Genomic DNA, 144,179 nt, shown 5'->3' with positions numbered 1-144,179 from the left:
ACTTCCTGTTCTTCTGTCTGTAACTCCACACAGTAATGCAAGGCTTTCTCCCTGGTGTGGAGTGTCGTGCTCGCCCCCCCTCCCTTGGACTACAGGAGAGTCAGGACGCCCACTAATACACAGCTCCTTTCTCTATCTGCAACGTAGAGAGCGTCCTGACTCTCCTGTAGTCCAAGGGAGGGGGCGAGCACGACACTCCACACCAGGGAGAAAGCCTTGCATTACTGTGTGGAGTTACAGACAGAAGAACAGGAAGTGAGGATTTCTCAGAAGAAATAAGGACATTTAAAAGCAAAATGGAAGGATGAGGTAAGTGAAGGAGGACTGCACTAAGGTAAAGGAAGATATTTAGGGAAAAAAAAAAATTGTACCTTTACAACCCCTTTTAAGAAGCAGCTCCAGCCTAAATTTCTCTGCCAGACCACACCCCCCTGACAGGTTTTGCCCTGCCCACTAGGAGGATGAAACGCATTGGTTGTGGTCTTGTGGTGAAATGTAAGACTGAGGCTGCTTCTTCTACCTTGCACGGGGCTGGTTGGGAGAGCGGCGTCCTTTTCTATTCATGGGGTTGGTTAACTAAAGGCAAATAGACTGTGCACTTTGCAAAGTGCAGCTGCTCCAGAGTTTAGTAAATGAGCAGAAGCTCTGCTGACTTTTATCATCCAATCGTGTGCAAGCAAAAACATTTTTTTCCATTTTCCTTGCATGTGATTGGGTTCTATTTGCAAAGTGAAGCTTCACCTCATTTTCTAAGCTCTGGAGCGGCGGCGCTTGCAGAGTGCACCGTTTATTTGCCCTTGGTAAATCAACCCCCATCGTCACCTGGCCCAGGCCGGGGGCAAGGTAATCGTATCTCTGCAAAGATAAATGGAAAGGACACCGCTCTCTCAACCTGGCATGGCTAAGAAGTGACCTCGGCCTACATTTCTCTGCCAGACCACACCCCCTGACACATTTTGCTCTGCCCACTGGAGGACAAAACATGTCGGGAGTGTCAAATGTAGGCTGAGGCCGCTTCTTACTTTGCACGGGGTTGGTTGGGAGAGTAGCGTCCTTTCTATTTAAGGGTGATTTACTAAAGGCAAATAGACTGTGCAGCTCCGCCACAGCTTAGTAAATGAGCGCAAGCTCTGCTGACTTCTATCATCTAATCATGTACAAGCAAAGATGCTGTTTTTTTTTTTTGTTCTTATTTTTTTTTTTATTTTTTTTTTTTTTTTTTTTTTTTTTTTTTTTTTTTTTTTTTGCCACTTCAGACTTCACCACAGCGAGAGACTTGCTCATGATTTTATTCATAATTCCGTCTCTACATCTGGTTTAGCATCATTTGTGGTGCATTTCTTATGCCAATTTTTATACTTGTTAATTTTATTTTATTTATTTGTTTGTTTTTGTATTATCATCTTTTTTTTTTTTTTTTTTTTTTTTTTTTTTTTTTTTTTTTTTTTTTTTTTCACCGTTTAAGACTCACTCTTTTATAGTAAGTACGGAATTTTTAAAAAGTTTTATCTGCGTGACAAAGAAATACCCAGCACCCCATCTCCCCCCTACCCACCCCCTCCCTTGACCATCCCACGACTCCACTATAAGAACTCCTTCCCTTAATTGAAAAATGCGTTTCTATTCCTCTCTCAGGTTTTCTGCGAACCTCCAGGACTTTTTAAATTCCAACCAGGGTACCCATATATCCTTTTCCCCTTCCTTGTATTTATAGCTCCCGTATTTTAATTTCTCTCTCCTATAAGTGTCCTCTACGGAGTCGATCCACTCCCACATTTGCGGACTTTTCGCGTCTCTCCATTTAATGGGGATCAATCGTTTCGCTGCGTTCAATAAATGAGGGGTCAGTGAACCCTTGTACTCCTTCTCTGGGATCTCCCCCCCATGAAAGAGAACTACCCATGGGTTATCTTCCACTTCTTTTTTTGTTATTATCTTTATCAGGGCCAAGATTTTTTTCCAATAAGCTTTAATTTTCAGGCAGTCCCACCATAGGTGTGCCATTGTTCCTCTTGACTCACATCCTCTCCAACATTTCTCTGACTCTCCCCCTCTGTATTTTGCCATTTTATCTGGGGTGGCGTACCACCTCGTCAAACATTTGAAGTTCATCTCGGCAGTTCTTACATCTACTGCCGAGGTGTGAGTCATTTTCAGGATTCTTCCTATGGTCGTTTTCCCCCTTGGGACCCCTAAGTCCGTTTCCCAATTTTGGATGTATTTTAGCGTGTCCAACTCTTCCGTTTTCTGCAAATAATTATAGATTTTAGATATATTTCCCTTTGAGCTTTCAATACTACACAATTGTTCCAATAAGGTGTAATCCTCTTGTGACCTCAAAGGGTGTGGTAGGCGCTTGACGAATGACACTAACTGCAAATATCTCCACTCGTCGAGCGCCCTTATTCCAATCCTATATTTAATATCGTGAAGTGTCCTAATTTTACCATCTAGTGTTATATCTTTTAACTGTGTTCTATTTGTGATCCAATTTCCCCCTACTTCTTTTGTCCCTGGAATAAAGTATTCGTTTTCTTTTAAATCAATAAAGGGTGAGTTGAATTCTGTTTTTGATTGTTTGTGAAGTCTATCCCAGATCCTCCATGCATTATGAGTTATTGTGTGTGTTGAGGTGTGTAAGGATCTGTGTTGTGGTGGATTCCAAATTAATCTCCCTAACTGTGCCCTCGCTAATGTGCATTCGATATTTATCCATCTTTTGTCCTGGGATTCTTTAGCCCATTCTATAACCCTTGAGAGAACCGAAGCATTATAATACAATCTGATGTCGGGTACAGCTAAGCCTCCCTTTTTCTTGGCCCGTTTTAGAATTTGAGCAGACACCCTGTGTTTTTTATTATTCCAGATATAGTTCATTATGAGGGAGTTAATTATTTTAATAAATGACGGTGGAAGGTATATTGGGACCATTTGGAACTTGTATAGGATTTTTGGGATGAGAACCATTTTCACTACATTTATCCTCCCGAACCACGAAATAGGTCTATTGAATATGTTTTTAATTTCCCTTTTTATTTCGTTAAGCAGGGGGATAAAATTTATTCTATATATTTTCTTGATGGTATTTGCCAGTTTTATTCCCAAGTATTTTATTTCTTTTTGCCATTTAAAATTATATTTCTTCCGCAGATATTGTTCTTCTTCTTGAAGAATATTGATATTTAAGATCTCCGTCTTTTCTGTATTCATTTTGAAGTTTGACACCTCACCATATTGTTTTAAAGTAGCTATTAACTTCGGGAGAGTAACTCTTGGGCTACTTATATAAAACAAAATGTCGTCTGCGAAGGCAGATAATTTGTGCTCATCTTCTCCAACCTCTATTCCATATATTTCTGGATTTTGTCGGACCATTGCCAGCAGGGGTTCCAATGATAAGACAAAAAGAAGAGGGGACAGGGGACAGCCCTGCCTGGTTCCATTTCTCATCTCGAAGGGTGCGGATAAAGATCCATTGATCTTGATCCTAGCGCATGGGTGGAAATAGAGCGTTTTAATCCATTTGATCATCCTTGGACCAATTCCTATACATTCTAGTGTTTGTATCAGGAACCCCCAGTCTACCCTGTCAAACGCTTTTTCAGCGTCTACTGACAGGAATAGACCAGGGGCTCCTCTTTCTTTGATCTGCTCCATGAGAAGAAGTGCCCTGACCCCATTGTCCTTTCCCTCCCTCCCAGGTATGAAACCAACCTGGTCTGGGTGGACAATGGCAGTCATCACCCCCTTCATTCGTTCGGCCAAAATTTTTGCATACAGTTTAGTATCTGAATTCAGGAGTGAGATAGGTCGGAACCCTGAACAGTTCGTATTGTCCTTTCCCTCTTTTTTAATGACAGTGATCGTAGCTGTTAATGCCTCTCTACTCATCTCATAGTCTCGCCCCAACCCATTGAAATATTGACATAGTCTAGGGACTAAGATAGTACTAAACCTTTGTATGTAGGCCGACGTGAAGCCATCTGGTCCCGGGCTTTTCCCATTGGGAGTATTTTTTAAGACCTCACTTATCTCCTGTTCAGAAATACGTTCCTCCATTCTTTCCATCTCAAATTCTTCTATCCTAGGTAGATTAGTTTGCCGTAGTACTTCCTTGATCTTGTCCTGTTTTTCGGCAGGGTCCCTGATCTTCTGTTGGACGTTGTATAATTTTTCGTAATAGCTTCTGAAGGATTCTGCTATTTTATTTGTCGCATATACTAAGTCCCCATCCCCATTCCTGATTTTTTCGATAAAATTCCTGGTTTTCTTTTTTCTTACCATTCTGGCCAAGTTTTTACTAGGTTTATTTCCCCAGACATATCTTTCACTCTCTATCCTGTCTATGAATTTCTTGGTTTCTTGCCCGGCCAGGGCTTTATATTCATCCCTTGTTAAAGTTAACTTGCGGAGAGTTTCCCTCTTTTGGCCCAGTAATTTATGTTCCTGTTCCAGCCTATATATCTCCTCTTTTAGTGTTTTTAATTTACTCCTTCTTATTTTATTTTTCTTTGCCCCTTCTGCAATAAATATCCCTCTTATATACGCTTTGTGGGCATCCCACAGAGTTGCTCCTGTGATTCCCTCCTTGTCATTCTCCCGAAAATACCACTCCAATTCTTTCTGTACTCTCTCGACCACAACCTCGTCTCTCAACAGACTTTCATCCAATCTCCATTCAGGTAGGATGCGTTTTTGTATGGATGTGCTTATTTTCATGGTTATAGGGGCGTGGTCTGATAGCGTTATGATTTCACAACTTGCTTCGACCACCCTCTCCAAAAGTCTATGATCTACGAGGACGTAGTCGATCCTCGAGTACGTCCCATGCACAGGGGAAAAAAACGTATAGTCTCGTGTCTTGGGGTTAAGGATTCGCCAGACATCCACCATTTGGTTTTGTATCATTAGTTTTTTCAGTAGCTTAAGGTGCTCACCGTTATTCCCCTGAGCATGGGACGTACTATCGAGGCTCGGGCACATACAGAAGTTAAAGTCCCCCATCAGCACCACATGTCCCTCTTCAAAATTTTTTAATTTTCTGAGGATTTTACTCATATATTTAGCCGAATTCACGTTGGGTGCATACACATTAGCCAGAGTGTAGTCCTCCTCTCCTAGTTTTATTTTCAAAAACAAGAATCTCCCCTCCGGATCTTTCAATCTATCCACCAGTGTGTATCTAACTCTTCTTGAAAATCCTATAGCAACCCCCCGAGATCTCGATGAGACTGTATCTCCATAATACCATACGGGATATTCAGATGAAAACAGCTTTATATTGGACTCTAAGGTAATGTGGGTCTCTTGTAAGTAGGCAATGTCAACTTTATACTGCGTAAGTTCGGCAAGAATTTTATGTCTCTTAATATGGGAGTTTAATCCTTTTACATTATATGATAAGAACTTAATATCTGTCATTTATCTCTCTTTTTTTTTTTTTTTTTCTTTGAGTTTGAAAAGAATTCTTGTGGAGTCGTTCAGATGGTCCCCCTCCCATTACCCTCCCTTCCCCCACCTCCCTTGTCCCCCCCTCCCAATTCCCCATCCCCCCCTCCCCTCCCTGGCCCACTATTGACCTGGGAGCCGCTGGTAGAAGACTCGTCATCTTCATCCTCGGCTCCTCTTTCGTGGTGGTGCTCAATGCACTCCATTGACTCCTCCTCCCTCTCCCTCCCCCCCCCGTTCAGCCCCCCGATATTCTAGGCTAACCCATGCCCCACTAGCCCACCCACTCCGGTAAATCTGGAACTATCAAGTCCATTTTTAAGCAGAAGTCTTTGAGTTCCTCCGGGAACCTAAGTCGTGCAGTTTTACCCCCCTTTATGCCTATAAGGCACGCCGGAAAGCCCCAATGATATTTTGTGTTTTGTGCCCGCATCAGCTCTACGAGGGGTTTCAGGTGTCTTCTCCTTTCTAGCGTTTCTTTCGACAAATCAGAAAATATCTGTAGTTCAGTCTCTCTATATTTCAGGGGGGGTTTCCCCCTAAGCCGTCCCCAAATTTCTGCTCTATCGATATAGTTCCTGAAACGTACTACTACATCCCTAGGACCAGATCTTTCTGTTTGTTGGGGGTTCCCGACTCTGTGAACTCTATCGATCTTGAGGGGCTTGGCTTCTACTGATCTCTCCAGCAGGGGATTAAAAATTGTGTTCATGATATCTCTGAGATCTTCATCCCTATCTTCTACCACCGATCTGATTCTGAGGTTCTGTCGCCTATTGCGATTCTCCTGGTCCTCGATCCTATATGCAGTCAATCGCTGATTTTCGGTCAGGGCCTTTACTTGCTTTTTCAGGGAGTTAATTTCCTGGTCCTGTTCTTCTATTCTCCTTTCCGTCTCGACCACTCTTTCGCGCAGTCCTCCGAGATCTATTCTTACCTTGTTAATTTCTGTCTTTATAATATTTTCCATGACGTTTTCCATCCTCTGCAACATTGCGCTCATCTCTGCCTTTGTAGGGGGATGTGTATCTTGGGCTAGCTCCTCTGCAATTGTTTGCTCTTGTTCGCTTTCTAGTGTCGTTTCACTTCTAGAGCTCTCCGCACTATCTACCCCTTTCTTTTTGTCGCTCTTCTTCTTTTCAGTCTTCTTTGCGAGTCCTGGACTTTTAAGGGTCCCTTCTTGAGTCATATATTGCTGAATGGAGCTATTCCCCGAATTATTCTTAGTTGTTTTTTTGTTCTTTGCATGTGATTGGGTACCATTTTTGAAGCTTCACCTCATTTAATGAGCTCTGGAGCAACTTGCAGTGTGCGCAGTCTATACGCCTTTAGCAAAGCAACCCCATTGTCACCTAGGCCCAGAGAGGGTAAGATAACCATATCTCTGCAAAGATGAATAGAAAGGACACCGCTATCCCAACCAGCCTGTGCAAGGTAGAGTAAAAAAGCGGCCTCGGCCTACATTTCTCTGCCAGACTCCACCCCCTGACCTATTTTGACCTGCCCACCAGAGGGACGAAACGCGTCAGATGTGGCCTGGCAAAAAAATGTAGGCTGAGGCCGCTTCTTACTTCTAGCTTGCCATGGGCTGGTTGGGAGAGGCGGCGTCCTTTCTATTCCTATGCATGTTACTTCCTGTCACTCCGCCACCCTTGTCTCTGTGGATCCAGGGAGGAGGCTCCTCTTTATCCTCCGAGGGGTACTCCAGGTTCATTTACCTATACCAGGGGTCTCCAAACTGTGGCCCGAGGATCAGATGTGGCCCTTTGCAAGCCTTTATGCGGCCCTTGGGGCACAATTCCTTCCACTGATATGAGGCACTATTTCTCCCACTGACGCCAACAATGGGGCCCTATAGGTAGATTCAGGTTCATTGGATTAAAGTTACGGCGGCGTAGCTTAGCGTGTTTAGGCTACGCCGCCGTAAATTAGCTAGGCTAGTAATGATTCTCAATATACTTGCCTGCTAATATACGGCGCAGTAAGCCTAAGCGGGCGGGCGTAAGGGCGCCGAATTCAAATGTCTTGGAGGGGGGCGTGTTGTATGGAAATGAGGCTTGACCTCACGTTTTTTAAGTTTCTTTTTAACTGCGCATGCGCCGGGCGCCTACATTTCCCAGTGTCCCGTGCGGCTACGTACGCCGCACGGGCCTATTGATTTCGACGTGGACGTAAACGACGTAAATCCCGATTCGCGGACGACTTAGGCAAACAACGTAAAAAATTCGAATCTCGCGGCGGGAAGGGCGGCCATACTTTAACATTGTTATTCCACCTAATAGGTGGAATAACTTTAGGCCTGCTAATGCCTTACGGAAACATTGTAAATCGACTGCGGCGGCCGGGCGTAGGTTCGTGAATCGGCGTATCTACTCATTTACATATTCTACGCCGACCGCAATGGAAGCGCCACCTAGCGGCCATCCAAAATATTGCAATCTAAGATAGGACGGCGCAAGCCGTCGTATCTTAGATATGTTTAAGCGTATCTCTGTTTGAGCATACGCTTGAACATAAGTCGGCGTAAATTCTGAGTTAGGTCGGCTTATCTACTGATAAGTCGGCCTAACTCTACCTGAATCTACCTATATATCTTTTACAGATACCAATGATGGAATACTACTCCTACTAATAGGGGGAATACTTTTCCTCCTATTGACCACCGACCCTGAGGCCATATTTGTTCTCACTGATGCTGGGCCCCCGTGACATGTTCTGCCCCTGCTGACCACAATCCGGCCCTCCTAAAGTCTAAAGGACAATAAAGTGGCCCTTTGTTTGAAATGTATGTGCACCCCCCTGACCTATACCATTATAAAGGCCGCCCTTCTCTTGTCATAGCTGGCAACACTACCTGAGGCTCCCAGATGTTGGTGAGCATAAGATCTGCTCCCTCTAGTGTTGGCCCAGTGGCAGGGGGCTTCCCTCTTACATTAATGCTGACTCGGTTGAATTCGGATGAAAAAGTATGTTTACCGGTCACAGACAATGTATATATTCTGGAAACAATTCTTTTATAAATGACGCGATTTAATTTCAATAAAGATCATATTTTTCGTTAGCATGTTGTGGTGTCCGTATTGGTGCAACTTACTCTCAGTGTTACTTCTGTACTGCTTTACACAACCCCTTCCCACCTAAGGGTGAAACAAATCCTAAATTGATTGTTGTAACCGTCACCACCGTTTACGATATCCCATTCCATCGCCCCACGACAGCTTATCCGACAATCCAGCCGACGGGACCCATTCCATTTCCCAGAATAACGAGACAACACAAGCTCTGTTACTGGTTCCAAAATGCATGAATACTTTTAATGGTAAAACTCAGTCTTTTTATACAGTTACAAGCATGTGACAGTTAATCACAGGGACAATGAAACTCTCCAATCCACATCCAGACAGACATCTTGGCTCCGCATTTAGAGGAGGTAATTACTACAGCTTGACAAGTCACATTCCACATCTTCTCATCAATAGACTTTTCACACAAAACAGTGTCATTAGCATCCACAATGAAAGGTCTTTTAGAAGCCAGACTCAATTAACACCTCCAAGTTAGACATCTGGGGCCGGATTCAGATACCTGAGCGTATCTTTCTTCCGGCGTAACGTTACGCCACTGTAACTTTGGGCGCAAGTTCTGTATTCAGAAAGAACTTGAGCCCTTATTTACGGCGGCGTAACGTATGTGTTGCGGCGTAAGGCCGCGTAATTCAAATTGGGATGTTGGGGGCGTGTTGTATTTAAATTTGACTTGACCCCGCGTTTTTTACGGGGTTTTTTTGAACGGCGCATGCGCTGTCCGTAAAATATTCCAGTGTGCATTGCGCTAAAGTACGCCGCAAGGACGTATTGGGATTGACGTGAACGTAAATGACGTCCAGCCCTATTCGCGAACGACTTACGCAAACGACGTAAAAACTTTCAAAAAATTTGAGGCAGGAACGACGGCCATACTTAACATAGGATACGCCGCACATACCCCTCATATAGCAGGGGTAACTTTACGCCGGAAAAAGCCTAACGCAAACGACATAAAAAAAAAAAAGCGCCGGGCGGTCGTTCGTTTCTGAATCGGCGTAAATACTAATTTGCATATTCCTCGCGTAAACGTACGGAAGCGCCACCTAGCGGCCAGACAGAAAATGCAGCCTAAGATACGACGGTTTAAGACACTTACACCTGTCGGATCTTAGGGATATCTATGCGGAACTGATTCTCTGAATCAGGCGCATAGATACGACCGAGCGCACTCAGAGATACGACGGCGTATCAGGAGATACGCCGTCGTATCTTGTCTCCGAATCTGGCCCCCTGACCTTTACAGACTTAATTGGTATAATAGACACAAAACAGTATTAGCATCACACAATGGGCAATGGAATATCTTAGGAGCCCGACTCAATTAACATCTCAACAGTCTATTGACCTGTTCATAAGGAACAACTTGTAATATTTCAAGATATCCTGGAATACATGAATTATCATTAATGTCCCATCTCATGTAAATCATGATATCATTCCTCAGTCATCCTATGCCCCTAGTGGACATAGGATGACCCTAGACCCAAGAGTCATTGCTGAAGCTGGCACAGGAGTACCCCACATCCTTCAAAAGTCTATGGCCATACCATTACAATTGTAAAGGCTCATATTTGTATGTTATACTTACCTTCTCTGTGCAAGGTTTGTGCACAGAGCATTCCCCCGATCCTCCATTTCTTGGGTCGCATGGCGGTGCTCCTGGCTCCTCCTCCTCCTCCTCATTGGGTGCCCCCCACAGAGAGCCGCTTTCCATGGGGGGCACTTCTACTATTGACACAGATAGCAGGACTTGAGGCCCTCCCCCCCCCCCCCCCGTCACTGGGTTTGATTGACGGCAGCAGGATTATGTGTAGGGTGTGGGGTGAACGTGGCATAGCAAATACTTCTACAGAGGTACCATCCCCTAAAAGTATATAACTGTGTGTCAAAAAAAATATAGGAACGGGGGTGGGGCTTTAACTACTTTAGACCCGGGCCCTAGTAAAAAGACTGCCTCCAGGTGGCTCTATAAATCCGGGAGGCCGTCTTTTTACGGCCTTGCGTCCTCCGGCCACTGGGGGGCGCGCATCCCCGAGATGCCGATGCGCGTGCCTGGCGGCCGCGATGTCCGCCAGGTGACCGCGATCGGCAATGACAGAGCCAGGGACGTGGAGCTCTGTGTGTAAACACAGAGCTTCACGTCCTGTCAGGTAGAGGAAACAGATGCTGTGTCCCTTGTACATAGGGACACAGCATCGGTCCCCTCCCCCCACAGTAAGAATCACTCCCAGGATACACATTTAACCCCTTCCTCGTCCCCTAGTGTTAACCCCTTCCCTGCCAGTCACATTTATACAGTAATCAATGCATTTTTATAGCACTGATCGCTGTATAAATGTGAATGGTCCCAAAAATGTGTCCGCCGCAATATCGCAGTCCTGACAAAATTCACAGATCGCCGTATTACTAGTAAAAAAAAAAAAGAATTCTATCCCCTATTTTGTAGCCACTATAACTTTTGCGCAAACCAATCACTATACGCTTATTGCGATTTTTTTTTTTATTTTTTTTGATTTTTTTACCAAAAATACGTATTCTACATATCTGCCTAAACTGAGAAAAAAATAGTTTTTTGTTTTATAGCGCAAAAAATTAAAACCGCAGAGGTGATCAAATACCGCCAAAAGAAAGCTCTATTTGTGGGGAAAAAAGGACGCCAATTTTGTTTGAGAGGCACGTCAGACGACCGCGCAATTTTAATTTAAAGCGACGCAGTGCTGAAAGCTGAAATTTCGCCTGGGCAGGAAGGGGGTATATGTGCCCAGTAAGCAAGTGGTTAATTGTGCCTCTGAGAAGTGTAGAAAATAGAATGCGAATGCATGAATTTATAGAAAAGTAAACAAGTTTTATTTTTCTGCCCTAAGGCAGTACAGTCTAGAAATAAAATCAATTGTAAATGAGTTACAGTTTTGGAATTGTTGATTTCGGGGGGGTGTGCGAATCCCCAGCAGTTGTGGTGAGTTGGCCTACGCGTTTCGCGGACAGATCCGCTTCGTCGGGGCCTTTAGCAATAGCACAGTGAAGTATCGCAAAGATTCTAAAAGTAAAATGTCCATGACTAGACTGACGTTTTAACATGGGAGTCTATGGAAGGGGTGCCCGGGTTTGAAAAATTATTGCTCCCCAGCCGTAGGTCCCCCAGACAACAAACTTTGCACACTTGTAGAGGAGAAATGGTGCTACGTGTGTGCCAAGTTTCGGGTCCAGAGAACCTACGACCGGCCAGTACCGAGTCCCCAAAATCACTGTTTAACATGGGAGTCTATAGAACGGGTGCCCGGATTTTGAAAAATCGGTGCTCCCCGGCCGTAGGTCCCACAGACAACAAACTCTGTACACTTAGGGCCAGATTCAGGTAGGGAGCGCGTAACTCTGTGCGGGCGTAGCGTATCCTATTTACGCTACGCCTCCGCAACTTTGACAGGCAAGTGCATTATTCACAAAGCACTTGCTCCGTAAGTTGCGGCGACGTGGCGTAAATTGGCCGGCGTAAGCCCGCCTAATTTAAATGTGTAAGATGTGGGCGTGTTTTATGTAAAATCATCGTGACCCCACGTAAATAACGCTTTTTTTACGAACGGCGCATGCGCCGTCCGTGAACGTATCCCAGTGCGCATGCTCCAAATTAACCCGCAAATAGTCAATTGCTTTCGACGTGAACGTAAATTACGCACAGCCCTATTCGCGAACGACTTACGCAAACGACGTAATCGACGGAAAATTCGACGCTGGCCCGACGTCTATACTTAACATTGGCTACGCCTCATATAGCAGGGGTAACTTTACGCCGGAAAAAGCCTTACGTAAATGGCGTATCTGTACTGCGACGGCCGGGCGTACGTTCGCGAATAGGCGTATCTAGCTGATTTACATATTCTAGGCGTAAATCAGCGTACACGCCCCTAGCGGCCAGCGTAAATATGCAGTTAAGATACGACGGCGTAGGAGACTTACGCCGGTCGTATCTTAGCAATATTTAAGCGTATCTCAGTTTGAGAATACGCTTAAATATACGACGGCGGGGATTTGGACTTACGACGGTGTATCTACTGACACGCCCGTCGTAAGTCTACCTGAATCTGGCTCTTATAGGATAAGAGAGGGGCTACATGTGCGCCAAGTTTGGGGTCCAGGGGACCTACGGCTGGCCAGTACCGGGTCCCCAAAATCTGGGAGATCAGGCGCAAAATGGTGACTTGAGTATAAGCCGTGGGGGAAATTTTCAGCACAAAAAAATGTGCTGAAAAACTCGGCTTATACTCGAGTATATACGGTAAATTAAAAAATCCCTATTGATGTACAGCCAATGGCTCCTGCTGCTATCAATCTATCCAATGAGGACAGAGACAGCGGCTTTGTGCGGGCGTAACGTATCTGATTTATGTTGCGCCTCCGCAACTTAGACGGGCAAGTGCTGTATTTTCAAAGCACTTGCTCCGTAAGTTGCGGTGGCATAGCGTAAATCGGCCGGCGTAAGCCCGCCTAATTCAAATTTGGATCAGGGGGGCGTGTTTTAATGTAAATCTTCTGTGACCCGACGTGATTGACGTTTTTCCAGAACGGCGAATGCGCCGTCCGTGGAATTTCCCAGTGTGCATTGCTCCAAAGTACGCCGCAAGGACGTCATTGGTTTCGACGTGAACGTAAATTGGTTTAGACGTGAACGTAAATGACGTCCAGCCCCATTCACGGACGACTTACGCAAACGACGTAACTTTTTCAAATTTCGACGCGGGAACGACGGCCATACTTAACATTGGTACGCCGCACTTATGCCACCATAAAGCAGGGGTAACTATACGCCGGGAAAAGCCTAACGTAAACGGCGTAACTTTACTGCGTCGTTCGGGAATTTGCGTATCTAGCTGATTTACATATTTCGATGCGTAAATCAGCTTACACGCCCCTAGTGGCCAGCGTAAAAATGCACTTAAGCTCCGACGGCGTAAGACACTTACGCCGGTCGGATAGAATAGAAATCTATGCGTAACTGATTCTAAGAATCAGGCGCATAGATACGACGGCTCGGATTAGGACTTATGACGGCGTACATGGCGCTACGCCGTCGTAAGTCCTCTGAGAATCCGGGCCTTAATATATATGGTAGTACGGAGGTGGGGCCTCTCCTGTGCTGCCACATGTATGGGACATCCAATCACAGCGTGATTGGGAAGCCCATGTAAAGCCTTTCTGCGTTCAGTTCCTTTAAAGGGCCAGCAACTGGCAGGGGGGGTGATTTTAATAACTGATACTGGAGGGGGATTTTAGTGAAGGGTGGGGGGGGGGGTGAAAAAAAATCCTGGCATTCAGCTTTTAACCTTTAAAAAAAAGTGACATCATTCACAGTCGGTTGCAAACGGTTCTACCGAATTTGGAACGGTTGTAAAAAATTAAAAAGATCGGTTTGGAAAGTCTCGGCTCTAGTTTACGGTTTCAGGTGGCAGATGGCGGCCGGCGTGTCAAAGTTTTTTTGGCGTGCATACATTGTCGCTGTCTTCCCAGCAGAATGTCACTCCAATCCTTCGCCTCCCACATCCACCGCTGATTAGACGCGATTCCTCCTGCCATTTTCGCAGAGCTCAAGTGTTTTTTTTTAATCACTACAGAAGCTCATTACGCTTTCCCGGTGACTCTTATGTCCTTCAGTTTTTTTTTTTTCTCCTGCAAGATTAGAATTCTATACTCCGATGAATATTGAATGATTTCATTACATACAAATGCAATCAACACTTTTTGCATAAATTTCCCCCTCTCTTTTCTTGAGTTCCAATTGACCTTAGCACCCATCCAGGCAATGGCACAATACAAATGCAAATGAGCCAACACAAGAACATATAGCGCCAGTCAAAGAATATATTATGAACAAGGAGAAGAAGGAGCGGAGCGCACTATTTTTTTTTTTTTTATTTCTTTTATTTTTGTATATTGCTATGTATTATCCTGGATAATTTCTTTAGAGAGAGGGCACTGTATTTTTGTTGTGCAAAACCCTAATCTACCTATATAATGTACGTCGCAGAGTACACCCGAGGCGGCAACGCGTAATTGCAGTGGATGGCGTCCTGCCGGTTCAGGCACGCTGCGTTGAACCCGCTGTGTTAATACAGCTCAGGGTTTGGAAAGTCGAGTTATAATATTCTGGTTAACAGGAAAACCAAAATAGCAAATGGGTTTCCATTTTTAACCTCTTGCCGACCGAGGACGTCTGAATGATGGCGCAACTACAGGCATCATTCAGATATCGCCGTCTTCAGCCACCGATTCTGTTCACGATAAGAACGATCATAGCGGCTATCCCGCCGCTTGATCGTTCTTATAGGCAGCGGGAGGGGACGTCCCCCCCCCCTCCCGCCGCCATCCGGTGCTTCTCCGGGCTCTCCCGTGCCATCGGGGGCCCGGAGAGCGAATTGGTCGGCGGTGCTGGAAAGCATAGAGATGACTGGTGACCAGATGGTCACCAGTCATCTCTATGACCGTCGGAGGCCCAGGCGCGTCGTTATGACGTCACGCCCGGTACCCGGAAGTAAACAAAGCCGCAATCGCGGCTGTCGGCATGTGATCGGTGATTTTTTTTTTTTCACCGATTTCATGCTTGTAAGCCTGGAGGAGAGATGTGGGGTCTTATTGACCATCTCTCCATAAAGAGGACCTGTCAGGCCCCGTACACACGACCGAGGAACTCGACGTGCCAAACGCATCGAGTTCCTCGTCGAGTTCAGTGTGGAAGCCGCCGAGGAGCTTGGCGGGCCGACTTTCCTCATTGAACAACGAGGAAATAGAGAACATGTTCTCTTTTCGGCCCGACGAGTTCCTCGCTGAAAAGTGTACACACGACTGAGTTTCTCGCCAGAATCCAGCTCCGACCGAGTTTCTGGCTGAATTCTGCCGAGAAACTCGGTCGTGTGTACGGGGCCTCACACTGATTCCTATTACAAGGGATGTTTACATTCCTTGTAATAGGAATAAAAGTGATAAAAAAAAAAATGTAAAAAAAAGTGTAAAAATAAAAAGAAATGAAGTAAAATAAAAATAAAATTAAACATTTTTAAGGTATCGTTGCGTGCGTTAGAGCGTGAGCAACAATTCTAGCACTAGACCTCCTCTGTAACTCGAAAATAGTAACCTGTAAAAAAATGTTAAAGCGTCACCTATGGAGATTTTTAAGTACCAAAGTTTGGCGCCATTCCACGAGTGTGCGCAATTTTAAAGCGTGACATGTTTGGTATCTATTTACTCGGCGTAACATCATCTTTCACATTATACAAAAAAATTGGGCTAACTGTTTACTGTTTTGTTATTTTTTAAGACATGAAACCGTTTTTTTCCCCCAAAAAAGGCGTTTGAAAAATTATTGCGCAAATACCGTGCGAGAAAAAAAGTTGCAATGACAGCCATTTTATTCCCTAGGTTGTCTGCTAAAAAATATATAAATAATGTTTGGGGGTTCTGATTAATTTTCTAGCAAAAAAATTGTGATTTTTACATGAAGGAGAGAAGTGCCAAAATTAGCCCGGTGGTAAAGTGGTTAATAAAAAATAAAAATAAATTGTAAATGGAGATAAAGTCAAAAAAAAATATAAAATAAAAACGTATATAAAATATTAGCTCTCTGCTAGTTAAACCTCCAGCCAACCAAATCTGAACCAATGTGAATCTTCATAAACCACTTCTGAGACTGTATGTATGAACTACTGTTCCCAGAGGTTCACAAACTATCACAATCAAGTAGATCTAATAAGTAGGGATGAGCCGAACTCCCCCCGTCCCCCCCGTTCGGTTCGCACCAGAACCTTCGAACGGACCGAGCAAACTTTAGAACCCCATTGAAGTCTATGGGACTCGAACGTTCGAAATCAAAAGTGCTAATTTTAAAGCCTAATATGCAAGTTATTGTCCTAAAACGTCTTTGAGAACCCGTGTCTTGCCCCAGGGAACATGTATCAATGGAAAAAAAAGTTTTAAAAACGGTCGTTTTTTCTGGAGCAGCGATTTTAATGATGCTTAAAGTGAAAAAAAAATTGAAAAATTCCTTTAAATTTCGTACCTGCTGGGTGTCTATAGTATGCCTGTGAAGTGGCACGTGTTTAGAACTGTCCCTGCACAAAATGAGATTACTATAATAAAAAAAGTCATTTAAAACTGCTTGCGGCTTTAATGTAATGTTTGGTCCCTGCAATATGGATGAAAATTATTGAGAAAAATAGCATGGGTTTCCCCGCCCCCCTCCCCCCAGGTCATTACAAGCCCCTTTGGCCCTATATACTTTGAACAGCAGTATACAGGCGGTGCAAACAAGACAGGGACTGTAGGTTTGTTGTTAAGTAGAATCTGTTTGTAATTTTTTAATTGGTATTTTTTTAAAGTGTAGCTCCAGCCAAAAAATCTATTTTTAAGCTTTTCTGAAAACATAGAGAAGGGTTATCACCCCTGTAAACATTTGTTTTGCTGTCTGTGTGCATCTGTTCATAAGATTGCAATTCACTTTTTGTCACAATGACAATTTTTTTTTTTAATTTTTTTTTTTCTTGTGAAACAAGGATTGGTGATAAAGCATCAGTGGACAGGAGACACCTCTTACAGGAGAGAATTTCCCTTCCTAGGGGTAGATTTCCTCTCACTTCCTGTTGTCTCCTTCCGTTTGCAAGTAGAAGTCGTTTGTAAGTTGGATGTTTGAAAGTGGGGGCCTGCCGTATATACTCTGCAGAAATTTGGGCCCTAGGTGTTGGTGTTGCCACAACACTGTAAGCCCTCACAGTTAGTCTTGGTGGGCACTGGAATGCCCGGATGTGAACTATTATATCAAGAATTGTAATTATATGCCATTGTTGAACAGGGGCAAAAGAATTGGCCCTTTGTTGGTGGTGGTGCTGGTGCCACAACACTGTAAGCCCTCACAGTTACTCTTGGTGGGCGCATGAATGGGCCCTGCTGTGAAATATTAGATCAAGAATTGTAATTACATGCCCCTGTTGAACAGGGGCAGAAAAATTGGGCCTTAGGCACTGGTTCCACAACACCGCCACCCCTTAGAGATACTCTAGTTGGAGAGCACTAATGAGCCCTGCTGCAAAGTATTGCATCAAAAATTGTAATTACACATCCCTGTTAAATAGGGGCAGAAAAATTGGGCCTTAGCCACTGGTGGCGATGCCCAGAACCATAAATGTTCTTACAAGCTATCAGCATGATCATTGAGGAGGAAAAGGATAGTCACTAAGCATGGCAGAATTTTTTTTGTGACTGTGACATTATGGCGGACACATCGGACAATTTTGACACATTTTTGGGACCATTGTCATTTACAAAAAAAGAAGAAAAAAATAAAAATATATATAAAAAAAGGGGGGTAGCCATCCGGGGCCTTGGGGACATCTGGGTCCTTTAATAAAAAGAAATATAATATATATAATTTTTTTTTTTTTTTTTTAAAGGGGGGTTGCCATCCGGGACCTCTAGGCCCTTTAATAAAAAATAAAAAAAATAAACCTCTGGGCCCTTTAATAAAAAATAAATAAAAATGGGGACCTCTGGGCCCTTTATATATTTATATATTTTTATATATATATATATATATATATATATATATATATATATATATATATATATATATATATATATATATATATATAAAAAGAAAAAGAAAATTATTTTTTATTTATTTTTTTAGAAAAAAAGGGGGGTTGTCATCCAAGACCCTGGGGATCTCCGGACCCCTAACAAAAAAAATTGCCCCTTTAATAAAAAATAAAATAAAAATATATTAATGTTTTATTTTATTTTTTTATAAAAAAATAAATAAAAAAAAGGGGGGTTGCCATCTGGGGCCCTGTGGGCCTCCAGGCCCCTGGGGACTTCTGGGCCCCTTACAGGTGTACTGCCTGTACCCCCCTCATGGCGGCCCTGGGAGAGGACGAAATGCTCCCCAATAGCCAAGGTCTTCCAAATTTGAGGCCTGACACAGATTTTGGGTGTCTCTCTTCGTGATCCCCATCGGGGGGGGGGGGGGGGGGGGTGACTATAAATAAGAGAAAATAATTTGTTGAAGTTAATGGCAGGTAATCCATGGATTCCTTACCCAAATAGAAGGCTAGTAAATCTGCTTTGCTCACATGCTGGCAATGTTCGTATTCTTAAATGTTTTTATTGTTTCATGGATCTTTTTTTTTTTTTAACTTGTAACTGTATGTCTTTATTACATTATTAAAATAAAATAAAACAGAAAGAGAACATACTTTGATGTAGTTAGTGACAGGCAACCATTAGAAGCCACACCCAAATAGAAGGTCAGAACTATCTCCACTCGTTACCAAAGGTGACAGTAGTGTATTTTGGTTAACCTGCTTCCCAACACTTTTTTTTTTTTTAACGTGAAACTGTATGTCTTTATTACATTATTAAACTGAATTATTTCATGAATATGAATACAGTACAACCTTGGTTTGAGAGTAACTTGTTTTGAGAGCGTTTTGCAAGACAAGCAACATTTTTTAATACATTTTGACTTGATATACAAGCGATGTCTTGAAAACCAAGTAGCGTCATGTCACAACTGAGTTTAAAAGAGAAGAGAGGCGTCTCTAATGCCGTGTACACACGATCGGACTTCAAACAAACTTTTCCATGGATTTTTGTTCAAAGGGCATTGGCCGTGAACTTGGTATGCATACACACGGCAGGACTTTTTCAGCCAACAAACACGAACGTAGTGACGTAATTGACATACTACGTGGTTTTTCTGCTCTTTAGTGCCACCCTTTGGGCAACTTCTGCTATTTCTGGTTGATCTTTTGCATTGGTTCTGAGCATGCGTGTTTGTACTTTGGACTTAAGTCCGATGGACTTCTGTACACGCAATCGGCTTTGCTCCATCGGACTTTTGTTGCCGGGAAATTTGTCTGTTTGCAGAGCGAACATTTGTCCGATGAAAACCGAAAAAATTTGTCTTATGGAGCGTATACACGGTCAGATATTCCTCGAAAAAAAAATAGTCATTTGGAAGTTTTTTGTCAAGAAGTCAGATCGTGTGTATGGGCCTTAAGCGTAGCATTATGGTTACATTTAACCACTTAAGCCCCGGACCTTTAGGCAGCTAAAGGACCCAGCCAGGTTTTGCGATTCGGCACTGCGTCGCTTTAACAGACAATTGCGCGGTCGTGCGACGTGGCTCCCAAACAAAATTGGCGTCCTTTTTTCCCCACAAATAGAGCTTTCTTTTGGTGGTATTTGATCACCTCTGCGTTTTTTTTTTTTTTGCGCTATAAACAAAAATAGAGCGACAATTTTGAAAAAAAAAATGCAATATTTTTTCCTTTTTTCTCTAATATCCCCGCAAAAATATATAAAAAAACTTTTTTTTCCCTCAGTTTAGGCCGATACGTATTCTTCTACATATTTTTGGTAAAAAAAAATTGCAATAAGCGTTTATCAGTTGGTTTGCGCAAAATTTATAGCGTTTACAAAATATGGGATAGTTTTATTGCATTTTTATGAATTTTTTTTTTTTTTACTACTAAAAAACGGCGATCAGCGATTTTTTTCGTGACTGCGACATTATGGCGGACACTTCGGACAATTTTGACACATTTTTGGGACCATTGTCATTTTCACAGCAAAAAATGCATTTAAATTGCATTGTTTATTGTGAAAATGACAATTGCAGTTTGGGAGTTAACCACAGGGGGCGCTGTAGGAGTTATGTTTCACCTAGTGTGTGTTTACAACTGTAGGGGGGTGTGGCTGTAGGAGTGACGTCATCGATTGTGTCTCCCTATAAAGGGGATGACACGATCGATGCAGCTGCCAATGTGAAGCACGGGGAAGCCGTGTTTACACGTGGCTCTCCCCGTTCTTCAGTTCCGGGGACCGATCGCGGCACCCCAGCGGCGATCGGGTCCGCGGGTCTCGCGGTCCCGGAGCTTCGGACCGGGGCGCGCGCCCGCAACCCACGGCTGGGTAGATGTAAACGACGTGCCGGTATGGCGATCTGCCCAGCCGTGCCATTCTGCCGACGTATATCGTCGTGCGGCGGTCGTTAAGTGGTTAATAGAGGCACAACATTTAGCAACATTTTGCTACACTTAAGCCTCATACACACGTTCGGACTTCCATCTGACTTTTCTGTGGATTTTGGTCCGAAGGGCGCTGTCCGCGAACTTGTTCTGCATACAAACGGCAGGATATTTTCAGCTAACTTTCACCAAATCACGTGTTTTTTCAGCTCTTTACCGCCACCCTGTGGGCAACTTCTGCTATTGTTGTCTGATCTTTAGCATTGGTTCTGAGCATCTATGTTTGTACTTTGGACTTTAGTCCGATGGACTTGTGTACACATGATCGGAAGCGAAAAAGTTTGTGAGATGGAGTGTGCACACCGTCGGATTGTTCCCGCTAAAACAGGTCCGTTGGACATTTGTTGTCGAAAAGTTTGATCGTGCGTTTGGGCCTTTATACTCCCCTTGTGGAGGCTTCCATTTGTGGGTGGACATGGTTTGTGGTTACGTAACCTGGTCACATTGCTATAATCTTTTTATATGGACTATAAACTGAAGGACCTGTGAATAAATGGTTGTGAAACAAATCATTTGAGTTTCCATCATGGGCGTGCGCTCCATAGGGCAAGGGGGGCAATTGACCCCCCCCTGGAAAAATCGAGAAGGGCCGAATCCCGAGCCGAATGTCACACAAGCACAGCGAGCAGAGTGAAGCCGCCTCCCCCACCTGGTGTGCATGTGCCGTGCTGATGGCTGATCTGAGGTACTGAATGAGATGGGGGAGGGGGGTCCGTCTGTGCTCAAGGGGGGGTTTGTGCTGAATGGGGGGTCCATCTGTGCTGAAGGCGCGGGGGGGTCTGTACTGAAGGGGGGTTCATCTGTGCTGAAGGGGGGGGGTCTGTGCTGAAGGGGGGTCTGTGCTGAAAGAGGGGTCTGTGCTGAAAAAGGGGTATGTGTGGAATGGGGGGGTCTGTGCTGAAGGAGGGGTCCATCTGTGCTGAATGAAGGGGTCTGTGCAGAATGGGAGGGTCTGTGCTGAAGGGGGGTCCATCTGTGCCGAATGGACAGGTCTGTGCTGAAGGGGGGGTCCATCTGTTCTGAAGGGGGGTCTGTACATTCTCTAGGCTATATTTATATGGGCATGGAGTGAAGCTGAATTATCTCAAGAGCTATTTCACACTGCCGCGTTATCTGTAAAGCGGCGCTAAAAAGCGTTGCTTTACCATAGTTTTAGCTACGCTATTTGGCCGCTAGCGGGCGTTTTTAAACCCCCACTAGCGTTTGAAGAAAGGGTTAAATGCGACTGTGTATCGCTGCTGCCGAATCACCCCCCCTGAAAAAATTTCAGCAGACGCCCATGGTTTCCATTATTTCTTATGGGGAAATTTGCTTTGATATACAAGTGCTTTGGATTACAAGCATATTTCTGGAACTAATTATCTTAGCAATCCAAGGTTTTACTGTATTGAAATCATTTACATAAAAAATTACAATAAAGAGGAGAAAATAATTTGTTGAAGTTGGAGGCAGGCAACCCACGGGTGCCATACCCAAATAGAAGGCCAGAAATATCTCCACCGATCGCCAAAGGTGGACAACACATGGAATCCAGTGGTATTTATAGCACCATATTGTTTGAAAGGATGACCTGCTCTCCAAACTTTTTTTAACTTGTAAATTTATGTCTTTATTACATTATTAAACTGAATTGATATCATTTACGAACAAAATTACAATAAAGAAAAGAAAATACTTATATAATAAGTATAAGACGACCCCCTATTTTTAATAAGACGGCCCCCTATTTATCCAGGAAAAATTTTGGTTTTGGGATATACTCGCCGTATAAGACTACCCCCTTCCCACTAGCATGCCCCACTGTGCCATTCCATTACATGCCCCACTGTGCCATTCCATTACATGCCCCACTGTGCCGTGCCATTACATGCCCCACTGTGCCGTGCCATTACATGCCCCACTGTGCCGTGCCATTACATGCCCCACTGTGCCGTGCCATTACATGCCCCACTGTGCCATGCCATTACATGCCCCACTGTGCCGTGCCATTCCATGCCTCCACTGTGCCATTACATGCCCCCACTATGCCATCACATGCCTCCACTGTGCCATTCCATGCCTCCACTGTGCCATTCCATGCCCCCACTATGCCATCACATGCCTCCACTGTGCCATTCCATGCCTCCACTGTGCCATTCCATGCCCCCACTATGCCATCACATGCCTCCACTGTGCCATTCCATGCCTCCACTGTCCATCACATGCCTCCACTGTCCATCACATGACTCCACTGTGCCGGCCAAGACGATCTCCCTACCTTATTTTTTTGCTGCGGACATCCATGTTTCAGGCTGCGGGCATCCATGATTCAAAAGCGGCGTCTCCTCCTCAGACTGTTCCGTGATAGGCGGAACACAAATTTTCCCAGCGGGGCCTCTGTTCAGTGTTCCGCCTATCACGGACGTCCTCTCGTCCGAGGATGAGAAGGCATCCGCGATAGGCGGAACACTGAACAGAGGCCCTGCTGGGAAAATGAGTGTTCCGCCTATCACGGAACAGTCTGAGGAGGAGGCGCGACTTTTAAATCATGGATGCCCGCAGCCTGACGGAGACACATCCGGCGTATAAGACGACCCTCGACTTTGGATGCATTTTTTTGCATCCAAAAGGTCATCTTATACGCCGGCAAATACGGTAGTTGAAGGCAATGGATGTAATACCCAAATGGAAGGCCAGACTACCATCTTGATCCTTAGTACTACACGCTTAATTGATGCTGCCTTATGGTAAGCGTATTCAATCTCCTCTCCTGGGTGGTGGATGCACATATCGTGGTGACTCCTCAAGTCAAAATACTTGGATTTCTTCTCACAAATTTTATGTGAAGGAATTAGTGTTTTGTATCACCAATTGGACTATACAGTTGATGTTGGTCAGGTCACTCAGTGAGTGAGTGAATAACTTGTATAGCGCTACAAATGCGAACTGAATCGCCTCAAGGCGCTTGGTATCCATTTTCTTCTATTTCGCCTTCAGAAAAGATGGGTCTTGAGTTTTTTCCTAAAGGCCAGGTGATTCTCTTCCGTTCGGATATTAGTTGGTAATGCGTTCCATAGTCGAGGTCCTTGGACTGCAAATCTTCGTCCTCCTTTTGTCTTGTAGCGGGCCTTGGGGATTTGTAGTAGATTTTGGTTAGTTGATCGAAGAACGCGTTTAGGGTTTTCTATTTTCTCACATAAATATTGGGGGGTGATTCCTTGTATACATTTGTGCGTCAGGCAGAGGGCCTTAAATGTGATCCGGTCCTTTACGGCCAGCCAGTGGAGGGACCTCAGGGAGGAAGTGATCGATTCCCAGGGGTTTTTTCCCCCCGTTACCAGTCGTGCCGCCGTGTTCTGGACGACTTGTAGACGAGCAATCTGGTATTTTGGGAGTCCGAGGTAAAGGGCGTTGGCATAGTCAAGCCTGGAGTTGATTATTGTTCCCACCACTACTGCAGTGTCTTCTTTCGGGATGAAGGGGACGAGTCTTCGTAGCAACCGCAGAAGATGGTGAGATCCACTGACTACTGACCCGATTTGTGCATCCATTGTCATATCGGAGTCAAAAGTGACTTCGAGGCTTTTGACTTTGATGCTAGGGGTGATGGTTTGTCCCAAGATGGGCGGGGGGGTGGGGGGTCCATGTCGTCCTAGCAAGTCTCTTTTGGTTGGCGTGGAGCAGAAGGAGTTCTGTTTTTGATCCATTGAGTTTAACCACTTAAGACCCGGACCAAAATGCAGGTAAAGGACCTGGCCAGTTTTTGCGATTCGGCACTGCGTCGCTTTAACTGACAATTGCGCGGTCGTGCGACGTGCCTCCGAAACAAAATTGGAGTCCTTTTTTTTCCCACAAAAAGAGCTTTCTTTTGGTGGTATTTGATCACCTCTGCGGTTTTTATTTTTTGCGCTATAAACAAAAATAGAGCGACAATTTTGAAAAAAATTCAATATTTTTTTCTTTTAGCTGTAATAAATATCCCTCAAAATATATAAAAAAACGTTTTTTTTTCCTCAGTTTAGGCCGATACGTATTCTTCTACCTATTTTTGGTAAAAAAAATCGCAATAAGTGTTTATCGATTGGTTTGCGCAAAATTTATAGCGTTTACAACATTTTTATTAATATTTTTTTTATTACTAATGGCGGGGATCAGCGATTTTTTTCGTGACAGCGACATTATGGCGGACACATCGGACAATTTTGACACATTTTTGGGACAATTGTCATTTTCACAGCAAAAAATGCTATAAAAATGCACTGATTACTGTGAAAATGACAATTGCAGTTTGGGAGTTAAACACTAGGGGGTGCTGAAGGGGTTAAGTGTGACCTCATATGTGTTTCTAACTGTAGGGGGCAGGGCTGGACGTGTGACATCATTGATCGTGCTTCCCTATATCAGGGAACACACGATCAATGAAGCTGCCACTGTGAAGAACGGGGAAACTGTGTTTACACTCATCTCTCTCCGTTCTTCAGCTCCGGGGACCGATCGCGGGACTCCAGGGGCGATTGGGTCCGCGGATCCTGCTGCCGCGGTCACGGAGCTTCAGACTGGGTCGCGGGCACGCACCACCGACCCACGGCTGGGCACTTAAAGAGGATGTACAGGTACATGCTTGTGCCCAGCCAAGCCATTCTGCCAACGTATATGTGCAAGAGGCGGTCCTTAAGTGGTTAAGGTAACTCTCCGTCATCCAGTTGTCTATCAAAGTGAGGAATTTCTAAAAATCGCAATAAGCGTTTATTGATTGATTTGCGCAAAAGTTATAGCGTCTACAAAATAGGGGGTATGGCATTTTTATTAATATTTTTCTTTTTACTAGTAATGGCGGCGATCCGCGATTTTTATCGTGACTGCGACCTTATGGCGGACACATCGGACACTTTTGACGCTATTTTTGGACCAGTGTCATTTATACAGTGATCAGTGCTATAAATATGCACTGATTACTGTGTAAATGACACTGGCAGTGAAGGGGGTTAACCACTAGGGATTGGTTAAATGTGTCCTAGGGAGTGATTCTAACTGTTAGGGGGCGTGGCTACGAGTGACACGTCACTGATCACTTCTCATCCCGATGACAGAGAGCCGATGATCAGTGTCCTGTCACTAGGCAGAACAGGGAGATGCTTGTTCACACAGGCATTTCCCCCGTTCTGCTGCTCGCGGGACACCGGCGGACATCGAGTCCGTGGGTCCCGCGGGCACGATCAGGGAGCTCACAGCAGGGGCGCACACCGTGGCAAATTTAAAGTGAGGTATTTTTACGTTCGATTTGCCTGTCTGTGCCATTCTGCCGACGTAAATGTTCGTGACCCGGTCCTTAAGGGGTTAAACTGAATAGAATTAATTTACCAAATAATGACAGTAAAGAAGAGAGAATAGTTTGTTGAAGTTGGTAGCAGGCAATCCATGGATGCTATACACAAAGAGAGGGATAGCAAATCAGCTTTGCTTGCATGATGGTAACTTTATAGTTTTCTTTAACTTGTAACTGTATGTCTTTATTACATTATTAAACTAAATAAAATAGAAAGAGAAAATATTTTCATGTAGTTAGTGGCCGGCAACCATTAAATGCCACACCCAAATAGAAGGTCAGAAATATCTCCACTGATCACCAAGGGTGGACAACACAAGGGAATCCAGCACAGCAGTGTATTGATTGACCGGACAAACCTGCTCCCCAACCTTTTTTTTAACCTTGTAACTGTATATCTTTTTTACATGATTAAACTGAATTTAAGTAATTTACAAAAAAATTACTATAAAGAAGAGAAAATACTTTGTTGAAGTTCAGGGCCGATCCTAGGGTCACAGGCGCCTGGGTACAGAAATATTTCTGGCGCCCCCACATGGGCGTCGTAATTTTACTAACTCCTCCCCTTTACAAATGTTTCTATGGCAATGACTCAACCACAGAGATGCTCCCCCGCAAAGTCTTCATTAATCTGGGATCCTTACATGATCTCTTAACAATAAACAAAATACAGGAAGAGAAGCAGAGTACTTTATTGGGACCTGGAGGGGGGGCCTCTGTGATGGACACAGAGAGGGCTTCTGTTAGAGAGTCTGTTAGATGTTCGGCGCCCCCACCTCTGCAGGCGCCTGGGTGCAATGCACCCTGTGCACCCTGCCTAGGATCGGCACTGTTGAAGTTGGTGGCAGGCAGCCCATGTATGCCATACCCAAACAGAAGGCCAGAAAAACCTCCACAGATCGCCAAAGGTATAAAACACACAGAATCCAGTAGCACCTACAGCAGTTTATTGTTTGGACGACTTGTCCCCAAACTTTTTAACTTGTAATTGTATGTCTTTATTACATTATTAAACTGAACAGAAATAATTTTCCAAAAAAATGGCTATAAAGAAGAGAAAATGCTGTGTTGTCGTTGGCGGTAGGCAACCCATGGATGCCATACACAAATAGAAGGTAAGAAACATCTCCATTGATCCCCAAAGATGGACAACACATGGAATCCAAGGGGACCTACAGCAGTGTGTTGGTTGACAGGACAATCTGCTCCCCAACTTTTTTTTTTACTTGTCTTTATTACCTTGTCTTTATTACCTTTATTACCTAGGAGATAAAGAAGATGAGGAAGAAGGAGAAGAAGAGGACAAAGAAGGAGCAGAAGAAGGCAAAGAAGAAGATGAAGAAAGCGATGAAGAAGAAGGAGATAAAGAAGACAAAGAATAAGAAGACAAAGAAGAGAGCGCTGAAGAAGTCGATAAAGAAGACAAAGAAGAAGGCAGAGAAGAAGAGGAAGAAGGAGAAGAAGAAGAGGACAATGAAGAAGGAGATAAAGAAGACATAGATAAGACAGCGAAGAAGAAGAAGAAGAAGGATGCAATAAAGAAGACAAAAAAGAAGGCGAGGAAGAAGGAAAAGAACAGGACAAAGAAGGAGGAGAAGAAGGTGAGCAAGAGGAAGAAGATGAAGGAGAAGAAGAAGAAGAAGATGAAGAAGGCGAAGAAGGAGAAGAAGAAGGCAAACCAAAAGAAGAAGAAGATGAAGAGGATAAAGATGAAGAAGATGGCAATGAAGAAGAAGCAGACAAAAAAGAAGGAGATGGGGAAGACAAAGAAGAAGAAGGAGATAAAGAAGACAAGAAGAAAAAGAGGAAGAAGAAGAAGACAAGTAAGAAGAAGGCAAACAAGATTAAGAAGAGGAAGGACGAAGGAGACAGCGATGAATAAGAAGACAAAGAAGGAGATAAAAAAGACAAAGAAGGCAAAGAAGAAGGAGAGGAAGAAGGAGAAAAAGAGTACAAGGAAGGAGAAGAAGGCAAACAAGAAGAAGATGAAGAAGATGGAGAAGAAGATGAAGAAGGAAATAAAAAAGATAAGGTGAAGAAGAGGAAGAAGGAGAAGAAAAGGACAAAGAAGGATCAGAAGAAGAAGATGAAGAAGGCGAAGAAGAAGGAGATAAAGAAGACAAAGAATAAGAAGACAAAGAAGAGAGCGATGAAGAAGTTCATAAAGAAGACAAAGAAGGCGAAGAAGAGGAAAAAGGAGAAGAGGAGGACAAAGAAGGAGATAAAGAAGACATAGAATAAGAAGAAGACGATTAAGACAGAGAAGAAGAAGGAGGCAATAAAGAAGACAAAACAAGAAGGCGAGGAAGAAGGAAACTAAGAGGACAAAGAAGGAGAAGAAGACAAAGCAGAAGATGAACAAGGAGAAGAAGATGAAGATGAAGAAAAAGAAGAAAGAGAACAAGATGAAGAAGTCGACCAAGGACATACAGAAGATAAAGCAGAAGAAGAAGGAGAAGGAGAAGAAGAAGAAAAAGAAGAAAGAGAAGACGATGAATACAAAGGAGATAAAGAAGGAGAAAAAGAAGACAAAAAGAAGAAGAGTACATACAGCGGTGTTGTGGTTAGGAGGATAGCCTGCTCCCCAACATTAATGAACTTGTAATTCTATGTTATATTACATTATTAAACTAAATAGAAATAATTTTCCAAAAAAATAACTGTAAAGAAGAGAAAATGTTTTGCTGAAGTTGGTGGCAGGCAACCCATGGATGCCATACCCAAAGAGAAGCCAATTTCTAGTATTTATTACATTTCATTCACCGCTATGGAAATTTATTGGGATTGGAAGTGTTTTTATTCATGCAAAAGACAGAAGATATAATACTGCAATGATTGCGAGAAGCACTACAGCCTATTGGAGATGGGCTGGAGCCAAATTATCGGTCTTAAGAGCCCATTCCCGAATATCACCTTTCCCCCCTACACCGCGATTTATTCCCGACATTCCTTTCTTGCATCTTACCGAAGGAACAATATCAATGGAGACTAAAGCCTCAAACTTTTCCCTGCTCTATAATTAGATATAAAATGATAACATTCCCCCAAAAAAGCCTCCAGCAGGGAGAACGCTCAGACACAATGCATCCCATTGCCACCAATCGCCGCGCCTGGCGGGCACGCATATTTAAACCCACCAGAATTCTATAATTAAAACGCTGAGTTCTCCCTGTAAATACAATTGGAAAATTATCCATAATTTCAAAGCGAATTCTCGGAACATCGAGTCGGCGTACCGAAGAGGAAGAAGAAATAACATACCAGATTACACATTTTTTTTTTGGGTGAATTGTAATCTTTCCAAATGACGTTTAATTAGTGGGAATGTTTTGGTTTTTTACATAAAGTGGAATGTAAATGCTTGTGTGTTACTGACCATATTGTGTAATTCTATAATCCCCTCATTTTCACAACTTGATAATAGGGTAGGAGCTTTGGAAGGCAAGCTTTCTCTTAGGGTGGTCCTTTGGTGTATTTTTATGCAGCGTGCTTAAAGCTGAACTCCAACCTTCCCTTTTCAGTCTTGCGCGGTTGTACCGCCTCCTCTCCTGGAGTGAAAATGGCTTCCTCTGATTTCACTGAATACTGTGGTCTTCCCACGGTGTGTATTAGAAGCTGCAGCAAGTCAGATGGAGCCCACCTAATTTCCTGGCTGGGGGATCCCCGGCATCATCTAGCTTTTTCCTCCCCAGTCTGACTGTTCCTGGGTGGTCCATTTAATGGCTGGAGGGTGTCCAGCACAGTGGCGGTGCGTCCATAGAGGCCACAGAAGCGCCGCCCCCTCTCTCTCCTGCACCGCCACTGATCAACAATACATAGATTCATGCATTGCATGAATCTATGTATATGTTGCCGCTGCCCACTATTCAGATGGTCGGCCCCCTGGTGAGCGCCGGCCATCTGAATAACAGCAGTCGGTTGGCTTTTGGAAGTGTCTATCAGAGCCAGCGGCTCTGTTAGGCTTCCCGATTACAGCCTGTGGACCTGAGAAAGGTAAGTGCCGGGCAGGGGGGGGGGGGGGGGCAATCCGGTAGTTTTTGAGGGGGCAATCTGGTGGCATTTTATGGGGAAAACTGGCGGCAATTGATGGGCACAGTGGCGACAATTGATGGGCACAGTGGCGGAAATTGATTGCACAGTGGCTGCATTTGATGGCATGGCACAGTTTCAACAATTGATGGGTACAGCGGCTGCATTTGATGGCATGGCACAGTGGCGACAATTGATGGCACAGTGGCTGCGTTTGATGGCATGGCACAGTGGCAACAATTGATAGGCACAGTGGCAACAATTGATGGACACAGTGGCGACAGTTGATGGCACAATGGCTGTGTTTGATGGCATGGCACATTTGCGACAATTGATGGGCACAGTGGCGACAATTGATGGCACAGTGGCTGCGTTTGATGGCATGGCACAGTGGCGACAATTGATGGGCACAGTGGCGACAATTGATGGCACAGTGGTGACAATTGATGGCACAGTGGCTGAGTTTGATGGCATGGCACAGTGGCTGTGTTTGATGGCATGGCACAGTGGCGACAATTGATGGGCACAGTGGCAACAATTGATGGGCACAGTGGCAACAATTGATGGGCACAGTAGCTGCGTTTAATGGGCACAGTGGCGGCAATTGATGGACACAGTAGCTGCGTTTGATGGGCACAGTGAGGCTGCAATTGATGTTTTTTTGAGCACTGGCCGCCACTGGTCCAGCATCATCTAGTCCCTTTTCCTCCCTTAGTCTGACTGTCCCTGACCCGTTCCTTTTCATTTATTGAATTCCGGTTCTGTCAGTCAAGGAGGCTTGGCAAGGGGCATATGTACCTTGAGGCAAACAAGGTTTGGAATTGTACAGGGGGGGGCGCCGCCTAGGGTTGATACCTGTCCAGGATTCACCCAGACAGTACAGGTTTTGAATCATGTGTCTGGGTTTCAGGCGGACTGAAACCCGGACACATTATTCAGACCAGGCTGTGGCTCCCCAAGTAACAAAGACAATCACACACAAATCTATTGCCAACTGGGAGCTGCGGGGGGGGGGGGGGTGTCTGAGGGCAGGTTCTGGATCACTAGGGGGGGGGGGGGGCAGGGTAATGAAGTCTGCAAGATCAATTTGGCCACACCCTTTTTTTGCTGTGGCACGCTATGAGCACCGCATTACTATTCTCCTTGGGGCACTCAAAGGTGTCCCAGGCTGCTAAATTGTTCGGGGTTGGCTTGAAGAAAAGGTGGCAACCTTAGCGCCACCACCCCCTAAGCAGAAGGGACATTAGCGAGAACAGGAGCGGACTGGGCCGCCGATCTGATGCCCCAAAAAAGGCCGCCGCAGACAGTGCTGCTTTACTGACAGTATTAATCCCCAGCTGGCCGAGAACCGTCGATTTTTTTCCACCTCCATCGCTAACTCTACTACCCACTGGTTGCTAGGGCCGCTGCGTCTGCTGTCTAGCAACCAGTCACCTAATACAGAGCGAGGCCTCAGCATTCAAAGCGGAGGAGGATTTAACTTTCTCCTTCTGCACCGCTCAGCGCCTAGTGCTTTAGCTCCACCCAACTTCTCCGGTGGCACGGCATGCTCAGAGGGAAGGAAACTGCCGGGACTCAGTTGAGAGCTGCTCTCAGAGAACCATAGCTTGCTCCATTGCTCCACCTCCATCGCTAACTCTACTGCCCACTGGTTGCTAGGGCCGCTGCGTCTGCCGTCTAGCAACCAGTGACCTAATGCAGAGCGAGGCCGAGGCCCCTGCATTCAAAGCAGAGGAGGATTTAACTTTCTCCTTCAGCGCCTAGTGCTTTAGCTCCACCCAACTTCTCCGGTGGCGCGGCATGCTCAGAGGCAACGGAAATGCCGCGTACACACAATCGGAATTTCCGACAAGAAAAGTTCAATGTGAGCTTTTGGTCGGGAATTCCGACCGTGTGTAGGCCCCATCGGACTTTTTCTGACGGAATTTCCGACAGCAAAAATTTGAGAGCTGCTCGGTATCATTAAACTTCATTTTTCTCAGCTCGTGGAAGTGTTGTATGTGACCGCGTTGTCAGCGGTCGGAATTTGGTGTGACCGTGTGTATGCAACGCAAGTTTGAGCCAAAATTCCGTCTGAAAAAAATCTGAAAAAATCGGAATTTCCAATCGTGTGTATGCGGCAAAAGTGAACGTCCAGGACTGAGTTTAGAGAAGCTCTGAGGTAAAGCCGGGCGCCAGGGATGGATTGGAACCGACAAAAAAGCAGGGGTTCATGCTGGGACTTGTAGTCCTTCACTTTTGGAGGATGAGACCCAACCAAAAGTGAAGGACTACAGGTTCCAGCATGAGCCAATCAGAGCTGAGGATGTGACACCCCCCCCCCCACAATTAGCGAAGGACTACAGGTCCCAGCATAAACCTGTGAAATCTAAGGGGTCACATCCTTAGATCTTTGGACTTGTAGTCCTTCAACTCTCATCCTCTCAGATTCAACAAGTTGCAATTTAAGTTTAAAATATTTATATATTTGCTAAGTAAAAATTGTAGAATTTACACTTTTCATTATTTTATATAAATATATCCTAAAATAGTATAAACAACATTTGTAATGGTACAGATAACAACATTGTATGCACTTGTTATGCGCTTTCAGGCTCCATTCACACCTGAGATATCTGCAGTGACAGCTTTTTTTTTTTTTTTAGCTTTTTTTTGTTTTGTTTTTTACTTTTTTACATTTTTTGAGTAGCACAATTCAATGGAATGGGCCTCCCCAGGGCCGCCATCGGGAGGGTACAGGCAGTACACCTGTTAGGGGCCCGGATGGCATCCCCCATTTTTTTTGTCAGCACCCAAAGCCCCCCCGCTTCTCAATTCGTGGCGTGGCACCCCCCCCCCCCGCTTCTCAATTCGTGGCGTGGCCCCCCCCCCCCCCCCGGTTCTCTGCTCCAAGCTGTGTAATGGGCCCCCAAAATTCCTGATGGCGGCACCTGGGCCTCCCTCTGCTCCAAAAATACTCAAAAAGAAGCTTGTGTACCAAGTCTTGGCACAGAGCCAGGAACGTTTGCGGTTTAAGATTTTCACCCCAACTGGACCGCGATTTGTCACTCGACAATCGCTGCAAAATCGCAACGCGTTTGGCATTGCAAAACCGCCCGCGATCCAAAACGCCCATTCAAACGTGTGAATGAGCCTAATTCTGATACTCCATATAAAAATCATAATTTTATTGCTAGAAAATTACTCAGAACCCCCAAACATTATAAATATATATATACACAGTATATCACAAAAAGTAAGTACACCCCTCACCCCTCACCTACCGCTGGACGTCATACTCTACCGCTGGACGTCACACTCTACCGCTGGACGTCATACTCTACCGCTGGACGTCACACTCTACCGCTGGACGTCACACTCTACCGCTGGATGTCATACTCTACCGCTGGACGTCATACTCTACCGCTGGACGTCACACTCTACCGCTGGACGTCACACTCTACCGCTGGACGTCATACTCTACCGCTGGACGTCATACTCTACCGCTGGACGTCACACTCTACCGCTGGATGTCATACTCTACCGCTGGACGTCATACTCTACCGCTGGACGTCACACTCTACCGCTGGACGTCACACTCTACCGCTGGACGTCATACTCTACCGCTGGACGTCACACTCTACCGCTGGATGTCATACTCTACCGCTGGACGTCATACTCTACCGCTGAACGTCATACTCTACCGCTGGACGTCATACTCTACCGCTGGACGTCATACTCTACCGCTGGACGTCATACTCTACCGCTGGACGTCATACTCTACCGCTGGACGTCACACTCTACCGCTGAACGTCATACTCTACCGCTGGACGTCACACTCTACCGCTGGACGTCACACTCTACCGCTGGATGTCATACTCTACCGCTGGACGTCATACTCTACCGCTGGACGTCACACTCTACCGCTGGACGTCACACTCTACCGCTGGACGTCATACTCTACCGCTGGACGTCACACTCTACCGCTGGATGTCATACTCTACCGCTGGACGTCATACTCTACCGCTGAACGTCATACTCTACCGCTGGACGTCATACTCTACCGCTGGACGTCATACTCTACCGCTGGACGTCATACTCTACCGCTGGACGTCATACTCTACCGCTGGACGTCATACTCTACCGCTGAACGTCATACTCTACCGCTGAACGTCATACTCTACCGCTGGACGTCATACTTTACCGCTGGATGTCATACTCTACCGCTGGACGTCATACTCTAATGCTGGATGTCATACTTTACCGCTGGACGTCATACTCTACCGCTGGACGTCATACTCTACAGCTGAACGTCATACTCTACCGCTGGACGTCATACTCTACCGCTGAACGTCATACTCTACCGCTGGATGTCATACTCTACCGCTGGACGTCATACTCTAATGCTGGATGTCATACTTTACCGCTGGACGTCATACTCTACCGCTGGACGTCATACTCTACCGCTGGACGTCATACTCTACCGCTGGACCCCATACTCTACCGCTGAACGTCATACTCTACCGCTGAACGTCATACTCTACCGCTGGACGTCATACTCTACCGCTGAACGTCATACTCTACCGCTGGACGTCATACTCTACCGCTGGACGTCATACTCTACCGCTGGACGTTATACTCTACCGCTGAACGTCATACTCTACCGCTGGACGTCATACTCTACCGCTGGACGTCATACTCTACCGCTGGACGTCATACTCTACCGCTGGACGTCATACTCTAACGCTGGACGTCATACTCTACCGCTGGACGTCATACTCTACCGCTGGACGTCATACTCTACCGCTGGACGTCATACTCTACCGCTGAACGTCATACTCTACCGCTGGACGTCATACTCTACCGCTGGACGTCATACTTTACCGCTGAACGTCATACTCTACCGCTGGACTTTCGGGGGGGGGGGATATCTGAATGATGGGTTCAGCTACAGGCAGGGCCGCCATCAGGGGGGTACAGGCAGTACACCTGTAATGGGAGGTCCCCAGGGGCAACCTCCCCTTTTTTTGTAAGGGGCCCGGAGGTCCCCAGGGCCCCGGATGGCAACTTATCTTTTTTTTATATATATATATATATATATATATATATATATATATATATAATTTTTTTTTTTTTATTAAAGGGCCCCAGAGGTCCCAGGGGCTACTATAATTCCTGATGGCGGCCCTGGCTACAGGCACCATTCAGATATCATTATTTGCAGCCAGTGATTCTGTGCGCCATAAGAAAGATCATATCGGCAGTTCCGCTGCTTGATCGTTCTTATAGGCGATGGGAGGGGACGCCCCCCCCTCCCGTCGCCATCCGGTGCTTCTCTGGGCTCTCCCGTGCCATCGGGGACCACATGGTCACCAGTCATCTCTATGACCGTCGGAGGCCCAGGCGCGACGTTATGACGTCACGCTCGGGTACCTGGAAGTAAACAAAGCCGCGATTTTTTTTAAAGCACACTCGTTCCCGCGAGCTTGCGCAGCAAAGAAGACGCATACGGAAGTCGCGCCCGCATATGTAAACGGTGTTCAAATCACACACGTGAGGTATCATTGCGATTGTCAGAGTGAGAGCGATAATTCTAGCCCTAGACCTCCTCTGTAACTCTAAATTGGTAACCGTTAATTTTTTTTAAAGTATCGCCCATGGAGATTTTTAGGTACCTTTTTTTTTTACGCCATTCCACGAGGCTTAGGCATGAAAGGGATAACAAACAAAAAACAAAAACCGGTGTGACTAGGGAAAAACATATTTAGCTAGATTCAGGTACATTTTCGTAACTTTGCGGCGGCGTAGCTTAAGGCATTTAAGCTACGCCGCCGTAAGTTAGCGAGGCAAGTACATGATTCACAATGTACTTACCTGCTAAGTTACGTTGGCGTAGCCTGAATCGGCGGGCGTAAGGGCGCCTAATTCAAATGTGTTGGATGGGGGGCGTGTTTCATGGTAATGAGGCTTGACCTCACGTTTTTGACGTTTTAATTCAAATGTGTGTTAGGGGGGCGTGTTGTATGCTAACTGTGCTTGACCTCACGTTTTTCACGTCTTATCGTAACTGCGCATGCGCCGGGCGCCTACATTTCCCAGCGTGCATTGCGGCTAAGTACGCCGCACGAGCCTATTGATTTTGACGTGGACGTAAACGACATAAATCCCGATTCACGGACGACTTACGCAAACGACGTAAAAATTTCGAATTTCGACGTGGGAACGGCGGCCATACTTAACATTACTATTCCATTAGGGCTAAGCTCTAACTTTACGCGGCCTATCTCTAACGTAAACGGCGTAAAAGTACTGCGGCGGCCGGGCGTACGTTTGTGAATCGGCGTATCCCCTCATTTACATATTCTACACCGACCGCAATGGAAGCGCCACCTAGCGGCCATCCAAAATATTGCAATGTAAGATAGGACGGCGCAAGCGGTCGTATCTTAGATATGTTTAAGCGTATCTCTGTTTGAGCATACGCTTAAACATAAGTCGGCGTAGATTCTGAGTTAGGTCGATGTATCTACTGATAAGCCGGCCTAACTCTTACTGAATCTACCTAAAAAACGGTGTGACTAGGGAAAAACATATTGTGGCCACTAGGTGGTGCACATACATATTTGCTATGCCATCTAGTGGCCATTATATGGTATTTTCCCTGCTCACATTTTTTTTTTTTGTTTGTTTTTTGTAATGAAAAGCATTTGATCTGCAGAGGATATTTGATTATTACTATTTGTACAGAATGACTTTACACGTATGGATAAACAGCGTTTTTTTTTTAAATACGTCCTTTAGGGCCCTTTCACACTGGTGCGTTTTTGCCGCGTGTTCGCGGTAAAAATAGCGCTATTAAACCGCTCCCCATGCCCCTCTCCATTGAAATGAATTAAAAACGCGGTAAAATCGCGGTGTTTTACCACGATTTTAACGCTCCGTTTTTACAGCGGTTTTTAATTCATTTCAATGGAGAGGGGCATGGGGAGCGTTTTATGAGCATTTTAATAGCGCTATTTTTACCGCAAAAACGCGGCAAAAACGCACCAGTGTGAAGGGGCCTTTATTGTCACCCTTACACTTAAGCTGAACATATAGCATCAATGTAGAATAAACTGAAGCAGGTGGTGGAGAGTCTCTCTCTCTCTCTCTCTCTCTCTCTCTCTATATATATATATATATATATATATATATATTGCTATAGAAAGAGAAGGGGGGGGGGCTCTGTTGTTATGTCCTCTTTCCCTTGTCCTGACACCGTACAGTGAGTGAGCGTTGATCACCAGGTGAAAATACAGAAAAAGAGGAAAGAAAACCAATGCAGCCACCACATCTCTTTGAACTGGTGAGCCGCAATAAATGACATTATTATTTTTGGGATTGGATTACGCTTTAATCTACTTGTCTGTTATATTACAAAGTTTCAGTAAAGAAGTTCTCAAACCAAACTATTTATTTTTGTGATGCAACAGTGCCCCCAAGTGGACAAATACAATAACTGCTAAAATATATATATATATATATATATATATATATATATAATGTTCTGTAATCATCAGAAACAGTGCATGGAAACTGTGTGAGGTTTATATATTTAATGATGATAATTATAATATAAAAAATAAGTTATTATTATATTATTATTTTTATATATATATATATATATATATATATATATATATATATATATATATATATATATATATAAAATAACTATATAACTAAAATAACTATATAACTAAAATAACTTCTACTACTAATAATAATATATATAAAAATACTACCGCTAATAATAATAATTTAACTAAAATAATAACTATATAACTATATAACTAATAATAATAATAATAATAATAATAATAATATAACTATATAACTAGTAATAATATAACTATAATAACTATATAACTAATAATAATATAACTAAAATAACTATATAACTAATAGTAACATAACTATAATAACTATATAACTAATAATAATATAACTAAAATAACTATATAACTAAAATAACTATATAACTAATAATAATATAACTAAAATAACTTCTACTACTAATAATAATATATATAAAAATACTACCGCTAATAATAATAATTTAACTAAAATAATAACTATATAACTATATAACTAATAATAATAATAATAATAATAATATAACTATATAACTAGTAATAATATAACTATAATAACTATATAACTAATAATAATATAACTAAAATAACTATATAACTAATAGTAACATAACTATAATAACTATATAACTAATAATAATAATAATAATAATATAACTAAAATAACTACTACTACTAATAATATATATATATATAATTACTACTGCTAATAATAATAATTTAACTAAAAGAATAACTAATAAAAATAACTATATAACTAATAATAATAATGTAACTATAATAACTATATAACTAATAATAGTATAACTATAACTATATAACTAATAATAATAATAAAAATAATATAACTAAAATAACTACTACTACTACTACTAATAATAATAATAATATATATAAAAATACTACTGCTAATAATAATAATTTAACTGAAATAATAACTAATAAAAATAACTATATAACTAATAATAACATAACTATAATAACTATATAACTACTACTACTAATAATAATACTAATAATAGTATGAATGTGAGTTATGGACCTTAGATTGCAAGCTTCTTGAAGGCAGGGACTGATGTGAATGTATAAAATATGTAAAGCGCTGCAAAAATTGACAGTTCTTTTTAGGTATAAATATAAAAATATAAATTAATAATGGCCATTGTGTATTTTTTTTATATATATATATATATATTATTAATATTATTATTTAAGTAAATAAACCTCACAATTTTTTTTGTTTCTGGTAATTACAAAACATTTATTGTTAAAAAAAAAAAAAAGAAGATAATTTGCAGTTATTGTATTTATCCACTTAAAAATGTAAAAATAAATTAGATATTACTGTTATTATTTCAGAAATAAGATAATAATTAAAAATAAAATAATAATAGTTATAATTATAATAATAATATTTAAAAAACATAAAATAAAAATAATAACAATACTTGCAGGCAGGACCAATTTCAGTATACAGTTCCAGTCTGCACAGCTGGCTGAGAGAACTGCCCCCCATCTGCTCCTGGCATGGCTTACAGTAGATTTAACCTAATTATCAAAATCTCATATAAGTTTTAATATGTTAATATGATCTCAGACATTTTTTATGTAATAACAAAATCTGCAGTATTCATTAAAATCATTCTTGGTGATCCTGCCACATAGGCACTTCCTGTTATGGGGTGACGAGTTGTGCTCCTGCCACATGCAGACACAGCTGGCACTACAGATGGCACTACACATTGCTCCGACGCGATCCACAGTATCAGGAAGCGGTTTTCGAGCAATAATATGCAGCTGATGCATGTAGACAGCAAAAGGTTCAAAGAGGCTGCAGGAGAACAGCAGCACTAAGATAAAAATAAGGATTAAAAAATAAAGAAAAGTAAAACAGTATTTTATGAAAAATAAAAACACACATGAGGGTCTCTATATACATTTTTAGTTGGATGAATGTCACAAGCATTCGCCTAACCCTCACAAATTCTGACCATATTTTGCTCTATTAGCTGGATTCACGTAGGGCGGCGCATCTTTCAGGCGGCGTAGCGTATCGTATTTACGCCGCCGTAAGTCAGAGAGGCAAGTGCTGTATTCACAAAGCACTTGCCTCCTAAGTTATGGCGGCGTATCGTAAATTCAAATGAGGATGAGGGGGGCGTGTTTTATGTTAATGATTGGTGTACATATTCCAGTGTGCATTGCTCCAAAGTACGCCGCAAGGACGTATTGGTTTCTTGCGCAAATGACGTAAAAAAAATCAAATTTCGACGCGGGAACGACGGCCATACTTAACATTGGCTAGGCCAGCTATTTGTTCGACTAACTTTACGCCGGAAAAAGGCTTACGTAAACAAATGAGCCGGGCGCACGTACGTTTCTGAATCGGCGTATCTAGTCATTTGCATATTCTACGCCGAACTCAATGGAAGCGCCACCTAGCGGCCAGCGTAAATATTGCACCCTAAGATACGACGGCGTAGGAGAATTACGCCGCTCGTATCTTAGCCTAATTTAAGCGTATCTGGTTTCCAGAATACGCTTAAATTTAGTACGGCGTAGATTCAGAGTTACGTCGGCGTATCTACTGATACGCCGGCGTAAAGCTATCTGAATCTGGCTATATATGTTTATTTCCTATGATCTTCCGATGCGCCATCTAGTGGCCAATATATATATATATTTCCTGAAGTACCTTGATCAGACAAATACCGCAATATGACCACTAGATGGAGCTGATAATTATAAGAAAATCAACGTATTAGTTCAAATATTGTCACAATTCATGAACCCTAGGCGAACGCTTGCGACATTCGTTCAACAAATTATTTATATATATATATATATATATAGACCCCCCCCCCTTTTTTTTTTACAATACTGTTTTACCTAATTTTTTTTTTACATTCCAGTGCTGCTGATCCCATCCAGCCTCTTTGAACCATTTCCTGTTTTTTTTTTTTAAATACACATATATATATATTGCGTAAACTGTTGGCGCTATATAAATCCTAATAATAATAATAATATATATATATATATATATAATGCCCCATGGTAGCTGTTTGTAACATACAATGTTTTAGAAAAAAAAATGTGCAGCCTATCAGTCTTCAGATGGGGTGGCTGCATTCGTTTTTTGTTTTTTCCCTCCCCCAAAAACATTTTCTGCAAGTATAGAAAATTATCTGTTGCATCTTTCTAAAAAAAAAATTTATTATTTTTTCCCCAAGATAATTTTCTGCAAGTATAGAAAATGATCTGTCGCCTAATTTAAAAATAAATACAATATCTAAAACTAATAATAAATCTAATACCAAAAAAAAATAAAAAAGCATATCAAATCTGTTACAATGAAACGATTAGAAAACTGTCAGTGTGAATCGCCATCTAGTGGACAAATGACAGAAAGCAACATTTTATATATCTATAGTGTAAAGTATATATTTTTGTTGTTGTAGTCCTGGCACACTTCCTGTCTTAGGGTGACGGTGCTGCTCCTCTGTAAAGTACAGTAAGTGGGCGTGGTCACCCTAGGACGGGGATCAGGAGGATCACCCGGTGGAAATGACAGAGGTAAAAGAAACTGAAGGAAGAAAAGGAATGCGGCCCCTACAGGTGAGGATTGGTACGTCGGGGGAGGTCCCTTCTACATTTACAAGGTGATATCTGGATTGGCACATATATTTGGGGCACGCCAAGTTTACTTCTATCCTTTGTGGCTATTAACCACTTCAATACCGGGGGGCACTTATACCCCCCCCCCCTTCCTGCCCAGGCCAATTTTCATCTTTCAGCGATGTCACACTTTGAATGACAATTGCGCGGTTATGCTACACTGCACACAGGTGAGAATTTTTGCATTTTTTCGTTGGACCGATCGAGATTTATTTCGGTGATATTTAATCACCTCGGGGTTTTTTTTTTGTGCTAAAAATACAGAAAATGTTAAAAATGTAAATGTACATTTTTGCAGTAATTTTTCTCCTTCACTGATGTGATGAGGCTACATTGATGAGGAGGCACTGATGGACACTGATAGGCTGCATAGATGGATACTCATGAGGAGGCACTGATGAGGCTGCACTGATGGACACTGATGAGGAGGCACTGGTGGACACTGATAGGCTGCATTGATGGATACTGATGAGGCTGAACTGATGAGGCTGCACTGAAGGACACTTATGATGGACACTGATGAGGCTACACTGATGAGGAGGCACTGGTGGACACTGGTAGGCTGCATGGATGGATACTGATGAGGCTGAACTGATAGACACTGATGAGGCTGCACTGATGGATACTGATGAGGAGGCACTGATGAGGCTGCACTGGACACTTATGAGGCTGCACTGATGGACACTGATGAGGCTACACTGATGAGGCTGCACTGATGGACACCGATGAGGCTGCACTGATGGATACTGATGAGGAGGCACTGACGAGGCTGCACTGATGGACACTTATGATGGACACTGATAGCCTGCACTGATGAGGCTGCACTGATGGACACTTATAGCCTGCACTGATGAGGCTGCACTGATGGACTTTCATGAGGCTCCACTGATGATCAATACCCTGATTATCTGTGTACATGTTCCTTTGTCAGGATTGCTGGTTACCAGCTCTCCTCATGCTGTGACGGCGCATGAATAAAAGAAAGCCGATAACGGGGAAATCAGTTTACATCGTGATCCGCTGGACACAGCTAATCAATGGTAATAAGTTGCTATGATTGGCCCGTTACCCTGATCTGTGATCGAATGCACAGAGTGCCCCCCGGATGTGTGCCCAGGGGGTGTGGTTTCCGGAAGGACATCCATGGACACCCTCCCAGAACAACAGGCTCGGTTAAAGTTGAACTCTGGCCAGAAAAAGAGTCGGGATGTTCCAGTTTAGAGAGAATGCCCCAAGCCGTGTCTGGCACATATTTAACCCTTCGATCAGCCTGCATATTTAACCCCTTCCCAGCCAGTGTCATTAGTACAGTGACAGTGCATATTTTTAGCACTGATCACTGTATTAATTTCCCCAAAAAAGCATCAGACTGCCCGCCACAATATCACAGTCCCGCTAGATGGTTATTTGTTATTGCATTTTAGTGTAAATATGAGATGTGAAATCTTTGTGACCCCTCCCCCAGATCTCACATTTAAGGCCTCGTACACACGATAGGTTAAACAGAGGACATAGGTTATTTAACCATCGGGTAAAAAAAAGCCAACTTGCTTTAAATGTAACCGATGGATTGGTAACCGATAGGTCAAAACCGATCGTTAGTAGGCACGACCATCGGTTAAAAATCCACGCATGCTCAGAATCAAGTCGACGCATGCTTGGAAGCATTGAACTTCTTTTTTTTCAGCACGTCGTTGTGTTTTACGTCACCGCGTCCTGACACGATCGGTTATTTACCTATGGTGTGTAGGCGCGGCGGACCATCAGTCAGCTTCATCGGTTAACCTATGACAACGGTCTTAGATTAACTAAATAAAATAATGTAAAATAAATAAGAAAAAAATGTTTTTAATGCGTCCCGTCCCACCAAGCTCGTGCGCAGAAGTGAACGCATATGTGAGCAGCGCCCGCATATAAAACCGGTATTCAAACCACACATGTGAGGTATCGCCGCGATCGGTAGAGCGAGAGCAATAATTCTAGCACTAGACCTACTCTGTGACTCAAAAGATGCAACCTGTAGAATTTTTTAAACGTCGCCTATGAAGATTTTTAAGGGTAAAAGTTTGACGCCATTCCACGAGCGGACGCAATTTTGAAGGCGTGACATGTTGGGTATCAACTTAGGCCCCTTTCACATTAGCGGACCGTTTGTCCGTTTATTACAAGTCCGTTTACGGACTTGTAATGCATCCCTATGGGATCGCGTCCGTTAGCGGATGGAGCATCCGCTAACGTCTGCAACCATCCGCGTCCGTCAGGATCCGTTTTTTCGGACGGAAGAAAACACTATTTTTCTTCCGTCCGGTGGAACGGATCGGATGAAGACGGACACACGGTCCGTCTTCATCCGATTCCCCATAGGGGAGAGCGGAGGAAAGACAGGGCGGTCTCTGCACAGTGTGCGGGGATCGCCCTGTGCGCCGACAGCTCAGCGGGGATTACGGATGATCCCCGCTGAGCCGACGGACACACACGGGGCGGACACAAAAACGGTCCGCTCCGTGTGAAAGAGGCCTTACTTGGCGTAACATCATCTTTCACAATATGAAAACAGTTTGGGCTAACTTTACTGTTGTCTTATTTTTTTATTCAAAAAAGTGAAATTGTTCCAAAAAAAGTTTGCTTGTAAGACCGCTGCGCAAATACGGTGTGACACAAAGTATTGCAATGACCGCCATTTTATTCTCTAGGGTGTCTGAAAAAAATAGTTTTTTTTTATATATATATATATATATATATATATAATGTTTGGGGGTTCTATGTAGTTTTCTAGCAAAAAAAAAGTGGCCCAGATTGTCAAAAGAGATACGCCGTCGTATCTCTGAGTCTGAGCCGTCGTATCTATGCGCCTGATTCTTAGAATCAGTTACGCATAGATTTCTATTAGATCTGACCGGCGTAAGTCTCTTACGCCATCGGATCTTAACTGCATATTTACGCTGGCCGCTAGGGGCGTGTACGCTGATTTACGCCTAGAAATATGTAAATCAGCTAGATACGCAAATTCACGAACGTACGCCCGGCCGACGCAGTAAAGATACGCCGTTTACATTAGGCTTTTCCCAGCGTAAAGTTACCCCTGCTATATGAGGCGTACATGCGGCGTACCAATTTTAAGTATGGACGTCTTTCCTGCGTCGAATTTTGAAAATTTTACGTTGTTTGCGTAAGTCGTCCGTGAGTTGCGGCGTACTTTAAGCAACCCACACTGGGATATTCCACGGACGGCGCATGCGCCGTTCGTGAAAAACGTCAATCACGTCGGGTCATGGTTAATTTACATAACACACGCCCACCTCTTCACAATTTGAACTAGGCGGGCTTACGCCGCCGCAACTTTCTTTTGAGAATACGGCACTTGCCTGTAAAAGTTGCGGAGGCGTAACGTAAATAGGATACGTTACGCCGGCGCAAACATACGCGCATCTACGTGAATCCAGGCCAGTGTTTTTAAGTTGTAAACGCCAAATCTAAAAAAGAGGCTCGGTCCTTAAGTGATTAAAAAAAATATTTTAGTATTTATACAGTTTGTAGACGCTTTAATGTTTACCAATTATTTTAACAATTAATTTATGTTTACTTTAATTGTAAACCAATCAATATACGTTTTATCGGGATTTTTTTTTATATATATATAAATATGTAGCAGAATACATATTGGGCTAAATTTATTTAGAAACGTGATTATTTATTTTTTTATAGCAGAAAGTAAAAAAAAAAAAACTTATTTTTTTCTTCCAAATTACGTTAATAATAGCGCATCCCGGTGTTGCTGACGTATGAGTAGTGAAACATCGAAATCAATAAATAGTAAATAAAAAAAAATATATATGAGGCACTGTAATTTTGTCTAAAATTATATAAAAAATTATTGAACACAATGTATATATATATAATTAATTTATTTATTTTAATTTCAAACTTTGAACCAACATTACAGCGAGTAAATAACGAAACAGGAAAAGTAATTAATATTTTAGGACCGTAGAGACTTCGGTGTTGTAGAATGAATTGCGGGGATCATTGCGCGATGCGGCGAGCGGTAACATGTTGCTTGTTTATAAAAGAGAAAATACACAAGACGACGGATAATATAAACATTTCATGCGATTATTTATTGCAGATTTCATTTTCTCGGGATGTGTAAACATTTCAGGATCGGAGAATGTGCAGCCGGTCCGGCGGGAGGGCCGGGGGGGTCTCTCTTCTGTCTATGGCGGCCGTTTCCAACTTTTTTTTTTTTTACCACCAATGAGCCGATGAAATCATTGGAAGGTCTCGGGAGAGACCCCCCCCCCCCGGCCTAATATTATTACACCCCCCACCCAGATCCCGAGATACATTTTAATAAGAAGAAAAGTGTCTTATGTCGAGGATTTGACACCTAAGGGGAGTTTTTTATAAATTTACTTGAATTAAAATAAATGAAATAAATAATAATGTTTACAAAACGTAGATTGTGATCATGACTGGTCAGTAGAGAGGTCATCCTCCACCGAGGTCATCCTCCACCGAGGTCATCCTCCACTGAGGTCATCCTCCACTGAGGTCATCCTCCACTGAGGTCATCCTCCACTCCACTGAGGTCATCCTCTACTGAGATCATCCCCTACTGAGGTCATCCTCCACTGAGGTCATCCTCCACTCCACTGAGGTCATCCTCTACTGAGGTCATCCTCCACCGAGGTCATCCTCCACCGAGGTCATCCTCCACCGAGGTCATCCTCCACTGAGGTCATCCTCCACCGAGGTCATCCTCCACTGAGGTCATCCTCCACTCCACTGAGGTCATCCCCTACTGAGGTCATCCTCCACTGAGGTCATCCTCCACCGAGGTCATCCTCCACCGAGGTCATCCTCCACTCCACTGAGGTCATCCTCCACTGAGGTCATCCCCTACTGAGGTCATCCTCCACCGAGGTCATCCTCCACTGAGGTCATCCTCCACTCCACTGAGGTCATCCTCTACTGAGGTCATCCCCTACTGAGGTCATCCTCCACTGAGGTCATCCTCCACCGAGGTCATCCTCCACCGAGGTCATCCTCCACTGAGGTCATCATCTACTGAGGTCATCCTCTACTGAGGTCATCCTCCACTCCACTGAGGTCATCCTCCACCGAGGTCATCCTCCACTCCACTGAGGTCTTCCTCTACTGAGGTCTTCCTCTACTGAGGTCATCCTCTACTGAGGTCATCCTCCACCGAGGTCATCCTCTACTGAGGTCATCCTCATCCTCCACTGAGGTCATCCTCTACTGAGGTCATCCTCCACTGAGGTCATCCTCTACCGAGGTCATCCTCCACCGAGGTCATCCTCTACCGAGGTCATCCTCCACTGAGGTCATCCTCTACCGAGGTCATCCTCCACCGAGGTCATCCTCCACCGAGGTCATCCTCCACTCCACTGAGGTCATCCTCTACTGAGGTCATCCTCTACTGAGGTCATCCTCCACTGAGGTCATCCTCTACTGAGGTCATCCTCCACTGAGGTCATCCTCTACTGAGGTCATCCTCCACTGAGGTCATCCTCCACCGAGGTCATCCTCCACCGAGGTCATCCTCCACTGAGGTCATCCTCTACTGAGGTCATCCTCCACTGAGGTCATCCTCTACCGAGGCCATCCTCCACCGAGGTCATCCTCTACTGAGGTCATCCTCCACTGAGGTCATCCTCTACTGAGGTCATCCTCTACTGAGGTCATCCTCTACTGAGGTCATCCTCCACCGAGGTCATCCTCCACTCCACTGAGGTCATCCTCTACTGAGGTCATCCTCTACTGAGGTCATCCTCCACTGAGGTCATCCTCTACCGAGGTCATCCTCCACCGAGGTCATCCTCCACCGAGGTCATCCTCTACCGAGGTCATCCTCTACTGAGGTCATCCTCCACTGAGGTCATCCTCTACTGAGGTCATCCTCCACTGGGGTCATCCTCCACCGAGGTCATCCTCTACCGAGGTCATCCTCCACTGAGGTCATCCTCTACTGAGGTCATCCTCCACTGAGGTCATCCTCTACTGAGGTCATCCTCTACTGAGGTCATCCTCCACTGGGGTCATCCTCCACTGAGGTCATCCTCTACTGAGGTCATCCTCCACTGGGGTCATCCTCCACTGAGGTCATCCTCCACTGAGGTCATCCTCTACTGAGGTCATCCTCCACTGAGGTCATCCTCTACTGAGGTCATCCTCCACTGAGGTCATCCTCTACTGAGGTCATCCTCTTTGGAAATAGAAAACTTTCCTCCTGTATTGGAGCTGGGAGATCGATTCTCCATAGGAACCCCCAGAAACCTCAGGAGGAGGAACCCGGGTTGGTCTACAGAAGGATTCCAAAATCGGTGCTTTACAGAAAACACATTGAGGGGTCATCATGTCCCATCCCAGACCTCACCACTGCACCCCATCCCAGACCTCACCACTGCACCCCACCCCAGACCTCACCACTGCACCCCATCCCAGACCTCACCACTGCACCCCATCCCAGACCTCACCACTGCACCCCACCCCAGACCTCACCACTGCACCCCACCCCAGACCTCACCACTGCACCCCACCCCAGACCTCAACACTGCACCCCATCCCAGACCTCACCACTGCACCCCACCCCAGACCTCACCACTGCACCCCACCCCAGACCTCACCACTGCACCCCACCCCAGACCTCACCACTGCACCCCACCCAGACCTCACCACTGCACCCCATCCCAGACCTCACCACTGCACCCCATCCCAGACCTCACCACTGCACCCCATCCCAGACCTCACCACTGCACCCCACCCCAGACCTCACCACTGCACCCCACCCCAGACCTCACCACTGCACCCCACCCCAGACCTCACCACTGCACCCCACCCCAGACCTCACCACTGCACCCCACCCCAGACCTCACCACTGCACCCCATCCCAGACCTCACCACTGCACCCCACCCCAGACCTCACCACTGCACCCCACCCCAGACCTCACCACTGCACCCCATCCCAGACCTCACCACTGCACCCCATCCCAGACCTCACCACTGCACCCCACCCCAGACCTCACCACTGCACCCCATCCCAGACCTCACCACTGCACCCCATCCCAGACCTCACCACCACCACCACCTCCCATCCCAGACCTCACCACTGCACCCCATCCCAGACCTCAACACTGCACCCCATCCCAGACCTCACCACTGCACCCCACCCCAGACCTCACCACTGCACCCCATCCCAGACCTCACCACTGCACCCCATCCCAGACCTCACCACTGCACCCCATCCCAGACCTCACCACTGCACCCTACCCCAGACCTCACCACTGCACCCCACCCCAGACCTCACCACTGCACCCCATCCCAGACCTCACCACTGCACCCCACCCCAGACCTCACCAACACCACACCCCACCCCAGACCTCACCACCACCACACCCCATCCCAGACCTCACCACCACCACACCCCATCCCAGACCTCACCACCACATCTCATCCCAGACCTCACCACCACCACACCCCACCCCAGACCTCACCACCACCACATCCCATCCCAGACCTCACCACCACCACACCCCATCCCAGACCTCACCACTGCACCCCATCTGAGACCTCACCACCACCACACCCCATCCCAGACCTCACCACCACACCCCACCCCAGACCTCACCACCACCACCACACCCCATCCTAGACCTCACCACCACCACACCCCATCCCAGACCTCACCACTGCACCCCATCCCAGACCTCACCACCACCACATCCCATCCCAGACCTCACCACCACCACACCCCATCCCAGACCTCACCACTGCACCCCATCCCAGACCTCACCACCACCACATCCCATCCCAGACCTCACCACCACCACACCCCATCCCAGACCTCACCACTGCACCCCATCCCAGACCTCACCACCACCACACCCATCCCAGACCTCACCACCACCACACCCATCCCAGACCTCACCACCACCACACCCCATCCCAGACCTCACCACCACCACAACACCCCATCCCAGACCTCACCACCACCACACCCCATCCCAGACCTCACCACCACACCCATCCCAGACCTCACCACCACCACACCCCATCCCAGACCTCACCACCACCACACCCCATCCCAGACCTCACCACTGCACCCCATCTGAGACCTCACCACCACCACCACACCCCACACCTCACCACTGCACCCCATCCCAGACCTCACCACCACCACACCCCATCCCAGACCTCACCACCACCACATCACCCCATCCCAGACCTCACCACCACACCCATCCCAGACCTTACCACCACCACACCCATCCCAGACCTCACCACTGCACCCCATCCCAGAACTCACCACCACCCCATCCCAGACCTCACCACCACCACATCCTATCCCAGACCTCACCACCACCACCACACCCCATCCCAGACCTCACCACACCCATCCCAGACCTCACCACCACCACGCCCATTCCAGACCTCACCACACCCCATCCCATACCTCACCACCACCACCACATCCCATCCCATCCCTCACCACCACCACACCCCATCCCAGACCTCACCACCACCACGCCCATTCCAGACCTCACCACACCCCATCCCAGACCTCACCATCACCACCACCACCACATCCCATCCCTCACCACCACCACACCCATCCCAGACCTCACCACCACCACACCCCATCCCAGACCTTACCACCACCACCTTTCCATACCAGACCTCACCACCACCACATCCCATCCCAGACCTCACCACCACCACCACCACCACACCCCATCCCACACCTCACCACCACCACACCCCATCCTAGACCTCACCACACCCATCCCAGACCTCACCACACCCATCCCAGACCTCACCACCACCACATCCCATCCCAGACCTCACCACCACCACACCCCACCCCAGACCTCACCACCACAACACCCCATCCCAGACCTCAACACCACCACACCCCATCCCAGACCTCGCCACCACCACACCCCATCCCAGACCTCACCACCACCACGCCCATTCCAGACCTCACCACACCCCATCCCAGACCTCACCATCACCACCACCACCGCATCCCATCCCTCACCACCACCACACCCATCCCAGACCTCGCCACCACCACACCCCATCCCAGACCTTACCACCACCACCTTTCCATCCCAAACCTCACCACCACATCCCATCCCAGACCTCACCACCACCACCACACCCCATCCTAGACCCCACCACCGCACCCCATCCCAGACCTCACCACCCCCACGCCCATTCCAGACCTCACCACACCCATCCCAGACCTCACCACCACACCCCATCACAGACCTCACCACCACCACACCCCATCCCAGACCTCACCACCACATCCCAGACCTCACCACCACCACACCCCATTCCAGACCTCACCACCACCACCACACCCCATCTCAGACCTCACCACCACACCCCATCACAGACCTCACCACCACCACACCCCATCCCAGACCTCACCACCACATCCCAGACCTCACCACCACCACACCCCATTCCAGACCTCACCACCACCACCACACCCCATCTCAGACCTCACCACCACACCCCATCACAGACCTCACCACCACCACACCCCATTCCAGACCTCACCACCACCACCACACCCAGGGCTGGACTGGGACAAAAATTTGGCCCTGGACTTCATCCAGACTGGCCCACTTTGACATGTCTCTCCCATGGCAGCTGGACAACTCCCCCCCCCCCGGCCACCCAAGCCCCCTCTCCCCCTTCACTAGTCGTTCTACTTTATTAGAGTAGAACGGCTGGTACTAGTACTCTTATAGGTAGTACCAGTGGAGAAGCTAGACATTATTTCACCCGGGGGCAAAGAATCAGTTTGGTGCCCCCCCATGGGACAAGATTAGGCAGAAGTGCGAAACTCCCAGACCATAGCTGTTAAGTCAGCTGTCTGTCCCCTCCCCCGTGCTCCTTCTGGTCCCCCCCCATGCTCCTCTGTCATCCCCCCTGCTCTTCTGGTCCTCCCCCTGTTGAGGGAGAGGAGGTGAGCACTGCGGGGAGGGAGAGACAAAGGAGCAGAGGGGGGCGGCGGTCGGCTGTCACTGAAGCCAGCCCACTGAGCCATCGGCCCACCGGGAAACTCCCTGTAGTCCCAATGGCCAGTCCATCCCTGACCACACCCCATCTCAGACCTCACCACCACACCCCATCACAGACCTCACCACCACCACACCCCATCCCAGACCTCACCACCACATCCCAGACCTCACCACCACCACACTCCATCCCAGACCTTACCACCACCACCACACCCCATCCCAATCTCCCCCATAACATCCTCCAGACTCCGCCCCCTCTGATCACCTTCCAGACTCCACCCTCCTCCGAGTACCCAAAAACATCCTCCAGATTCCACCCCCTCCGATCACCCCCATAACATCCTCCAGACTCCGCCTCCTCCGAGTACCCTAGAACAACCTCTAGACTCCACCCCCTCCAATCTCCCCCATAATATCCTCTAGACTCCACCCCCTCCGATCACCCTCCAGACTCCGCCCCCTCCGAGTACCCCATAACATCCTCCAGACTCCGCCCCCCTCCTATCACCCCCATAACATCCTCCAGACTCCGCCCCCCTCCTATCACCCCCATAACATCATCCAGACTCCACCACCTCCAGACTCCGCCCCCCTCCTATCACCCCATAACATCCTCCAGACTCCGCCCCCCTAATATTACCCCATAACATCCTCCAGACACTACCCCCTCCAGACTCCGCCCCCTCCGAGTACCCCATAACATCCTCCAGACTCCGCCCCCCTCCTATCACCCCATAACATCCTCCAGACACTACCCCCTCCAGACTCCGCCCCCTCCGAGTACCCCATAACATCCTCCAGACTCCGCCCCCCTCCTATCACCCCATAACATCCTCCAGACTCCGCCCCCTCCTATCACCCCATAACATCCTCCAGACTCCGCCCCCTCCGAGTACCCCATAACATCCTCCAGACTCCACCCCCTCTGATCACCCTCCAGACTCCGCCCCCCTCCGAGTACCCCATAACATCCTCCAGACTCCGCCCCCCTCCTATCACCCCATAACATCCTCCAGACTCCGCCCCCTCCGAGTACCCCATAACATCCTCCAGACTCCACCCCCCTCCTATCACCCCATAACATCCTCCAGACTCCGCCCCCCTCCGAGTACCCCATAACATCCTCCAGACTCCGCCCCCCTCCTATCACCCCATAACATCCTCCAGACTCCGCCCCCCTCCTATCACCCCATAACATCCTCCAGACTCCACCCTCTCCGATCACCCCATAACATCCTCCAGACTCCACCCCCTCCTATCACCCCATAACATCCTCCAGACTCCGCCCCCTCCGAGTACCCCATAACATCCTCCAGACTCCACCCCCTCCGATCACCCCATAACATCCTCCAGACTCCGCCCCCTCCGAGTACCCCATAACATCCTCCAGACTCCACCCCCTCCGATCACCCCATAACATCCTCCAGACTCCGCCCCCTCCGAGTACCCCATAACATCCTCCAGACTCCACCCCCCTCCTATCACCCCATAACATCCTCCAGACTCCGCCCCCCTCCGAGTACCCCATAACATCCTCCAGACTCCGCCCCCCTCCTATCACCCCATAACATCCTCCAGACTCCGCCCCCCTCCTATCACCCCATAACATCCTCCAGACTCCACCCCCTCCGATCACCCCATAACATCCTCCAGACTCCACCCCCTCCTATCACCCCATAACATCCTCCAGACTCCGCCCCCTCCGAGTACCCCATAACATCCTCCAGACTCCACCCCCTCCGATCACCCCATAACATCCTCCAGACTCCGCCCCCTCCGAGTACCCCATAACATCCTCCAGACTCCACCCCCTCTGATCACCCTCCAGACTCCGCCCCCCTCCTATCACCCCATAACATCCTCCAGACTCCGCCCCCCTCCTATCACCCCATAACACCCTCCAGACTCCGCCCCCCTCCTATCACCCCATAACACCCTCCAGACTCCGCCCCCCTCCTATCACCCTATAACACCCTCCAGACTCCGCCCCCTCCTATCACCCTATAACACCCTCCAGACTCCACCCCCCTCCTATCACCCCATAACATCCTCCAGACTCCGCCCCCCGACCACCCTCCAGACTCCGCCCCCCTCCGGCTACCCGAGACTATCCTTTAGACTCCGCCCCACTCCACTCATCTCAGAACATCCTCCAGACTCCGCCCCCTCCGCCCAGCACACACGTGGACGCCATTCCGAGTCTCCGCCCCGCCCCCGGTCACATGACGTCACCTCCGTTGCCTCCTCCCAGTGCCCGGGATCAGCGTCTTCCGTGGTGCGGACGGGGTGAGCGGAGTGCTGTGTGTTTCCAGTGTACGGAGGGGGAGGGGTCTTCTATACTGTTACATTGTATCCTCGTCTCCTTCCAATGTATAGGGGCGTGTCCTGAGACAGCAACCAATCAGATTCTGTCTACAGCTGCTTGCGCTGAACATGAGAGGTGGACTCGGATTGGCTGCCAGTTTTAGTAGTTCCCCCGATAATAATAGTAATGATTATATTCTCTAGAACATGACAGTGACGTCATTCATCACTTCTCCTGTTATTGTTTTTCAATCTATTGTTATAATATTTTGTTCACTTCCTGTTATAGGGTGACAACGCCCCGCCCCCTCTCCCAATGGTTCTGTGTTGTCACACATTACACAAGCATGGTCCATTGTTGTCACCATCAGACACCCCCCTCCCCCGCCCCTTAGACATGCTATGCAGCTATCACTGGGGTGTATGTATCACGGGCAGAGCTGGGGGTTACTACTGAGTGGGGGATCGGCAGAGCTGGGGACTACTCCTGGGCGGGGGATCGGCAGAGCTGGTGGATACTACTGAGCGGGGGATCGGCAGAGCTGGGGGTTACTACTGAGCAGGGGATCGGCAGAGCTGGGGGTTACTACATAGCGGGGAATGGGCAGAGCTGGGGGTTACTACTGAGTGGGGGATCGGCAGAGCTGGGGGTTACTACTGAGCGGGGAATGGGCAGAGCTGGGGGGTTACTACTGAGCGGGGGATCGGCCGAGCTGGGGGGTTACTACTGAGCGGGGGATCTGCAGAGCTGGGGGTTACTATTGAGCGGGGGATCGGCAGAGCTGGAGGTTACTACTGAGTGGGGGATAGGCAGAGCTGGGGGTTACTACTGAGCGGGGGATCGGCAGAGCTGGGGGTTACTACTGAGTGGGGGATAGGCAGAGCTGGGGGTTACTACTGAGCGGGGGATCGGCAGAGCTGGGGGGTTACTGCTGGGCGGGGGATCGGCAGAGCTGGGCGGTTACTGCTGGGCGGGGGATCGGCAGAGCTGGGGGGTTACTACTGAGTGGGGGATCGGCTGAGCGGGGGATCGGCAGAGCTGGGGGGATACTACTGAGCGGGGGATCGGCAGAGCTGGGGGTTATTACTGAGCGGGGGATCGGCAGAGCTGGAGGATACTACTGAGCGGGGGATCGGCAGAGCTGGAGGTTACTATTGAGCCGGGGATCGGCAGAGCTGGGGGTTACTACTAAGCGGGGGATCGGCAGAGCTGGAGGTTACTACTGAGCGGGGAATGGGCAGAGCTGGGGGTTATTACTGAGCGGGGGATCGGCAGAGCTGGGGGTTATTACTGAGCTGGGGATTGGCAGAGCTGGAGGTTACTACTGAGCGAGGGATCGGCAGAGCTGGGGGGTTATTACTGAGCGGGGGATCGGCAGAGCTGGGGGGTTACTACTGAGTGGGGGATCGGCAGAGCTGGGGGGTTACTACTGAGCGGGGGATCGGCAGAGCTGGGGGTTATTACTGAGCGAGGGATCGGCAGAGCTGGGGGATATTACTGAGCGGGGGATCGGCAGAGCTGGGGGTTATTACTGAGCGGGGGATCGGCAGACCTGGGGGGTTACTACTGGGCGGGGGATTGGCAGAGCTGGGGGTTATTACTGAGCGGGGGATCGGCAGACCTGGGGGGTTACTACTGGGCGGGGGATTGGCAGAGCTGGGGGGTTACTACTGAGCGGGGGATCGGCAGAGCTGGGGGTTATTACAGAGCGGGGGATCTGCAGAGCTGGGGGTTATTCCTGAGCGGGCGGATCGGCAGAGCTGGGGGTTACTACTGAGCGGGGGATCGGCAGAGCTGGAGGTTATTACTGAGCGGGGGATCGGCAGAGCTGGAGGTTATTACTGAGCGGGGGGATCGGCAGAGCTGGGGGTTATTACTGAGTGGGGGGATCGGCAGAGCTGGAGATTACTACTGAGCGGGGGATCGGCAGAGCTGGAGGTTACTACTAAGCGGGGGATCGGCAGAGCTGGGGGTTATTACTGAGCGGGGGGATCGGCAGAGCTGGGGGTTATTACTGAGCGGGGGGATCGGCAGAGCTGGAGGTTATTACTGAGCGGGGGATCGGCAGAGCTGGAAGTTACTACTGAGCGGGGGATCGGCAGAGCTGGAAGTTACTACTGAGCGGGGGATCGGCAGAGCTGGAGATTACTACTGAGCGGGGGGATCGGCAGAGCTGGGGGTTATTACTGAGCGGGGGAATCGGCAGAGCTGGAAGTTACTACTGAGCGGGGGATCGGCAGAGCTGGGGGTTATTACTGAGTGGGGGGGATCTGCAGAGCTGGGGGTTATTACTGAGCGGGAGATCGGCAGAGCTGGGGGGTTATACTGAGTTGGGGGATCGGCAGAGCTGGGGGTTATTACTGAGTTGGGGTTCGGCAGAGCTGGTGGTTATTACTGAGCGGGGGGATCGGCAGAGCTGGGGGTTATTACTGAGCGGGGGAATCGGCAGAGCTGGGGGTTATTACTGAGTGGGGGGATCTGCAGAGCTGGGGGTTATTACTGAGTGGGGGGATCTGCAGAGCTGGGGGGTTATTACTGAGCGGGAGATCGGCAGAGCTGGGGGGTTATTACTGAGTGGGGGGGATCGGCAGAGCTGGGGGTTATTACTGAGCGGGGGGATCGGCAGAGCTGGGGGTTATTACTGAGCGGGGGGATCGGCGGAGCTGGGGGTTATTACTGAGCGGGAGATCGGCAGAGCTGGGGGGTTATACTGAGTTGGGGGATCGGCAGAGCTGGGGGTTATTACTGAGTTGGGGTTCGGCAGAGCTGGTGGTTATTACTGAGCGGGGGAATCGGCAGAGCTGGGGGTTATTACTGAGTGGGGGGATCAGCAGAGCTGGGGGTTATTACTGAGTGGGGGGATCAGCAGAGCTGGGGGTTATTACTGAGTGGGGGGATCTGCAGAGCTGGGGGTTATTACTGAGTGGGGGGATCTGCAGAGCTGGGGGTTATTACTGAGCGGGAGATCGGCAGAGCTGGGGGGTTATTACTGAGTGGGGGGATCTGCAGAGCTGGGGGTTATTACTGAGCGGGAGATCGGCAGAGCTGGGGGTTATACTGAGTGGGGGGATCAGCAGAGCTGGGGGTTATACTGAGCGGGGGATCATCAGAGCTGGGGGTTATACTGAGTGGGGGGATCGGCAGAGCTGGGGGTTATACTGAGTGGGGGGATCAGCAGAGCTGGGGGTTATACTGAGCGGGGGGGCGGATCTAATTCGCTCTTTTTTTCTCGCACAGATTCTGAGGTCCGGAGGAAGCTCCCCTCCCCCTCTCACAATGTCTGGGTTCAGCCCGGAGCTCATCGATTACCTGGAGGGGAAGATCTCTTTCGAGGAATTCGAGAAACGCAGAGAAGTGCGACAAGCCAATGAGAGGAAGGTACGGAAAGAGCGGCCGGCCCCCTGCTGTGCTACTGGTGTCCAACCGGCGGCCCGGGGGCCACATGCAGCCCGTGCTTTGGCTCTCGGGCTGCAGCAAGAAGCGGCCAATCAGCTTCCAGAATTTATTGTTGAACAAGCTGAAGCTAGAAGCTGATTGGCTCCCATGCAGAGCGGCACCAGATTCTGAGTGCTCCAGTTTTAGTAAATCTCCCCCCCCAGTCCATCCCATCCCACGGGCCTGCCAAGCGGTCCCACTCCGTTCCCTGTTGGGGGGTCTGGGCGTCAGGGGGGGACGAGCCAACACAACCTGCACTGCCACCCTCCCACCACCAGAGGGCGCCCGCTCCCCTTTTCCTAGCATCACCACTAGAAGAGGAAGAGGGAGGAGACAGGCTGCACTCGTCCACACCTTCTGTAGGTGACAGGTACCACCAACACACACCCCCCAGGTAACATCCTGCCCCCCCCCCAGGTAACAGCCTCCCCCCCCCCTCAAGGTAACAGCCTGCCCCCCCTCCAAGGTAACAGCCTGCCCCCTCCAAGGTAACAGCCTGCCCCCCCTCCAAGGTAACAGCCTGCCCCCGCCAAGGTAACAGCCTGCCCCCCCCCCAGGTAACAGCCTCCCCCCCCTCAAGGTAACAGCCTGCCCCCCCTCCAAGGTAACAGCCTGCCCCCGCCAAGGTAACGGCCTGCCCCCGCTCCAAGGTACCATCCTGCCCCCCTCAGGTAACATCCTGACATCCTGCCCCCCCCCAGGTAACAGCCTGCCCCCCCCCCCCAGGTAACAGCCTGCCCCCTCTGTGACAAGCTGCCCCCCCCCCCAGGTAATTGCCTTCTCCCCCCAGGTAATAGCTTGCCCCCCCCCTCCCAGGTAACAGCCTGTCCCCTCAGTAACAAGCTGCCCCCCCCGGTAATAGCCTTCTCCCCACAGGTAACAGCCTGCCCCCTCGGTAACAAGTTGCCCCCCCGGGTAATAGCCTTCTCCCCCCAGGTAATGGCTTGCCCCCCCTGCTAGGTAACAGCCTGCCCCCCTCCTAGGTAACAGCCTGCCCCCCCCCCCCCAGGTAATAGCCTTCTCCCCTCCTAGGTAACAGCCTGCCCCCTCGGTAACAAGCTGCCCCCCCCATGTAATAGCCTGCCCCCCTCCTAGGTAACAGCCTGCCCCCCTCCTAGGTAACAGCCTGCCCCCTCGGTAACAAGCTGCCCCCCCAGGTAATAGCCTGCCCCCCCTCCTAGGTAACAGCCTGCCCCCTCGGTAACAAGCTGCCCCCCCAGGTAATAGCCTGCCCCCCCTCCCAGGTAACAGCCTTCCCCCCTCCTAGGTAACAGCCTGCCCCCTCGGTAACAAGCTGCCCCCCCAGGTAATAGCCTGCCCCCCCTCCTAGGTAACAGCCTGCCCCCTCGGTAACAAGCTGCCCCCCCCAGGTAATAGCCTTCTCCCCCCAGGTAATAGCTTGCCCCCCCCCTCCCAGGTAAAAACCCGCCCCCCCCCCCCCCAGGTAACAGCCGGCCCCCAAAACTTTTCACATATTTATTTGTATCATTTATCATTTTCCTTCCACTTCACAATGATGTGACGCTCTGTGTCGGTCCGTCACATAAAATCCGTTTCCGGGTGTAACGTGAGAACTTCGGCATTGATGGTCGACATCAGCAGATCTCATCACAGCTCCCTATATCATACAATATAATAAAACGAATGTCCTTGTTCCAGGGTCCGGGCGAGTCGAACGAGGGGGGCGAAGCAGACCGAGCCGAAGGTCCTGACACTGAGGATCCCGGGGTGCCGTCCACATCCCAGCAACTGCGCCCAGAGAACACGCCGCGCCCGGAGGATACCGGTACGTCTCGTCTAATGTTCACTGAGAGCCGCCGATACATCATTTCCTTACATATCAATATAAAATAATTCATCACTTCCTTACATATCAATATAAAACAATACAAAATAATTCATCATTTACCCAAATAAATAACAATAAATAATAAACTGATAGGTGGCACGGATGTACTGTAATATATTGTACTGATGCCTGCCAATCAGTGATGCCCATTGTGGGCACTGATTGGCATCCCTGGTGGTCTAGGGTGTCATCCCCTGGTGGTCTAGTGTGGGCATCCTTGGGGGGCTGTGCTGATAATCGATCAGCACACACCCCCCCCTGTCAGAGGAGCAGCCGATCGGCTCTCCTCTACTCATGTCTGACAGACACGAGTGAGGAAAAGCCGATTACCGGCTCTTCCTGTTTACATTGTGATCAGCCGTGATTGGACACGGCTGATCATGTGGTAAAGAGTCTCCGTCAGAGACTCTTTACCTAGATCGGCAGTGTCATCTTAAGAGCATTATAGGCCCCCGGGCAATACAGTGCACAGGGGCCCTGTCTACACAATCACACATGAGAATTTACTGACAAAAATCATACAATTTACTGGCAGAACCACATTTTTTACTGCCACTGCAAAAAAAAGTACATAAAATTATAGTTTTCAGTGCCGAACAATGCAAATGTCAGTATTTAAACTATAAACATATAGCTAGTGCTATTAGCAATGTGTTAAAGTTAAACAAAAGTAAAAAAAAAAAAAAAAATGTCTTCATTGACATGAAGGTTAGGTTACTATAACCCAGCCAGCACAGAGTTTCCTCTTACATCAGAGTCTGCAGGATTCCCCCTTACAGTGAAAGGGAACTCTTATGTAAAGGGGAACGCTGCAGATCATGATCTAAGGGGGGAACTCTGATGTGGAGGGGGGCTCTGGTGACCAGAGACCACCTTGTATCAGAGGTGTATCACTGCTTTCTCTTTCCCACTTAGATCAGGGTCCGCAGACTGAGTTCCCCCTTGCATTGTAAGGGGGAATCCTGCAGACTCTGATGTAAAGGGGAACTCTGATGTGGGGGGCACTCTGGTGACCAGAGACCACCTTCCGTAGAGTAAATACACTAAGGTAAGGGGGGTCACTAATATAGGAGGGGGGACCTTTATATCAGTGCCCCCTTACATTTTTGCACTCACTCCCCCCTTACATCAGCAACCCCCCGCACTCGTGGAGGACCGGATCTTCTCTGTAATTTCCGCAAACTGGGCATGGGCAGTTTTAACCCGTCACTCTCCACATTTTTTTACTGGGCAGCCGATGGGGCCCCCCCAGGCAAGCGGGGCCCCCGGGCAACTGCCCAGCGTGCCCAATGGAAAAGATGGCCCTGTAGATCGGTGTTGCGGGGTGTCAGACTGACACCCAACAACAAAGATCGCCGCAATGCGTGCCCCCGGGGGCGCTCAGCGGCTCAGTATCCTGAAGACGTCACATGACGTCTGGTCAGGATATTGAAACCATTGGGACACCATTCCTCCCACTGATACCAATGATGGGACACTATTCCTCCCACTGACACCAATGATGGGACACTATTCCTCCCACTGATACCAATGATGGGATACTATTCCTCCCACTGACACGAATGATGGGACACTATTCCTCCCACTGATACCAATGATGGGACACCATTCCTCCCACTGATACCAATGATGGGGCACTATTCCTCCCACTGATACCAATGATGGGGCACTATTCCTCCCACTGATACCAATGATGGGGCACTATTCCTCCCACTGATACCAGTGATGAGACACTATTCCTCCCACTGATACCAATGGTGGGACACTATTCCTCCCACTGATACCAATGATGGGACACTATTCCTCCCACTGATACCAGTGATGGGACACTATTCCTCCCACTAATACCAATGATGGGACACTATTCCTCCCACTGATACCAATGATGGGACACTATTCCTCCCACTGATGCCAATGATGGGACACTATTCCTCCCACTGACACCAATGATGGGACACTATTCCCCCCCACTGATACCAATGATGGGACACTATTCCTCCCACTGATACCAGTGATGGGGCACTATTCCCCCCACTGATACCAATGATGGGGCACTATTCCCCCCACTGATACCAATGATGGGACACTATTCCTCCCACTGATACCAATGGTGGGACACTATTCCTCCCACTGATACCAATGATGGGACACTATTCCTCCCACTGATACCAGTGATGAGACACTATTCCTCCCACTGATACCAATGATGGGACACTATTCCTCCCACTGACACCAATGATGGGACACTATTCCCCCCACTGACACCAATGATGGGACACTATTCCTCCCACTGACACCAATGATGGGACACTATTCCTCCCACTGATACCAATGATGGGACACTATTCCTCCCACTGATACCAATGATGGGACACTATTCCTCCCACTGACACCAATGATGGGACACTATTCCTCCCACTGATACCAATGATGGGATACTATTCCTCCCACTGACACCAATGATGGGACACTATTCCTCCCACTGACACGAATGATGGGACACTATTCCTCCCACTGATACCAATGATGGGACACCATTCCTCCCACTGATACCAATGATGGGGCACTATTCCTCCCACTGATACCAATGATGGGGCACTATTCCTCCCACTGATACCAGTGATGAGACACTATTCCTCCCACTGATACCAATGGTGGGACACTATTCCTCCCACTGATACCAATGATGGGACACTATTCCTCCCACTGATACCAGTGATGGGACACTATTCCTCCCACTAATACCAATGATGGGACACTATTCCTCCCACTGATACCAATGATGGGACACTATTCCTCCCACTGATGCCAATGATGGGACACTATTCCTCCCACTGACACCAATGATGGGACACTATTCCCCCCCACTGATACCAATGATGGGACACTATTCCTCCCACTGATACCAATGATGGGACACTATTCCTCCCACTGATACCAATGGTGGGACACTATTCCTCCCACTGATACCAATGATGGGACACTATTCCTCCCACTGATACCAGTGATGAGACACTATTCCTCCCACTGATACCAATGATGGGACACTATTCCTCCCACTGACACCAATGATGGGACACTATTCCCCCCACTGACACCAATGATGGGACACTATTCCTCCCACTGACACCAATGATGGGACACTATTCCTCCCACTGATACCAATGATGGGACACTATTCCTCCCACTGATACCAATGATGGGACACTATTCCTCCCACTGATACCAATGATGGGACACTATTCCTCCCACTGATACCAATGATGGGACACTATTCCTCCCACTGATATCAATGATGGACCACTATTCCTTCCACTAATACCAATGATGGGGCACTATTCCTGCCACTGATACCAATGATGGGACACTATTCCCCCCACTGATACCAATGATGGGACACTATTCCTCCCACTGATACCAGTGATGGGACACTATTCCTCCCACTGATACCAATGATGGGACACTATTTACTCCCCCCGACCAAAGCCCGGCCCCCTTAAATTCTGAAGGACAGTAAACTGGCCCTTTGTTTAGAAGGTATGGAGATCCCAGGCGTAGAGGCAAGGACCGCTGACAACGGATGCCCCATAGTAAGCGTACGAGTGATTTCACTGCTTAGGTTCTGCAGCCGCCGTCTGCGATCTCTCCCCTGGCTCTGGGATCATGTGACCAGAATGGAGCGCACTTAGAATAATTAAGTATAGGCAACTTTCCTTTACAGGCTACTTAGTATAGGGCTTAGAATGGGGGCGGGAGCACGTTTAATATTATATCGGTTTAGCTCGGGGATTCACTTTAATTTTCTTAATAAATAATTATTTTTTTTTTTTTTTAATTACAAGAAAAAAATAACATTACCCACTTTACCCTTCTATGTTATGTAAGGTTACATGTCTTGATTTAAACAGTTTATTAAAATCTAAAATTACATTTTTTTTTTTTTTATAATTTATTAAAACAAATTAATTTATTTACAATTCATTTTTATTTCATATGTTAACAATTCAATAAACAAAAAGAGAACAAATTATAATAATTTTGTACATCATAGAATTAATAAATATGCAGAAAATAAAATAAATGTATTTACAATGAAAAAATAAAACAAAAATATTTTTGTGGGGCTTTTTTTTTTATTACAAGAAAAAAATAACATTACCCACTTTACCCTTCTATGTTATGTAAGGTTACATGTCTTGATATAAACAGTTTATTAAAATCTAAAAATTACATTTTTTTATATATATATATATATATATATATATATATATATATATATATATATATATAATTTATTAAAATAAATAAATGTATTTACAATTCATTATTAATTTTTCTTTCATATGTTAACCATTCAAAAAAGAGAAAAAAATAATAATTTTCTACATCATAGAATTAATAAATATGCAGAAAATAAAATCAATTGATTTACAATGAAAAAATAAAACAAAAATATAATAATTATTTTTGTGGGGCTTTTTTTTTTTTTTTGCTTGTTTTGCAGAAGAAACCTCAGATGGCGTCAGCAAGTCCGTTCAGCGCGCGTTTGCGTCCATGCTGGGAGAAGATGACGGGGGGGAGGAGGAGGATGAGGACGATGAAGGGGACGATTGTTCTGAGCAGCTCTCTGCCGGGGACGTCTTTGCTCTGGAAATGCAACTGGACCGAGAAAACAAGAAGATGATGAAGGTAATCCGTTAGGAGACGGTTTTCCTCCAAATCCCCCCTTCCTAGCACAAATGCTATCCCCCCAAAATCCCCCCTTCTAGCATAAATCCTCCTCCCAAATCCCCACTCCTAGTATAAATCCCCCCAGTACATATACTTTTTTCCCAAGTCCCCTCTTCCAGTGTAAATCCTCCCCCAAATCCCCCCTCCTAGTACATATCATCTCCCCCAAATCCTTGCCTCCTAGTACAACCCCCCCCCCTCCAAATCCCCCATCCTAGCATAAATCCCCCCCCCCAGTACAAATGTCCCCTCCTAGTGTAAATCCTCCTTCCAAATCCCCACTCCTAGCATAAATCCCCCCCAACCCAGTACATATACTTTATCCCTCAATCCTTCCCTTTTTTAGTACAAATCCTCTCCCCTCCCTAGTAAAAATCCTCACTCCAAGTACAAATTCCCAGCCTATCGCAAATCCTCTTTCGTGAATTATCAGAACGGTTCCATTGAATAGAGCGGTCCGCGACTTGTCAGGCGGCTCAGTCGCCTGACGGGTCGCCCCTGTGTGAACCGACTTCTAAGGAGACTGATAACCCACATAATTGTGTAAAAGAGCTTAAAAAATCCAACGGAAGCAAATACAACAGACCCTTTCTTTACCATCCCTTTTCATTGAAAGTTTTAAAGACCATCAACGCGAGTCCTAAAGACCATCAACGCGAGTCCTAAAGACCATCAACGCGAGTCCTAAAGACCATCAACGCGAGTCCTAAAGACCATCAACGCGAGTCCTAAAGACCATCAACGCGAGTCCCAAAGACCATCAACGCGAGTCCCAAAGACCATCAACGCGAGTCCCAAAGACCATCAACGCGAGTCCCAAAGACCATCAACGCGAGTCCCAAAGACCATCAACGCGAGTCCCAAAGACCATCAACGCGAGTCCCAAAGACCATCAACGCGAGTCCCAAAGACCATCAACGCGAGTCCCAAAGACCATCAACGCGAGTCCCAAAGACCATCAACGCGAGTCCCAAAGACCATCAACGCGAGTCCCAAAGACCATCAACGCGAGTCCCAAAGACCATCAACGCGAGTCCCAAAGACCATCAACGCGAGTCCCAAAGACCATCAACGCGAGTCCCAAAGACCATCAACGCGAGTCCCAAAGACCATCAACGCGAGTCCCAAAGACCAGACCATCAACGCGAGTCCCAAAGACCATCAACGCGAGTCCCAAAGACCAGACCATCAACGCGAGTCCCAAAGACCATCAACGCGAGTCCCAAAGACCATCAACGCGAGTCCTAAAGACCAGACCATCAACGCGAGTCCCAAAGACCATCAACGCGAGTCCTAAAGACCAGACCATCAACGCGAGTCCCAAAAGACCTTCAACGCGAGTCCCAAAAGACCTTCAACACGAGTCCTAAAAGACCTTCAACACGAGTCCTAAAAGACCTTCAACACGAGTCTTAAAAGACCTTCAACACAAGTCCTAAAAGACCTTCAACACGAGTCTTAAAAGACCTTCAACACAAGTCCTAAAAGACCTTCAACACGAGTCCTAAAAGACCTTCAACACGAGTCCTAAAAAAACCTTCAACACGAGTCTTAATTCCCTGATAAAGGGGTCTCCTGGAACCCATGAAATAAATTGTCAATTTTATGGCTACTGCTATTATTAACTTGAGTTACATTTTTGTCAATAGGCTTTTAATCACGTCAGATGTGTATTGCATGTCTAAAGCCCGTCAACACAGGTCCTAAAGCCCGTCAACACAGGTCCTAAAGCCCGTCAACACAGGTCCTAAAGCCCGTCAACACAGGTCCTAAAGCCCGTCAACACAGGTCCTAAAGCCCGTCAACACAGGTCCTAAAGCCCGTCAACACAGGTCCTAAAGCCCGTCAGCACAGGTCCTAAAGCCCGTCAGCACAGGTCCTAAAGCCCGTCAACACAGGTCTTAAAGCCCGTCAACACAGGTCCTAAAGCCCGTCAGCACAGGTCCTAAAGCCCGTCAGCACAGGTCCTAAAGCCCGTCAACACAGGTCCTAAAGCCCGTCAACACAGGTCCTAAAGCCCGTCAACACAGGTCCTAAAGCCCGTCAACACAGGTCTTAAAGCCCGTCAACACCAGTCCCGAAGCCCTGATGAAGGTGCCTCTTAGAACCCATGAAATGTATTGGCTGTTTTATGGCTACTGCAAAAATAAATTGTGCCTGGACTACATCCTCTGTGTTGTTCTTCCTTTTTGCAGATCTCATTGGTTGGATACATAAAGTGTATTTCTTGTAGCATATTTTTTACAAAAATCTTATAAGTTCAGCCCTGAACCGGCCCCTGATGATGTCTGCATGAACCATTGATGCGTTTGTTCATTTTACCGACATTTACCTTTTTTTGCTTCTTTTGCATTAGGCTAGAAGGCCGCGCAGCAAACTGCCGAGAGCTCTCAGGGGCCTCATGGGAGAGGCCAACATCCGCTTTGCTCGGGGAGGGCGGGAGGAAGCCATTATGATGTGTATGGAAATCATTAGACAAGGTACGCACTCTCTCGGCTTCAATGTAAATCTTTGTTTCGGTCGCTGTACGAAGGAAAGACGCATAAACCACATAATTGTGTAAAGGAGCTTAAGGAACTTTTTGTGGCGTGTTTTTGAGGTTCTACTGATTGCATCGAGGATCAAATGTTGAAATGTTTTTATAGAAAGTGCATTATGTTGTCAGAGGAAACCAAAAAAAAAAAACAACAACCGGCATGCCTAGGAGAGCCTTCATTGGTCCGCCAGATACAAAGATCTACTGAAAACGCAATCCAACGGATGCAAAGACAACAGACTCTTTCTTTACTATCCCTCGTCATTGCGCAAGCAGCAGACTGACCAACCTCACCACCACGACACTCCTATACACTATATTACCAAAAGTATTGGGACGCCGGCATTTACACGCACATGGGCCCGGATTCAGAAAGGACATACGACGGCGTATCTCCAGATACGCCGTCATATGTCTGAATGAGCGCCGTCGTATCTATGCGACTGATTCTAAGGCCCCATACACTCGAGAGGATTTATCCGCGAATACGGTCCAGCGGACCGTTTCCGCGGATAAATCCTCTCGAGGATTTGAGCGGATTTCCATGCGATGGAGTGTACACACCATCGCATTGAAATCCTCTGGCGATGACGTGTCGTGCCGTCGCCACGATTATGACGCGGCGACATGCGCGACGCTGTCATATAAGGAATTCCACGCATGCGTCGAATCATTACGACGCATGCGGGGGATCCCTTCGGACGGATGGATCCGGTGAGTCTATACAGACCAGCGGATCCATCCGTTGGGATGGACTCCAGCGGATAGATTTGTTTGGCATGTCAGCAAATATTTATCTGCTGGAATCCATCCCAGGGGAGAAATATCCACGGAAAAAGATCCGCTGGAGTGTACACACCATAGGATCTATCCGCTGAAACCCATTCGCTGGGATTTTTCAGCGGATGGATTCTATCGTGTGTATGGGGCCTTAGAATCAGTTGCGCTTGAATTCGGCCAAGATACGACTGACGTAAGTCTCCTACGCCGTCGTATCTTGGGGTGCATATTTACGCTGGCCGCTAGGGGCGCTTCCGTATATTTCCGCGTTGAATATGCAAATGAGGTAGATACGCCGATTCAGAAACGTACTTGCGCCCGTCGGATTTAGCTACGCCGCTTACGTAAGGCATCGGACCGGCGTAAGTTTACCCCTCATAAAGCAGGGGTAAGTCATGTTAAGGTATGGACGTCGGAACAGCGTTGTATTTTACGTCGTTTGCGTAAGTCGTACGTGAATGGGGATGGGCGTAGGTTACGTTCAAGTTGACTAAGCATTGAGCCGGCGTAACTTAGGAAGAAAATTTGACGTGATTCTGAGCATGCGCCGTTGGTTAGGTGCGTCATTTACATGGGGTCACGATTCATTTCCATACAACACGCCCCCTACCAGCCTACTTTGAATTACGCGGGCTTACGCCGGCCCATTTACGCTACGCCGCCGTAACTTAGGGCGCAAGTTCTTTGTGAATACGGTACTCGCCTCTCTAAGTTACGGCGGGCGTAGCGTATATGAGATGCGCTACGCCCGCCTAAACTTTAGCCATTCTTTCTGAATCTGGCCCATGAACTTTAATGGCATCCTGGCCTTAGTCCGTAGGGTTCAATATTGGGTTGGCCCCGCCCTTTGCAGCTATAACAGCTTCAACTCTTCTGGGAAGGCCGTCCACAAGGTTTAGGAGTGTGTCTGTGGGAATGTTTGACTATTCTTTCAAAAGCGCATTTGTGAGGTCAGGCGCTGATGTTGGATGAAAAGCCCTGGCTCGCAGTGTGCACCCTATCAGGTTGAGGTCAGGACTCTGTGCAGGCCAGTTCAAATTCCTCCACCCCAAACTCGCTCATCCATGTCTTTATGGACCTTGCTTTGTGCACTGGTCCAAGTCATTTTGTGGAGGGGGGATAATGGTGGGGGGTTGTTTTTCAGGGGTTGGGATCGGCCCCTTAGTCCCAGTGAAGAGAATTCTTAAGACGTCGACATACCAAGACATTTTGGACAATTTCATGCTCCCAACTTTGTGGGAACAGTTTGGGGATGGCCTCTTTCTGTTCCAACTTGACTGCGCACCAGAGCACAAGGCAAGGTTTATAAAGATATGGATGAGCGAGTTTGGGGTGGAGGAACTTGACTGGCCTGCACAGAGTCCTGACCTCAACCCGATAGAACACTTTTGGGATGAATTAGAGTGGAGACTGTGAGCCAGGCCTTCTTGTTCAACATCAAACATTCCCATAGACACACTCCTAAACCTTGTGGACGGCCTTCCCAGAAGAGTTGAAGATGTTATAGCTGCAAAGGGCGGAGCCAACTCAATATTGAACCCTACGGACTAAGACTGGGACGCCATTAAAGTTCATGTGCGTGTAAAGGCAGGCGTCCCAATACTTTTGGTAATATAGTGTATACTAAAAATAAAAATGTGTAACTCCCCAGGATGGTGCCTTCTGGTGGTTGACAGTCCATCTCACGTCACATACCTGTGCTTCATCATAAGGCCCCGTACACACGACCGGATCGATCCGCTGGGATTGATCCGCGGATCAGTTACAGCAGATAGATCCGGTGGTGTGTACGTCCTAGCGGACATTTCCCAGCGGATAAAAATCCAGCCGACGGATTCCCAGCGGATAAAAATTTCTTAGCATGCTAAGAAATCTATCCGCTGGAATCCAGTCCAGCGGACTGATCCGGTCGTCTGTACAGACTCACCGGATCAGTCCGTCCGCTCCCATCCCTCGCATGCGTCGTAATGATTCGACGCATGCATGGGAAGTATTTACCTTCCAGGGTCGCGCACGTCGGCGCGGCGCGGCACGTCACCGCGGATGTATTCCGTGGGGATTTTGATCCGATGGTGTGTACAGCCATCAGATCAAAATCCACCAGAGGATTTATCTGCTGGAAACGGTCCGGCGGACCGTTTCCAGCGGAAATCCTCTCGTGTGTGTACAAGGCCTTACACGTTCTCATATGTGGAGCAGCAAGAACTCCTCTTTGTACACGTGTGTACATTGTTACGGTGCTTAACCCTCTGGTTACTACATCTCTGTACCACAATGATTACTCTATAACGTTATAACACAGGGTGCATTAAGAGGACACAGGGGCACACTAGAGTCACGTGGGTCACCAAGTGACACAGGATGCTAAGGGGTCATGGGGGAACACTAGATGCTCTAAGTCATAGGATTCACAGAGTGACACAAATTGGTCAGGGTGTGCTGAAATGCCAGGGGTCACGGGTGACATTGCATGCCCAGGGTGCTCTGAAGTCACAGGGGTAATGGGGGAACATTATGTGCTCTGGAGTCCCAGGAGTAATGGGGGGACACTGGATGCACAGGGTGCTCTGGAGTCACAGGTGGAACTGGATAATCGGGGTGCTCTGGAGTCCCAGGAGTAATGGGATGACACCAGTTGCTCAGGATTCTATGGAGTCAGGCCCGTCGCTACAAGGCAGGCAAACCAAGCAATTGCTTGGGGCCCCAAGTAGGGCCCTTGCTTGCTGCGCTTCCTACAGCCTTCCTACAGCGCTCTATAGAGAGCCTGCAGCACTGCTGCCTCAAGTCGTCACTTGACGAGGGGGGGGGCTGATGGTATGGTGGCTTCTGATGTGAAGGGGGAGCCCTGATGGTATGGAGGCTTCTGATGTGAAGGAAGAGCCCTGATGGCATGGGGGCTTCGGATGTGAAGGGGGAGCCCTGATGGTATGGGGGCTTCTGATGTGAAGGGGGAGCCCTGATGGTATGGGGGCTTCTGATGTGAAAGGGGAGCCCTGATGGTATGGGGGCTTCTGATGGTATGGGGGCTTCTGATGGTATGGGGGCTTCTGATGTGAAGGGGGGAGCCCTGATGGTATGGGGGCTTCTGATGTGAAGGTGGAGCCCTGATGGTATGGGGGCTTCTGATGTGAAGGGGGGGCCCTTATGGTATGGGGGCTTCTAATGTGAAGGAGGAGCCCTGATGTTATGGTGGCTTCTGATGTGAAGGGGGGAGCCCTGATGGTATGGGGGCTTCTGATGTGAAGGGGGGAGCCCTGATGGTATGGGGGCTTCTGATGTGAAGGGGGGAGCCCTGATGGTATGGGGGCTTCTGATGTGAAGGGGGAGCCCTGATGGTATGGTGGCTTCTGATGTGAACGGGGGAGCCCTGATGGTATGGAGGCTTCTGATGTGAAGGGGGGACCCCTGATGGAATGGGGGCTTCTGATGTGAACGGGGGAGACCTGATGGTATGGAGGCTTCTGATGTGAAGGGGGGAGCCCTGATGGTATGGGGGCTTCTGATGTGAAGGGGGGAGCCCTGATGGTATGGGGGCTTCTGATGTGAAGGGGGGACCCCTGATGGTATGGTGGCTTCTGATGTGAAGGGGGGACCCCTGATGGTATGGTGGCTTCTGATGTGAAGGGGGGAGCCCTGATGGTATGGGGGCTTTTGATGTGAAGGGGGGAGCCCTGATGGTATGGTGGCTTTTGATGTGAAGGGGGGAGCCCTGATGGTATGGTGGCTTCTTATGTGAAGGGGGGGAGCCCTGATGATATGGAGTCACAGGGGTAATGGGGTAATACAGGATGCTATGGGTGCACTGGAGTCACAGGTGACACTGGATTCTCAGGGTGCTCTGGAATCGCAGGGTAATGAGATGACATTGGATGCTGAGGGTTCTCTTATGTCACATAGAGTGAGTGCTCAGGGCTCACTGGAATGCCACTGGAGTTACAGGAGTAATAGGGTGATGCATGCTCATAGTGCACTGGGTTTTACAGGTGACACTTGATTATCAGGGTGCTCTGAAGTCACAGGAGTAATGGGGTGACATTGGATGCTCAGGGGACTCTGGAATCTCAGGGGTAATGGGGTGATGCTGGAAGCTCAGGGTGCTCTGGAGTCACAGGGGTCACAGAGTGACACTGGATGATCTATGACTCCAGTGCACCCTGAGCTTCCAGCATCACCCCATTACCCCTGTGACTCCAGTGCACCCTGATCATCCAGTGTCACCCCATGACCTCTGACTCCAGTGTCTCTCTATGACTCCAGAGCACCCTGGAGTCATAGAGAGACACTGGATGATCAGGGAGCACTGGAGTCACAGGGGTAATGGGGTGATGCTGGAAGCTCCGGGTGCTCTGGAGTCAGAGGTCATGGGGTAATACTGGGTTCCCAGGGTGCTCTGAAGTCACAGGGGTCATGTGGTCACACTGGATGATCAGGGTGCACTGGAGTCACAGGGGTAATGGGGTGATGCTGGAAGCTCGGGGTTCTCTGGAGTCAAAGGTCATGGGGTGACACTGGATGATCAGGGTGCACTGGAGTCACAGGGTTAATGGGGTGACACTGGAAGCTTGGGGTGCTCTGCAGTCACTAGGTGACACTGGAGACGCAGAAGATACTCCTGCAGGGGGCTCGGCCTGGGCATAGTGTTGCATTACCCGAACATCTAGGTACACACCGCTTTACATATTAAAGCCGGGACCAATTAGAAGAGCTGCCCCATGAATGCCTCCAAGGCTGGTGCTCCAGGTGACACACACCGGGGGGGAGACCCGGGGCTGGAATGTAGGAGAGGAGAACGTCACAGAACATTTTTATGAGATCTCTCTATGGGCAGGTTCCTTCCAGGCATACGGTGCGTTGAATTACTCGCACTTGCCGCATGAGCCATGGAACTGGCAATGTCCACTCTTGATGACCCAACAAATGGTCATTGATGTGTTTTCGGGGCCTACTTGTCAACTTTTCTGCTTTTCCTTGTAGCTCCTCTGGCCTACGAGCCTTTCTCCACTCTGGCGATGATCTATGAGGACCAGGGGGACATGGAGAAGTCTCTGCAGTTTGAGCTGATCGCTGCCCATCTGAACCCCAGTGATACTGAAGAGTGGGTGAGACTGGCAGAGATGTCCTTGGAACAGGATAACATCAAGCAAGCCATCTTTTGCTACTCCAAAGGTGAAATAATAATGGCGCCATTGATTCCTCCTCGTCCTTGTTATTTTATGTAGTTTGAAGTTACAGAAGAATTTTTTTTTCAGTGTTCTGTCCTCCTGGGTACAACGCTCATGTAGTACTTTGTCCCATGTTCCTACGTTCTTTGTAAAGCTGGTTATGAAGCTGGACAGGGTGCCCAGCCCCGGGGTCCCAGGCTGTTCATAGGTAGCTAAGGGGGGCGGCTACATTAATAGTCGGTGCCCAGGGCAAGCGGCGGCAAGAGGAATGCACGGGGAGGGGGGGGAACAAGCAGCCATCTCCTTGCTAACTATGGGGTAGATTCAGTAACATTTGCGCAGTTTTTATGTAGGCGCAGGGCACTGTTTTTGCCCTTCGCCCCCGCAAATTTTCTGCGCTACCCTCGATTCACGGAGCAGTAGCTCCGTAAATTGCGTGGGCGCTCCGGCAAAATGCCCGGCGTAAGCGCGCGCAATTTAAATGATCCCGTAGGGGGCGGGAATCATTTAAATTAGGCGCGTTCCCGCGCCGAGCGTAAAGCGCATGCTCCGTCGGGAAACGTTCTCGACGTGCATTGACGCAAATGACGTCGCAAGGACGTCATTTGCTTCAAAGTGAACGTGAATGGCGTCCAGCGCCATTCACGATTCACTTACGCAAAGGATGTAAAAGTTAAACCTTGCGACGCGGGAACGATGGGTATCCTTAGCATTGGCTGCCCCTGCTTTTAGCATGTGCAGCCTTACGCGAAACCCGCCGTACGCAAACGACGTAAACTGCGTACGCAGGGCTCGCGTAACGTTGTGAATCGGCGGTAGTATGCAATTTGCATACTATACGCTGACCACAACGGGAGCGCCACCTAGCGGCCTGCGTAAGAATGCAGCCTAAGATATGAGGGCATAAGAGCCTTATGCCACACATATCTTAGGCTGCAGTCGGCGTAACGAGCTCTCTGAATCAGGAGAACTCGTTACGCCGGGGGCAAGTAAGCAATTGCGCTGTGTAACTATGGTTACACAGGCGCAATTGCTTTTTGAATCTGGGCCTATGTTTTCAAATGGCTTCAGAGGGTGGGCAAACCGACAACATTGGTAGCGAGGGGACAGCAACATCAATAGTAGGTGCCCAAGACAAGTGGTGGCAATGCAAGGGGGGAAGGGCATGCCAGCAAATGCAGCCATCTCCTTGCTAACTGCATTTCTCTTTGGAAGGCTATGGAGGGTTGGGTGGCATGTCCAGCCCCAACCACCCCTGGCCATTCAACAGCGTCAGTAGCAAGGGGACGGCTGCATTAATCGCTGGTGCCCAAGGCAAGCGGAAGCAAGAGGAATGCAGAGGGGGGCTTGTCGGCATTCCTTATGCTGATGCTTGTCTCAGGCAAGTGCTTGGAGCCGAGAAAAGCAGCCATCCCCTTGCTTACTCCATTACAAACGCTAGTTTTACCAGAACGAGCGCTCCTGTCTCATAACTTGCTTCTGAGCATGCACGTTTTTTTCACGTCGTTAAAGCTCACACACTACCATCTTTTACGACGTTAAAAACGTTGTGAAAAATTAGAGCATGTTCGAAATTTTTAATGCCCATTTTTTACATCATGAAAAATGCTCTGGAGCCCACACACCATTGTTTTTAATGACATTAAAAAAAAACAGCATTTTTTACATCCCGAAAAACGGTCGTGTGTACGCGGCATTAGAGTACACTGCTGGTGCTCACCTTAAAATGTGCTTTATTATCTTCTTATTTAATATATATATATATATATATATATATATATATATATATATATATATATATATATAATGTATATTATAAAAAAATATAATATGTGTGTCTGTGTATGTATGCATGTATGTGTATGAATGTATGTGTGTGTGTATATATATATATATATATATGTATATGTATATATTTATATATATATATATATATATATATATATGTGTGTGTATATATATATATATATATATATATATATATATATATATATATATATATATATATATATATATATATATATATATATATATATATAATTATATAAAAAATTATTATAGTTTAGTGTATATTTATTAAGTTATATTATTTATTTATATTTTAATAGCGCAAATTATCTCAATCATCATCATAATATTTAATATAATAAATATATAAAAAAATATAAATACATAATAAAACCTATTGATAAATATATAGTAAACCATAATAAAGAAAATTGTATATATATGTTTTATTATGTATTTATATTTTTATATATACTTATTATTTTATTTGGAAATATAAATTAAATATTATAATTGAGATCAAGTGTGTATATATAATATATATATTAAGGCCCGGATTCACATACATTGGCTCATATTTATGGCGACGTAGCGTATCGAATATACGCTACGCCGACGCAGCGCAGAGAGGCAAGCACCGATTTCACAAAGTACTTGCCTCCCAAACTGCGCTGGGTTCCCTCGGCGTAAGCCGGCGTAAGTGGAAGTGGGCGTGAGCCATGCTAATGAGGCGTGACCCCATGCAAAGGATGGGCTGAGTGCCATAAGGAAACGAATAACGAACGGCGCTTGCACCGTCCCGTGGACGTATCCCAGTGCGCATGCTCGGAATCACGTCGGAACTACTCCCTAAGATACGACGGATCACTGCCTACGGCGTGAACGTAACCTACGCTCAGCCCTATTCACGTACTACGTAAACTACGTAAATTATGACGGCTCTGTTCCCTAGTCCATACCTTAGCATGAGTTGCGCCTCATCTATGGGGAATAACTTTACGCCGGATGTACGACTTACGCAAACCGCGTATATTATGCGCCGGGCGCAAGTACGTTCGCGAATCGACGTATCTCCCTCATTTACATATTCGAATAGGAAATTAATAGGAGCGCCAGATGCGTCCAGCGTAAATATGCGCCCACGATACGACGGCGTATGAAAGTTACGTCGGTCGGATGAAGCCTATTTTCAGGCGTATCTTGGTTTCAGAGTCCGGCGCGTAGATACGACAGCGCATATTTACACTTACGCGGGGTGTCTCGAGATACGTCGGCGTAAGTGCTTTGTGAATCCGGGCCATACATTTTTTAATTTAGTTTGTATATGTTTTACCATATTTTTATTTATATATATACTTTGTGCAGCAATCCATCTTTTTCATGTGTGTGTGTGTGTATATATATAAAATCAGTTTTCTGCCTGCATGTTGTTGCGTTGTATCCATTACTATCCATAGATGAGCACATGAGGTCGTTTTGTTCTCTAGATATTGTAATGTAGAATGATTGATGTTGCATTTTTTACAGCGCTGAAGTACAACCCTACAAACGTCCGTTACCTGTGGGAACGATCGAGCCTTTATGAGCAGGTGGGAGAACACAAACTGGCCATGGATGGATACCGCCGGATCTTGAATCTTTTGTCTCCGTCCGATGGAGAACGCTTCATGCAGCTGGCAAGAGACATGGCAAAGTACGTCATTGTAACCGGTTTCTCTTAAAAGCAGAACTTCACGGATGATATATTTTGCATAGTTACATTGGGCCAGCTTGGCACAGTGTATATGTGATACCCAGGGCCGCCATCAGGAATTATGGGGCCCCTTACACAGCTTTAAAATATATATAAAAAAAGGGGGGGTAGCCATCTGGGGCCCTGGGGACCTCTGGGCCCTTTAATAAAATAAAAAAAATAAAAAAATATATATATATATATATATATATATATATATATATATATCTCTTAATAAAAAAAAGGGGGGGGGGTTTGCCACATGGGGCCCTGGGGACCTCCTGAGCCCTTTAATAATAAATAAATAAATAAATATATATATATATATATATATATATATATATATATATATATATATATATATATATATATATATATATATATATATATATATACACATACATACATACATAATCAAAAAAAGAAATAAAATATTAAAAAAAAAAAATATTTTTTTTATAAAAAAAAAAAGGGGGGTTTCCATCCGGGGCCCTGGGGACCCCCGTACCCCTAAAAAAAAAATGGCCCTTTAATAAAAAATAAAATAAAAATATATTAGAAAAAATATATATTTTTTTAATAAAAAATAAATAAAAAAAAGGGGGGTTGGCATCTGGGGCCCTCCGGACCTCTAAAAAAAAAAAAAAAAAAAAATTGGCTCTTTAATAAAATATAAAATAAAAATATATATATTTTTTTTATAAAGAATAAATAAAAAAAAGGGGAGTTGCCATCTGGGGCCCTGTGGGCCCCTGGGGACCTCCGACCCCCCTAATGGCGGCCCTGGTGATACCTGATCACCCTCTGTGTGAAGTGTAGGCCCGAGCTACTGCATTGATGGACCGTGGTCCGGGTCATGCCGTGCAACTTTCCCTTTTGAACTCCTTGCATTTTTCTCAGTGAACGCAAGGGGTCTTCTGATTGGACAAGGTGGAGAGAAGGCGTAGTGATGTCATTATCTGCACCTCATCCAAGTTAGAGAGTGCTTTGCATTTTGCCAGGCTATGAACATTGAAGCATCTGTAAATCCTTGACAGACAGTACATTTTAAAACAAGCTTTCATTACTCTATGTAGCTACAAGCACTATGAAGCACTATAGATGGCACGGGAGAGCCCGGAGAAGCACCGGATGGCGGCGGGAGGGGGGGTGGTGTCCCCTCCCGCCGCCTATAAGAACGATCTAGTGGAGGAACTGCCGCTATGATCATTCTTATGTTGCACAGAATCGCCGGCAGAAGAGAAGGATATCTGAATGATGCCTCTAGCTGCAGGCATCACTCCGATATCCCCCCACAAAGCCCAGGACGTCATATGACGTCCACCCAGGATGGGAGATCCGATCTGTGGACGTCAAATGACTATGGGCGGGTATTGAAGTGGTTAAAAACCGTGTAAAAATAAATAAAATCTAGTAAAAATAAATAATTAAACGTTTTTTTTTTTAAGTGCCCCGTCCGGACGAGCTCGCGCGCAGAAGCGAACGCATACGTGAGCAGCGCCCGCATATGAAAACGACGTTCAAACCACGCATGAGCAATAATTCTAGCTCTAGACCTCCTCTGTAACTCAAAACATGCAACCTGTAGAATTTTTTTAAACGTCGCCTATGGAGATTTTTAAGGGTAAAAGTTTGTCGCCATTCCACGAGCGGGCGCAATTTGGAAGCGTGACATGTTGGGTATCAATTTACTCGGCGTAACATCATTTCTCACAATATAAAAAAAAATTGGGCCAACTTTACTGTTGTCGGTGAATTTTTTCTAAAAAAAAAAAAAAGTGCGCTTGTAAGACCGCTGCGCAAATACGGTGGGAGAATAAGTAATGCAACGACCGCCATTTTATTCTCTAGGGTGTTAGAAAAAAAATGTATAATGTTTGGGGGTTCTAAGTAATTTTCTTATGAGCACGACTGTATTCCAGAAAAAAATGATAACCACCAGACCTAAAAATAAAAAATGGCGCTGAACATGCACGTTGATAGACGGTATTCATGTATTGATCTGATTAGATTGATTGATTGGGTTTGATCATCTTTTTCCCTGCAGGAGTTATTATGAAACGAACGACGTCGCCTCGGCCATCGTCATCATCGAAGAAGCTTTTTCCAAACACCAGAATCTGGTTGCGATAGAAGATGTGAATATCGCGGCGGAGCTCTACATCTCCAACAACCAGTATGACAAAGCTCTGGAGGTGAGTCCGCTACGACCTTTACCATCTTCCTGCCCAGGCCCAGCATCCCTTTAACCACTTCCTTACTGGGCACCTAAACCCCCTTCCCTCCATGCCCAGGACAGTTTTCAGTAAGGTTGTCTCGATACCACTTTTTAAGGACTGAGTACAAGTACCGATACTTTTTTTTCAAGTACTCGCCGATACCGAATACCGATACTTTTTTTTAAATGTGTCCCTAAATGCAGCCATGTCCCCCAGAAATGCAGCCTTGTCTCCCCACAGATGCAGCTATGTCCCCCCACAGATGCATCCATATCCCCCCATATCCAGCCATGTCCCCCCCCATATCCAGCCATGTCCCCCCCCATATGCAGCCATGTCCCCCCCCATATGCAGCCATGTCCCCCCCCATATGCAGCCATGTCCCCCCCATATCCAGCCATGTCCCCCCATATCCAGCCATGCCCCCCCCCATGCAGCCATGTCCCCCCATATGCAGCCATGTCTCCCCATATGCAGCCATGTCTCCCCCCCATATCCAGCCATGCCCCCCCCATGCAGCCATGTCCCCCCATATGCAGCCATGTCTCCCCCCATATCCAGCCATGTCCCCCATATGCAGCCATGTCTCCCCCCCATATCCAGCCATGTCCCCCCCATATCCAGCCATGTCCCCCCCATATCCAGCCATGTCCCCCCATATGCAGCCATGTCTCCCCCCATATCCAGCCATGTCCCCCTTACCTGCATCCCCCTGCCGCCGACTGCTTAATACGCATGGGGAACATTACAGCTTTGATTTGAATAGCTGTAATGATTCGCGCCGCGCTGCGTATAGACACTCCCCCCTGCTCAGGATTGGACAGTTCACCCGAGCAAGGGGCAGTGTCTATACGCGGCGCGGCGCGAATCATTACAGCTATTCAATTGAATGCTGTAATGTTCCCCGCCCGTATTAAGCAGTCGGCAGCAGCGGGGATGCGGCGTAACTGGCGGCGGGATGCGGCGTAACGGCGGCGGGGGGGGGGGGAGTATTCTATTTTGGTATCGGGGGTATTTGCGGGAGTACGAGTACTCCCGCAAATACTCGGAATCGGTCCCGATACCGATACTAGTATCGGGACAACCCTAGTTTTCAGCTTTCAGCGCTCTCACTCTTTGAATGACAATTGCGCGGTCATACAACACTGTACACGTGGGTTTTTTTTTCTTTTTTTCCCCCCAGAAATAGAGCTTTCTTTTGGGGGTATTTGATCACCTCTGCGGTTTTAATTTTTTGTTTAAAAAAATTTAAAAAGACCAAAAAAATAAATTATAAAACAGTTTTATATTTTGTTATAAAATTTTGCAAACTGGTAATTTCCTTTCCTCCTTCATTGATGTACGCTGATGACTGCACTGATGGGCATTTATGGGCGGCATTGGTGGGCACCGATAAGGCGGCACTGGTGGGCAATGATAGGTGGCACTGGTGGGCACTACGAGGTGGCACTGGTGGGCACTGAGAATTGACACTATTAGGTGGCACTGATAGGTGGCAGTGATGGGCACTGATCGGCACTGCTAGGTGGCACTGATGAGGCACTGATTGCCACCACTGGTGGGCAATGATAGGTGGCACTCGTGGGCATTGATAGGTGGCACTGGTGGGCACTGATGGGTTGCACTGGTGGTCACTGAGATTTGACACTATTAGGTGGCACTGATAGCTGGCAGTGATGGCCACTGATGGGTGGCAGTGATGGGCACTGGGTGGCAATGATGGGTACTGATCAGCACTGCTAGATGGCACTGATGAGGCACTTATTGCCACCACTGGTGGACATTGATAGGTGGCACTCGTGGGCATTGATAGGTGGCACTGGCAGGCAGCACTGATAGGCGGCACTGGACAATGATAGGTGGCACTGGTGGGCACTGAGAGGTGGCACTGGTGGGCAATGAGGTTTGACACTATTAGGTGGCGGTGATGGGCACTGTTGGGTAGTAGTGATGGGCACTGGGTGGCAGTGATGGGCACTGATCAGCACTGCTAGGAGGCACTGATCAGGCACTTATTGCCACCACTGGTGGGCATTGATATGTGGCACTTGTGGGCATTGATAGGTGGCACTGGCAGGCGGCACTGGTGGGCAATGATAAGTGGCACTGGTGGTGACTGAGATTTGACACTATTAGGTGGCATTGATAGCTGGCAGTGATGGCCACTGATGGGTGGCAGTGATGGGCACTGGGTGGCAATAATGGGCACTGATCAGCACTGCTAGATGGCACTGATGAGGCACTGATTGTCACCGCTGGTGGGCATTGATAGGTGGCACTCGTGTGCATAGATAGGTGGCACTAGCAGGCGATACTGGTGGGCACTGATGAGGCGGATGTGCCTCTTCCTCTTCGGGACCGATGTCCCTTGCACAAAACCCGGCGATCGCTTCCCTGGCGCGGGGAGCGTGCAAAGAGAAGGACGTCTATTGACGGCCTCCCGGCAAAGTAGATCCACACTGTAGCCGTCATTTGGCTACAGTGTGGGAAGGGGTTAAACCAGGGGGGAGGCAACCTCGGCCCTCCAGCTGTGGTGAAACTACAAATCCCATCATGCCTCTGCCAGTCATGCCTGTGATTTTTCAGGGTCTTGCAATGTCTCATGGGACTTGTAGTTTCAAAAGAGCTGGAGGTTGCCCACCCCTGTGATGGACCAACACAAAGTGTCCCATCATTGTGAAGTGGAAGGAAAATGATAAATGATACAAATAAACATGTGAAAAGTGTGTGGGGGGGGGGACATTTGTATGGCGCCCCCCGGAGTCAATACTTTGTAGAACCCCCTTTCTCTGCAAGTCTTTTTGGGGGTGTCTCTACCAGCTTTGCACATCTAGAGAGGGACATTTCTCCTCCATTCTTCTCTGTAAAATATCTCAAGCTCTGTCAGGTTGGATGGAGAGCGTCTGTGATCAGCAATTTTCAAGTCTTGCCACAGATTCTCAATGGGATTTAGGTCTGGACTGTGACTGGGCCATTCTAACACATGAATCTGCTTTGATCTAAACCATTCCATTGTAGCTCTGGCTGTACTTTAGTATCGTTGTCCTGCTGGAAGGTGAACCTCCCCCCCGGTCTCAAGTCTTTTGCAGACCCTAACAGGTTTTCTTCTAAGATTGTCCTGTATTTGTCTTCATCCATCTTCCCATCAACTCTGACCAGCTTCCCTGTCCCTGCTGAAGAAAACATCCCCACCACATGATGCTACCAACACCATGTTTCACGGTGGGGATGGTGTGTTCAGGGTGATGTGCAGTGTTAGTTTTCCCCCCACACATAACGGTTTGCTGTTGGGTGTCATGTGACCAGAGCACCTTCTTCCACATGTTTGCTGTGTCCCCTCCCCCACATGTTTGCTGTGTCTCCTCCCCCACATGTTTGCTGTGTCCCCTCCCCCACATGGCTTCTCACAAACTGCAAACAGGACTTCTTATGTCTTTCTTCCTCCAATGTCTTTCTTCTTGTCTCTTCCATAAAGGGCAGATTTGTGGAGAGACCACTAATAGTTGTCCTGTGGACAGATTCTCCCCCCTGAGCTGTGGATCTCTGCAGCTCCTCCAGAGTTACCATGGGCCCCTTGGCTGCTTCTCTGATGAATGCTCTCCTTGCCCGGCCCGGTCAGTTTAGGTGGACGGCCACGTCTTGGTAGGTTTGCAGTTGTGTCATACTCTTTCCATTTTCCAATGATGGATTGAACAGAAGCTCTGTGAGATCTTCAAAGCTTGGGAGATTTTTTACTTTATAACCTAACCCTGCTTTATACTTCTCCACAACTTTATCCCTGACCTGTCTGGTGTGTTCCTTGGACCTTCATGATGCTGTTTGTTCACTAAGGTTCTCTAACAAACCTCAGAGGGCTTCACAGAACAGCTGTATTTATACTGAGATTAAATTACACACACAGGTGGACTCTATTTACTAATTAGGTGACTTCTGAATTGGCCCGGTATTGAGGTAGTTATTAAATAATAATGAATAAATATTTTATTTTATTATCGTACATGTTTCACTTCTTATTGGCATCAAAAAGTCCCTCCCCCTCCTTCCCTATTTTTTCCCCATGGGGGTTTTAGAACATAAAACCCTCTCCCTTGCCATTAGGAAACCGGAGAAAGAATTGTTTGGCGCCGTATGACGACCATAGAGATGACTGGCGTCACATCTGGGCTATGGGTAAAAACATGACCGCGGCTGGTAAGCATTAAAACGTGATTTTATTATTTTTATTTATTTTTCAATCTCCTGCTTTCCAGCCTGGAGGAGAGATGTGAAGGTCTTATTGACTCCGCCTCTCTCCATAAAGAGGACCTGTCACACACTATTCATATTACAAGGGATGTTTACATTCATTGTAATAGGAATAAAAATGATAAAAAAAAAAAAGTGTAAAAATAAAAAAATGAAGTAAAAAAAAAAGTCAAACGCCCCTGTCCCCGTGTGCTCACGCTCAGAAGCGAACACACACACACGTAAATCCCGCCCACATATGTAAACGCCGTTCAAACCACATATGTGACGCATCGCTGCCTCCTCTGTAACTCCTCTGTAAAAAGAAAGTGTAAAAAAAAAAAATTTTAATTTTAAATAACATTTAAAAACATTAAATCAAAAAGCGCCTCTGTCCACGTGTGCTCATACTCAGAAGCAAACACACACGTAAATCCCGCCCACATATGTAAACGCCGTTCAAACCACAGAGGTGAGGTATCGCCGCCTCCTCTGTAAAAAGAAAGTGTAAAAAAAAAAAAAAATTTAAATTTTAAATTAAATTAAAAAAAAAAAATTAAAAAGCGCCACTGTCCACGTGTGCTCACGCTCAGAATCGAACACACGCACGTAAATCCCGCCCACATATGTAAACGCCGTTCAAACCACAGAGGTGAGGTATCGCCACCTCCTCTGTAAAAAGAAAGTGTAAAAAAAATTATTAAAATTTTTAATAAAAAAAAAAAAAAGTAAAAGCGCCCGTGTGCTCACGCTCAGAAGCGAACACGCACGTAAATCCCGCCCACATATGTAAACGCCCTTCAAACCACACATGTGAGGTATTGCCGCGTGCGTTAGAGCGTGTGCAACAATTCTAGCACTGGACTTTGTCTGTAACTCTAAACTGGTAACCTGTAAAAAAAAAATTAAACGTCGCCTATGGAGATTTAAAAAGTACCGAAGTTTGGCGCCATTCCATGAGTGTGCGCAAATTTTAAAGCGTGACATGTTAGGTATCTATTTACTCGGCGTAACATCTTCTTTCACATTATACAAAAAAATTGGACTAACTTTACTGTTTTGTTATTTTTTTATTCGTTTCCCCCCAAAAAAAAGTAGTTTGAAAAATGATTGCGCAAATACCGAGCGAGATAAAAAGTTGCAACGACCGCCATTTTATTTTCTAGGGTGTCTACAAAAAAAAAAACATATATATATATATATATATATAATGTTTGGGGGTTCTGCGTAATCTTCTAGCAAAGAAATTATGATTTTTACATGTAGGAGAGGAGTGGCAGAATAGGCGCGGTATGGAAGTGGTTAAAAAGCTTTTCATATCGGATGTCTGATTTTATTCAACCCTTTTTTTTTTTAGTTTTCTTAGGAAGTTTAGTAGAATGTCGGCTGTTATTTACCTTTCGGTGATGATAATATACATCACGCTCCTACTTTCCATATTATTTTCATATCGGATTCAGTTCCATGACCCGTGCCTTTTTTTATTTTTTTATATTTTTTGCTGCTGATTTGAATGCAGATAAAAGGAGAAAAAAAAATCAGCCTTAACATGTTACGCCCCTTGGCCACAGGATCAGGAGAACCGCAATAGAGATGAGACTCAGCGAACGTCTAATACTGAGCCCTCGATGACATGGAGGTCCATCGTAAAATTCATTACAGGTCACCGACGCATTTCCTGGTTCAAGTATTTATTTTTTCATTGCACACATTTAACCGTTTCAGGACCGTCCACATGCAATGTACTGCAGATGGGTGGTCCGTACAGGAACAGCGACTTACCCAGTGCCGATCCTGACCTCCCTGGGGCCCTAAGCAAAATGAGAAGCGGAGGGCGCTGACGACAGTGACATGTCACATTAAAGAAAGTTGAGAAGCGGGGGGAGGGGGTGTTCTGCTGTCGGAAATTAATCAGCCAGCGAGTTTGGAGGGGGCGAAAATGACTTCTCACCAGGCGGGGCCTCTAGTAATTTGGGGGGCCCTTCGCAGCTTGCTTAGTGAGCCTATAGGGAGGATCGGCCCTGGACCTACCTGTACGTCACTGGCCTCGGTGCGGGGCATGTGCCCCCCCCCCCTCGCCGACTCCCACAGCAGAAGTTTGTCAGCAGGCCCAGACTAGAGCAGCCCCATTAATCGTTAACCACTTGCCTACCGGGTACTTTCACCCCCACCTTCCTGCCCAGGCCAATTTTTAGTTTTTAGCGCTGTCACACTTTGAATTACAATTGCGCGGTCGTGTAATGTAACTGTACCCATATGACATACTTTTATCATTTTTATTCACACAGAGAGAGCTTTCTTTTGGTGGTATTTAATCACAGCTGGGTTTTTAATTTTTTTTTTTTGCTGAACAAAAAGAACGATCATTTTTAAATCATTTTCATAGTTATAAAATTTCGCAAACAGGTAATTTTTCCCCTTCACTGATGGGCACTGATAGGTGGCACTAGAACAGGGCTCGACAAATCCCGGTCGCCAGGTCGCCATGGCGACTAGAAATAGCATCCTGGCGACTTGGCTTGGAAGGTGGGCAAAAAATAAAATAAAAAATAATACAATTTTTTTTTGTCAAGTCCCCAGCTCTTCCTTGTGTGAGCTGGCGCCATCTGGTGGTGGCCGTTGGTATTACAAGTTAAGCATTACAAGTTAAAGCGGTGGTTCCCCTAAAAATAAAATTTTAACATTGCTTTTCCCAAATAAATTACGATTAGAATCGGCCGGTTTTATTAAAAAAAAAAGGTCCGTACATACCGTTTGTTATTTTCGTTCCCACCGCCACTTCCGGGTACGATGCTGGCGGTGGGCGTTCCTAATTGATGGACAGGCATCCGACCGACGCATACATCGCGTCACGAAAGAAGCCGAACGTCGGTGCGGCTCTATACGGCGCATGCGCACCGACGTTCGGCTTCTTTCGGCATCTCGTGACGCGATGTATGCGTCGGTCGGATGCCTGTCCATCAATTAGGAACGCCCACCGCCTGCATCGTACCCGGAAGTGGCGGTGGGAACGAAAATAACAAACGGTATGTACGGACCTTTTTTTTTTAATAAAACCGGCCGATTCTAATCGTAATTTATTTGGGAAAAGCAATGTTAAAATTTTATTTTTAGGGGAACCACCGCTTTAAACAGCAATTCTAATGTCATTTTTCACTATTTTCACTGCCATCTTCTTCCCTCTAATTAGAACCCCCAAACATTATATATATTTTTTATCCTAACACCCTAGAGAATAAAATGGCGATCGTTGCAATACTTTCTGTCACACCGTATTTGGGCAGCGGTCTTACAAGCGCACTTTTTTGGGAAAAAATTACACTTTTTTTAATTAAAAAATAAGACAACAGTAAAGTTATCCCCATTTTTTTTTTAATATTATGAAAGATAATTTTACGCCGAGTAACTTCATACCCAACATGTCACGCTTCAAAATTGCGTCCCCTCGTGGAATGCCGACAAACTTTTACCCTTTAAAATCTTCATAGGCAACATTTAAAAAACTCTACAGGTTGCATGTTTTGAGTTACAGAGAAGGTCTAGAGCTAGAATTATTGCTCTCGCTCTACCAATCGCGGCGATACCTCACATGTGTGGTTTGAACACCGTTTACATATGCGCTGCTCACGTATGTGTTCGCTTCTGCGCGCAAGCTCGTCGGGACGGGGTGGGTTTTCTGGCTCCTAACTTTTTTAGCTGGCTCCTAGATCCCAAGCAAATTTGTCAAACCCTGCACTAGAAGACAAAAAGCAGCGCCCTCTAAGCGTAGTAATCAAGTTTTTAATGATTAAAAACAGGCAATTCATATAAAGGTGACACTCACAAGGTAATAAATAACATAGGCTGATCTGTAATAGTTGTCAACCGTTAGGACATCCGGGGGGAAAGGTGCTCCGCTGGTCCTTGAGTGGTGGGATGGACGCCCTGGTGGGATACCACACTACTGTCGCCCGCAAAAGCGGTACAGTAAAGATCTGGTGCTTGAGAAAGGAAGGCGTTTGGTTGTTGATCACCACGCCATCAACCGCTGTAGCGGGATGGTAAACCTCCGATGCTGGGGAGGAGGTAGTTGACACTGACGATGAGGCACTAGTGGGCACTGATAGATGGCACAGATTGGGCCGATGTCCCTGTACCAGAAGCCGGTTAACAGCTTTATTCTTTTCTCCTCCTGCTGCTGATCGTGAGGGAAGAAAAAGCCCATAATCTGCTTCTGTTTAATTCCGTGATCAGCTGTCATTTTCTGACCGCTGATCACATGGTAAAGGGCCCGCTGGGATTAGCCCTTTACCCTGTTCTGTGATTAGCTGTGTCCGAAGCGCTCGGCTGATCACAGTGCGCGCGGGTTGTCATTCTGTTGAAGACCTCCCGGCACTGGAAGCCCACGCTGTAGCCGTCATTCAGCTATAGTGTGGGCAGAAAGTGGTTAAAAGATCGCAGAGCTCAGGGGTGGGCTATGTGCAGAGTGCAGAGCATGTGCAGAGCTCAGGGGTGCGCTCTGTGCAGAGCTCAGGGGTGCGCTCTGTGCAGAGCTCAGGGGTGCGCTCTGTGCAGAGCTCAGGGGTGCGCTCTGTGCAGAGCTCAGGGGTGCGTTCTGTGCAGAGCTCAGGGGTGCGCTATGTGCAGAGTTCAGGGGAGCGCTATATGCATAGCTCAGGGGTGGGCTATGTGCAGAGTGCAGAGCTCAGGGGTGCGCTATGTGCAGAGCTCAGGGGTGCGCTATGTGCAGAGCTCAGGAGTGCACTATGTGCAGAGTGCAGAGCTGTATAGCTTTCCATAAACATCTTTTTGACCCCTTATATCTCACCTGCCCTCCATTGAAACAAATAACAGAGCACAGATTGTGCTTCATTAGCTTCTTCTTGTCACTTCCAGGTTCTTATTTGATAAGGGAGATCAGCGAATGGGTGTTCACTGATCTCACTTCCCTCTACCTGGTGGCACCAGCCATGCTGGTCCTGGGTCCACTAACCGGAACACAGAGCCCAGCAAACATGTTAGAGGGGGGGCGCAAATTTTTGGGGTTATGAAATAGTTTCTTTGTATCATAGCCTGATGATTAAGGGATAGTCGCCCCCAATGTGTTGAGTCATTCCGGGATCGCTTTTCAGTATGACTATAAAATGAGAAATCCTCCCAGTCCTTGGGACACCCGGCGTGGACTCGCTGCTCTTTGAATTGTCATAAAAGAAGCCCAGTAATTAAATTGTGCCGGAAAAATCCATGGCGTGCGCTTATTTATAGCGTTACATTTCCAAACCTATTGTGCTGCGCTTTTTGTGGTTTTATATCATGCATTCATTTCTCCCAAAGGTCATAACACAGTTTTCCGGAATAACTATGAACAAGAAAGAGACCGCAAGCCCCGAGGACAGTTCAGGTAGTTATTGGATGCGCTGTTCATAGAAAACTATAATAATATTTTTTTTATTTAATATTTATATTTTACATTATATGTATGTTATATTTTATATTTATATTATATTTATTTTTTATAAGTTCTTGCATTTTTTTTATTTAATATTTATATTTTATATGATATTTTATATTTATTTTATATTATATTTATTTTTTTATAAGTTCTTACATTTTTTTTGTTTAATATTTATATTTTATATTATTTTATATTTATATTATATTTTATATTTATTTTTTATAAGTTCTTGCATTTTTTTTATTTAATCTTTATATTTTATATGATATTTTATATTATATTTATTTTTTTATAAGTTCTTACATTTTTTTTGTTTAATATTTATATTTTATATTATTTTATATTTATATTATATTTTATATTTATTTTTTATAAGTTATTGCATTTTTTTAATTATTTATATTATATTTATTTTTTATAAGTTCTTACATTTTTTTTGCTTAATATTTATATTTTATATTTATATTATATTTTATATTTATTTTTTATAAGTTCTTGCATTTTTTTTATTATTTATATTTTATATTATATTTTATATTTATATTATATTTTTTATAAGTTCTTACATTTTTTTTGTTTAATATTTATATTTTATATTATTTTATATTTATATTATATTTTATATTTATTTTTTATAAGTTCTTGCATTTTTTTTATTATTTATATTTATATTATATTTATTTTTTATAAGTTCTTACTTTTTTTTTGTTTAATATTTAATATTATATTTATATTATATTTATTTTTGTTTAATATTTATATTTTATATTCTATTTTATATTTATATTATATTTTATATTTATTTTTTATAAGTTCTTGCGTTTTTATTTTTTTATTTAATATTTATATTTTATATTGTATTTTATATTTATATTGTATTTTATATTGTATTTTATATTTATTTTTTATACATTCTTAAATTCCAGTTGAACTATTGTTGTACTATTAAAGTCTGCTAAATACATCCAAATCCTTAAAAAAAAAAAGTTTTCTTACAGTTCTTTTTTTTTTTTTTATGAAAGCAGCCACACCCCGCATAAACAAGCCTGACCCTTGCCAGCATGCTGTAGCGCAGGATCCTTGCTCTGTATGTGGAAGCAGTGGTCCATCTTCATAGCCTCCCCCCCCCCCCCCAATTGAGTCAGAACTAGAGTTCTCCTATCAGTTGAAAGCATGAGCTTTGTTGATTGCAGACCTATAGGTTCCCGGACCTCTGCAGAGAGACCGCTGCTTCCACACAGAGAGAGCAAGGGTCCTTCTCTACACTATGATGGCAGGAAACAGGCTTTTCTACAACACCTGATTTAGAATGAAAGTTCAGCCGGGCTTTTAAACTGTTATACTGTGTATCTGTTTTTTCAGGGGTCTCCAAACTTGTCAAACAAAGGGCCAGTCTAGTGTCCTTCAGACATTAGGAGGGCCGGATTGTGGCCAGCGGGGGTAGAAAATGTCCTGGGCCCAGAATCGGTGAGAATAAATATGGCCTCAGGGTTGGTGGTCAACAGGAGGAGTAGTGCCCCATTATTGGTAGGAGTAGTAGTGCCCCCTTATTGGTATTGGGAGGAGGAGTCTTATTGGTATTAGGAGGAGTAGTGCCCCATTATTGGTATTAGTAGGAGGAGTAGTGCCCCATTATTGGTATTAGTAGGAGGAGTAGTGCCCCATTATTGGTATTAGTAGGAGGAGTAGTGCCCCATTATTGGTATTAGTAGGAGGAGTAGTGCCCCATTATTGGTATTAGTAGGAGGAATAGTGCCCTCTTATTGGTATTGGGAGGAATAGTGCCCCATTATTGGTATTAGTAGGAGGAGTAGTGCCCTCTTATTGGTATTAGGAGGAGTAGTGCCCTCTTATTGGTATTAGGAGGAGTAGTGCCCTCTTATTGGTATTAGGAGGAGTAGTGCCCTCTTATTGGTATTAGTAGGAGTAGTGCCCTCTTATTGGTATTAGGAGGAGTAGTGCCCCATTATTGGTATTAGTAGGAGGAGTAGTGCCCTCTTATTGGTATTAGGAGGAGTGCCCCATTATTGGTATTAGTAGGAGGAGTAGTGCCCTCTTATTGGTATTAGGAGGAGTAGTGCCCTCTTATTGGTATTAGGAGGAGTAGTGCCCTCTTATTGGTATTGGGAGGAGTAGTGCCCTCTTATTGGTATTAGTAGGAGTAGTGCCCTCTTATTGGTATTAGGAGGAGTAGTGCCCCATTATTGGTATTAGTAGGAGGAGTAGTGCCCCATTATTGGTATTAGTAGGAGGAGTAGTGCCCTCTTATTGGTATTAGGAGGAGTGCCCCATTATTGGTATTAGTAGGAGGAGTAGTGCCCTCTTATTGGTATTGGGAGGAGTAGTGCCCTCTTATTGGTATTAATAGGAGGGGTCTTATTGGTATTAGTAGGAGTGCCCTCTTATTGGAATTAGGAGGGGTAGTGCCCCATTATTGGTATTAGTAGGAGGAGTAGTGCCCCATTATTGGTATTGGTATTAGGAGTAGTGCCCCATTATTGGTATTACGAGGAGTAGTGCCCCCTTATTGGTATGAGGCGTAGTGCCCCATTATTGGTATTAGTAGGAGGAGTGCCCCATTATTGGTATTAGGAGAATAGTGCCCTCTTATTGGTATGAGGCGGAGTGCCCCATTATTGGTATTAGTAGGAGGAGTCTTATTGGTATTAGTAGGAGGAGTCTTATTGGTATTAGTAGGAGGAGTATTGGTATTAGTAGGAGGAGTCTTATTGGTATTAGTAGGAGGAGTCTTATTGGTATTAGGAGTAGTGCCCCATTATTGGTATTAGTAGGAGGGGTCTTATTGGTATTAGTAGGAGGGGTCTTCTTGGTATTAGTAGGAGGAGTCTTCTTGGTATTAGTAGGAGGAGTCTTCTTGGTATTAGTAGGAGGAGTCTTCTTGGTATTAGTAGGAGGAGTCTTCTTGGTATTAGTAGGAGGAGTCTTCTTGGTATTAGTAGGAGGAGTCTTCTTGGTATTAGTAGGAGGAGTCTTCTTGGTATTAGTAGGAGGAGTCTTCTTGGTATTAGGAGGAGGAGTCTTATTGGTATTAGGAGGAGGAGTCTTCTTGGTATTAGGAGGAGGAGTCTTCTTGGTAATAGTAGGAGGAGTCTTCTTGGTAATAGTAGGAGGAGTCTTATTGGTATTAGGAGGAGGAGTCTTATTGGTATTAGTAGGAGGAGTCTTATTGGTATTAGGAGGAGGAGTCTTATTGGTATTAGGAGGAGGAGTCTTATTGGTATTAGGAGGAGGAGTCTTATTGGTATTAGTAGGAGGAGTCTTATTGGTATTAGTAGGAGGAGTCTTATTGGTATTCGTAGGAGGAGTCTTATTGGTATTCGTAGGAGGAGTCTTATTGGTATTCGTAGGAGGAGTCTTATTGGTATTCGTAGGAGTAGTCTTATTGGTATTCGTAGGAGGAGTCTTATTGGTATTAGGAGGAGGAGTCTTATTGGTATTAGTAGGAGGAGTCTTATTGGTATTCGTAGGAGGAGTCTTATTGGTATTCGTAGGAGGAGTCTTATTGGTATTCGTAGGAGGAGTCTTATTGGTATTCGTAGGAGGAGTCTTATTGGTATTCGTAGGAGGAGTCTTATTGGTATTCGTAGGAGGAGTCTTATTGGTATTCGTAGGAGGAGTCTTATTGGTATTAGTAGGAGGGGTCTTATTGGTATTAGTAGGAGGAGTAGCATTCCATCATTGGTATCAGTGGAAGAAATGGTGCCCAGTTGCTGGTGTCAGTGGGAGGAATAGTTCCTCATATCATTGGGAGGAATCGTGCCCCAAGGGCCGGATAAAGGCTAGCAAAGTGCCACATCTGGCCCTCGGGCCGCAGTTTGGAGACCCCTGGATTAGATCAATGTCATTTTTTTCCATAGTAATAATCTCGTATTTTTTATTGTATTTTTCAGAAACTGTTATCTGCCGCGTCCCGGAAGGCGTCCCGATTGATATCACAGTGAAGATGATGCTTTGTTTGATTCACCTGAACATCCTGGAACCCGTCGGGGTGAGTCATGTGACTTCATATCATTTACAGGAAAACCTTGGTTTGAGAGTAACTTGGTTTGAGAGCGTTTTGCAAGACAAGCAAAATGTTTTAATAAAACTTGCCTTGATATACAAGCGATGTCTTGATATAAGAGTAGCGTCATGTCACAACTGAGTATAAAAAAAGAAGAGAGGCGCCTCTAAGTGTAGCAATATGGTTACATTTAATGAAGGGACAACTTATTGCTACACTTAGAGGCGCCTCTCTTCTCTTTTATACTCTGTAAAAAAAATACCAGGTATGCCCTTATTATGTAGATTACACCTTTTTGGTGTTTGCAGGCTTCATTTATACAGGAGGTCCATACAATGGCGGCTGATGCTCAACATTTTTTGGGGGGGGGGGCAAACGAAAAAAAAAAATTGCAGCCTCACTGTGCCCATCAAACGCAGCCACTGTGCCATCAATTGTCACCACTGTGCCATGCCATCAAACACAGCCACTGTGCCCTTTAATTGTCGCCTATGTGCCCTTTGTCACCACTGTGCCCATTGTCGCCTCTGTGCCCATTGTCGCCGATGTGACCTGTAAAATACCCCCCCCCCCGCCCGGCACTTACCTTTCTCCTTCCACATCCCTCGATGTCTTCTCCCGCCCTCGATGACGCTTCAGCCAATCAGGTTACCGATAACCAGAATCGGTGAACCTGGTGGGCTGAGACGGCCTTCAGTCTTATCCAAGGAACGCACCCCCCGTACGTCCCGAGGATAAGCATTTCGAAAGCCTGAGGGCTGTACTCGGAAAGCCGCTGGCTCTAATAGGCACTTCCGCACAGCCAACCAGCTGCCGTTATTCAGGTAGTTGGCGCTCACCGTCCGTCCATCTGAATAGTTGCAATGCATGAATCTATGTTATTCAGTGGTGGTGCGAGAGCCAGAGGGGGCGGTGCTCCAGCGCCCTCTATAGACGCACCGCCACTGGGTCCATAGCACACCTGAGACACAAATTCGAGACCCGACTGTTATTGATTTCACCAAAAAAATGGCTTTAGTAAAGTCCTTGGCATACCGGGTACGCCCGCATTATTTAGATAACAATTTTTCCAAGCCAAAGGTCTTGAACTGGTTACAATGGAGGAAATACCCGGCTTTTCTTACCCATATAGTAGGTACTTGGTCACCCTGTCCGCAGGGCCGCCATCAGGGGGTACAGACAGTACACCTGTAAGGGGCCCGGATGGCAACCCCCTTAAAAAGGGGCCCCATATGGAAACTCACCCTTTTTTTTAGGGGTACGGGGGGCCCGGAGATCCCCAGGGCCCCTAGTGACAACCCCCCTTTTTTTATAAAAAAAAATATTTTTTTTATATATTTTTTAATTTATTTTATATATTATTATTATTATTATTATTATTATTATTATTATTATTAAAGGGTCCAGAGGTCCCCAGGGCCCCGGATGGCAACCCCCCTTTTTTTATAAAAAAAAACCATTTTTTTATATTTTATTTATTTTTTCTTTCTATATATATATATATTTTTTTTTATTAAAGGGCTCAGAGGTCCCCAGGGCCCCATGTGGCAAACCCCCTTTTTTTTTATTTGTTATAAATGCTTATTTTTTTATTTTTGTTTATATATATTTATTTTTTATGTTTTTATTAAAGGGCACAGAGGTCCCCAGGGCCCTGGATGGCAACCCCCCCCTTTTTTTTCTAAATGTTTTTTTTTATATATATATTTTTTTTTTATTGAAGGGCCCAGAGGTTTCTTTTTTATTATTATTATTATTATTATTATTATTATTATTATTAAAGGGCCCAGAGGTGCCGGATGGCAACCCCCCTTTTTTGTAATTTTTTTTTATTTCTTCTTTTTTTTGTAAAGGCCCCCCCCCTGCTTCTCAACTCACAGCAGCCCCCCCCCCCCCCCCCGCTTCTCAATTTCAGGCGGCAGTTCTCTGCTCCAGGGGGCCCATGCCTGAAGCTGTGTAAGGGACCCCATAATTCCTGATGGCTGCCCTGCCTGTCCGTATCTCACCCATCATTATATGTTACATGCTGCTGCCTGATATAATTATTGGGAAATGTTTTCCTTTTTATTATTTATTGGTCTTTATTGTGATTTTTTTTTTTTTAGCCGATGCTGACGTCCCTAATGGAGCAGAATCCGGAGGAAGTGGGGGACTTGTATCTGGATGTGGCCGAGGGGTATATTGACATCGGAGAATATAATTCTGCTTTGCCCCTCCTGGGCGCTTTGGTGTGCTCCGAAAAATATAACATGGCTGTGGTGTGGCTGCGCCATGCAGGTAGGTGGGACTCTACAATCTTTAACCACTTACATACCGCGCCTATTCTGGCACTACGTGTAAAAATCACCATTTTGTTTGCTAGAAAATTACTCCGAACCCCCCAAACATTGTATATGTTTTTTTTTAGCAGACACCCTGGGGAATAAAATGACGGTTATTGCAACTTTTTATCTCGCACGGTATTTGCGCAATCATTTTTCAAACGCCTTTTGTTGGGGGGGGAAAAAAACGGTTTCATGAATTAAAAAAATAACAAAACGGTAAAGTTGGCCCATTTTTTTTGTATAATGTGAAAGATGAAGTTACGCCGAGTAAATAGATACCTAACAACATGTCACGCTTTAACCACTTAAGGACCGCCTCCTGCATATGTAGGTCAGCAGAATGGCACGGCTGGGCAGATGCACGTACAGATACGTCCTGTACATGTACCCAGCCGTGCGCCCGCGACCCGGTCCGAAGCTCCGGGACCCGCGGACCTGATCGCCGCGGGGGTCCCGCGATCGGTCCCTGGAGCTGAAGAACGGGGAGAGCCGTATGTAAACACCGCTTCCCCGTTCTTCACTGTGGCGGCTGCATCGATCGAGTGATCCCTTTTATAAGGAGACTCGATCAATGACGTTAGACCTACAGCCACACCCCCCTACAGTTGTAAACACACTTCTGGGAACACATAACCCCAACAGCGCCCCCTGTGGTTAACTCCCAAACTGCAACTGTCATTTTCACAATAAACAATGCATTTTAAATGCATTTTTTGCTGTGAAAATGACAATGGTCCCAAAAATGTGTCAAAATTGTCCGATGTGTCCGCCATAATGTCACGAAAAAAATCGCTGATCGCCGCCATTAGTAGTACCAAAAATAGGTAGAAGAATACGTATCGGCCTAAACTGAGGAAAAATGTTTTATTTATTTATCTTTTTGAGGGATATTTATTATAGCAAAAAGTAAAAAATATAGATTTTTTTTCAAAATTGTCGCTGTATTTTTGTTTATAGCGCAAAAAATAAAAACCGCAGAGGTGATCAAATACCACCAAAAGAAAGCTCTATTTGTGGGGGAAAAAAGGACGCCAATTTTGTTTGGGAGCCACGTCGCACGACCGCGCAATTGTCAGTTAAAGCGACGCAGTGCCGAATCGCAAAAACTGGTCTGGTCTTTTACCTGCATTTTGATCCGGGGCTTAAGTGGTTAAAATTGCGCACACTGGTGGAATGGCGCCAAAATTTGGTACTTAAAAATCTCCATAGGCGACGCTTTAATTTTTTTTTACAGGTTACCAGTTTAGAGTTGCAGAGGAGGGCTAGTACTGGAATTATTGCTGGCGCTCTAACGCATGTGTGGTTTGAAGGGTGTTTACATGTGTGGGCGGGACTTGCGTGGGCGTTGGCTTCTGAGCGCGAGCTACTGGGGATAGGGGCGTTTTTAAATTACATTTTATTTTATTTTTAGTTTTACTTAATTTATTTTTTATTTTTACACTTTCTTTTTACATAGGAAAAAAAGCGATCAAATTTTTTTTTATTACAAGAAATGTAAACATCCCTTGTAATAGGAATATATTGTGACAGGTCCTCTTTATGGAGAGAGGCGGGGTCAATAAGACCTTCCCCTCCCCCCACATCTCTCCTCCAGGCTGGAAAGTAGGAGATCAAGAAAAAAAAAATCACTGATCTCATGCTTACCATCCGTGATCGCTGCTTTGTTTAGATCCGCGGCCTGGACGTGACGTCAGGTGACGCCCGGACGTGACGTCCTAACGTGCGCCCGGGCGTGACGTCCTAACGTGGCGCCCGGACGTGACGTCGTAACGCGGCGCCTGGACGTGACGTCGTAACGCGGCGCCTGGACGTGACGTCGTAACGCGGCGCCCGGGCGTGACGTCCTAACGTGGCGCCCGGGCGTGACGTCCTAACGTGGCGCCCGGACGTGACGTCATAACGCGGCGCCTGGACGTGACGACGTAACGCGGCGCCTGGACGTGACGTCGTAACGCGGCGCCTGGACGTGACGTCGTAACGCGGCGCCTGGACGTGACGTCGTAACGCGGCGCCTGGACGTGACGTCGTAACGCGGCGCCTGGACGTGACGTCGTAACGCGGCGCCTGGACGTGACGTCGTAACGCGGCGCCCGGACGTGACGTCGTAACGCGGCGCCCGGGCGTGACGTCCTAACGTGGCGCCCGGATGTGACGTCATAATGTCACGCCCGGGCCTCCGAGTGCATAGAGATGACCGGAAATCTCTATGGTTGTCATCCGGTGCCGGCCGATTCTTTCTCCGGGCCCCCGATGGCACAGAAGAGCCCAGAGAAGCACCGGAATGGCGGCAGGAGGGGGGGGATGTCCCCTCCCATCGCCTGTAAGAATGATCAAGCGGCAGAACTGCCTCTATGATCATTCTTGCTGTGCACAGAATCGCCGGCAGAAAATAATGATATCTGAATGATGCCTGTAGCTCCTCCCATCATTCAGATATCACCGCTGAAAGTGCAGGGTGTCATATGATGTACTGCGGGCGGGAGGTGGTTAATGGATGAAATGGCGCCAAACACAAGATGCTCCTCCCCTTTTATGGAAGTGGCGGCAGAGGGGGCCTGTCAGCTGTCACATGGAAGCGACAGCTGGCGCTTAACGGGACCGGTTCCTGGTCATGTGACCACCGTGGTCACATGATCACTGATCCTTCCCGGGCATTTAGAGTGTTTTTAACCACTTCCATACCGGGCACTTACGCACCTTCCTGCCCAAGCCAATTTTCAGCTTTCAGCGCTGTCGCAATTTGAATGACAATTGCGCGGTCATGCTACACTGTACCCAAATTAAATTGTTATCATTTTGTTCCCACAAATAGAACTTTCTTTTGGTGGTATTTGATCACCTCTGCGGTTTTTATTTTTTGCGCAACAACTAAAAAACAACCAATTTTTTTTTTTTTCTGTTAATTTTTTTGTAAATAAGTAAGTTTTCTTCTTCAATCATGGGCACTGATATGGCAGCACTGATGGGCACCGATGAGGTGGCACTGATGGGCACCGATGAGGTGGCACTGATGGGCACCGATGAGGCGGCACTGATAGGCGGCGCTGGTATGCTGCACTGATGTGCACTCATAGGCGGCACTGATGTGCACTCATGGGTGCCACTGATAGGTACTTATGGGTGGCACTGATAGGTGGGCACTGGGCATAGATTGGCACTAAGAGGTGGCACTGATGGGCACCGATAGGCGGCGCTGGTATGCTGCACTGATGTGCACTCATAGGCGGCACTGATGTGCACTCATAGGCGGCACTGATGGGCACTCATGGGTGGCATTGATGGGTACTTATGGGTGGCACTGATAGGTGGGCACTGGGCATAGATTGGCACTAAGAGGTGGCACTGATGGGCACCGATAGGCGGCGCTGGTATGCTGCACTGATGTGCACTCATAGGCGGCACTGATGTGCACTCATAGGCGGCACTGATGGGCACTCATGGGTGGCATTGATGGGTACTTATGGGTGGCACTGATAGGTACTTATGGGTGGCACTGGGCATAGATGGGCACTAAGAGGTGGCACTGATGGACACTGGGTGGCACTGATGGACACTGAGGGGTGGATCTGATGGCGTTGCTGGGCATCATTACAGTCAGTGCCCATGTTGCCAGTCAGTGCCCATTTGGGCACTGATTGGCATCGATTGTGTTTATTTTTATTTTTGTTGTTTTTTTTTTGCTCCATTTGGCAACCGGGGGGCCCTCCCTGGTGGTCCAGTGTTGGCATCCGAGGGGGGGCTGCGCTGATAAACAATCAGCGCGAATGCCCCCTGTCAGGAGAGCCGCCGATCGGCTCTCCTCTACTCTCGTCTGTCAGACACGAGTGAGGAAAAGCCGATCAACGGCTCTTCCTGTTTACATCGTGATCAGCCGTGGTTGGACATGGCTGATCACATGGTAAAGAGCCTCCGCCGGAGGCTCTTTACCGAGATCGGAGATGCAGGGTGTCAGACTGACACCCCGCATCACCGATCGCCACGTTGCGCGCCCCCACGGACGCGCCCCGGCATGTAATTCTGCAGGACGTTAATAGACGTCCAGTCAGGATTTCACAACCACTTCCCGGACGTCAATTGACTATTGACCGGGCGGGAAGTGGTTAACCACTTAAGGACCGGACCAATATGCTGCTAAATGACCCAAGGGGTTTTTACAATTTGGCACTGCGTCGCTTTAACAGACAATTGCGCGGTCGTGCGACGTGGCTCCCAAACAAAATTGGCGTCCTTTTTTCCCCACAAATAGAGCTTTCTTTTGGTGGCATTTGATCACCTCTGCGGTTTTTATTTTTTGCGCTATAAACAAAAATAGAGCGACAATTTTGAAAAAAAAACAATATTTTTTACTTTTTGCTATAATAAATATCCCCCAAAAATATATATAAAAAAAAATTTTCCTCAGTTTAGGCCGATACGTATTCTTCTACCTATTTTTGGTAAAAAAAATCGCAATAAGCGTTTATCGATTGGTTTGCGCAAAATTTATAGCGTTTACAAAATAGGGGATAGTTTTTTTTTTTTTTTACTACTAATGGCGGCGATCAGCGATTTTTTTCGTGACTGCGACATTATGGCGGACACTTTGGACAATTTTGACACATTTTTGGGACCATTGTCATTTTCACAGCAAAAAATGCATTTAAATTGCATTCTTTATTGTGAAAATGACAGTTGCAGTTTGGGAGTTAACCACAGGGGGCGCTGTAGGAGTTAGGCTTCACCTAGTGTGTGTTTACAACTGTAGGGGGGTGTGGCTGTAGGTCTGATGTCATCGATCGAGTCTCCCTATAAAAGGGATCACTCGATCGATGCAGCCGCCACAGTGAAGCACGGGGAAGCCATGTTTACATACGGCTCTCCCCGTTCTTCAGCTCCGGGGAGCGATTGTAAGGGGGCGGCTAGAAACGAATAGCCGCGCCCTCGTCCTGGATCACTCCTGAAGCCACGGGAACCGCCGCATGTACCGGGGGGGTCCCGATTGGACCCCCGACCCACGTCTAGGCAGGGACGTACAGGTACGCCAATGTGCCTGTCTGTGCCATTCTGCCAACGTATATATACATGCGGCGGTCCGGAAGTGGTTAAAGGGATGAAGGGCAGGAGGGAAAGGGGTATAAAACGGGCTTTGTGCCCGGCCAGAATAGACCTGCTGTGCTGTGTGGCAGAGCTGTGTACATTTCAGGAGTGGATGGACAGAAATCCGGCAGTTCTTCCTTAAAGCATGGAAATTCTGGTTTCACTTTTGGACGCGAAGAATCCCTTTTTTCCCATCTCTAGTTGTGCGTTTTCAGACATGTGCGGTGCCGGGTACAGCCGGATTCCAGCATTCCGTGAGACCTTGGGGGGAAAAAAAATATATAATATAGAGAGAGGAAAAATGAATGACGTTTGGGTTGGATCATCAGAGAGGTGAGAAGGAAAGGGAGAGAGAGACATAGATGAACAAATCCATGAAAGATCCAAAGGCCACAAACTCGTCTGAGATCTCGGGCCAGATTCACGTAGCGCAGCAGATCTATAGATCCGCTCGATCTACGTGATTTAAGATCCGCTCCCGCAAGTTTGAGAGGCAAGTGGCTAATTCACAAACCACTTACCTCCAAACTTGCGGCGGCGGATCCTAACTCCCCCGGCGGAATTCAAATTCCGCGGCTAGGGGGAGTGTACTATTTAAATCAGGCGCGTTCCCGCGCCGATTTAAATGCGCATGCGCCGTCCGGGGAATTTCCCGGCGTGCATTGCTCCCACTGACGTCACTAGGACGTCAGTGGTTTCGACGTGAGCGGGACTTGCGACGCGCGTGTTTGTGAATCGGCGTACGCAAATGACGTTAGAAAATTCAAATTCGACGCGGGAACGCCGGCTATACTTAACATTGGCTGCGCCTGATAAAAGCAGGGGTAAGTATACGACGGAAAACCGCTACGGAAACGTCGTAAGAACACTGCGTCGGGTCCGCGTACGTTCGTGAATTTGCGTATCTCGCTGATTTACATATTATTTATCGTAAATCAGCGGGAACGCCCCCGGCGCCATTTTTAAATTGAAAAAAAGATCCGACAGTGTAACACAGTGTAACACTGTCGGATCTTAGCCCTATCTATGCGTATCTGATTCTATGAATCAGGCGCATAGATAGGACCAGTGTAAGTCAGAGATACGATGGTGTATCTGGAGATATCAGGAGATACACCGTCGTATCTCTTTGTGAATCTGGCCCCTCGTATTTAAACCTCTGAAATAAAAAAATGAACAAAGCGTATCCTTCTATAGTGTGTCCTTGCCTCAATCCAAAGCACCCCAGTGTCATTCCTTCCTCCCCCTTGTATTCCTTTACTATTTACACTTCTAAGAGCTGATGCCGACTCCAAGGGAAGGGTGGACAGGGAGATTCAGCGCACAAACCGTGATTGGCAGCCTCAGCTGTGCATGTTTCCCAAATGTGACGGTGTAGAAGGGGGTGTGCCCTTTCCCTCCACTCAGGTCTCAGTGTACACTCGGCTCCCTGCTGTGTGTGTGTGTGTGATGTCAGATCCCTGTCCCCTGGTTTTTGGACCTTAGGAATGCTGTGTACATTTTTTACTTTTACTGAACATGATGTAGAATAGAGAGGGCTGCAGGTAAAAGGATACAAATTTTGCAGGAGGATTTGTTTATGTTTTGTGGATCACCTGAGGCCAGTCACTTCACTGGGTATATGGAAGGGTTTCTAATACTTTGACCCTTTTACTGGCACCGCCATATGCCAGGGCTCGACAAATCCCGGGCGCCAGGTCGCCATGGCGACTAGAAATGGTGTCCTGGCGACTTGGCTTGGAAGGTGGGCACCATCTGGTGGTGAGCCGTTGGTATTACAAGTTATTACCACCAGATGTGTAAGCTGGCGCCATCTGGTGGTGGCCGTTGGTATTACAAGTTAAGCATTACAAGTTAAACAGCAATTCTAATGTCATTTTTCACTATTTTTTCACTGCCATCTTCTTCCCTCTAATTAGAACCCCCAAACATTATATATATTTTTTATCCTAACACCCTAGAGAATAAAATGGCGATCATTGCAATACTTTCTGTCACGCTGTATTTGCGCAGCGGTCTTACAAGCGCACTTTTTTGGGAAAAAAAATTCACTTTTTTTAATTAAAAAATAAGACAACAGTAAAGTTATCCCATTTTTTTAAATATTATGAAAGATAATGTTACGCCGAGTAAATTGATACCCAACATGTCACGCTTCAAAATTGCGTCCGCTCGTGGAATGCCGACAAACTTTTACCCTTTAAAATCTTCATAGCCGACGTTTAAAAAAATCTACAGGTTGCATGTTTTGAGTTACAGAGGTGGTATAGGGCTAGAATTATTGCTCTCGCTCTAATGATCGCAGCGATACCTCACATGTGTGGTTTGAACACCGTTTACATATGCGGGCGCTGCTCACGTATGTGTTCGCTTCTGCGCGCAAGCTCGTCGGGACGGGGCGCGTTTTCTGGCTCCTAACTTTTTTAGCTGGTTCCTAGATTCCAAGCAAATTTGTCAAACCTTGCCATATGCTATATGTCTGTGGCAGTGGGGGGGAGGGGGGGGGTTTAGACTGGCTATAGATGGTTTGAATCTCGGTCGGTTCCTGCTGATTCTAACCATGTATGGGCAGGCTGATTGTACTTATGTAGATTGATCGATCAACTTGGGTACAACCAGCCTACCGGATTTTACAAAACGCGATTATCGCTAGGGGCTGTTATAATCGCTAGCAAGGGAGAGCTTCCCCTGCCCCCCCCCCCCCCCTGTAGCTCAGTGGAAGGGATTCCCCTTGACAACACGGTCTGTGTTAATGGGGGAATCGAGCAAAAATGTTTGCAGGAAAGAAATTTGCTCCGTCTTTGGCCAAGGCAACGCGTTTCGCTAAAAAGCTTCATCAGGCAGGACACAGATACTATGGGACGCAGTAAAATACTAGTCTGCATTGGCGTTAGCGATGTTCTCCCCTTTGACTTGATTCTTACCGTGAGATGAATTAGTGGTTTTACTCTTGGTGGCACATATATAAAAGTTATATATATATATATTGGGCCAGATTCAGGTAGGAGATATGACGTCGTATCTCCAGAGTGTGCGGCGTCGTATCTATGCGCCTGATTCTTAGAATCAGTTACGCATAGATTGGCCTAAGATCCGACCGGCGTAAGTCTCTTACGCCGTCGTATCTTATTTTCAAATTTACGCTGGCCGCTAGGTGGCGCTTCCGTATATATTTACGCGTCGAACATGCAAATTAGGTAGATACGCCGATTCAGAAACGTACGTTTGCCCGGCCCATTTTTTTACGCCGTTTACGTTAGGCTTTTTCCGGCGTATAGTTACCCCTGCTATAGGAGGCGCAGCCAATGTTAAGTATGGACGTCGGGACCGCGTCGAATTTTTCACGTTTTACGTCGTTTGCGTAAGTCGTCTGTGAATGGGGCTGCGGGCTTAAGTTACGTTCACGTCGAAACCAATGAGTCTTTGCGGCGTCATTTGGAGCATGCGCACTGGGATACTTTCACGGACGGCGCATGCGCCGTTTGGAAAAAGCGTAATTTACGTTTAATTGGCGTTAGCGATGTTCTCCCCTTTGACTTGATTCTTACCGTGAGATGAATTGGTGGTTTTACTCTTGGTGGCACATATATAAAAGTTATATATATATATATATATATATATATATATATATATATATATATATATATATATATATATATATATATATATATATATATATATATATATATATCCACTTCCCGCCCGGTCAATAGTCAATTGACGTCCGGGAAGTGGTTGTGAAATCCTGACTGGACGTCTATTAACGTCCTGCAGGATTTCATGCCGGCGCGATCGGTGTTGCGGGGTGTCAGTCTGACACCCTGCATCTCCGATCTTGGTAAAGAGTCTCCGGCGGAGGCTCTTTACCACATGATCAGCCGTGTCCAACCACGGCTGATCACGATGTAAACAGGAAGAGCCGTTGATGGCTCTTCCTCACTCGCATCTGACAGACGCGAGTATAGGAGAGCCGATCGGCGGCTCTCATGACAGGAGGGGTATACGCTGATTGTTTATCAGCACAGCCCCCCCCTCGGATGCCCATACTGAGCCACCAGGACCACCAGGAAAGGGGGCAGTAAAAAAAAAAAATGAGAAAGATGCCAATCAGTGCCCACAAATGGGCACTGACTGGCAACATGGGCATTGGGATAAACAAGTGATGCCCAGCAATGCCCTCAGTGTCCATCAGTGCCCATCCATGCCCAGTGCCCACCCATGCCCAGTGCCCATCTGTGCCACCCATAAGTGTCCATCAGTGTCACCTATCAGTGCCCATCAGTGCCGCCTCACCTGTGCCCATCAGTGCCGCCATATCAGTGCCCGTAATCAAAGAAGAAAACTTACTTATTCACAAAAAAAATAACAGAAAAAAATAAAAACTTAATTTTTTTCAAAATTTTCGGTCTTTTTTAAGTTGTTGCGCAAACAATAAAAATCGCAGAGGTGATCAAATACCACCAAAAGAAAGATCTATTTGTGGGAACAAAATGATAAAAAAGTTGAGTAAAGTGTAGCATGACCGCGCAATTGTCATTCAAATTGCGACAGTGCTGAAAGCTGAAAATTGGCCTGGGCAGGAAGGTGCGTAAGTGCCCGGTATGGAAGTGGTTATATATATATCTCTTTGCCTTCATGCTCCTGATGAAGCTTTTTGACGAAACACGTTTGAGTCTTGACTTGGTCTGTATTCAAACTTCCATGAAAAAAGTATAACTAAGAAACATTGTATGACGTACAGTGAGGGCAGCCATCACACATTTTGGGGCCCCTTGCACAGCTTTAGGCAGGGGGCACCCCTGGGGCATAAAATGTTCGATTTTATTCTGTGTTGCTGGTTTTGAGTGTCACATTTCCTATATTTTGTTCTGATTTGTGTTCTCTGGCAGACTGTTTGAAGGCACTCGGTCATATGGAAAAAGCCGCGGAGAGTTACGCCAAGGTGGTGGAGATGGCACCGCTACACTTGGATGCCAGGATTTCCCTTTCTACTCTTGAACAACAGTTGGGACATCCTGAGAAAGCTCTGGAAGCTTTGGAACCCATGTACGACCCGGATACACTGGCACAAGATGCCAACGCTGCTCAGCAGGTAGGAGGAACCTAGTGGCTTCACCCAAAGTTATCTTCTCAAGACATGGATTGTGATACCAACATGGTAGTACATTGACATTAATAGGGGTTGTAGAGTAGAGTATATGTCTTCGTCGTACAGTATAGGACTCAGAACCCAGGAATTCATAGACCCTGGGTTATAGGCCCCGTACCTTTAGGTGATTGGACTCTGGCAAAGCTTTGAAGGACATGTCCCATGGGGATCCCCCTTCATAACCCCACCCCACTCCATGAGTCCTCCGTTTTTTGTTGGTGTATTAAGGTGATGGACCTCCTTCCTGGAGAAATCTCTTGGCCAACTAGTTTGTTAATTGACTTTAGATTCTTCAGTCCTCTCCTCACTGTCTTCTAGAACCACCATAGAAGCTGCAGCCTTGGTCTAACGTTGGTCGCCGTACCTAGATGCCACACTGTGGGGTCAACCTGTAATGTTGCTTTGGACACTGTATTCTGCATGGGCACTCACCTTGGTACCTTGTGCAACATGTTAAGTCAAGGCTTTGGTCCATCCCTATAGAACCCAGATCCTTTTGGAGGGTATGCCCACCATGATGAGGGGCAAGTACCTGGACCTTATTCAGGGCCCAGCATCTAAATAAAACACTGTCACCCTGTATACAAAAACACCATTACTGTAGCCCTGAAGACTGAGGAATGTGTTTCTCTCATAGTGTAAACTTGTTAAACTTTTCAAACTTGGTGCTGAAATTCAACCACTCAGAGCTTGGAATCCGATCGATGACCAGGCGTGAAATCCAAACAATTGCAGTTTGGGCATCGCAGTTTGTTGTGTAGCCACAAGACCGTTCAGGGTGCCCATGCTGACCCGTGTTTACAGTGCCTACAATGGGCACGTGAGCATCAGAACTGGACCCCCAGGGCAATGGAAGAAGGTGGCCTGGTGAGATGAATCACGTTTTCTCTTACATAATGTGGATGGCCGGGTGTGTCACTTACCTGGGGATAGAGATGGCACCTGGATGCAGTATGGGAAGAAGGCAAGCCGGAATAGGGTAGTGTGAGGCTCTAGGAAATGTTCTGCTGGGAAACCTTGGGTCCTGCCATTCGTGTGGGTGTTACTTGGCACGTCCCCCCCCCCCCCCCACCTAAACATTTGGTGACCAAGTACACCCCTTCATGAAAATGGAAGGAAGGATCTGCTACTCACGTCTTGGTTGCAGATATCACAGCATACCTTCAGAGGTTTAGTGGAGTCCATGCCTTGGGTCAGGGCTGTTTTGGTGGCAAAAGGAGCACCTACTCAATATTAACTGGGTGGCCATAAAATCATGACTGAGCGGTGTGTGTATACAGTGTATGTGTATGTATATGTGCATATATATACTGTACTGTCTGCCCTGATGTAAAGCGCTGCGCAAACTATTGGCGCTATATAAATCCTATATTATAATAATAATAATAAAAAATATATATATATATATATATATATATATATATATATATATATATATATATATATATATATATATATATATATATATATATATATATATATATATATATATATATATAAAGATTTATATATGTATGTAATTTTATATATTTAAATTTTAGCTATATATATATATACACACACCCCCCCCCCCCCCACACACGGTTATTTAGATAGTCCAAAAACAAATGTTTCTATATCTGTATAAAAAATTATATATGCATTTATATATATATATATATATATATATATACCTTTTTATGTTTTTATATATATATAAGATTTATATATATTTTATATTTATTTGTATATGTAATTTTATATATTTACATTTTTGTATTTATTTTTATATATAATAAATAATATAAAAATATATATAGAATATATATATATATATATATATATATATATATATAAAAAATAATGTGTGTTTTTTTTAATGTAATTTTATATATTTTCATTTTTTGTTTTTTATTTATATATATATATATATATATATATATATATAAATAAGATACACACATGGTCAAGTTTATTTGGATCGTCCAAAAACAAATGTTTAGATAGATATATCTATATAGATATGATATCATTTTTTTATACATGTTTCCATATTTTATATATATATATATATATATATATATATATATATATATATATATATATATATATATATGTATGTTTTATATATGTAATTTTTATATTTACATTTTTGTTTTTTATTTTTTCATTTATATATAATAAATATAAATATCATTTTTTATACATGTTTCTGTGTATGTATAAAAAATTATATATGTATTAAAAAAAAAAAAGTATATATATATATTGTGTTTTTTTTATATATGGAAGCATTTGTTTTTGGACGATCGCTGTATATATTTGTACATAGTAATTATGTCACCTCTGAGGTTCATTTTTCCTACGGTGAATTTCCCGGATGGCCTGTCATCATCTCTTTCATAACACTTTGTGTGTTTTTTCCTTTTTTTTTTTTTCCTTTTTTTTTTATTTTCAGAACTTTTTACAATGTCCTTGTGCCGGCACCCCCATTACATCACCAGGACATCTGTGATAATTCTTATCGGAAAACATTTGCGCTATGTTTGCGTGTTCAAATCGCGCTTATAGGCATCAAAGCATAGATGAAAGAATGATGGGAACTGCTTGTTGTGTGACTTATTCTCCAGAAGTAATGGGATTGTTTGCTGATTTCCAAAAATGTAAAACTTTTAAAATGACACTGAACCCCTTGGGAAGAAAAATAATACTAGATACCAGGTGTTCTTCAAAAGTTCACACAAAACGTGCATCTCCTTTGCAGCCACACATTGGTGCCATTAAATCTTAATGGCGCCCCAACTTACCTTGCTAACATGCGCGTAAAGGAGCACCCCATATCATATGAATAGGGACTCGGTGACTCTGGGGTAAGGGCTTCTATACAATAAGGTCTGCATTTGCTCAAAACGCGTTAGGCATGACGGTCTACATGTGGGGTCTCCTTTGTTTTTCTGTGGTGGCATATAATGTTTTATGAGTGATGGCATCAGTGTGTGACTTTGTGTTCAGCTTAGTGAACCTGCAGGAAGGGCTGTATTCATTTGCATATGCCAACACTACTCTTGAAGTGGACCTAAACTCAGAAATTAAAGGTTTCCTGTTATAGGGACTATATGGAAATGTTAATTGTACCTAAGCACTACCCTGGAAAATCTACCTTCCTGTGCCCAGGCACTCCTGGTCTTTGAGAGCCATAGCTGTATATCTGTAGTGTGAGATCTAAGGCACTGCAGCCTCTGGCTGGTTGTCTCACAGTTTTCCCTGCTGGAAGCTTTGACAGGAGGAAACAAAGCCCTGCCTCTACCAAGATGGCCACCTTCATACAAAGAGACAGGGCCAGATTCAGAGACATGAGCGGATCTTTGTGCGGGCGTAGCGTATCTTATTTACGCTACGCCGTCACAACTTAGAGAGGCAAGTGCAGTATTCACAAAGCACTTGCGTTCTATGGTACGGCGGCGTAGCGTAAATTGGCCGGCGTAAGCCCGCCTAATTCAAATGTGGAAGAGGTGGGCGTGTTTTATGGTAATTACTCGTGACCCCACGTAAATGACGCTTCTTACGAACAGCGCATGCGCCATCCGTGGACGTATCCCAGTGCGCATGCTCAAAATTACGCCGCAAATAGTCAATGCTTTAGACGTGAAAGTTAGTTACGCACAGCCCTAATTCGCTTACGACTTACTCAAACGACGCAAAATTCTACGCTGGCCCGACGTCCATAGCAGGGGTAACTTTACGCCAGAAAAAGCCTTACGTAAACGAGGTAAATCAATGTGCCTGCGGACGTACATTTATAAATTGGCGTATCTAGCTCATTAGCATATTCTACGCGTAAATCTACGGAAGCGCCCCTAGCGGCCAGCGTAAAATTGCACACAATTATACGCCGGCGTATGCAAGTTACGTCGGCGGAGGAAGCCTATTTTTTCAATGTATCTGGCTTTGAGAATCGGCCTAAAGATACGACGGCGCAGATTTGAAATTATGGCGGCGTATCTGGAGATACGCCGCCGTAAGTTGTTTATGAATCTGGGCCACAGTATAGAACAAGAATCAAAGATCCTTTTATATATAGGAGCTTTTGCTTTGAGTCCAATAGACTCCTGTTTGCTAAATTGTCCAAGCCTTGATGAAGGGGGGCTTTGCCCCCTCTGAAAACGTGCTGTCTTTTGCCTTCCTGTTTTAATGTGTTGGAGGATCTTGGACTCTTGAGACGATTGTTTGGCACTCTTTTCGTTTTCACATGGACTTCTCAATTTTGGTGACCAAATATCTTGGTGGGAGGCCCGCTTTGTGAAGAACTACTGAAGCTAAGCCATTCGGCATTAGCCGATGATTATTTGTTATGGGTTAAGGATCTGTGTCCAGCACCTCCCCCCCATCTCTCTTTTTGGGTTACAGTGCAGAACAAGGCCTATTAAGTCATTAACCACTTCATTACTGGGCACTTAAACCCCCTTCGTGCCCAGACCAATTTTCAGCTTTCAGCGCTGACGCATTTTGAATGACAATTGCGCGGTCATACAACGCTGTACCCAAATTATATTTTTATCATTTTTTTCCCACAAATAGAGCTTTCTTTTGGTGGTATTTGATCATCTCTGCGATTTTTATTTTTTGCGCTAAAAAAATTAAAAACAGAACATTTTGAAAAAAACACAATATTTTTTACTTTTTGTTATAATAATATCCCAATTTTTTTAAAAATAAAATAAAAATTTCCCTCGGTTTAGGCCGATACGTATTCTTCTACATATTTTTGTTAAAAAAAAATCGCAATAAGCGTATATTGATTGGTTTGCGCAAAAGTTATAGTGCCTACAAAATAGGGGATAGATTTATGATTTTTTTTTTTTACTAGTAATGGCGGCGATTTGCGTTTTTTTTTGTCAGGCCTGCGATATTGCGGCGGACGTATCGGACACTTTTGACACAATTTTGGGACCATTCACATTTATACAGCGATCAGTGCTATAAAAATGCACTAATTACTGTATAAATGTGACTGGCAGTGAAGGGGTTAACACTAGGGGGTGAGGAAGGGGTTAAATGTATTCCCTGGGTGTGTTCTTACTGTGTGGGGGGAGGGGACTGACTGGCGGAGGTGACCGATGCTGTGTCCCTATGTACAAGAGACACAGATCGGTCTCCTCTCTCCCTGACAGCACGTGGAGCTCTGTGTTTACACACAAAGCTCCACGTCCCTGCTGTCACCGACGATCGTGGGTGTCTGGCGGACATCACGGCCGTCAGGCACTCGCATCGGCTCCCGAGCGATGCGCCGGGCACGTTGTTTCCCCGCTGCGCGCCCCCAGCGGCGCGCACAGGGAATCACAACAACAGGACGTCTAAAGACGTCCACTCGGCACTTGAGAGCCGTGCTGTGGACGTCTTTTGTCTATAGCGCGGCCCTCTAGTGGTTAATGGGGAAAAGATCAGCTGCAAGTAGACCACAGGCGACACTGGTGACCAGTCCTGGTCCTATGACCTCTTCCTGCTTTTTGTTGGGGCACATCTTCCGGGGGTTCACTTCTTGTTGAATTGAGTACAAGAGGGAGGAGAAGGAAAAAGGGGAGGGAAAGGGGTAAGGCATGTAATGACGTAAAATACAACGTAACCTTGGGACTGTAGTGAGACAACGGCTAGTAATATACAGGGTGGGCCATTTATATGGATACACCAAAAAACAAAAGTTGGATTCAAAATGGCCGACTTCAAAATGGCCGCCATGGTCACCACCCATCTTGAAAAGTTTCCCCCCTTACATATACTAATGTGCCACAAACGGGAAGTTAATATCACCAACCATTCCCATTTTATTAAGGTGTATCCATATAAATGGCCCACCCTGTATACCATGGTCTCTATCCCTATTGCTTGTAAGAAGGGGGGAAGCATATATTGGGGAAGGTAAAAAGGGAGGGGAGCGAAAAGGGTAAGGAGAGGGGGATAGGAATTGTGGGACTTTAACATGAAACACACCATCGGAATATAAAGAATCAATTAATAAGTTAAAATTACATTTATTGGATACAATAGAGCATACCAAACAGTGAACATTCATCACAATAGATAATGTACAAATAGAGATAGGCATGATTGGTAAATCGCATAAAAAATTACATAGTATAACATAATAGTACCTATGGTATAACATAGTATGCATCACTGTATCCAAATTGATGTATAGAATACAAAGTAAAAAAATATATATATATATATAGACATGGTTGTCTAAACACATGATTAGTATGGTAATGGTTGGCAAGATATATATTAATTGATTTCATGATTCTCAGAGATAGAAATCGCATGATATAATAAGGTTGCTGTGACATAGCATCAGTAAAAAGCTTGATGCGTTTCGTGGATCAACTTCCACTCATCAGGAGCAAATATGGCCTGGGTATATGTGTAAATATAATAACAATTTACTAAATAGTAATTTAGTTCATATAACAAAAAGAGGAGGGAACGTTAAATAAAGTCCCAACACTCTTACCTATGGGTAGATTGACAATTAGAAAACATCAATGGTAACTGACGATGTTGGCATCTGAGGGCACTATGGAAAACATGATCCCCAAGGGGAGCTGAGGTGGTGGCAATGCGGCAGCAGCCCGGCACGGACCACTAGTCAATGATCATTTGGTAGGAAAGAAATCCCCAATCAACAACGGTAGTGTAAGGTGAGATCCCACAGAGTTCCTGTGAACATATTTAATAACAATGGAGTGTCATTGGAGTGACTAGCATAAGCTAGAAAGTAAAGGAAGAGGTGACCAGATCCAAAGGAGCAGTAGTCCATAAGGAAAGCACAAGTGTGAAGTGACACCAGGGAAAGTCCCAGTATTTTTCCTTTCAAATCTCTTGCTAAATTGAGCTGAAGATGTGTTGTCCACTTGTGGGGGTCAGTTTATTAAATTTAAATACACCATTGGTTTACTTTGAACATACTAAAAGTTGTAGACCCGAACCCAAGCACCTTCAGCTCAATTTCTTTTAGTGTTTTTTAGTGCATAGATAGATGGTAACTGTGGTTGAATAGCCTTCTATTCTTCAAATGACCTTTACATTGGAAGTCTCACCCAAGGTCCCTTGGTGTGTAGAGCGTAACTATGTTTGAGTAGCCTTTTGGCTTTCAAACAAAATTTACATTACAAGTCTCAAGGTCCCTTGGTTCATAGAAGGGAACAGTGGTTGAGTTGCCTTCTGTTTTTCAAATGACCTTTACATTAGAAGTCTCAGCCAAGGTCCTTTAGTGTATAGATGATAACTGTGGTTGTATATGCCTTTTGGCTTTCAAACATTGTTTACAGTAAAAGTCTCACCCAAGGTCCCTTGCTGCGCAGAGGGTAACTATGGTTGAGTAGCCTTGTGGCTTTCAAACTACCTTTACATTAGAAGTTTGGCTCAAGGTTATTTTTTGTTCGTAGATGGGAACTGTGGTCAAATAACTTTTACATTAGAAGTCTCAGCCAAGTTCCTTTAGTCTGTAGATGGGAACTGTGGTTAAGTAGCCATCTGGCTTTCAAATGACTTTTTAGATTAGAAGTCTCACCCAAGGTGCGTAGAGCGTAACTATGGTTGAGTTGCCTTCAGGCTTTCAAACATCGTTTACATTATAAGTCTCACCCAAGGTCCCTTGCTGCGTAGAGGGTAACTATAGTTGAGTAGCCTTGTGGCTTTCAAACTACCTTTTCATTAGAAGTCTGGCTCGAGTTATTTAGTTTGTAGGTGGGAACTGTGGTTGAGTAGCTTTCTGGCTTTCAAATGACCTTTAGATTATAAGTCTCACCCAAGGTGCCATAGTTCATAGAAGGTAACGGTGGTTAAGTAGCCTTCTGGCTTTCAAACAAACTTTACTTTAGATATCTCACCCAAGGACCCTTGGTACATAGAAGGTAACTGTGGTTGAGTAGCCTTCTGGCTTTCAAAATATCTTTAGATCCAGTGCCACTCCCGACTAGACCATTCTACATAATGAAAAACACAGCTGAGGTTCTGATTCTTCTATACTATCTACAACTTGAACAAAGTCTCACAAGGTCCCTTGGTGCATAGAGCGTAACTATGGTTGAGTAGCCTTCTGGCTTTCAAACAACCTTTACTTTAGAAATCTCACCCATGGTCCCTTGGTATATAGAAGGTAACTGTGGTTGAGTAGCCTTCTGGCTTTCAAACTACCTTTACATTAAAGTTCTTACCCAAGGTCCATTGGTGCATAGAAGGTAACTGTGGTTGAGTAGAATTCTGGCTTCCACACTAATTTTACATTAAACGTCTAACCCAAGGTCCCTTGGTACATAGAAGGTAACTGTGGTTGAGTAGAATTCTGGCTTTCACACTACTTTTACATTAAAAGTCTTACTCAAGGTCCCTTGGTGTGTAGAAGGTAACTGTGGTTAAGTTGCCTTCTGGCTTTCAAAATATCTTTAGATCCAGTGCCACTCCCAACCATTCTACATAATGAAAAACCCAACGGAGGTTCTGATTCTTGTATACTGTCCACAACTTGAACAAAGTTTGGGCTGCTGACACACTTTTGTTGTTGCTACAAGTTATTTCTTTTGCTCTTTAAACCATTTTACTGATTTGGTCAATTAATATACAAATGTATTTTTTTTTCTTCAGGAACTTAAGCTTCTTCTGCATCGGTCAACCCTTCTCTACTCTCAGGGAAAAATGTATGACTATGTGGATACTTTACTCACCATGCTTGCTATGCTTCTGAAGGTGAGAGTTTATTGGAGAAGGAGTTCTAATATAATCACTCCTTTTTTATCAAGGAGAACACTGAAGTATTGTGATGTTGTTTTTTTAATTGATAACTATATATCAGTTATTTTAGATTTTTTTTTAAATGTAGTGATCAGGGGAGGATGAAGTTAAATGCTCCTTGCATGTTTTCGTTTATGGTGCCGTCTTTACGTTGACTGTAAATACATGCTCACCAACATTTGTAGAGACCGACCATGGAAGGGTTAAAGTTGACCTGCAGGCTTTCAAAACTGCCCCAAATAACAATAAAAATTCTTAATTTTCCCATTCCCCACTGAAGTTTCTCTTTAACTCTTCACCGGGAGTTCAGATTCAAAACATTATCTTGCTGCCAGTAGGAAAAACATTGCCCAGTCTTAGGCTATAACCCTTTAATAATTCAAAAACAGTTAGTGGTCTTGGCGGCAGCAGAATTGTTCCTGGTGCAATTACTTTGAAGGGTGACAACGCTCTTCCTGTGCTATGTGAACCATTGCAGTGCTGTCACCCTAGCATTGCTGTGCCAACAATGGATGATGACATCAGCAGTGGGCATGACTAAATATTTTATCACCACTGATTAACCACTTTGTAAATACCGTAGTAGATTGGTTGCTTGCAACTTGTACTCCCTGCCCCGGCTCATGGGAAATTAAGTTTTGGAAGAAGCTTTGTTCATATTAGCGAAATGATGTGCAAGCCTTTCTGAAACCCACCCAAACCAACTAATGCAACCCACCCAAACCAACCAATGCAATCCACCCATCACAACCCACCCAAATCAGCCAAAATACTCTTTCACCACAATCCACCCAAACCAACCAACACAACCCACCCACCCAAACCAACCAATGTAATCCACCCATCACAACCCATCCAAATCAGCCAGCAATACTCATCTACCACAACCCACCCACCCAAACCAACCAACACAACCCACCCAAACCAACTAACATAACTTACCCATCTCAACCCACCCATCCAAACCAACCAATGCAACTAACCACCTAAACCAACCAATGCAATCCACCCATCACAACCCACCCAAATCAGCCAAAATACTCTTTCACCACAACCCACCTAAACCAACCAACACAACCCACCCAAACCAACCAATGTAATCCACCCATCACAACCCATCCAAATCAGCCAGCAATACTCATCTACCACAACCCACCCAAACCAACCAATGTAATCCACCCATCACAACCCATCCAAATCAGCCAGCAATACTCATCTACCACAACCCACCCACCCAAACCAACCAACACAACCCACCCAAACCAACTAACATAACTCACCCATCACAACCCACCCACCCGAACCAACCAATGCAACTTACCACCTAAACCAACCAACGCAAATCACCTACCGCCACCCACTCAAACCAACCAATGCAGCCAACCCACCACAACTTACACAAACCAACCAACGTAACTCGCCCACCACACTCAAACCAACCAATGCAACCAACCTACCAAAACCAACCAACGCAATCCACCCAAACCAACCAATTCAACTCACCCACCACAGACCTCCCAAACTAACCACCAACGTAACTCACCCATCAGAATCCACCCAAACCAACCAACCCAACTCACCTACCACAACCCACCAAAACCTATCGATGCTATCCACCTACCACTAACTGCCCATTTTTCTCTCCAACATCTGGCATGCAAATCGCCTACCGCAGCCAACCCACCACAACTGATGCATTTCGCCCAACACAACTTACTGAAACCAACCAATGCAACCCACCCAAACGAACCAACTAAACTCACCCACCACAGACCTCCCAAGCCAACCAACACAACTCACCCATCAGAATCCACCCAAACCAACCAACCCAGCTCACCTACCACAACCCACCAAAACCCATCGATGCTATCCACCTACCACTAACTGCCCACTTTTCTCTCCAACATCTGGCATGCAAATCGCCTACCACAGCCAACCCACCACAACTGATGCATCTCGCCCAGCACAACTTACTGAAACCAACCAATGCAACCCACCCAAATGAACCAACTAAACTCACCCACCACAGACCTCCCAAGCCAACCAACACAACTCGCCCATCAGAATCCACCCAAACCAACCAACCCAACTACCACACCCCACGGAAACCAACCAGTGCAACGCAACCCACCCATGCAAACCAACCGACACAACTCACTCATCAGTACCCAACCAAACCAACCAACTAAACTCGCCCACCACAGACCTCCCAAACCAACCAACACAACTTATCCATCATAATCCACCCAAACAAACCAACTTAACTCCCCTACCAAAACCCACTCAAACCAACCAATGCAATCCACCCACCACTACCTGCCCACTTTTCTCTCCAACATCTGGCATGCAAATTTAATTTCCAACAGATTAGCTGCCGGATCGGGTGTAAATTAGGGGACATTTTTAAATTTTAACTTCTTGTGCTGATGTTTTTTTTTTTCAGATGGCAATGAATCGAGCCCAAGTATGTCTGATTTCAAGTTCAAAGTCTGGAGAAAGACATTTGTATCTGATAAAAGTGTCAAGGGATAAAATCTCTGCAAGTGATGAACAGGAGATCGCAAATTCTGATGCAAAAGGTAAGGAAGTTGTACTTATTTCGGTGTTTATCCCTTTCAACTGCAAGTTGCTGATGGACTGGAGAAATTTTATATCTCCACTATGGGCTTATTGATTAGAGCAGAACTCCAGCCTTCCCTTCAGTCTTACACAGTTGTACAGGCTCCTACCCTGGACCGGAATGGCTTACTCAGGGCCAACCTCTGTCTGACCGCTTTGGTTTCACCCATGTGACGCTGAGCCTCTGATTGAAAGAACTGAAATCCAATGAATGAAAGGGGTGGGCCAGGGACAGTCAGGCTGGAGAAGAAATGGCCAGATGATGGGGGAAATAAGGGGACCTCTATGTAACTTGCTGCAGATTCTAATGCACATTGTGAGAAGCTTTAATTGCCATTATGTGCAGATCAAAGGTCCCTCGTGGTTTTACCCACCATAATATGCAGATCAAAGGTCCCTCGGTGGTTCCTTCCACCATCACATGCAGATCAAAGGTCCTTCGGTAGTTCCTTCCACCATCACATGCAGATCAAAGGTCCCTCAGTGGTTCCTTCTACCATCACATGCAGATCAAAGGTCCTTCAGTGGTTCCTTCTACCATCACATGCAGATGAAAGGTCCCTCAGTGGTTCCTTCCACCATCACATGCAGATCAAAAGGTCCCTCAGTGGTTCCTTCCACCATCACATTAAGATTAAAGGTCCTTCAGTGGTTCCTTCCACCATCACATGCAGATCAAAGGTCCCTCAGTGGTTCCTTCCACCATCACACGCAGATCAAAGGTCCCTCAGTGGTTCCTTCCACCATCACATGCAGATGAAAGGTCCTTCAGTGGTTCCTTCTGCTATCACATGCAGATCAAAGGTCCCTCAGTGTTTCCTTCTACCATCCTATCCAGATCAAAGGTACCTCAGTGGTTCCTTCCACCATCACGTGCAGATCAAAGGTCCTTCAGTGGTTCCTTCCACCATCACATGCAGATCAAAGGTCCCTCAGTGGTTCTTTCCACCATCACATGCAGATCAAAGGTCCCTCAGTAGTTCCTTCCACCATCACATGCAGATTAAAGGTCCTTCAGTGGTTCCTTCCACCATCCTATCCAGATCAAAGATCCCTTCCACCATCCTATCCAGATCAAAGGTCCCTCAGTGGTCCCTTCCACCATCCTATCCAGATCAAAGGTCCCTCAGTGGTCCCTTCCACCATCCTATCCAGATCAAAGGTCCTTCAGTGGTTCCTTTGACCATCCTATCCAGATCAAAGGTCCTTCAGTGGTTCCTTTGACCATCCTATCCAGATCAAAGGTCCCTTCAGTGGTTCCTCCCACCGACCCCTATGTATCTGCAGCATCCTATGGTGACATGAAGGTCAGCAGTAGGAACCACTGAGTGCAGAAGAGGATCAGGAGATCAAAACTTTGTGACATGATACGTGTTGGGGAGGGGACCTCTTTCCATTAGAGAAGCTTTCAGCAACATGGGCAGCAGGAGAGGTAAGTATTTACTTCTTTGCCTTAAGAAATGGTAACTTCAGCTCAGTGTCAGGGTCACTTGAATTGAATTTGTTTCCAAGTGGCAGTTGTACATGTAGGATTCCCAGAAATAACGTCTTTTCTGCCTTTTCCCCCCCATAGCAATCTTCAGTGTACTGACCAGCGTGCTCAACAAGGACGACTGGTGGAATCTCCTTCTAAAAGCCATTTACGCCCTCTGTCACCTCAACCGCTATAAAGAAGGGGAGCTGCTTGTGGATTCCTCCCTGGAGTATTATTCCTTTTATGATGACCGACCGAAAAGGAAAGAGCTGGAATATTTCGGTCTCTCCACTGCTATTCTTGACAAGAATTTCCGAAAGGCGTACAACTATATAAGGTACACTATAAATCTGATTACAAACCACAAGATTACCAATCATCTGTTCTTTTAAGTGGTGCACCGAAATTAAAATTCCAGTGCCGAAACCGTTTTTGCATTGCAGCCATTTGGACGTGATTTTGCATTGCAGTCAATAGGGGGCGTTTTTGCATTGAGGTGAATGGGATGTGGTTTTGCATTGCAGTCAATGGGACACGTTTTTGCATTGACGTTAATGGGATGCATTAGCAATAAGGCATTCTGCTTATGTGCCCCTGTACCCAGGTCGGTGTGCAGTGCGGGGATGGGAGGACGAGTTCTGCTGAGTGCCCTGTGCCCAGGCTGTGTGCAGTTGGGGATGGAAGGAGGAGCTCTGCTGAGTGCCCTGTGCCCAGGCTGTGTGCAGTGCTAGATGGAAAGTGGAGGTCAGCTGAGTGCCCTGTGCCCAGGCTGTGTGCAGTGCAGGATGGGAGGAGGTCAGCTGAGTGCCCTGTGCCCAGTCTGTGTGCAGTGCCAGATGGAAAGAGGAGGTCAGCTGAGTGTCCTCTGCCCAGGCTGTGTGCCGTGCAGAATGGGGGAGGAGCTCTGCTGAGTGCCCTGTGCCCAGGCTGTGTGCAGTGCCGGATGGAAGGAGAAGGTCAGATGAGCGCCCTGTGCCCAGGCTGTGTGCAGTGCCGGATGGAAGGAGAAGGTCAGATGAGCGCCCTGTGCCCAGGCTGTGTGCAGTGCCGGATGGAAGGAGAAGGTCAGATGAGCGCCCTGTGCCCAGGCTGTGTGCAGTGCCAGATGGGAAGAGGAGGTCAGCTGAGTGCCCTGTGCCCAGGCTGTGTGCAGAGCGGGATGGGAGAAGGTCAGCTGAGTACCATGTGCCCAGACTGTGTGCAGTTCGGGATGGAAGGAGGAGCTCAGCTGAGTGCCCTGTGCCCAGGCTGTGTGCAGAGCGGGGTGGGAAGAAGAGATCTGCTGAGTGCCCTGTGCCCAGGCTATGTGCAGTGCCGGATGGAAGGAGAAGGTCAGATGAGCGCCCTGTGCCCAGGCTGTGTGCAGTGCCAGATGGGAAGAGGAGGTCAGCTGAGTGCCCTCTGCCCAGGCTGTGTGCCGTGCAGAATGGGGGAGGAGCTCTGCTGAGTTCCCTGTGCCCAGGCTGTGTGCCGTGCAGAATGGGGGAGGAGCTCTGCTGAGTTCCCTGTGCCCAGGCTGTGGGCAGTGCAGGATAGGAGGAGCTCAGTAAGCCGGGCACAATTTAGATTGAAAGCCAAAATCTGGGGGGAACCCATCACCCCTCTAGATCTGGCCATGTTAAAGTGTCGTGGTGGGATGAACCAGTTTTCTGGAATTCCGCCATGCGGCCGATCAGACGGGCGCAGAATGTTGCGTGGGTCACTTCATATAAACGCACTGTCATTAACCTTCTCCGATGTCTCTGTTGAGGTTCCAGAAGACTCCCAGAAGTGAAGATGATTCAGATAATGGGGGCGGCTCAGTGCTTTGTGCATCAAACATTCTGCCGCTGAACCCCATTGTGACCCACACAGGAAATAAAGGAACTTTTTATGTATGTAAAAGATGAATGTGTAACCTAACGCAATAAACATAATACATGCAACAAAGTGGGCTCAATGTGTTAAGCAAAAAAACTTAACCACTTAAGGACCGAGCCTCTTTTTAAGATTTGGTGTTTACAAGTTAAAAACTATTTTTTTTTGCTAGAAAATTACTTAGAACCCCCAAACATTATACATTTTTTTCTAACACCCTAGAGAATAAAATGGCAGCCATTGCAATACTTTTTGTCACACCTTATTTGCGCAGTGGTCTTGCAAGCGCACAATTTTTATGAATTAAAAAAAATAAGACAACAGTAAAGTTGGCCCAATTTGTTTTTTTTTTATCGTGAAAGATAATGTTACGCCGAGTAAATTGATACCCAACATGTCACGCTTCAAAATTACGCCCGCTCGTGGAATGGCGACAAACTTTAACCCTTAAAAATCTCCATAAGTGATGTTTTAAAAAAAAAAAATTAAATCTACAGGTTGCATGTTTTGAGTTACAGAGAAGGTCTAGGGCTAGAATTATTGCTCTTGCTCTAACGATTGCGGCGATACCTCACACGTGTGGTTTGAACACCGTTTTCATATGCGGGCGCTGCTCACGTATGTGTTCGTTTCTGCCCGCGAGCTCGTCGGGACTGGGCGCTTTTAACCACTTAATGACCTGCTCATGTGTATATATACGTCCTTTGTTTAAAGGTGGATATCTCGGTTACGGCAGCAGCTGCTGCCACAACCTAGATATCCATCTTTAGCGTGAGCGGTCCTGTAAACGATAACGGTGGTCTCCGCGGTGGATTCGCCGCGAGATCATCGTTATCAGCGGCGGGAGAGGGCTCCCGCCGCTCTCCCAAGGCCTCCGTCGCTTAGCGGAGCCGTCGGTAGCGGCGGAGGCGATGGGGTCCTTTCCTCGGCTGGGATACGAGTGAGCGCAAGATGGCCCCCACCCGTCCCCATAGCATAGCAGGGCGGAAGTGACGTCAAAACATCACTTCCTCCCATACATCTTAAAGCAATATTTTCTAAATGTCATTTTTTCAAATGACGACAACTTTTTTTTTTTTGCATTTAAGTCTAAATATGAGACGTGTGAAGTCTTTTTGACCCCAAATCTCATATTTAAGAGGACCTGTCATGCTTTTTTCTATTACATGGGATGTTTACATTCCTTGTAATAGGAATAAAAGTGATACATTTATTTTTTTCAGTGTAAAAAAAATAAAATAAATAAAACAAAAAATTTTTTTTTTTAAAGCGCCCCGTCCCGATACGCTCTCGCGCAAAAGCGAACGCATACGTGAGTAGCGCCCGCATATGAAAACGGTGTTTAAACCACACATGTGAGGTATCACCGCGATTGGTAGAGCGAGAGCAATAATTCTAGCCCTAGACCTCCTCTGTAGCTCAAAAGATGCAACCTGTAGAATTTTTTAAACGTCGCCTATGGAGATTTTTAAGGGTAAAAGTTTGACGCCATTCCACGAGCGGGCGCAATTTTGAAGCGTGACATGTTGGGTATCATTTTACTCGGCGTAACATTATCTTTCACAATATGTAAAAAAATTGGGCTAACTTTACTGTTGTCTTATTTTTTAATTAAAAAAAGTGAATTTTTTCCAAAAAAAGTGCGCTTGCAAGACCACTGCGCAAATACGGTGTGACAAAAAGTATTGCAATGACCGCCTTTTTTTTCTCTAGGGTGTTAGAAAAAAAATATATATAGGGCTAGATTCAGAAAGAAGTTACGTCGGCGTATCTGTTGATACGCCACGTAACTTCTAGAATGCGCCGGCGTATCTTTTTTTCTGTATTCAGAAAGCAAGATACGCCGGAATTTTGCTAAGATACGACCGACGTAAGTCTCTTACACCGTCGTATCTTAGTTGCATATTTACGCTGTCCGCTAGGTGGCGCTTCCATAGATTTACGCGTAGAATATGCAAATTAGGTAGATGCGCCGATTCGCGAACGTAGTTGCGCCCGGCGTATCTATATGCGTCGTTTACGTAAGGCGTCAGACCGGCGTAAAGTTACCCCTGCTATATGAGGCGTACGCAATGTTGAGTATTGACGTCGGGACAGCGTAGAATTTCCCGTCGTTTGCGTAAAACGTTCGCGAATAGGGCTTTGCGTAAGTTACATTCACGATGAAAGCATTGACTATTTGCGACGTGATTTCGAGCATGCGCACTGGGATACGTCCACGGACGGCGCATGCGCCGTTCGAAAACAGCGTCAATTACGTGGGGTCATGATAGTTTAATATTAAAACACGCCCACTACCAGCCAAATTTGAATTAGGCGGGCTTACGCCGACACATTTACACTACGCCGCTGTAACTTAGGGCGCAAGTTCTTTCTGAATACAGAAGTTACGGCGGCGTAGTGTATCTGAGATACGCTACGCCCGCCGATAGATACGATAATGTATCTGAATCTAGCCCATAATGTTTGGGGGTTTTAAGTAATTTTCTAGTAAAAAAAAACGTTTTAGTCTTGTAAACGCCAAAACTGAAAAACACCCAAGGATACGCCGTCGTAACTCTGAGTGCGCGGGGTCGTATCTATGCGCCTGATTCGTAGAATCAGTTACGCATAGATTTCCCTAAGATCCAACCGGCGTAAGTCTCTTACACCGTCGTATCTTAGGCTGCATATTTACGCTGGCTGCTAGGTGGCGCTTCCGTAGATTTACGCAAGAAATATGCAAATTAGGTAGTTACGCCGATTCAGAAACGTACGTCCGCCCGGCGCATTTTTTTTTTACGTCGTTTGCGTTAGGCTTTTTCCGGCGTAAAGTTACCCCTCATAAAGCAGGGGTAAGTCATGTTAAGTATGGACGTCAGAAACTCGCGAACAGCGTCGTATTTTACGTCATCTACGTAAGTCGTTCGCGAAATAGGGCTGTACGTAAGTTACGTTCACGTCGAAAGCATTGACAGTGATTTGGAGCATGCGCACTTGGAAACGTTCACGGACGGCGCATGCACCGTTCGTAAAAAACTTCAAATACGTGGGGTCACAATTAATTTAAATAAAACACGCCCACATCATCCACGTTTGAATTAAGCGGGCTTACGCCGACACATTTACACTACGCCGCCGTAACTTAGGGCGCAAGTTCTTTCTGAATACGGAACTTGCGCCCTAAGTTACGGCGGCGTAATGTATCTGAGATACGTTACGCCCGCCGATAGATACGCAATTGTATCTGAATCCGGGCCTATGGGCGGGAAGTAAAGTTTTGACGTCGCTTCCGCCCTGCTATGGTATGGAGACGGGTGGGGGCCATCTTGCCCTCATTCGTATCCATACCCAGCCACAAGAAGGACCCGATCGCCTCCGCTGCTACCGACGGCTCCAATAAGCGACAGAGGGCGCAGGAGAGCGGCAGGAGGGGGGGCCCCTCTCCTGCCGCCGATGACGGTGATCTCATGGCGAATCAGAGACCACCATTATCGGAAACCGAACCGCCGCCTGAAGACGAGGATGCCTGGGTTATGGTATCTAGCTGCTGCCATAACAGAGATATCCCGCTTCAAAGGGCCGACGTATAAAGTCGTTAACCACTTCCCTCCCGGCCTATAGCCGATTTACGTCCGGGAATTGGTTCTGAAATCCTGACTGGACGTCCTGCAGGATTTCATGCCACGCGCGCCCGTGGGGGCGCACGGCGATCGGTGATGCGGGGTGTCAGTCTGACACCCTGCATCTCCGATCTTGGTAAAGAGTCTCCGGCGGAGACTCTTTACCACGTGATCAGCCGTGTCCAATCACGGCTGATCACGATGTAAACAGGAAGAGCCGTTGATCGGCTCTTCCTCACTCGCGTCTGACAGACGAGAGTAGAGGAGAGCCGATCGGCGGCTCTCCTGACAGGGGGGGTTCACGCTGATTGTTTATCAGTGCAGCCCCCCCTCGGATCGCCACACTGGACCACCAGGGAAGCCACCAGGACCACCAGGGAATGGCAAATAAAAAGGGGCAATAAAAAAATATGCAGTAAAAAAATAAAAGGCAGTAAAAAAAAAAAAAAGATGCCAATCAGTGCCCACAAATGGGCACTGACTGGCAACATGCATACATCAGTGCCACCCCACAGTGTCCATCAGTGCCACCCCACAGTGTCCATCAGTGCCCATCCATGCCCAGTGCCCACCTATCAGTGCCCTTCTGTGCCACCCATAAGTACCCATAAGTTCCGCCCATGAGTGCCCATCTGTGCCGCCCATGAGTGCCCATCTGTGCCGCCCATGAGTGCCCATCTGTGCCGCCCATGAGTGCCCATCTGTGCCGCCCATGAGTGCCCATCTGTGCCGCCCATGAGTGCCCATCTGTGCCGCCCATGAGTGCCCATCATTGCCGCCTATGAGTGCCCATCAGTGCCGCATACCAGCGCCGCCAATCGGTGCCCATCAGTGCCATCTCATCGGTGCCCATCGGTGCCGCCATATCAGTGCCCGTAATTGAAGAAGAAAACTTACTTATTTACAAAAAAAATAACAGAAAAAAATAAAAACGTAATTTTTTTCTAAATTTTCAGTCATTTTTTAGTTGTTGCGCAAAAAAAAAAAAAAACGCAGAGGTGATCAAATACCACCAAAAGAAAGCTCTATTTGTGGGGAAAAAAGGACGCTAATTTTGTTTGGGTACAGTGTAGCATGACCGCGAAATTGCCATTCAAAGCGCGACAGCGCTGAAAGCTGAAAATTGGCTTGGGCGGGAAGGTGCGTAAGTGCCCGGTATGGAAGTGGTTAATAAAACGTTTCGAATGTTTTTTTGAAATGCCTATTTTTTCTGTCGGTTGTACCGATTCCGACCTTCTAGGGTCATGTCTTCTTTTCCAGGTTGATGTTGATGGAGAACGTGAACCGGCCGCAGCTCTGGAACGTCTTCAATCAGGTGACCATGCATTCCCAGGACGTGCGGCACCATCGCTTCTGCCTCAGGCTCATGCTGAAAAATCCCGACAATCTGGCCCTGTGCGTCCTGAGCGGCCACAACGCGTTCGTGTCCGGGAGCTTCAAACACGCGCTCGGTACGTGTCTATAACTTTATATTTGTGTCCATTGTTGGTGTAGAGCGCCGTGCGTGGAAGGAGTCGTATTTCTCGACCAAGGGCCCTCCCATGTGTTCTGTGAGGGCCACACCAGAGGATTTACAAATATCTACAAGAAAATCAGTTTTATAAATGAATGAATACAATTTTAATGAATTATTAAACGTATTTTATCGCCCATCAGAGTCGTCGCCCACAAGGTTTAGGAGTGTGTCTATGGGAAGGTTTGACCATTCTTCCAGGAGAGCATTTGTGAGGTCAGGCTCTGATGTTGGATGAGAAGCCTGGCTCGCAGTCTCTGCTCTAATTTATCCCAAAGGTGTTCTATCGGGGTGAGGTCAGGACTCTGTGCAGGCCAGTCAAGTTCCTCCACCCCAAACTCGCTCATCCATGTCTTTATGGACCTTGCTTTCTCATCCAAAATCACTGCCTGACCTCACAAATGCTCTTCTGGAAGAACGGTAAAACATTCCCATAGACACACTCCTAAACCTTGTGGACGGCCTTCCCAGAAGAGTTGAAGCTGTTATATCTGCAAAGGGCGGGGCCAACTCAATATTGAACCCTACGGACTAAGACTGGGGTGTCATTAATGTTCATGTGCGTGTAAAGGCAGGCGTCCCAATACTTTTGGCAATATAGTATTAGTAATATAGTGTGTGTGTCTGTGTGTGTGTATATATATATATATATACACACATACATATTTAAAAAAAATATATATTTATAATTTTTATATACCGTATTTATCGGCGTATACCGCGCACTTTTTTTGCCCTGAATATCAGGACAAAATCGTGGGTGCGCAATATACGCCGATACCCACTTCCCGCGCCAAGTTTGAACCACTGCCCCGGCATATACCGAAGCGCAGTACACTCGGGCAGGCTTGGCTCATTTCGTGGTCACGTCCTGGACGTACAGGACTTGACCGCGAGAGGAGCCGAGCCTGCCCGACTATACCCGAGTGTACTGCGCTCGGTATATGCCGGTACAGTGGTTCAAACTCAGCGCGGGAAGCGGGGAGGACACCGCAGAAGGACGCCGGACCCGACGGGGAGGACACCACCGAAGCCGCAGACAGATGCCGGACCCGACGAGGCCGCCGATGGACGCCGCGCAAGACACCAAAACTGTAAGTACTAAAATGTTTTTTTTACAGAAATGCGGGTCCACATTAGGAGTGCACGCTATACGCCGGAGCACGCAATACCCCGATAAATACGGTGTGTGTATATGTATATATAGCCAAGCCATGACTAAGCGCTGAAGTACAGCGTGAAACGCGTCGGCCAATACTGTACCTTTTTGTTTGCGGTGAATGCATGTGCATTTGAAAATAAAGACTTAATTTGTTTTAGTCATTTTGGAGTGCGGCAGTCCAGACTTTTTTCGTTTTTTTGCTACAATCAGCATCGCCGGCACCCTGGTGGTTCAACAGCCCTTAATGATAAGCGAGACTCACCTGGAGCGGTGAAAGATTTGTCTGTATATGTATATATATATTTAAAAAAATATATATTTATAATTTTTATATATATGTATGTGTGTGTGTGTGTGTGTGTGTATATATATATATATATATATATATATATATATATATATATTATACATATAATTTTTTTTAAATATAATATATAACTTTTTTTACTATTTTAAATACAAATTCAGTATGCATTTTTCATTATTATTTTATTATTATTATTCTTGCAGCTCAGTACGTCCAAGCCTTCCGGATAAAGTCTGAAGATCCAATGCACTCTCTCTGCATCGGATTAACTTTCATTCATATGGCATCCCAAAAGTTTGTGTTGAAAAGACACGCCCTCCTTGTACAGGTATTTTTTCTTTCTTTATTTTTTCTTCTTTTATATAAAATCACTGGGCCAGATTTACAGAAGAGATACGACGGCGTATCTCCTGATACACTGTCGTATCTCTGAGATACGATTGTCGTATCTATGCGCCTGATTCATAGAATCAGTTACGCATAGATAGCCCTAAGATCTGACAGGTGTAACTTGTGTTACACAGTTGGATCTTAGGCTGCAATTCTAGGCCGGCCGCTAGGTGGCGAGGCCATTGCGGTCGGCTTAGAATATGCAAATGACTAGTTACTGTGATTCACGAACGTCCGCGATGCCCGTCGATCTAAATTTACGTAGTTTCCGTAGCGATATGCGTCGTAAAGATAAAGCTAAGCCCTAGGTGGTCTAGCCAATGTTAAGTATGGCCGTCGTTCCCGCGTCAAAATTTTAAATATCACGTAGTTTGCGTAAGTCGTCCGTGAATGGCGCTGGACGCCATTTACGTTAACGTCGAAACCAATGACATCCTTGCGACGTCATTTAGCGCAATGCACGTCGGGTAATTTGACGGACGGAGCATGCGCAGTATGCTCGGCGCGGGAACGCGCCTAATTTAAATGGTGCCCGCCCCATTTGAATTAGGCGGGCTTGCGCCGAGCGGATTTACGTTACATCGCCGCAAGTTTACAGGTAAGTGCTTTGTGAATCAGGCACTTACGCTGTAAACCTGCGACGGTGTAACGTAAATGGGATACGTTGCGCCGCCGCTGCGCAACGTAATTGTACCTGAATCTGGCCCACTGTTTTTTTTCTTTTTTTTTTTTATAAAGTAACAGGGATAGAATTTTAAGAGAAACCATCATTTCAAAAACACGTCGTCTCCTTTACCATCTCTAGGAATACGGAGCGACTTTGTTTACTTTTCTCTCTCTGAGCTGTAAAGTCTGATAGGAGAGACCCAGGCCAGGGAAAATATTGGATTATTCTCTTTTTCATGAGTTTTTTATTATTTTAAAATTTTTACTATTTTATTTGAATGAGAATTGTACAAAAACAACGGCAGTTGGGATGAACAAACAGAGCTATAAAACAAATGTTGGTAACCAGCATAGCGGGACGTGGGGAGGGCAACGCGCGATATAAAGGGACTTCTCAGGGAAATGTCAGTGATGTTGGCTGGCGGGGCCCCAAAAAAGATCTCCTGCCGAATGTGGGTGGTGGGAGTAGGCGGGGGGGGGGAATACAAAGGGAAGAGATGGAAATTTGAGCCAGTGGAGTTTAAGAAAAGGAGTACGAGGGGGAAAAGAGAAATTGAGGATTAGAAAGCTAGACATGATGTGTGGAGCCCAGACTGAAGGGAGTAAAGCACTTAAATAGGAGGAACAATGCCCCATCATTGGTATCAGTGGGAGGAATAGTGTCCCATCATTGGTATCAGTGGGATGAATAGTGTCCCGCCATTGGTGTTAGTGGGAGAAATTGTGTCCCATCATTGGTATTGGTGGGAGGAATAGTGTCCCATCATTGGTGTCAGTGGGGGGAATAGTGTCCCGCCATTGGTATTAGTGGGAGAAATTGTGTCCCATCATTGTTATCAGTGGGAGGAATAGTGCCCCATCATTGGTATCAGTGGGAGGAATAGTGCCCCATCATTGGTATCAGTGGGAGGAATAGTGTCCCATCATTGGTATCAGTGGGATGAATAGTGTCCCGCCATTGGTGTTAGTGGGAGAAATTGTGTCCCATCATTGGTATTGGTGGGAGGAATAGTGTCCAATCATTGTTATCAGTGGGAGGAATAGTGCCCCATCATTGGTATCAGTGGGAGGAATAGTGTCCCACCATTGGTATCAGTGGTGGGAATAGTGTCCCATCATTTGTGTCAGTGGGGGGAATAGTGTCTTATCATTGGTATCAGTGGGAGGGAATAGTGTCCCTTCATTGGTATCAGTGGGAGGAATAGTGTCCCATCATTGGTATCAGTGGGAGGAATAGTGTCCCATCATTGGTGTCAGTGGAAGGAATAGTGCCCCATCATTGGTATCAGTGGAAGGAATGGTGTCCCATCATTGGTATCAGTGGAAGGAATAGTGCCCCATCATTGGTATCAGTGGGAGGAATAGTGTCCCATCATTGGTATCAGTGGGAGGAATAGTGTCCCATCATTGGTGTCAGTGGAAGGAATAGTGCCCCATCATTGGTATCAGTGGAAGGAATGGTGTCCCATCATTGGTATCAGTGGAAGGAATGGTGTCCCATCATTGGTATCAGTGGAAGGAATAGTGTCCCATCATTGGTATCAGTGGAAGGAATAGTGTCCCATCATTGGTGTCAGTGGGAGGAATAGTGTCCCATCATTGGTATCAGTGGAAGGAATAGTGTCCCATCATTGGTGTCAGTGGGAGGAATAGTGTCCCATCATTGGTATCAGTGGGAGGAATAGTGTCCCATCATTGGTATCAGTGGGAGGAATAGTGTCCTATCATTGGTATCAGTGGGAGGAATAGTGTCCCGTCATTGGTATCAGTGGGAGGAATAGTGTCCCGTCATTGGTATCAGTGGGAGGAATAGTGTCCCATCAGTGGGGGGTGACAGGGCCCTAAGGGCCAGCTAAAGACAAACAGCATTTGGAGACCACTGTTGTAGAGTAATGTCTGTAGTCATATGATGAGATGGAATATGTTGTGAAAATAATGTAAGCATTTTACACATTTTTATTTATTTTTATTTTGCACTTAAACATCTTTTCTTGTTTTTTTTTTGCCTTTAGGGATTTTCCTTTTTGAATCGATATCTTGACTTGCGCGGCCCTTGCCAGGAAACCTATTATAACATCGGCCGTGCCCTGCACCAGATGGGTCTGACGTACCTCGCTATTCATTACTACCAGCAGGCTCTGGAGCTTCCACCACTTCAGCTAGAGGTACGATGACGATGATGATGATGATGATGATGATGATGATGATTGTATGCACTGTAATCACACAAACAGATCATTAATCTCTTTTTTTCCCCCAAATACATTGAAAGGAAATGCTGTATAAAGCCCACTGTAAATACTATCAGCCAGATTCACATAGAGCGGCGTATGTTTAGGCGGGCGTAGCGCATCTCATATGCGCTACTCCGACGTAACATAGAGAGGCAAGTACAGTATTCACAAAGCACTTGCTCCCTAAGTTACGGCGGCGTAGCGTAAATGGGTCAGCGTAAGCCTGCGTAATTCAAAGTAGGCTGGTAGAATGCATGGCCGAACGAACGGCGCATGCGCACGCATGCTCAGAATCACGTCGCAAATACTCCCTACGTTACGACGTCTCAATGCGTACGACGTGAACCTAACTTACGCCCCCAGCCCCATTCACGTACGACTTACGTAAACGACGTAAAATCCGACGGTACTTCCGACGTCCATACCCTAAACGACTTGGACCTGCTTTTTGGTGGTTTAACTTTACGCCGGAAAAACGCCTTACGTAAACGACGTAGATTACAGCGACGGTCGCAAGTACGTTCGTGAATCGGCGTATCTAGCTCATTTACATGTTCGACGCGTAAATCAACGGAAGCGCCCCTTGCGGCCAGCTTAAATATGCAGCCAAGATACGACGGCGTAGGAGACTTACGTCGGTCGTAACTTGGCAAAATTCAGGCATATCTCATTTAAAGAATGAGCGCATAGATACGACGGCGCACATTCGGACTTACGACGGCGTATCTACTGATACGTCGGCGTAAATCTCTGTGAATCCGGGCCATTGTGATTAGGATTTACTTGTATACTAGTTTTTAGTTACCTATGGCTTTATTATGTATTTATTAATTTTACTTGACGCTTAAAATTCTAATAATGATGTTGTTGCAAAGGTTTTCTGAGAACAAGTTCCCTCCCTGGGGTAACAGGATGGAAACCATTATTTATTTTGGATTGTCAGTCGGGCGACATTCAGTCTTTTTTTTGGTGGAGAATGCGGGCATCAATGAGATTCAGTATTTTATAAATTTTTTGTTGATGAGGACAAGGGCCTCTTCCCGACAACCCTGGCCGTTGGTTGTTGGGGTCTGCAGGCAGGGGGGCTTATCGGAATCTGGGAGCCCCCTTTAATAATCCTGGCCCCCCCACCCTATGTGAATGAATATGGGGTACATCGTACCCCTACTCATTCACCTGGAAAAAAAAGTGTCCAAAATTAAACACACTACACAGGTTTTTTAAAGTAATTTATTAGGCAGCTCCAGGGGTCTCTTCCGACTTCTTCTTCCCTCTCCGGCTCTTCTCCGCTCTCTCTCCGGTCCTCTGTCTTCTGCCAGGCCTCCTCCGCTATCTTCTGCTCTTTTGCTCGCTCTTGCCCGGTCTTCTCCGTTGTCTTCTTCCCTCTGCTCTTCTTCCGATGTTGATGTTTCTTACGTTCTAATGCGCGGTGTGCCACTGCTTATATTGGCATGGGACGGGGTCACCAGAGGCCCACCCCTGATGACATCACCGCCCATCAAGCCCCGGGTGGCGACGTCATAAGGGGTGGGACTTCTGGATGACGTCAGGCGGAGACCCCGCCCCATGCCAATAGAAGTATTGGCACACCACGCGTCGGGCAATAGAGCGGGAGAGAGCGTTGTGTCAACATCAGGAGAAGACAACAGAGAAGACCAGGCAAAGGAGCAGAAGATGGCGGGGGAGGCCTGGCAGAAGACAGAGGACCAGAGAAGGAAGAAGAAGTCGGAAGAGACTCCCGGAGCTGTCTAATAAATTACTTTAAAAACCTGTGTATTTTTTTTTTACGCTTTTTTTTTCCCAGGTGAATGGGTAGGGGTACAATGTGCCCCATACTCATTCACATAGGGTGGCCCTTATTAAAGGGGGCTCCAAGATTTCGATAAGTCCCCCGCCCGCAGACCCCGAGAACCAACGGCCAGGGTTGTCGGAAAGAGGCCCTTGTCCGCATCAACATGGGGACAAGGTGCTTTGGGGTTGGGGGGGGGGTCATATGGGTAGTTTCTGTTGCCATTATGATTTAAAAAAGAGTAAACACAGTTGATTGATGACTAGAAAATGCATTTCCTGCAGAAAATGCGTAGGAAAGCAGATATGCTATAGCTAACTGGATGAATAGCTTAAATCCGCAAGAAAAGGTTGAAGAAGTGAGAATAGTTGGAAAAGTAGGAATGGGTTATATTTTTCAAAAATTATTTATTTCAAAAAAAGATTTTTTTTTTATGATTATTTTTTTTTTTTCAAAAATGAAATGTATTATTTTTTTGTTGTTCTGCAGCTTTAGCAATTCAGTTATTCTGTAGGTTTAGCAATTCAGCTATTCCATTTTGTTTTTTTGGCTCTGCGTAAGTTCTGCATACTTTCAGCTATTAAAATAATTTTTAAAAAAAGGAGAAAATGCGTGGGAATGCTGAATAGCTGAATTGCTAAAGCTAACTGAATGAATATCTTAAATCTGTAAGAAAGAGTTGAAGTGAGAATAGTTGAAAAGTAGGAATGGTTTTAAAACTAGACAAAAATACCCAAGTTTTGATGTATAAATTGTGTATGACAAGTAGATCTTGTGGGCGTGAGAGCAATTTATAGAAAAGGAACTAAGATCATTTTTTTAAGGCTCTGTGCTCTAGCTATGACATCATCCACTCTAAGCAACTCAATACACACTGGGCTGGATTCAGGTACCTTTGCGCTTTTTTTGCGCAAATTTACTGCGCTACCCGCGATTCACGGAGCAGTAGCTCCGTAAATTGCGTGTGCGCTCTTTAAAATTGCACGGCGTAAGTGTGCGCAATTTAAATGATCCCGTAGGGGGCGGGAATCATTTCAATTAGGCGCGTTCCCGCGGCGATCGTAGAGCGCATGCTCCATCGGGAAACTTTCCCGACGTGCATTGCGGCAAATGACGTTGCAAGGACGTCATTTGCTTCAAAGTGAACGTGAATGGCGTCCAGCGCCATTCACAAATCACTTACGCAAACTACGTAAAATTCTAATTTCGCAACGCGGGAACGACAGGTATACGTAACATTGGATGCCCCTGCTAATAGCAGGGGCAGCCTTACGTGAAAGACGCCGTACGGAAACGACGTAAACTGCGTACGCAGGGCTCGCGCAACGTTGTGAATCGGCGTTAGTATGCAATTTGCATACTATACGCTGAGCACAACGGGATCGCCACCTAGCGGCCATCGCAAGAATGCAGCCTAAGATATGCGGGCATAAGAGCCTTATGCCGCGCAGATCTTAGGCTGCAGTCGGCGTAACGAGGTTCCTGAATCAGGAGCATTCCTTACGCCGGGGCAAGTAAGCAATTGCGCCTGTGTAACTATGGTTACACAGGCGCAATTGCTTCTTGAATCCAACCCACTGTTTAATCGCTAAAATTTTCACTACACTTAAATGGCTTTTTCACAAAAACTGTAAAAGATCTCAAACTGAAAAGATATAGCTGAATATTTTATGAACATTTTAAAGTTTGTTTGGCGTCTGTAGGTGAAAGTATGAAGGAGCTAAAACTTTTGGGAGCGGAAGAAGATTTTAAGGATTTGAAGCATGCTCTCATTGACTTCAATGTTAAAAAAAAAAGTGTTAAACATCTTAATATTTTAAACAGTATAAATAGTAGAAAAAAAGTTGAAGTCCCATCATTAGCTAAAAGAGCTGAACATTTTAAAAGTTGAATGGTTTTATTAGCTGAAAGTATGCAGAAGTTACGCAGAGCCAAAAAAACGTACGGAATAAGAAGAATAAAAAAAAAAAAACGAATAAGAATAGTGGGAATGCTACTGAGCATTCCCACTAATAAATGGCTTCAGCCAAACACTTAACCATGAGTGAAAGAAAAGTTTTTGTGTTATATACTGTGGGCTAGATTCAGATCGATTTGGGCGGGCGTAGCGTATCTCAGATACACTACGCCGCCGTAAGTTAGAGCAGCAGGTCCTGTGATTCACAAAGAAGTTGCGCTGTAACTTACGGCGGCGCAGTGTAACTGGGCCGGCGTAAGCCCGCCTAATTCAAAATAAGCTGGTTGGGGGCGTGTTCTATGCAAAATACTAGTGACCCCACGTATATGACGTTTCTAACGAACGGCGCATGCGCCGTCCGTGGACATATCCCAGTGTGCATGCTTCAAATGACGTCGGCAAATCGTCAATGCTTTCGATGTGAACGTAAATTACGGCCAGCCCCAATCACGAACGAGTTACGCAAACAATGTAAAATTTTTAAAATTCAACGCGGTTCCGAAGTCCATACTTAACATTGGCTGCGCCATCTTTTTGGTGGTTTATCTTTACGTCTGAAAACCCCTTACGTAAACGGCGTATCTGTACTGCGACGGCCGGGCGGACGTTCGTGAATAGGCGTATCTAGCTGATTTACATATTCTAGGCGTAAATCAGCGTACACGCCCCTAGCGGCCAGCGTAAATATGCAGTTAAGATACGACGGCGTAGGAGACTTACGCCGGTTGTATCTTATCAACATTTAAGCGTATCTCCGTTTGAGAATACGCTTAAAGTTGCGACGGCGCGGAATCGGACTTACGACGGCGTATAGACTGATACGCCCGTCGTAAGTCTTTATGAATCTGGCCCTGTGTGTTTACAATGTATAATATGAATAATAATTTCCAATTTCTGTGATGTTTGTACGGTATAAGCAAATGCGACGTATCGGAGATGTTTGCAAACATGTGTAACATTTAATACAAGTGGGGGGAGGGGGGTTTGCATTCCTGTTAATGCAAATAAACACTTATGAGGATGAATATAGAAGGGCGATGGCAGAAAAAAAATGGCAAGAGATCCCTCAAGTCCGCCCTTTTTTATATTCTTTATATTTCCATCTTTTATTTATTTTTTTTTTTTTTTACTGTTTTCTCTCTTTTTTTTATTTATCCGAGTATAAGTCAGTGTTTGTCCCAAGCATGTGTGAATACACTTACTGGGGGTAGATTCAGAGAACAATTACGCCGGCGTATCCATAGATACGCCGCGTAATTGCTAAGCTGCGCCGGCGTATCTACTTTCTGTATTCTGAAAGCTAGATACGCCGACTTTAGCCTAAGATACAACTGGCAAAAGTCTCTGACGTCGTATCTTAGGGTGCATTCCGACGCTGGCCGCTAGGGGCGCTTCCGTTGTTGTCGGCGTAGAATATGCTAATTACCTAGATACGCCGATTCACAAACGTATGTGCGTTCGTTTTTTACGTTGTTTGCGTTAAGGCTTTTTCGGTGTAACGTTGTTCCTGCTATTAGGAGGCGCAGCCAATGTTAAGTATGGACGTCGTTCCCGTTTCGAAATTTTAATTTTTTGCGTAAGTCGTTCGCGAATAGGGCTGGACGTAATTTACGTTCACGTCGAAACCAATACGTCGTTGCGCCGTACTTGGAAGCAATGCACACCGGGATATGTACACGGACGGCGCATACGCCATCCGTACAAAACGTCAATCACGTCAGGTCATCATACATTTACATAAAACACGCCCCCCTTCCACATTTGAATTACGCGCGCTTACGCCGGCCCCTTTTACGCTACGCCGCCGCAACTTACGGAGCAAGTGCTTTGTGAATACAGCACTTGCTCCTGTAAGTTACGGCAGCGTAGCGTAGATACGCTGCGCCGCCGTATCATTGCGTGCCCGTACGTGAATCTACCCCACTGTTGATTGACTCCTGGAATTCCAAGCGTAGGCATTCCTGCTAGCTCAGCTCTTGGCCAATGAGACCAGATGTTCCTACAGCTTGGAGCTCAGCCAGATGTTTCTTTCCTGTGTAAGTGACATCCATCCAGACAGAACTATGAATTGTCCTCAAAATATATCCTGGTCAATTATATATCATTATAATATATTATATTATTCTATGTTTTTTTTTTTTAGGGGATTAGTGATGACCAAGTGGACCTAAGGAGAGACATTGCCTTCAATCTTTCTCTCATTTACCAGAGCAGTGGCAACACAGAAATGTCTCGAAGGCTTTTGTTTACTCATTGTATCATATAGCGTGTTTTTTTTATTTTTTTATTTATGGTATGGATAATAAATCTTTTTGTATATAAAAATGTCAACTGTGTGCATGCGTGTTTGTTCAGTAATAGATATGCTAAAGTCGCTAGTGCATGCTTTTTCGTTGGGGTCAATGAGATATTAACTAGTCATAAATGTTGACTGATGAAGGACCGCAATATCATTTTATTTATTTAATACAGTTGTCATGGATATGTAGTATGTCTGGCAGCTTACCTTGCTCTCCATGTGTTCACCTTAGAGGCCAGACCCTCTCACCTGGCTGCCTTTATCAAATAGAGCTTTCTTTTGGTGGTATTTGATCACCTCTGCGGTTTTTATTTTTTGCGCTATAAACAAAAATAGAGCGACAATTTTGAAAAAAATGCAATATTTTTTACTTTTTGCTATAATAAATATCCCCCAAAAACATATATAAAAAAACATTTTTTTTTCTCAGTTTAGGCCGATAGGTATTCTTCTACCTATTTTTGGTAAAAAAATCGCAATAATCGTTTATCAGTTGGTTTGCGCAAAATTTATAGCGTTTACAAAATAGGGGATAGTTTCATTGCATTTTTATTTTTTTTACTATTAATGGCGGCGATCAGCGATTTTTTTCGTGACTGCGACATTATGGCGGACACTTCGGACAATTTTGACATATTTTTGGGACCATTGTCATTTTCACAGCAAAAAATGCATTTAAATTGCATTCTTTATTGTGAAAATGACAGTTGCAGTTTGGGAGTTAAACACAGGGGGCGCTGTAACATTTAGGGTTCACTTTGTGTGTGTTTACTAGTGTAGGGGGTGTGGCTGTAGGACTGACACCATCGATCGAGTCTCCCTATAAAAGGGATGACTCGATCGAAGCGCCGCCATAGTGAAGCACGGGGAAGCCGTGTTTACACACGGCTCTCCCCGTTCTTCAGCTCCGGGGGGGCGATCGCGACGGGGCGGCTATAAACGAATAGCCGCGCCGTCGTCCCGGATCGCTCCCCGAGGCTTGCCGACCGCCGCATGTACGGGGGGGGTCCCGATCGGACCCCCGACCCACGTCAAGCAGAGGACGTATAGGTACGTGCATGTGCCTGTCCGTGCCATTCTGCTGACGTATATTTACATGAGGAGGTCGGCAAGTGGATATTAACCAGTGCAGGTCTGCATTGCTGATTAACGTTGTTTGTTAGCTTTGTGTTCCTGCTTGCCTTGTGCTACGTTTGTCTCTCTGTACCGATTTTGACTTGTCCCTGACTACTCTTGTTTGCCTGTGACCCTTGGCCTGTCCCTTGTTTATCCTTGCCTGCTTGTCGCCCCAACCTTGGCTTACCCTTCACTATCTCTTGTGTCCTGAGTGGCTGCTTCCCCTCTCTCCCTACGGAGCGTGACCTGGGGGACTCCGGGGGCCGCGACCTGGATTCAGTTGCAGCGAAGGCCATCCTCACCACTAGAGGCTCTGGTAAACACCAACTGGATCTTGGACTCCGCGCCCTGGGGAATCTTGGGCTCAAGCTTCCTGCAGGATCCCTGTTTGTGCCCCAGTGAATCTCTCCATATCCACTCTGTGGTCCATCCGCAGCAGTCTGCTATAGGGTTCACTACCTTGTGGTGCACCCCTGACTCCAACGGGGTGCATTTGTCATCTGGCCACAGGTGACCTGACAACAGTTACGTATTTATCGCCATAAATTTACGCAGCACTTTACATATTTTTATTACACATTCACAGCAGTCCCTGCCCCCTAACAATCTAAGGTCCCGTAACTCGCATTCATACATACACATACTAGGACTAGTTTGGACAGGGGCCATGTAACCTACAAGCATGTCTCTGGAGTACCCAGAGAAAAAACCCACGCAGGCACAGCGAGAGCATGCAAACTCCAGAACTGGCGCCAAAAGCCCCAAGGAGGGGTAGTTTCTTCTGAGAAATCCTCACTTCCTGTTCTTCTGTCTGTAACTCCACACAGTAATGCGAGGCTTTCTCCCTGGTGTGGAGTGTCGTGCTCGCCCCCTCCCTTGGACTACAGGAGAGTCAGGACTCCCACTAACACACAGCTCATTTCTCCATCTGCAACATAGAGAGTGTCCTGACTCTCCTGTAGTCCAAAGGAGGGGTCGAGCACGACACTCCACACCAGGGAGAAAGCCTCGCATTACTGTGTGGAGTTACAGACAGAAGAACAGGAAGTGAGGATTTCTCAGAAGAAATAAGGACATTGAAAAGCAAAATGGAAGGATGAGGTAAGTGAAGGAGGACCGCACTAAGGTAAAGGAAGATATTTAGGGAAAAAAAATTGTACCTTTACATCCCCTTTAAGGGCAAAATGACATTGGTTGAACATAGCTCAACCCCCCCATGTTATGTATACTTACTAGGGTTGTCCCGATACCACTTTTTTAGGACCGAGTACAAGTACCGATACTTTTTTTCAAGTACTCGCCGATACCGAATACCGATACTTTTTTTTTTTTTAATGTGATGTGACAGTGGCGTTTTTTTCTTTTGTTTGTTTTTTTTTTTACTTTTTTTTATTTTATTTTTATTTTTTACAGTGGCATTTTATTTTTTATTTTTTTAGAGGGGGGGTAGTGGATTGTCAGTGTGTTTTTGAATTTTTTTTTACCATTTACATTTTTTTTTATTTATTTTTTTATTTATTGCAATTTTTATTTTATTTTTTAATCAACCCTGTTGGGGGGGCTTTGGTGAGATATCAGGGGTCTTAACAGACCTCTGACATCTCCCCTTTGAGACAGAGAAAGGGACTAGGGATACAGATTCCCCTGTCCCTTTCTCAGCAGCCTCAGCTGCACTGAAAATGAGTGGAGAGAAGACAGCGTCTTCTCTTCATTCATAAACTGAAACATTGTAATCAACAGGTTACGATGATTCAGTTCTGTGAATGGACAGAGTCATCGCTGACTCTGTCCATTCGGAACAGTAAGGAGCCGGGTTTACCGGCTCCTACCGCCGCTCTCCATCCTGACAGTTCCTGGGGGGGGGCACAGGGGAGAGACGGAAACAGCGGGGGACGCACGGGGGGAGAGAAGGAAACATCGGGACGCACGGGGGAGAGAAGGAAACAACAGGACGCACGGGGGAGAGAAGGAAACCGCGGGGGGGCACGGGGGAGAGAAGGAAACATCGGGACGCACGGAGGGAGAGGAGGAAACATCGGGGGTCACGGAGGAGAGAAGGAAACGGGGGGGCACGGGGGAGAGGAGGAAACAGCGGCGGGGGACAGGAGGGAGAAGGAAACAGCGGCGGGGGGCACAGAGGGAGAAGGAAACAGCGGCGGGGGGCACAGAGGTTGAGAGACTGCATAAAAAGGGAGGGGGGGCTGGAGGAGGACACAGGACACGTAGGGTGCGCTACGTATACAGTGCAGGGGTCAGGATTGCGCCTAAAAATTCCTCACATCTGTACTCTCTCCTACCATCCTACCTGGCCCTGCTGAAGCGCAGCAAGGTCCATACGATGCTGCGCCCCCCTAAATTTTGCATCCGGTGCCATGGACCCCCCCCCCACCCACGCTACGCCAGTGGGCAGGGACAAGAGCGGAATTGTAAGCCGACAGGTGGAGACAGAGCGGTGGAGGTGGAGACAGGGCGGAGGCCAGAGTGGCAGCCTAAGCCGAGACGGGTGGAGACACAGTGGTGGAGGCGGAGACGGAGGCAGAGACAGAGCGGCACAGTAAGGGGAAGATGCCTGTGCTCAGACTAACTGGCCGCGCATGTGCTAATTTGCCACGGGACTGGGATCCCAACCTACCAAATTGAGGAGGCTGCTGTGCGGGCCACATTACAAGGTCCGGCGGGCTGGATTCGGCCCGCGGGCCTTGTGTTTGCCACCCCTGGTATACACCATCCCAGCACATTCCTGTTGCTTTGGAGGAGGGGGGGGGGAGATTTGAACTAGGAGGGTGGATTTGTCTTAGGAAGGGGTGGGGATTTGTGCTAGTAGGGATGATTGGGGTAATTTGTGCTAGGAGGAGAAATGTGTGGAGGGGGGGATTAGTGCTAGGAGAGTGGATTTGGGTTGGGAAAGAGAGCCGCGAGGGGGATTTGTACTAGAAAAGGGGGAATTTTTGCTTGGGTAGAATTTTCTCTTGCAAAGGGAATTTATGCTTAGGGGGTAAATGTGAAGATTAGTGCTCAATTATTATTTATTTTAGGCGGGGGGGAATTTACACATAATGCTCCTACATTTTGGGTGTTCGGAGGGGTGCCATCTGGCATCTTCACCCTGGGCTCCAGATGACCTTTTTCCGGCACTGCATTCATGCATAGACAACTCTTTACCTCCTGGATCATAGGCGTGCACACAGGGTGTGCCAGGGGTGCCCAGGCGCACCCTAATCACCCTGTGCAGCACAGGTTCCCCCTACTCCACTGACACCAATGCATTATTCCTCTCAATAACACCCATGATGGGACACTATTACTCCCACTGATACCAATGATGGGACACTATTCCTCCCACTGATACCAATGATGGGACACTATTCCTCCCACTGACACCAATGATGGGACACTATTACTCCCACTGATACCAATGATGGGACACTATTCCCCCCACTGATACCAATGGTGGGACACTATTCATCCCACTGACACCAATGATGGGACACTATTCCTCCCACTGACACCAATGATGGGACACTATTCCTCCCACTGACACCAATGATGGGACACTATTCCTCCCACTGACACCAATGATGGGACACTATTCCTCCCACTCACTGACTGAGTGAGAATCAGGGCGGCCATCATGAATTTTTTTCTCTTACAGAGAACCGGGGGGGGGGGGGGGCCCAAATTGAGAAGCGGGGGGTGCCGGAAATTGAGAGCTGACAAATAAAAAGGGGGGGGGTTCTGTTCGGGCCCCTGGGGACCATCAAGCTTACAGGTATACTGCCCGCACCCCACTGATGGCGGGCCTGGTGAGAATACACCATTTATTGATCGTTTTTTTTAATAATGTGGGTTTAGTGACACTTTAACCACTTGCTGACCGCCGCACACACTTATACGTCGACAGAATGGCACTCCTGGGCAAAAGGACATGCCTGTACGTCCCCTTTAAGGAAGCGGCATTGTGGACGCGCGTGCACCCGCCCGCCACGAGCTCCGTGAGCCCGACCACGGGTCCCGATTACAGGGAGCTGTGATCGCCATCATTGTCACTAGGCAGAGCGAGGAGATGCTTGTTTACATCAGCATCTCCCCGTTCTTCCTCACCGTGAGACGCTCACGGGTATCCCCGCGGCCGACCGAGTCCGGTCGCCGCGGGGATAGCCGCGATCGTCTCGCGGTGAGGAAGAACGGGGAGATTCTGATGCAAACAAGCATCTCCCCGCTCTGCCTAGTGACAATGATCACAGCTCCCTGTAATCGGAAGCGGTGATCACTGTCCTGTCACACGCAGCCCATCCCCCCCCTACAGTAAGAATCACTCACTAGGGCACACTTAACCCCTACAGCGCCCCCTCGTGGTTAACCCCTTCACTGCCAGTGTCCTTTTTTACAGTAATCCGTGAATATTTATCGCTGTAAAAATGACAATGGTCCCAAAATAGTGTCAAAAGTGTCCGATGTGTCCGCCGTAATGTCGCAGTCACGATAAAAATCGCAGATTGCCGTCATTACTAGTAAAAAAATAATAAAAATGCCATAAATCTATCCCCTATTTTGTAGACGCTATAACTTTTGCGCAAACCAATCAATAAACGCTTATTGCGATTTTTTTTTTTTACCAAAAATATGTAGAAGAATAAACTGAGGACATTTTTTTTTTATATATTTTTGGGGATATTTATTATAGCAAAAAGTAAAGAATATTGAATTTTTTTCAAAATTGTCGCTCTATTTTTGTTTATAGCGCAAAAAAAAAAAAACGCAGAGGTGATCAAATACCACCAAAAGAAAGCTCTATTTGGGAATCAAAGGATGTCAATTTTGTTTGGGAGCCATGTCGCACGACCGCGCAATGGTCAGTTATAGCGACGCAGTGCCGAATCGCAAAAAGTGGCCCGGTCTTTGGCCAGCCAAATGGTCCAGGGGGGCTGAAGTGGTTAAGACGACCCTTTGCAATCTCTTTTCAAATTTGTATGAAATCCTTTTATAAATTAGATTTTTTGGGAGCTAAAAATATGTTCAAAAGTAACTTTTTTTTTTGGAACTAGTTTAGTTTCTCAAATGACGGGAAACGAAGACCAGGCGGGGGGAGTGTGGGCCATCGAGATATGGCGGCAGTCAGTCCGAAAAAAAAACATTGTAAAGAACGATAACGTTATTATCAGCACATGCACAGTCTATCAGCTAGTGGCAGGATGCGAGTTTCCGAGATATGGCTGGGGATTCTTTTCTTATTATTTGTTAAAAATAACCCCTTCCCGCCGAGCGTACGCACATTTGCGTCCTCGGCTTTCGGGGGTTATACCGGGATGATGCCCGCAGCTGCAGGCATCACCCCGGTATCGTTTTTTTTAAGAGCGGGCAATCGGCTTTCCAGTGATAACAACCGATGCGGATAAAAGCCTCTTGGCTGTTATCCCGGAGGAGCGGGAGTGATCCACGATGTGCCACCGCCGGCGCCTAGACACAGACTGGAAGGAAGCCGGAGGAGCGGGAGTGATCCACGATGTGCTACCGCCGGCGCCTAGACACAGACTGGAAGGAAGCCGGAGGAGCGGGAGTGATCCATGATGTGCCACCGCCGGCGCCTAGACACAGACTGGAAGGAAGCCGGAGGAGCGGGAGTGATCCACGATGCACCACTGCCTAGACACAGACTGGAAGGAAGCCGGAGGAGCGGGAGTGATCCACGATGTGCCACCGCCGACGCCTAGACACAGGCTGGAAGGGAGCGGGAGTGATCCACGATGTGCCACCGCCGGCGCCTAGACACAGACTGGAAAGAAGCTGGAGGAGCGGGAGTGATCCACGATGTGCCACCGCCGGCGCCTAGACAGACTGGAAGGAAGTCGGAGGAGCGGGAGTGATCCACGATGTGCCACCGCCGGCGCCTAGACACAGACTGGAAAGAAGCTGGAGGAGCGGGAGTGATCCACGATGTGCCACCGCCGGCGCCTAGGCACAGACTGGAAGGAAGCCGGAAGGAGCAGGAGTGATCCACGATGTGCCACCGCCGGCGCCTAGGCACAGACTGGAAGGAAGCCGGAGGAGCGGGAGTGATCCACGATGTGCCGGCGCCTAGACACAGACTGGAAGGAAGCCGGAGGAGCGGGAGTGATCCACGATGTGCCACCGCCGGCGCCTAGGCACAGACTGGAAGGAAGCCGGAGGAGCGGGAGTGATCCACGATGTGCCACCCCCGGCGCCTAGACACAGACTGGAAGGAAGCCGGAGGAGCGGGAATGATCCACGATGTGCCACCGCCGGCGCCTAGACACAGACTGGAAGGAAGCCGGAGGAGCGGGAGTGATCCACGATGTGCCACCGCCGGCGCCTAGACACAGACTGGAAGGAAGCCGGAGGAGCGGGAGTGATCCACGATGCACCACTGCCTAGACACAGACTGGAAGGAAGCCGGAGGAGCGGGAGTGATCCACGATGTGCCACCGCCGGTGCCTAGGCACAGACTGGAAGGAAGTCGGAGGAGCGGGAGTGATCCACGATGTGCCACTGCCGGCGCCTAGGCACAGACTGGAAGGAAGCCGGAGGAGCGGGAGTGATCCACGATGTGCCACCCCCGGCGCCTAGACACAGACTGGAAGGAAGCCGGAGGAGCGGGAATGATCCACGATGTGCCACCGCCGGCGCCTAGACACAGACTGGAAGGAAGCCGGAGGAGCGGGAGTGATCCACGATGTGCCACCGCCGGCGCCTAGACAGACTGGAAGGAAGTCGGAGGAGCGGGAGTGATCCACGATGTGCCACCGCCGGCGCCTAGACACAGACTGGAAAGAAGCTGGAGGAGCGGGAGTGATCCACGATGTGCCACCGCCGGCGCCTAGGCACAGACTGGAAGGAAGCCGGAAGGAGCAGGAGTGATCCACGATGTGCCACCGCCGGCGCCTAGGCACAGACTGGAAGGAAGCCGGAGGAGCGGGAGTGATCCACGATGTGCCGGCGCCTAGACACAGACTGGAAGGAAGCCGGAGGAGCAGGAGTGATCCACGATGTGCCACCGCCGGCGCCTAGGCACAGACTGGAAGGAAGTCGGAGGAGCGGGAGTGATCCACGATGTGCCACTGCCGGCGCCTAGGCACAGACTGGAAGGAAGCCGGAGGAGCGGGAGTGATCCACGATGTGCCACCCCCGGCGCCTAGACACAGACTGGAAGGAAGCCGGAGGAGCGGGAATGATCCACGATGTGCCACCGCCGGCGCCTAGACACAGACTGGAAGGAAGCCGGAGGAGCGGGAGTGATCCACGATGTGCCACCGCCGGCGCCTAGACACAGACTGGAAGGAAGCCGGAGGAGCGGGAGTGATCCACGATGCACCACTGCCTAGACACAGACTGGAAGGAAGCCGGAGGAGCGGGAGTGATCCACGATGTGCCGGCGCATAGACACAGACTGGAAGGAAGCCGGAGGAGCGGGAGTGATCCACGATGTGCCACCGCCGGCGCCTAGACACAGACTGGAAGGAAGCCGGAGGAGCAGGAGTGATCCATGATGCACCACTGCCTAGACACAGACTGGAAGGAAGCCGGAGGTGCGGGAGTGATCCACGATTTGCCGGCGCCTAGATACAGACTGGAAGGAAGCCGGAGGAGCGGGAGTGATCCACGATGTGCCACCGCCGACACCTAGACACAGACTGGAAGGGAGCGGGAGTGATCCACGATGTGCCACCGCTGGCGCCTAGACACAGACTGGAAAGAAGCCGGAGGAGCGGGAGTGATCCACGATGTGCCACCGCTGGCGCCTAGACACAGACTGAAAGGAAGCCAGAGGAGCGGGAGTGATCCACGATGTGCCACCGCCGGCGCCTAGACACAGACTGGAAGGAAGTTGGAGGAGCGGGAGTGATCCACGATGTGCCACCGCCGGCGCCTAGACACAGACTGGAAGGAAGTCGGAGGAGCTGGAGTGATCCACGATGTGCCGCCGCCGGCGCCTAGACACAGACTGGAAGGAAGTCGGAGGAGCGGGAGTGATCCACGATGTGCCACCGCCGGCGCCTAGACACAGACTGGAAGGAAGTCGGAGGAGCTGGAGTGATCCACGATGTGCCGCCGCCGGCGCCTAGACACAGACTGGAAGGAAGCCGGAGGAGCGGGAGTGATCCACGATGTGCCACCGCCGGCGCCTAGACACAGACTGGAAGGAAGCCGTAAACGTCGCCTTCCAGTCTCCTGAATAAAAAAAAAGGATGCGGCGTCACAACGTCACGACGTCACTTCCGGTTTACTCATCTGCCAATGGCGCCGGATTTGAAAAAAATATACAGTATTCACAATTAGCGTTTTCGGCGTTCTGAATACTTTGAAGTGCTGTACCCTGGCCTTCCAGCTGTTTCTGAGGCTCTCCGGCGCCCCCCCCCCCT

General features: G+C 46.5%; 2 protein-coding genes across 3 annotated transcripts; both read left to right on the top strand.

Annotated features, from left to right (window-relative positions):
- Positions 1-28,261: 28,261 nt before the first annotated feature.
- On the top strand, positions 28,262-53,880 carry LOC120914398 (extensin-like). The gene is made up of 3 exons (XM_040325092.1): positions 28,262-28,320; positions 48,844-50,459; positions 53,876-53,880. The coding sequence occupies exons 1-3, from the start codon at positions 28,262-28,264 to the stop codon at positions 53,878-53,880; spliced, it is 1,680 nt and encodes a 559-aa protein (XP_040181026.1).
- On the top strand, positions 53,481-134,717 carry GTF3C3 (general transcription factor IIIC subunit 3). 2 transcript variants are annotated; one of them, XM_040322759.1, is made up of 19 exons: positions 53,481-53,568; positions 56,825-56,965; positions 58,682-58,808; positions 63,376-63,560; positions 65,959-66,082; positions 71,893-72,084; positions 75,396-75,561; positions 77,648-77,795; positions 87,357-87,423; positions 91,389-91,486; positions 93,607-93,778; positions 103,791-103,993; positions 112,670-112,771; positions 115,260-115,395; positions 117,009-117,246; positions 123,629-123,819; positions 125,554-125,678; positions 128,419-128,571; positions 134,530-134,717. In XM_040322759.1, the coding sequence occupies exons 2-19, from the start codon at positions 56,864-56,866 to the stop codon at positions 134,650-134,652; spliced, it is 2,652 nt and encodes an 883-aa protein (XP_040178693.1). In that variant the 5' UTR covers positions 53,481-53,568; positions 56,825-56,863; the 3' UTR covers positions 134,653-134,717. The 2 variants fall into 2 exon arrangements, with proteins under 2 accessions (XP_040178693.1, XP_040178694.1); XM_040322760.1 differs by having other exon boundaries at positions 53,513-53,557.
- The last annotated feature ends 9,462 nt before the right edge of the window (positions 134,718-144,179 follow it).

The sequence above is a fragment of the Rana temporaria genome, chromosome 9 (genome assembly GCF_905171775.1).
Source record: "Rana temporaria chromosome 9, aRanTem1.1, whole genome shotgun sequence".
NCBI lineage: Eukaryota > Metazoa > Chordata > Amphibia > Anura > Ranidae > Rana > Rana temporaria.
Note: the sequence above shows the minus strand (reverse complement) of the source record. Positions and strands in the feature narration are given on the sequence as shown.

What these genes read in the sequence shown, in the direction of transcription:
- GTF3C3 (XM_040322759.1), top strand. Translation starts at nt 56,864, where the DNA reads ATGTCTGGGTTCAGCCCGGAGCTCATCGATTACCTGGAGGGGAAGATC. An exon ending in GCCGCGCCCGGAGGATACCG is followed by an intron (nt 58,809 to 63,375) that starts GTACGTCTCGTC and finishes CTTGTTTTGCAG; the next exon opens with AAGAAACCTCAGATGGCGTC. An exon ending in AAGCCCCGAGGACAGTTCAG is followed by an intron (nt 87,424 to 91,388) that starts GTAGTTATTGGA and finishes TGTATTTTTCAG; the next exon opens with AAACTGTTATCTGCCGCGTC.
- LOC120914398 (XM_040325092.1), top strand. Translation starts at nt 28,262, where the DNA reads ATGAACAAGGAGAAGAAGATGAAGATGAAGAAAAAGAAGAAAGAGAAC. An exon ending in AAAGAGAACAAGATGAAGAA is followed by an intron (nt 28,321 to 48,843) that starts GTCGACCAAGGA and finishes ACCCCATCCCAG; the next exon opens with ACCTCACCACCACACCCCAC.